The sequence below is a fragment of the Erigeron canadensis genome, chromosome 9 (assembly GCF_010389155.1).
Source record: "Erigeron canadensis isolate Cc75 chromosome 9, C_canadensis_v1, whole genome shotgun sequence".
In the NCBI taxonomy this organism is placed as follows: domain Eukaryota; kingdom Viridiplantae; phylum Streptophyta; class Magnoliopsida; order Asterales; family Asteraceae; genus Erigeron; species Erigeron canadensis.
Window position 1 is genome coordinate 11,579,507 of NC_057769.1, and position 144,179 is coordinate 11,723,685.

General features: G+C 32.7%; 14 protein-coding genes, 1 long non-coding RNA gene and 1 pseudogene across 18 annotated transcripts in view; 9 read left to right on the forward strand and 7 right to left on the reverse strand.

The window, feature by feature from the left end:
• Nucleotides 1–8,422: 8,422 nt before the first annotated feature.
• LOC122583207 (receptor-like protein EIX2) lies at nt 8,423–11,643 on the reverse strand. The gene is made up of 2 exons (XM_043755633.1): nt 11,603–11,643; nt 8,423–11,429 (listed from the first exon to the last, which is right to left on the reverse strand). The coding sequence occupies exons 1-2, from the start codon at nt 11,641–11,643 to the stop codon at nt 8,423–8,425; spliced, it is 3,048 nt and encodes a 1,015-aa protein (XP_043611568.1).
• Nucleotides 11,644–19,703: 8,060 nt separating this feature from the next.
• LOC122581179 (malonyl-CoA decarboxylase, mitochondrial) lies at nt 19,704–25,734 on the forward strand. Of its 2 annotated transcripts, none has more exons than XM_043753347.1 (16): nt 19,704–19,805; nt 20,564–20,640; nt 20,720–20,810; nt 20,886–21,012; nt 21,087–21,267; nt 21,665–21,809; nt 21,890–21,980; nt 22,568–22,626; nt 22,943–23,020; nt 23,126–23,209; nt 23,622–23,761; nt 24,235–24,363; nt 24,574–24,646; nt 24,728–24,813; nt 24,885–24,935; nt 25,257–25,341. In XM_043753347.1, the coding sequence occupies exons 1-15, from the start codon at nt 19,743–19,745 to the stop codon at nt 24,886–24,888; spliced, it is 1,428 nt and encodes a 475-aa protein (XP_043609282.1). In that variant the 5' UTR covers nt 19,704–19,742; the 3' UTR covers nt 24,889–24,935; nt 25,257–25,341. The 2 variants fall into 2 exon arrangements, with proteins under 2 accessions (XP_043609282.1, XP_043609281.1); XM_043753346.1 differs by lacking the exon at nt 24,885–24,935 and adding an exon at nt 25,558–25,734 and having other exon boundaries at nt 19,706–19,805.
• LOC122581180 (chaperonin-like RBCX protein 1, chloroplastic) lies at nt 25,641–27,428 on the reverse strand. Its single transcript, XM_043753348.1, has 6 exons — nt 27,220–27,428; nt 27,010–27,104; nt 26,686–26,803; nt 26,410–26,426; nt 26,254–26,316; nt 25,641–25,912 (listed from the first exon to the last, which is right to left on the reverse strand). Exons 1-6 carry the CDS (start codon nt 27,368–27,370, stop codon nt 25,838–25,840), a joined length of 519 nt encoding a protein of 172 aa, XP_043609283.1. The 5' UTR covers nt 27,371–27,428; the 3' UTR covers nt 25,641–25,837.
• A 2,156-nt stretch (nt 27,429–29,584) lies between these two features.
• Nucleotides 29,585–35,885, forward strand: LOC122583208 (chitin elicitor receptor kinase 1-like). Its single transcript, XM_043755634.1, has 13 exons — nt 29,585–30,203; nt 31,093–31,785; nt 32,022–32,055; nt 32,140–32,147; nt 32,268–32,417; nt 32,843–33,045; nt 33,232–33,321; nt 33,450–33,546; nt 33,960–34,111; nt 34,274–34,365; nt 34,800–34,938; nt 35,116–35,214; nt 35,406–35,885. Exons 1-13 carry the CDS (start codon nt 29,585–29,587, stop codon nt 35,568–35,570), a joined length of 2,541 nt encoding a protein of 846 aa, XP_043611569.1. The 3' UTR covers nt 35,571–35,885.
• A 7,610-nt stretch (nt 35,886–43,495) lies between these two features.
• LOC122581287 (lysine-specific demethylase JMJ25-like) lies at nt 43,496–57,805 on the forward strand. Its single transcript, XM_043753490.1, has 13 exons — nt 43,496–43,677; nt 44,428–45,626; nt 45,706–45,827; nt 45,945–46,038; nt 46,121–46,253; nt 46,344–46,407; nt 46,492–47,194; nt 47,940–48,269; nt 48,692–49,021; nt 49,164–49,236; nt 49,313–49,398; nt 57,292–57,411; nt 57,497–57,805. Exons 2-13 carry the CDS (start codon nt 44,433–44,435, stop codon nt 57,572–57,574), a joined length of 3,327 nt encoding a protein of 1,108 aa, XP_043609425.1. The 5' UTR covers nt 43,496–43,677; nt 44,428–44,432; the 3' UTR covers nt 57,575–57,805.
• LOC122581288 lies at nt 51,680–67,275 on the reverse strand. Of its 3 annotated transcripts, XR_006321004.1 has the most exons (6): nt 67,137–67,275; nt 61,790–61,837; nt 57,973–58,167; nt 57,633–57,718; nt 57,264–57,378; nt 51,680–51,964 (listed from the first exon to the last, which is right to left on the reverse strand). It is a non-coding gene; the product is annotated as an uncharacterized LOC122581288 (long non-coding RNA). The 3 variants fall into 3 exon arrangements; XR_006321002.1 differs by lacking the exon at nt 57,973–58,167; XR_006321003.1 differs by lacking the exons at nt 57,973–58,167; nt 61,790–61,837.
• Nucleotides 67,276–73,141: 5,866 nt separating this feature from the next.
• On the reverse strand, nt 73,142–79,562 carry LOC122583024 (pyridoxal phosphate homeostasis protein-like). Its single transcript, XM_043755461.1, has 7 exons — nt 79,239–79,562; nt 76,140–76,206; nt 75,907–75,953; nt 75,036–75,123; nt 74,801–74,934; nt 74,604–74,702; nt 73,142–73,648 (listed from the first exon to the last, which is right to left on the reverse strand). Exons 1-7 carry the CDS (start codon nt 79,545–79,547, stop codon nt 73,574–73,576), a joined length of 819 nt encoding a protein of 272 aa, XP_043611396.1. The 5' UTR covers nt 79,548–79,562; the 3' UTR covers nt 73,142–73,573.
• A 2,948-nt stretch (nt 79,563–82,510) lies between these two features.
• LOC122581249 (protein TRANSPARENT TESTA GLABRA 1) lies at nt 82,511–83,766 on the forward strand. The gene has a single exon (XM_043753432.1). It carries the CDS (start codon nt 82,631–82,633, stop codon nt 83,645–83,647), a length of 1,017 nt encoding a protein of 338 aa, XP_043609367.1. The 5' UTR covers nt 82,511–82,630; the 3' UTR covers nt 83,648–83,766.
• Nucleotides 83,767–91,816: 8,050 nt separating this feature from the next.
• LOC122583209 (receptor-like protein EIX1) lies at nt 91,817–94,807 on the forward strand. The gene has a single exon (XM_043755635.1). It carries the CDS (start codon nt 91,817–91,819, stop codon nt 94,754–94,756), a length of 2,940 nt encoding a protein of 979 aa, XP_043611570.1. The 3' UTR covers nt 94,757–94,807.
• Nucleotides 94,808–103,608: 8,801 nt separating this feature from the next.
• Nucleotides 103,609–104,037, forward strand: LOC122583210 (stigma-specific STIG1-like protein 1). Its single transcript, XM_043755636.1, has one exon. It carries the CDS (start codon nt 103,609–103,611, stop codon nt 104,035–104,037), a length of 429 nt encoding a protein of 142 aa, XP_043611571.1.
• A 4,695-nt stretch (nt 104,038–108,732) lies between these two features.
• Nucleotides 108,733–110,194, forward strand: LOC122583865 (putative pectate lyase 2). Its single transcript, XM_043756240.1, has 4 exons — nt 108,733–109,437; nt 109,520–109,623; nt 109,742–109,880; nt 109,976–110,194. Exons 1-4 carry the CDS (start codon nt 108,733–108,735, stop codon nt 110,192–110,194), a joined length of 1,167 nt encoding a protein of 388 aa, XP_043612175.1.
• Nucleotides 110,195–110,715: 521 nt separating this feature from the next.
• On the reverse strand, nt 110,716–111,279 carry LOC122583211 (annotated as a pseudogene).
• A 4,760-nt stretch (nt 111,280–116,039) lies between these two features.
• LOC122582182 (aspartic proteinase A1-like) lies at nt 116,040–118,815 on the forward strand. Its single transcript, XM_043754541.1, is given in 11 exon segments — nt 116,040–116,381; nt 116,474–116,534; nt 116,953–117,047; nt 117,133–117,245; nt 117,426–117,597; nt 117,683–117,722; nt 117,865–117,929; nt 118,023–118,084; nt 118,146–118,278; nt 118,355–118,443; nt 118,731–118,815. Coding segments are annotated over 11 exon segments (1,257 nt in total).
• A 5,786-nt stretch (nt 118,816–124,601) lies between these two features.
• On the reverse strand, nt 124,602–127,613 carry LOC122582146 (peroxisomal membrane protein PMP22-like). Its single transcript, XM_043754504.1, has 7 exons — nt 127,320–127,613; nt 126,695–126,793; nt 126,229–126,330; nt 126,059–126,134; nt 125,350–125,420; nt 125,157–125,242; nt 124,602–124,965 (listed from the first exon to the last, which is right to left on the reverse strand). Exons 1-7 carry the CDS (start codon nt 127,386–127,388, stop codon nt 124,914–124,916), a joined length of 555 nt encoding a protein of 184 aa, XP_043610439.1. The 5' UTR covers nt 127,389–127,613; the 3' UTR covers nt 124,602–124,913.
• Nucleotides 127,614–131,351: 3,738 nt separating this feature from the next.
• LOC122583901 lies at nt 131,352–136,564 on the forward strand. The gene is made up of 8 exons (XM_043756273.1): nt 131,352–131,460; nt 131,700–131,792; nt 132,612–132,698; nt 134,700–134,739; nt 135,181–135,208; nt 135,355–135,425; nt 135,655–135,782; nt 136,190–136,564. Exons 2-8 carry the CDS (start codon nt 131,730–131,732, stop codon nt 136,385–136,387), a joined length of 615 nt encoding a protein of 204 aa, XP_043612208.1. The 5' UTR covers nt 131,352–131,460; nt 131,700–131,729; the 3' UTR covers nt 136,388–136,564.
• Nucleotides 136,565–137,521: 957 nt separating this feature from the next.
• The window catches only part of LOC122581270 (arogenate dehydratase/prephenate dehydratase 1, chloroplastic), a 7,595-nt gene continuing 937 nt past the window's right edge, over nt 137,522–144,179 (reverse strand). Inside the window, exons 2-11 of the mRNA XM_043753460.1 lie at nt 141,958–142,025; nt 141,789–141,881; nt 140,753–140,953; nt 140,015–140,095; nt 139,838–139,933; nt 139,356–139,433; nt 139,183–139,272; nt 139,028–139,095; nt 138,806–138,887; nt 137,522–137,861 (exon numbers count right to left, since the gene is read on the reverse strand). Coding sequence (XP_043609395.1) covers nt 137,805–137,861; nt 138,806–138,887; nt 139,028–139,095; nt 139,183–139,272; nt 139,356–139,433; nt 139,838–139,933; nt 140,015–140,095; nt 140,753–140,953; nt 141,789–141,881; nt 141,958–142,025 — 914 coding nt within the window. The 3' untranslated portion in view covers nt 137,522–137,804. The remainder of the gene's footprint in view (nt 137,862–138,805; nt 138,888–139,027; nt 139,096–139,182; nt 139,273–139,355; nt 139,434–139,837; nt 139,934–140,014; nt 140,096–140,752; nt 140,954–141,788; nt 141,882–141,957; nt 142,026–144,179) is intronic.

Sequence of the window (144,179 nt, forward strand, 5' to 3'; positions counted from 1 at the left end):
GTTATAATGTCTTTTATATTAAAAAGCCAAAAGTTAGAGTTTATTCTAAGTCTAATAAGAATATTGAATTTATATACAACTAAAAAAGCTAATTTAACAAAATAAATAAATTAAAAAGACACATGTCGATCAAGGATTACGTCACGTGTCGTTTCAATAATATGTCAATCCTTTTTTAGTTTATTCGTAGATATATATATATATCTACCCAACTTAATAAAAGAAAAAAATTAATATAAAAAAATTTTAAAATTCTTAATAATTATTTTTGCATTAAATTACATGGATGATACCTGAATTATACGTGAAATTACGTGTTTGATACCTCACGTGCACGACATATGGCTTGACTTAACAGCCAAATAGACGACCGTTAGTGATAGATATGGTCCGAGTGGAAAAGTGGAACTATGGGTATGATCAGTGTGAAAAAGTGCAAGGTTAGGTATGGTCTGTGTGAAAATTTAAAAGTTCGTATCAAAAGAATAAATTGGGGTATACTTTAGATATCATCCGTGTAATTTACTCTAATTGTTAATAAAGTAGTTCTTTGAATTTTTTTTTTTTTATTATTGTTTTCTTAACTTTTTTATTCTATTTAAGAAAGTTGCATAAGGATATATACGGGTCGGTTATGGACCATATTTAGATAATCTTAATCCCTAACCCGATGGGTCCCCAATTACTTATTAACTATTGGGTAACGGGCCGGTTTCTCCACATATAAACGGGGATCCGTTAATAATAATTTTTAATTTTGTCTTATGATGTTGTTTATGAGTCACATGTAATTTCACCGTGTTTAAATTCCATTTTGTGATGTTTATAAGAATAGTGACCTATGCTTGCAAAAAAACCTTCTCTAAGTTAGTTACATGAATTGTGGCCCACGTACATTTTTTTAGAACGACATAAATTATATTATTAAAGAACAACTAGCAAGGCGCTAGTTGATAAGGAATACAAATACAAATACAAGGCAATCTAGAAAATATTAAACTACAACGTCTAAATAATATTGTATTTTTCGTTTTTTGGTCAGAGTCTGTTCACCCCATTTGAGGTCTCTACACCTATCGGGCAGGATGTCATCGTCGTAGTTCACAGGAAAACCCTTGGATAGATCGTCAAACGGCACGATATTTATGACATTGAATGACATTTGGGTCTTTGGGGTAAAACCTGTGCCTCTTTGGCCCTGATTACCCAAAAAACAAGCCTTCATTGAAGGTTTGGGATGTCACTGAACTATCAACTTATTGACAATACTGTTGTATTCAATGTAAATCATGTCTATTTTTAATTAAACGGATGTAAGTTTTACATGAAAACACTCTCATAACAAAATTGCATTAATATGGAAATTGAGATCTACGGGGGCTCGAACTAACTAGTGTTCAAGAAAAAAATGTATAGAACGTAAATAAAGTTGCATAGTGTTTATTTTCTTTTTTGTTTTATAACAAGTCCTTACATGCTAGGCTGCTAAAGAAATTCAAATGTGCCTATACGTTGTTTCATTATGTTTAATTAAAAAATATGTTTAAAAATAGTAAATATTCATGACAAGTGTCAAATTGAAGTATATAAATGAGCAAAGAAGAAATCATCAAATCGTATTTATTTATTTTTTTAACAGCAAATTCTGTTTTATATCTACTCTAGACTATACTCTATTGTCAGAAACCCTAAATTGTTTTTTTCAATAGGTCAAAGCCTCTACTCAAACCGTATTTAAGCGTATATTTCCTCTGTTTTGGTTGTTCATCTTGTCATTTTTTGTGTTTCAATATGATTATCTATTCTCAACAAAAAGATATTAATTAATGATCTGTTTACAAGTTAATCTTTTGTATTACCTCCTTTTTCTTTTATTACTTTTGATTCAAAATTGGTTCACATGAAAGGGTAAAAACGACACATATGCATAAAAACTTTATGAATTGCACATATTTAAAAATAGTTAATATCTCTATATAACTAAGGGATGATATAAAAAAGCTTATGTGACATTTTTAGTTAACTTACGTGAAGGATTTTTGCTTATTTGTCAATTTTCAGATAAATAGCTCTTATTTAAATTTATATTAGTTTTACATAAATTATTAGTTGGCATATTTAAACACAAATTATAATATACGTGTACTTATGGTTGGATAACTATATAAATAAATTATAGATAACAAGACTTATCAAATATGTATATGATTTTTATATCCACAATTTCTTTAGATAAAATAAATTATAGATCTACACGTACATTTAGAAGTATATAAAATAAAATATATATATGTGTATATTTATAGTTAGAAATACAAGTATAGATTTATAAAAATACAAATTAATGTGTATTTATGTTATTATTATTTTATAAAATTATCACTTTAATAAAAATGCAAAAGATATAAAAAAAATTATTATTATAAATTATTGTTATTACTACTCCCAAATGCATATTACTATTGTAAATATTTTCTTTCGACTAAGTTTTTTTTAGTCTATATATATTCACTTAATTACCCACAAATTTTTATTTTTTTTCTTACCATGAGAGTAGCTAATTAAGTAATTCGGGTCCAACACAATTTTAATGATCATTATTAGATATATCAAGAAATAATACTAATAAAATAAAAAATAATAATAATAACCAGTTTGTTCAAGCTTTATGTATTTTAATTGAACTTCTTTTACGTTCATCTATAATAATTACATTTTATATAACTTTAATTAATAACTACACATATGTATACATTGTCTTTGATATTAAAGTATATTGATATCTCATACTCCAAATTTGATGGATATATACATTTTTTATTGTATGATATAATGCAAGTACTTTATTCACAAAGTTTATCATATTTATATTATGATGCAATGTATGGGTTTAATCTAGTTTATTTTATATATTTGGACAAACGAAATGAGACAGAGAAAGAGAAAATATATGTTTAAATACAATTATTAAATTTCTAGGACTTTTTGTTGATAGATCACTTGAATATTTGGGTGATTCTGTAATTGTCAAGAAAGAAATAATAATAATAATAATAAATAAATAAATAAATAAAAGAGAGAGAGAGAGAGACATGATTGATAAACATAAATTAGGTCGATTGACCCCACACCAGAAGAATATTGGTAACCAATTAGCTAAAAAAAAGTTATGTAGCTTAAAAGAATGAAGAGAAAAAGAACTATTACCCAAACGAAAAGATCGATTTTCGAAAATAACGATCAACACATACTCCACAAAAACAAATCACATCTAGATTTAGACGTCAACTCTTGAACCAATATGGACCACTGGTTATGCTGGTATCATTCTCATATCAGGAAAAGAATATCAACTTTATTATGTCTTGCTCCAGTACACATTTAGTATAATTCTAATTCAATTTAAAGACGCAATCTGAGTGTAATTCTAATTCAATTTAAAGACGCAACTTGAAAATTTGTCTTATGGGTTCATCGGCGAAACTTGTCAAAATCAGTGGGTTTATAAGCACAAGAAATAAATGTCTGGAAACAAAATCAATGAGTTATAAACAAAGTTATATAATACGATCGAGTGCATTAACCTCGGATGTTGGGTAATTATTGTGAAATTTTGAATTCACGTCATATTATTTTTTTGGGTTTTGTTAAACGAAGCCCTAAGGGCTTTCGCTAAGGTGCGTTAATTGGTTGTACACTTACCATAAAATTTAGAAGATGAACTTTTAATATGAAAATGTATAATTTTTTATGCACGTTAAGTGAAGCTCTAAGGGCTTTGTTTAATATTTTTTTTTTTTTTTTATATACAACTAACAATAATGTCCAGTCATTCCAAATGGATATTGTCACCTTAAGTTTTTTTAAGACGTTAAACGAGATCATTTTTAAGGACTAGTTCATTAAAATATAAATGGATAAATACATTGAAATGTATGTAACTAAGCCCGAAAAGTTATAATGTGCACGAACCTAATAAAAATTTTCAAATCATGTAACGTGGTATACGTGACACCTCATATGAGCTGTCAAGTACAAGTTTTTGATTGATTGATCACATTTCTACGTGCATAAGCTTATAATAGTTCGTGCACACTATAACTTTTCGATCTTAGCTATCTATATTTCAACGCACTTATCCCAGATAAAAATTAAAGTAAACATAAAAGGCAAATAAAAGGTAACTCGTATCATGCTATTGAACTATTAGTAATAAAAAGATACAAATGTTGACACAAAAACCAATAAAAGTGTTACTACAATGCAAATTATATAATTGATGATATTTAGCACAAAGTTTAAGCATGGGTTTGTCTCGCAAGGGCTTTTATAACTAAGTCTTTTTTTATAAAATAATAATCCTTTTTGGACATGCATTAAGGATCAAAAGCTCCAACTCCAAAAGGCTCTCAAAAGCCCCGAAAGTTCTTTATAAAAACTTGTATAATAAGGGTTGAAGTACAAACCCCAGCTCCTAGCGCTATCTCTAAGCTCCAGCTCCAAGCTCACAGCCCACAGCTTGAAACTTTTGTGTCAAACATACCCTAATCTAACTTACAAAATATTAAGACACTCTAGATTTTTGAGCATAAAATAATCGTCTAATCTCATAATAATGTTGAGTCACCTCTGCAAATGAAAAGTATAATGGTATAAAAGAACAAGATGTAGATATACACAAGCTATATCCCTTATCCCAAGATAGAAAGCCTCATTTCAAAAAGACTACCAACACTTTTAAGATAGAAAAAAAAAATTATAAATAGACCATCAATACGATAGAAGAAAAAAATTAATATTTTAAAATGTAAATAACTTTATATGATTAATACGAATAATAGAACTTAGTTCAAGTTGCTCGATTCGAATTGAGCTTAAAATGAGTTCAAGCCGAGTTTAGAATTTGTTTAAATATATTATTTTCATTTTCATACACTAACTTCGAATAGACTCGTGAGCCCAAATGTGCATTGGGCGCGGAACTAGAATTCTTGTTGAGTGAGGCTATCCTCAAAATTATCAATAGTTACGGATAAAAATGAGGGTTCATATTTAAATTCACATGAAATTTACACTATATTACGCTACAATTATGAAGAAAAATTGTGCTTAGCGCAGTGGCGGATCTTGAGGGAAGTTACGGAGGGGGGCGCGAAAGTCAAAATATTTTTCTGAACAAAATACAAAAAAAAAATAGCATTACATTGCGAAAAAACGGATGGGGACGAGGCCCCCAAGGATCCTTAATAAGATAGACCATGGTTTAGGGGATTCGACTACACTCTCACGGGCGTATGCAACTCCGCCCAAGGATATAGCTCATAGTTAAAAAGTTCTACTATACATAGTTGATAGTTGTGTAATTAAACATACTTGGAAACAATTATATATAAAAATAAAATAATCACAAAAATAAGTTCATTCATTAAACGAGTATAGTCGTGAGTCAACAGCTGAGTTTAAGGTTGAGTTTTTGAGCTCGAGTTCTTGAGTCAAGCTCAATCTTAGACGAGTGCGCCTAGCTAAGCAATGTATGTATATATAGGACTTTATTATCTACATTATAAAAAATCATGCACTAAAACTAAAACATTGCTTTTAAAAATACATACATTTGTACGTGCGATTCTAAAATATTGACATCTCATCATCAAGTGACGGTTCAAGCTTTTTGACGGTTTTAAACAAGATCAATTTTTGGGCCTAATTTATCTAACATATAAAGTTAAATAAAAATAGAAAAAAAAATAGTTCTTACGATGAAAGACCACAACTGCTAGTTCTTTGTGTTGATGTCAACGCCTTCTGTTGCCTCCTTTACTAATTGAAATGTTACTACCAGTAACATGACACAGTTCTTGCTCGCCTCTATAAATTTAGTATAGTCGTGTATATGGTATTAGATTTAGCTCGGTTTCAAATACATGGGTTATTTACAACACAATCAAAATACTATTTATATACGTTTAAATTCAAAAAATTATTATAGATTCAAACGTAAATATATAGGAAAAAATAAAGCGATAAACTCAAATATAAAGAATTTATTTATAATGAAAGTATAAAAATGTAACAACGAAATATTGACAAAAGTACTTGACATGTTCGATTAGTAATATCATGTCAAGACTTGATAACGCGGATGTGTTCCTATAAAAGAAATACTTAATGACACGGGTTAAATAATTTATATATATATATATATATATATATATATAATAGATTTTTTTTTACCCGCACGATGTGCGGTAGGGATGAGACGTGATATAAAAAATTTTTTTTAATGAAAATAAAAAAAAATTAAAGTAAAAATTTACTAGAACACAATCCTATCAATGGCTATTATACGTAGGTGGTTTTTTAAAACTATCATGACATATAATAGCTACATATAAAATGATCTCCACATAAAAATAGTTATTAACTATACAAAACATTATCAATGATGACTTTCTCATGATTTAGTTTGCGAAAATTAAGTTGTTAAAAAAGAACCAAAATCAATATGACCAATTAAACTGTGTTTATGAAACATGTTGAAAAGAAAAAAAAAAATTTAGGAAGAATATCTCCGAATTAATTCAAAGTTTGATATGCATAAGATTGTTTCATGTGACATAAAAATAATTCATAATTTATTGGTTAAAAAAAATAATTATTTATTTAGTTAAAAGATTTTAATGTAATTATTATAAATAAATTTTTTGATAGATTTTTGTTGCCAAAATTAGTATATAATAAAATAATTATTGTGATAAAAAATATGAAGATGACACGTATCATAAATCCTATTAGGGAATATTTAGAGATAACTTTGAGTTGAGATGGATGACCTTAAAAAGCTAAGATAACTATTCTTTTATTAGTTATTAGTTACATAGATATATATATATATATATATATATATATATATATATATATATAGAATATTATAGACTCGTGAAGAATATATATATTTAATATATATATATATGCATAGGGTAGAGATCCAGAGAGAAGGTGTGTTAAGGAGAGAAGGGTGAAAAGGTCCTACGGGCCAATCAAAACGCGACATGTGTCAAAATAAGAAAAAACGCGCGGTGGCATAATTGTAAATAAATTAAACTTTTGTGAAATGTGGCCAACTTGGTCAGCTTGGGTTGGGTCAGTTTTGGGTTGAGTCAGCTTGATTAGCATGGGTTGGGTCAGTTTGGGTTTATCAGTTTGGTCAGCTTGGGTTGGGTCAGTTTGGTCAGCTTGGCTTTGGGTCAGCTTAGGGTTGGGTTGGATCAGCTTGATCAGCTTGGGTTTGGGTTAGTTTGGCTTTGGGTCAGCTAGGGTTGGGTTAGGTCAGCTTAGGGTTGGGTTGAGTCAACTTGGGTTTGAGTCAGTTTAGGATTGGATTGGGTCAGCTTGGGTTTGGGTGAACTTAGGGTTGGGTTGGGTCAGCTTGAGTTTGGGTCAACTTGGGTTTGGCTCAGCTTGGCTTTGGGTCAGCTTAGGGTTGGGTTGGGTCCGCTTAGGGTTGAGTTGGGTCAACTTGGGTTTGGGTCAGTTTAGGGTTGGGTTGGGTCAGCTTGAGTTTGAAGTCAAATTATTTACAGTTTTGCTACCGTGTTTTTTTTTAAACACCACATATCAACTTCTAGTTGATTAGAAAAACATTCTCTCTCTTCTCTCTTTAACCCACCTTCTCATTTGATATCTTTCTTATATGCATAAGTACATATTAATGTATGAAATAATATATATAGGATATATCTTGATTATAATAATACATACATACATTAAATATATCTAATTGATAATGTCATTAGTTTAGTTATATATTTTATTTATATTATATTTTAATAAGCTATTGTCGGTAAGTTTTACAATAAAAATAATATAAATAAAATATTGATATACATATATATATATATATATATAAATTTGTATTAATTCAAATGTTGTAAACTCTTTAATTTTTAGTTATATTTTTTTTTATTATATAGAACAATAAAACATCAATTATTTTTAAGTTGATATAAAGTGTAAAGTGATGATAAAGAAACAATAAAGTGTAAGCTAATTTAGATATGTGGTAATTTAATTAGTTTTGTAAAATAGAGATTTGTAATGAACTACTCGATGTTGATTTTGTGTAATGAACTTTAATTTCAATCTCTAGTTATTATTAAATATATTTTGGTATATGTGTCAATCATATAAGTGGCCTATCATATACCACGTTGTTAGCTTTTGATTACTATATATCCAATAACATATTATAGGGCCTAATAAATTACAGTAACAATTTATAGGCCTGAAGCATAGTAACATACAACAGAATTCCCAAAGTTCTATACATTTCCAAACATAATTCGAGCTTTAACTTAAAAAACATAATACAATGTCACTAACATTACTTATTTATCACCTATTCATTAGGGAACTTTTTACATTAGCCGCACTTTTGAATAATACCACAAAACATATACCACATACCGTTCAAGAAAGAAAAATACTTAATCCTCCAAGAAGGGCTAACTAACAATGGTGCCAAAACTAACCAAAATCCAGCACCAAATCCACATAATATGCTAATCAACAAGCCCCAATTTCTTCCACGTGAACCATCATCACCTTCTTCTTGGTCTCTCGCATCCGGGACATCTATTATGCAACGCTTAGTGACTGGATCGCCACAAAGATTGTTGCCGTTGAAGCTAGACTCGTCGAAACCTTGAAGCTGTGTGCTTGATGGTACTCTTCCGGTCAAATTGTTGTAGGAAACGTTGAAACTACTCAAAAAATTCAAACGGGACAAGCTCATAGGAAGTTTCCCGGATAGCTGGTTGAGAGAAATATCGAAAGATTCAAGTGATTTCATGTCTCCAATCTTGTTTGGAATTTCTCCTGTCAATTGATTTCTTGACAAATTCAATGATTGTAATGCATGAAGGGACATTAGCTCACCAGGAATGTGTCCTGACAATTTGTTACTAGAAAGGTCCAATATCATCACTAAACGAAGTATAGTGCTATATTCTTCTTCCCGTCCCTTTGTCACCAACGAGGCACTACCCAAAAGATCCGTGCCAAGTATGGATAAGGTAAAAATTCGACCGCTTAAAGTAGTTTCATTCCCTGAGAGGACACTGAATTTGTCGAAACATTTTGGAATATTACCTGTTAGATTGTTATGAGAAAGGACTAGAATTTGAATGGCGGTAAGACCACATAGCTCATGAGGAATATCCCTATCGAATTTGTTAAAACGAAGGTTTAGAATCCTCAAACTTAAGAGTTCTTTACCCACCCATGATGGAATCCTTCCAAAAAGTTCATTTCTAGCAAGTTGAAGAATCTCTAAACTAGCCAAGCTGCGAAGAGAACCCGGTAAGCTTCCAGAGAGCTTGTTGTTGCACAAGTTTAATGTTCCAAGAGAAAATAAAGATCCCAAAGTTGCTGGAATCACACCTGACAAATTATTGTTCTCCAAGCTTACAAATGACAAAGTTGGCCAATTCAACCAACAATCTGGAATGACACCCGAAAGTTGATTATTGGCAAAATTCAGTAATTCAAGACTTTCCCCACTATTGAGACACAAAAAATGATGCATGGATCCTGTAAATAAGTTATTTGATAGATCCAACTTGTGTGCCAGTGAATTCTTTGAAAGTTTAGGCAAACTCCCACTGAAATTGTTTGAACTTAAGTCAATAACCGAAAGCTTAGCAGGGATGCTAGATAATCTTCCTTGGATATTATTTTGTGACACATTGAGTTCTTGTAGATTTGAAACTGATGTCCAGAATTCATCGGGGATGGTCGATGAAATATTTGTGTTGCTGATATCTAAGGTTTCTAAATTTCTCTGAAACTTTAGCCACATTGGAAATTGTGAACCTAGATCCCAATAGCTTATACCCAAAATTTGTAGCTGAAATGAAGGAACCCAGGTTGCATTGTGCGGCTTTAGGGACAACTTATTACGTGCTGCCCAAAATACTCTTAATTTGTCTAGTTTTTCAAAGTGAGCTTCAGTTACTACACCGGTTAGCAGATTATAAGATAGACCGAGAAAAGTCAAGTTAGAAAGTACACCAAGGCTAACAGGAAGGCTACCATTCAGTTGGTTATTACGTAGATCTAAAGTCTCTAATGATAATAATTGTCCAACTGAGTTTGGAATTGAACCAGAAATTAGATTCTCTTTGATTAATAATGACCTCAAAAACGATAATCTTCCTATTGAATCGGGTAGATGACCAGACAGACCTGAGAAAACAAGAGATAATGACTCCAAACGGGGTGATTTGCACTCTAAAATACTCTCAAGAAGAGACGTAAAACTCACATTTTGAAAATTGTTACCCGAGAGATCTAAACGTCGCAAATTGCAAAGGTAACCAAATGATCTGGGTATTTCTTTAGTGAGTAGATTTTGTGACATATCAAGGCTCTGAAGTGAAGTCAAATTTTGCAGGGACGCTAAAACAGGGCTTGTAAGACCGCAAAATTGAATTTCTAATGAAATGAGATTACTACCTATACTAGACAACTCCTTTAAAACTAATGAAGAATTTATAAAATCGTTTCCAGATACATGAAGAACCTGAAGAGAAGTTAGGTTATGAAAACTATGCATACTACTCCCAATATGTCCATGAAAATTACACCGACTTAATTCCAACGAAACTAGACTTGATATACTGAAAATCCACATAGGTACGGAACTATTGTCAAAATAGTTATCAGAAATATCAAGCAAGGAAAGGGATGTCACATTAAGACTAGAAACATGCGGATATACGTTTGTGAGTTGACAGTTAGACATATGAAGTTCTACCAAAAAAGGAAGTGTGTTGATCACCTGAAGCCAATTGACCGCTTTGCTAAGGTCTACGCCACTCATATCCAAATGACGCAACAAGCGTAGATTAGACAACCACTTCACGTTTACCATGCTAGTCAATTCAGACCCATAACTATCATCATAAAAACTACCAAGGGAAAGGACTTCTAGTCGAGAAAGATTCCCGATTTGAGGAGGGATAATTCCACCAAATCTTGAACTTGAGATGTTAAGATATCTCAAGTTTTGAAGAGAACCCAAGAAGCTAGGAACATTAATTTCTGAAAAATTATTGCAACTCAAGTCTAGATACTTGAGCATTTTTAGCTTCATGAGGGATGAACTTATATCCCCACCTAAACTATACTTTGAGATTTCATCATATTCTTTTGTAGTACTATAATCTTCAACACGACAATTACCACCGGCTCCACGAAGATGAATACGATGAACATGACCAGTAATGTTATCACAAACAATCCCCGTCCACTTGCAACAGTCGCGCTCTCGACTAGACCAAGAAGCAAGTTGGTCTGCACGATCAATGAGACCGTGTTTGAACTCAAAAAGTGCCCGTCTCTCGACATCTTTGCATAATGCTGCATCACTGAAGTTTTTAGAAGATAAACAGAAATGAAATAAATATATAAGTAGGAGGAAGAAAAAATTGCATGATGAAGAAATCATATTTTTTTTTAATGATGAAGATCGACAATAACAAATGGTTTTATTTTATACTCACAATAATATTGTATACTTTCCAAATAGACTTCGGTATACTTTGTGAATCTTGGTCTCTTCATCAGTCTACGCTTTACCATGTTCACACGGAATGAAATGAACAATTTTAGTATATTTTATGCATTTATTTGTTAATGGAAATATTGTATATCAAATATATATTTTATTGTACAGTGTACAATCGTGTAAAATATGCATTGTTGTAGATAACTAAAATTTATTGCAGTATATCACTTTTTTTTTAAAGGTGTTTATTGTATACATAAATTAAACAACAAAAGATCATTAAGTTAAATCAGGCGACCACGGCTTCACAGCTCAGTGGTCATCTAGGTTGGATAGAACTTTTGGATGGCTAGGACGTCACTGGTTCGATTCCTGTAAACAGAGGGTTTTCCCAATTTATTTGGGTTTCCTCCTGGAAGGTATTAGGGGATGATCGCGTCGCTGCCACCGATTACAAAAAGTGGTGCGGTGAGTGATACTATTCGCAGTTAAAAAAAAAAAAGTTAAATCAGGCAGCAACTTCTAGTGGAATGAAGTTTAACTTAACTTTCCACCAACCAAAAACCCACATAGGTTCTGTAGCAAGTCCACCACTAGCAAGTCTTTGTGGCTGACACAACATTTTTTCCACTAAATTTATGTAGAAAAGTCCGCCACCATGGCACATGGGTCAATTATGGATTTCCATCCACAATCTAATATATAATAAAAGTTAATTTAATCTAAAAGTCATGAATTATAGTACTATATCTACCAATATTTTATTTGCCACTTGCAAGAAATTTTTTTATATGAAAAAGAATGTTTTTGAAATTGATATAAAGGGAGGGGGGCCCACAAATGTATTTGACTATTTGTAAATCAAATATACTTAGGTGCATAATGAAAAAGTACATACATATCGTCAAATTACTTAGACAGTCATATTTAAAGGTATATGTCCAATTTTAGATACGTGTAAAAAAAATATCCAGTATAGTTATAAGTTTCTTATCAACTAACATGGTTAATAAGAAATAATAATAACCAATCAAATCGTGACGAATATTCTTTAATGGTTTGACATTTTGTATTAGCGCTTACATTAGCTTTGACTTCTCTTATGAATTCATATTTGTTGAAAGCCTTTTCCGTTGAGAGCTAGTATAATTTATAAGTGGCTGGAGTAATAGAAGTATGGTGGCCGGGAAAACAAGCAAGCACCTCGAGATGGACCTAAATCAAGGTAAATAACTTGTATGTATGTTGTTCTAGTTCATAAGATGAGTCTCAGAACATTGAGATGTCACCGGTCTCATATATATCAACGTTCCAAGCTATCGATCTATAAATGTACCGCACTTCAAATCACATTGTAGAAATCTTAGAGTGAAAGTTTCATTAGTAGTGATATCGAACAAGACTCGTTACACTCACTGGTGGTCTATAACATTTTACCACATGATACACAAATAAGATAGAGGTTATTGCTATAGAAATTATATATATTCTACATACAGACTTGGTAAGTACATACAAAAACATGGCTGCCGCCTATTACACCAATGCTTGTACATAGAGTGGCGATTTTTTTAGTCAAATAAATTGGAGTTTAGAGTAGAGGTTATTTGAGAACTAAAAAAAAAAAAAAAAAAAACTGAGAACTTCTCTCTTATCCTTGGATCAAAAACATTGGATGGATCAAATTAAAAATAAAAAACCCCTCTCAACATTAGAGGGGTATTTTCCCCGGATCTCCCTTTTTTTTCTCTTTCTTACTTTATTAAATTTATAAAATTCTATCTAATTCATTAAAAAACTTTTATCTCACATACCGTAACTTGTTAGAGGGAAGAAAGGCAATTTCATCATCTTTCATTAAAGATGCGATTCCATATACTTTTGACGACTTTTTAAATTTCGTATTTTTTCCATCACGTTCATCTTACACATGTGTAAGTTGTTAATTTTTTATGTCCTACACATGTGTAAGATGAACCTTTTAGTGGTTTCCACTTGTCCTACACGGGCGGTACCCATACGGCTAAGGGGTTCGCCCGTACCGTATCCAACCACCATCTCATAGATTGCCGCTCATCAAATCCAAACCATTCCTAAATGTGTCCGGCTTCCAACTCCTTCATAAATGCCTCGAGGTAGCCTACCGAGAAGGGCGAAGCCCCCTAAACGAGCAACGCCCATTCGACTAAGGGCTACCGCCCATGTCGTATCTAACCACCACCATCTCATGAATCGTTGCCCATCAAATACAAACCATTCTCAAATGCGTTCGGCTTTCAACCCCTTTATAAATACCTCGAGGTAGCCTACCAAGTAGGGCGAAGCCCCCTGAACGAGCAACGCCTGTTCGACTAAGGGCTACCACCCGTACCGTATCCATCCGCACTCTAAATCTAAAAGTCGTTGAAAGTATATATGATGACCACTCTAATAAAAGAGGACAAAATATTAAATGAACCTTTTAGTATTTTCCACTTGTCCAACACATTGTAGGATGAACCGATTTGTGGTTTTTACTTGTCCCACACATGTGTAGGATGAACCTTTTGGTGGTTTCTACTTGTCTTATACTCGTGTAAGATGAACGTGATGAAAAAAAAAGTGACATTTAAAAAGTCTTCAAAAGTATATCGAGTCGCATCTTTAATGAAAATGAGCGAAATTTCGAGACTACCCATGTTTTTTTTTTTCGTTTAACAATATACGTCTTGTGAGATAATTTTCTTTAAAAAAGTAGATATTTTTATTAATTTAATAAGAAGGGAGAGAAAGAGAGAGAGAGCTGGACAAAATATTGATTTTTCACAATGACAAGCATGTCATTTTTGATCTTGATGAATGGAGAGCTGAGATTGGTTCTCGCGTCCTTTTTTTTTTAATGGTTCTCAAAATAACTCACTACTCGATAGATAAGCCTACATGTAATTTAAAGTTCCTTTTCTAAAGGTGTAGATATTACTCGCATCGGAGAGTCATACGTTAGTCAGTATACAATATTGGAGAAACCTAATCGTAAAATGGTGAAGCGTTACATACCTTAGATAACCAAATGTTGATCACGTATGTAATATATGTAATTTAAAGTTCTGGCTTCTCAAACTCGGGCTTCCATGTGAGCAATATGTTTGGAAAATTTATCCAAATGCTAAAATAAATTCACATCCATGCATATCGTTACGTACAAACTATGCCTTGACTCGTAGAATTTAAACATAACAAACCTATACAACAAAGTAAGAAGGTTCCTCTTTTACTCATTCTCTTTCTAGATAAAGGAGATACCATATGCACTTATGCAGTATGCACCCTTCTTTCTCTTTAAAAATTATTTTGATCTACCAATTAAAAAGATGAAAGAAGTGGTGGTAGGTGGTATCTCATGTTAGCTTTTCTTTTCCTTTTATCTAATACTACATTTTTAACTAGTATCAAATATATAAATATACAAGCCTTATAACATTACCAAAATAAGAATATATGCAACTCAAAAACCCTTATAAGTTAAAATGTAAAAATACACTTAAAAAAATCAAAATATTCAAATGTAAATAATGTGAGTTAAATTAGATACTATGATAATAATCTTAATTGTCAATTAACTAATAATGTTATCTAAGTCTAATTTTATCCTCTCTTAGTTATATATAAATAGACGTGTGTGGGTTTGTATAGATACATATGGACAAATTAATAAAATATAAAGTGATGAGAAAAGAGAAATGATATTATATATAGTTAACGAGTAGTTCTTATGTTATGGATTTAAAAAAAAAATGATATAACAAGGTAGAGATGAAATGACAAAACTGAAGGGGTTATACAAAGTTACAAACTAAGGTGAAACCTAAAAATAAATGTTAACATGAAAAGTTGATGCATTAACACAAAAACACGACATGACATAGCATAAGACAAAAGCACAACATGATATAGCTAAATGACATAAAAGTTATGAAAGTTATGGAGCCAAAGATCATAAGACCATTTCAATTCCACATGAATGATAACTTGGGACCAGTTTTATTAGAAATACCAGCAACCATAATGTGATCACACCTTGATTTCTATGAACACAATAGATTTAAAAGTCATATATAAAGCCAAAAACTATAAGATCTACTATATCAATTACATATGAATTATAACCTAGGACCAGTTGAATTTAAAATACCACCAAAACATAATGTCAACACGCGTCCACGCCTTGAATTCTGTAAGCACAAGAGATAGATACGGCCCCATCTGAATCGAATTGTTAATTAAAATTGCCCTCAACACGTCTAAATCAAAACTAACTTTAAAAAAAAAAAATCTCTATTTCTTTCCCCCTCTCCCATCTCCTAATCCATAACTAATCTTTTATAACACTAAAAAAAAATTAATTGAATGAGAACCTCCTAATCTAAATGTACAATTTGGTACCCACTAATCCCCCAACGAAGCTAGTTAGTATCCTGGTGAATCTTAACCATAATCTCCTGGTTATCTCAAGTTTTCCTTTGACAAGACTCGAACAAAAAATCCCTTATGAAGTAGCGACTAGTGGCCACAAGGCTATTACCCAATGATTAATCTTTTATAACATTCCCAAATCATAACTTGAAATAGTTATGAATTATACATTAAAATCATTATAAACTAAGATATCTCTACATTTAACTAACATTTTATCCAAACTGATAATAATCTCTTGTTTCTCATAATTACAATGTGTATCTGAATTATTCATCATATTGCACAAATCATACCCATGGTTTATTAATTACACGCTTCATACCTGAACTCACCATTTTCTCACTCAGACCAAAAGTCTGTTACTTGAGTTGTTAAGTGCCCCACATGTCGTACACGTTAGAAGTATTTTCGTCATTTTGCATATTTCATCTGAATTACAGGTATGAAATCTATAATTATTATCAATTTGGATAAAATGTTAGTTGGTGAACTAGATTATATAATTAAGCAAGCTAAGAATAAGGTAGTTGTTCATATTAAAAGTAACTAACACGGTAACTGTGTTATACAACGGTGGTTGTGGCGGCGACAATGTAGTGGTGGGGGATGGTTGTTGGTGGTAGAGGCGTCGCCGAGTGGTGTAAATAATTGATATAAAAGTAATTGATGTAAATGGTTAATGAAGATATTTTAAGAGATAAATGACCAATAGTGTAATATAATCATTAAGGGTATTTTGGATATTTCCCCCTATTTAACTTTCAACATGGAGGCTATCCTTTTTATAGGATAGTATAGATAATCTATATTTATATCTCCTAGCTGCATGCTCGCGCAATGTGCTGGATGGCGATGATGACGACGACTGGTAGTGGCGGCAATAACGGCGGTTGATGTGCAAAATCGAGCTTTAAATTTGTAAAACTAAAACTACCCAAAAACTCACTACTACGCTCTCACGGGCAGTGAACCCGATCGTTTGTAATATAGTTAAGAGGTAAGTCTGAGTTCGTTCTCAGGGATTGAGAAATGATTAGTTGCTTGTAAAATGGTTTGGAAAACAGGTGTTGCTTTGGAAAAAATCCTCTTGACAAATAAGTAAATTGGTTTGCAAAATATTTGCATAAATTTAAAAGAACAATTCAGACAATATAATTAAAAGTCATCCACCTTGACTTCCCTCGACTTTAAATGTGATTGCATGTAATGAAGAACAAATTCTCTAGAGTTTAAAGATAGTCGTGACAAGATTAAGCTACTCACGTGGTACTACCAACCGTGAACAAATTATCGAATCACCTAACTACTAGTCGAATTACCCAAGCCGGTACCACCGAAACTAAGACAATTCTTCTAACAATAAGTTTTGTTGACTATCAAATTATCAATTGCACCTATGTGACAATAGCGTGGTACCACCAACCGATATCAATCACGTTGACAAAATTAATATTTTCTTAAAATGATATTCACTATCATTCCATGAACTAGTGATAATTACTTATAGACAAGTAACCGTTTTAAAATCACATACACATTCAACTGGTACCACCAACGAAGAATCATATGCATCCAATATCAAAATTAATTAATGAAAAGAGTTAACATCATCAAGATCATAGAACAACGATAATTGAGTAACCCCTTTTTAATTAAAAATATTGCAATCACATTATCTGTCTAGTTTCATCGAGGTGGATGATTAAACGCTTAGCCACTCATGATCAATTCACAATAATGAATAAAATAGAAGAGAAACATGATGTACCAATTGTTTGAAGAAAATAAAATGCAAGACAATAAGTAGATACGATCTAAATGGGTGCCCGTGGATCTTCAACGAATCCGCCTAAGAAATAATCTTGATTAGAGGAAGAAGAACCCTTGTAGAACAGCTCCTAGAAAGATTTTTGATGCCTGATTTTCGACCTAGGGTTTTGTTTATATACCCCTCCAAAATCTGATGCAGAAACAAGGAAAGGTCTGTCCTCCCGTGCACCCACTGCGGCGCAGTGGGGTTGAGACTTCCCTCACTGCGGCGCAGTGAGGTGTTGTTTGACTTGACTTCGACTGACTGCGGCGCAGTGGCTTGTGTGACCACCACTGCGGCGCAGTATGAATCCACGACCTCCTTTCTTCTTAACCAGACTGCGGCGCAGTGAAATCCTAGCCATCCCCACTGCGGCGCAGTGGGGGTTTGCCCATTAATTTCCGTGGATCAGGACTGCGGCGCAGTGGGTATGGCAACCTCCACTGTGGCGCAGTCACAAGCTTATATAGAGACAACTTATTTCGATCTCGATTACTCGCCAAACTCTGCCGTATCTTCCACTCAAATCAACTCTTATCAACTTAACGTACTTCTTGGCCAATAATCACCCGAAAATGTACCAAATGGACGCGTAACCTGTTTAGAGCCTGTAAACACTAACAAACACCATAAACGCGCCAAATGCATACAAAAACGACTAAAAACATATAGTGAAATGGCCAATAACGATATGGGTAATGGGTATAAATTAGTCACATCAGCGGTGTTGGTCGATGTGGCGGTGACAATGTATTTATTAATGTAAAGTTAATTGATATAAAAGGGTTGGATTGTGTGGTGATTTTAAAGGTTAATAAATGTATGTTGTAAATAATATCTTTTAAAGGTATTATGAGTATTTTGGATAAATATATTTGAATTAGTGAATATATGTGAGACAGACATTTTAGAGTTATTAAGCTACTTAGATGGAAAAAAAAAGTAAATGTTTTATAATGTAGTATGAATATAGATTTATATCTATACTACAATATAGATGTATATTTTTACTAAACTTTATGAGAGTTAATTATTTTTTTTTTCAACTAATATGTTGATAAACCAAAATATCCATCCCCTTGATTAGTTAACTTAAAATTTAAACATCTAAAATTATTTTTAATGAGATCAATTTGTAACATATTGAAACGACTCGACTCAACTTAAGAAAAATTCGATTTTTTTTTGCTCTGGCCGTAAATTTACGGTCCATACAAGGGCCGTAAATTTATGACTAGTTGTAATTAAGCCGTAAATTTACGGCCCTGGACCATAAATTTACGGCCAGAACACACAAAAAAAAACGTATTTTTCTTAAATTGAGTCGAGTCGTTTCACATTTACTTTTACCTTCTAAACTAACTACACTGTCACACTATTTTTTTTACAATAACAACTCTGCCATCACAACACTACCACCACCACTTGTTGCCGCCATATATATTACATGGGTACTCTTGTTATACGCATAAATAACTGGTAAACCGTCTAAGTATCTGTTTGATGACATAATTCGATCGATAAAAAAAGTTAATTATAGAGTCTTCGTTTTTGTCCATTCGAAACTTAAGCATTAAAAATGACTTATTGGTAAGGTGTTTGACCTTGAGGGGATCCATCTAGGTTTGAGTTCCACTTTTCACATCTGTGAGGGTGGATTAATAGGGATTTTTTGAGAGTCTTGGGTTTCATCTCAAGCATGCGTGTAATTTAGGAGTAGATAGAATGCAGTTTAAAAAAAAATGTTTTGAACCAAATAGGCCCAATTCTGTCTCATTGGGCTTCAACAAAACAAATCAGACTGTTTTGACTATGTTCTCAAACAACAACAATTTGATAGCATGTCGTGGTCACATTAACAAAATAATTTCATTTTACTTTTCCAGTGATATTCACAGCTTAATTATTATGAACAAAAAAGGTCTAGCCATTTTATTGCGTTCTAAAATGAGACCGCTTTCCCCTGCTTCTGTAAGTTACCATTAAATTATTACTATTATTGTTATTAATTATTATTTTAGTTTATAGTTTAATTTCTTGACAATATGAAAAAATAGATTTAGCATTCCATGTTTGATCAAATATGCTACTGCATGTAAATTGTATTGCTTGATATTATTATATGATGAATTTGTTTATGATCTGTTTATATGTTTTTTATTTGAGCAAATATTGTAGTCAAATGGGACTATTATGCTTATAGCTTCCTTAAGTTATTAAGCTTTTTTTACATATATATATATATATATATATATATAATTTATTTGCGGCATTTGATCCCTCATTTCACCAGTGGGTAGTGATGTGAATTGTGAGCGTTTTGGGTTCATACAGAAAAATTGTTACTGCTTTGTACTTTTAATTGTGAGGAAATCGAAATGTGTTTTTTTTTTTTATTTTTAATATTGAGTAAAGAATTAAAAAGATATTTAGAAATGTGATCATTTGTTTCGTGTCTCATAAAAATTATCTTTTGAACATGTTTTCTTTTAATTTTTGGGTTTCAGAAATGTTTTTTTTCAGAAAACCCCTGCGATTTTCTACAACTAAAGAATTCCAAAAGTTTAGGTTTCCTAGGTTTCCGACATTTTCTACATTGTTTCATAGTTCAGTTTTGTGGGTCTTCAGTTTTTTTCTTCCCAGTTAATTTACCTTATTTGAACTGCAACTATGCATGTTTTCTCTCGATATTTGAGTTGGGTTTTTATCTTTTTGTTTCTGGGTGGAAGAAAGTTAGCCAACTGCAAGCTGCCCCGTTGGAAGGTAGCAAAATAGCTACTCAAAATGCCTCCAGCAATATCCAGAGGTTTTGTATGCTTAATCATTTCATATAAGTTTTTCATTCATCATTTGAGGCTGGTTAAGTTATAGTTAAGTTATTTCAGAGATTTTGGGCAAGTACGAGAGTCGATGCATTCAATCATATCAATGAACAAAAAAGAGATACTGGATACTGCACTAACTGATTTTTCAGAGGTGAGAAAATATATGTCACTTTGCCTAATTTCAGTTTTGATAATTGTACATGACAATAGGACTGTTGTGATATAGGGTTATTTTAGTCTTTCTCACGAAAACCGTCATAAGTTACTGCTTGTTCTAGCACGAGAGTATGATCTCAACAGGACTCAAGTTCGTGAGTTGATGAAGCAGTATGTTGGTTTTGAGATCCCTAAAGGTGAGACTTTTTTTCAACATTGAATTATGGTTCCAGGTTCCATATGGTTTGGTTTTTAAAAATTGAACTATCAGGTGATGGACCTGATGAGTACGGTGAAATGGATGCACAACTTTCTGCTTTTTATAGAATCGAAAGAAATTTGAGACATGCACTTAATCCAATGTATGCGGTTCTATTCGAAAGGCTTAACACACATCCTGGAGGTTTGAAGTTTTTGGCTAGCATTCGAGCTGATATTCTATCTATTATCGCGTAAGGTTATGCACAAAACTACCATTCTGTAATCTTTGGTTTTTAGAAGCTTGTGTAGTATGGGATTAATGATTGGTGCTTTAACATGCTAACATATGATTTTCTTAAACGAAGTTTTTTGAAAATTCTAATGGAATTTTTAAACATTAATGATTGTATTATGTGATCAAATTTATTTATTTCTTAGGATATGAATCATGAATGTTATTATGTCGCTATTATTTTGAATTAGTCTGTGAACAAATTTACATTTCACAAACTTGGGGTCCATAGTATCTTTCTAACTTATATCATGCTTTGGTTTGACAACATCTGAGTTTATGATAATTGGCATTAATAATACTAGTTTTCAAAGAATGCAACTTTTGGTTCTTAGTTGGTTATGCTAAAAATTCAGGGATGAAAATATTGCATCCTTACGAGCTCTTGATGCCTATTTGAAAGAAAAGCTTATCACGTGGCTAAGTCCAGCAAACCTGGAGCTTCACCAAATTACCTGGGACGATCCTGCTTCTTTGCTAGAGAAGATTGTCGCTTATGAGGTATGCATCTGTTACTAATTTCAAGTAGATGTTGTTGAATGTTTTGGTGCTTATGACTTCATGAACATCAACATTCACAGGCTGTACATCCTATCAGTAATCTTATAGATCTGAAGAGGAGGTTGGGAATAGGTCGCCGCTGTTTTGGATACATACATCCAGCTATACCTGGTCAGTTTTTGTGTATGTTGGATTGTTGGGTGGGTTGGCTAATGGGTAAAACAGGCACATATACATCTTTCTTATGTTTCCAAACGGACCCAAAACCCCTTTTGTCCACATTTGTATTGACTCTCTCATAAGTGTATTGATTATGATTATATAAGCTATGTTAAATTACAAAAAGGGTGCTTCAATCGAAGATACAAGTTGGCTGGCTTCGACCATATTTGACCCTTTGTACACATTCAACCTGTTTTTAGGTAACCAAGTATTTTAGTTTGTCCATTTGATCCAGTAGTGACATGTACAACCCAACTTGAAATCCTGATTGTTAAATGGTTCGAAATTGTCACTATACTGGAGATATTCTTTATTTGGAAGTCAAAGATGATAAGCACAACGAGTAATTTTTCTTAAGTAAAAAGAAGAGAATCATGTCCATGTTATGCTGCATATTTCACGGTTTCTTAGACTTTGATAAAAGATAAACCCTGTTCTTGAACACTATATTTGTCCAGTGTAATACATGAACCCGAACTTAAACTTGTAGTAGTCTTTGGTTTAATAACAAGTATGGCAGCTGATGCTCTCTGCAGGCGAACCACTTATATTTATTGAAGTTGCACTTATGAAAAATATAGCATGTAGTATACAGGTAATTGGTTTATTTTCATCATGCAGCAGATAAACTATTTTCTATAGAAACCAAAATGATTTATTGCCTAGAAATCCTATGAACTTTTTGATTTGTCCCTTCCAAAGTTCCAAACCATCGAATTTTTTTTTGCCCTTCCAGGTCATCAAACTTTAAAATTTATCTTCGGCCATTTAGTTACCATAATGATGTCGTTTTGGTAACAAAATGAATGGCCTAGAAGGGACAATAAAAATTTGATGCTCTGGAAGGGACAAATCAGAAAGTACATAGGAATTCTAGGCAGTAAACCTAACCAAAAGTTTCTGCGTTATAGGAAGTCTTGTGGCATGATCCTCCAGCTCCCGAGTGTGAAGCAACTACTGCTTTATTTTACTCTATCTCATCAACTCAGGTAATGCTCGCTTTTATTTCATATTATGCTTTTTTGTATAGTTGCTCCGGTTAATATATGGGCGTTGTTCATTTTACTGATATGGATAACTTTTGATATTGGTAGCCTGGATTAGCAGGAATCAACTTAGGAAAGTTTCTCATCAAACGAGTTATATATCTGGTGAAAAAAGACATGCCGAATATATCTGTAAGTGGCATAAACAGATTTTTGATTGCAAAACTGATATTGTCTGTGAGTTATACAACGGTTAATTGGATATATAAAGTTATAAACTTAACCAAGTATGCTCAAATATATGTTTTTGTGGCAATAAACTTTTCATTTTCAATCCAAAATGCTACATCAGTGCCGCATTATTTAAAGTCAAAATTTGAAAATATATGTAGACATCTTTTGCCATTGCTACGTCAACTTTTTAATCTGATAACCTGTATCGGTTATCTTAAATAAAACAAAATTTTGACCAAACTTGGTATGATTTATGAAAGTAGCTCAGTATAACATCAATGGTGGTATTATCTTGAAGTCCCCTTTGAGAAATTCTCTTCATGTTCCACACCTCAAATTTTGACCTTGTATACATCTTTTTTCATTATAGAATTTTGCAACCCTAAGCCCAATCCCAGGCTTCATGCAGTGGCTCCTTTCTAAGTTGGCATCATCTGAGAGTTCCGGTCCCATTTTCTGTGAGAACATCCTCAAACCTGAGGAAGAAAAAGCACTGGTGGATGCATATGCGTAAGATGAATTTCTTTGCCAATTAATGCTTTGTCTGTCAACACCTTTTTGTCAAGAGCACCATGAATGAAAATCCAGCGTTATGTCATCATTTTTTAGCCTTTCAAATATAATTATGAACATATTTGAGGTAAATGTAAAATATGTAGCGAGTCTGCAAATTGAATGCCTGACATTTTCATATCGATCTTATGTGGTTTGAGGAGTAATAAAATATGATTGTGGTTTCTATTTGTTTAATGTGTTGATTTGTGTATGGGGTTATTGCTATTGGGAATGGAAGTAAATGGTGTAAACATAGCTTATGGTGTAAACGTAGAGCAACTTTCACATAAACTCATTGTTACTTTATTATAAACGAGTAAGGAATGAAATTGTTTATGATCTGAAGATAAAGTTTTATCGAATGGCTGTTATGCTTGGGGTTGATTAAAATTCTCTCACCTTAAATTGTTAGATACCATCTATTCCAGGCACTCCACTGCAGGGAAAAATGGCATGGAGATCTTGTTGCACTTGTTGGCCTCAACCAACCATGAGTGGACTCAATCTGATAAGCTGATATCTGAATTAGAACCGATTCTCCTAAGACTATGTGCCAGGTACCTATTGCTATTACTATTTTTACCCTTTATATATCTTTACGATTTGAAAAATTTGTCCTGGGGGTATGATTGTCCACACTGTGTCCTTTTGTATCTGTAATAAAAACTTGATAATTTACAAAAACCAATAAAACCTGCAACATAGCTTTCATAAGTTGACTTTTGACTCGATATATTATGTTATTAGTACTGTGTTTGATATGACAGGTATCTTTTACGTGAGAAGAAGAGAGGGAAAGCTCTGGACTCTGTTGCCAATTTCCACTTGCAAAATGGAGCTGTATGTCAAACAAACAAAAATCTACATCTATTTCTTGTTTGTTCTCTTGTATAATCAACTGTTGCAAATGTTTGTTTACAGATGATTGGAAGACTAAATTGGATGGCCGACCGGTCAGATAAGGGTCTTAGTCAAAGTGGAGGAATCATGGTGAATTACATTTATAGGTAACAAACTTTCATTTGGGTTTATAAGATTCAGGATTAGACTATTTAGGTTCCGTTTTCTGACTTTTCAGCTAGTAATGGGAACCATGTTGAAATCTTGATTTCTTCTGATGCCATTGAAGGTCTAATCATCTTGGATCATTTAACCTCTTATTTTGTGAGCCCCATTTTTACGGTGGGGATATTGGAAACTTGACTGTGGTTCGTTTTCTACTTTTCTTGATGTGAAGAGAAACACAAAATGGGGAATAATAGAGAATATAGTGGTAACCTGTGAAAATCAGATCTAAAGAGATCAAATACGAGTGGCACTTAGTTTTTTATTTTATTTTATTTTTGCTCTTTTGTATCATCAAATTAAGAACTTGGGGAGTTATATTGCAAATCTTCTGAATATGAAACAATATATAATTTACTTCTGAACATTGAGGTTATATTTGCAGCCTGGAACATATTGAAGATTATGCTCAGGCATATTTCAGCACAGGCCATATCCAAGCTTCCCCTGATGTCCATCACTATACCGAGGTAATGTATTGACTTATCATAATAACACTGTCCTCTCTCTCTCTCTCTCTCTCTCTCACACACACACACACACACACACACACACAAACAAATGCATAAATTAATGGAATATTCACCCACATGTGCTCAAGACATTCTCTTCCCTTTTAGTCGGTTATAATATATCGTTGATACTTCCAGTATTATGTTCTTATGATATCACAATCTTAATTGTAGCCACTGGAGAAAAGTGAAGATTCAATAAATTAGGCAGTAATCATGGATGATGAGAAACATGTCTGTCTGATCGTCCCGGTATGTAATATGAAATTGACTTGTGTAAATACTTCGTAAGATGTTTATATTCATTCAACTACATTGTACTATATAGCAGCATATGCAATTTTTTTCTGATATTTGTACACGATATTAATGGCTTGCATTACATGAAATATAAAATTGTAAGTAGACATGATCGTGTGTAAAACTTAATGGAAACTGTTTCAAATGCCCAGTGTCATTTGTCATCTTCTACATCGCTTGTTTCCAACACATAATCCCTCATAAGTCTTGTATTAGATTCATCAGCCATCTGCAAAGAATGCAAAAGTAAGAACTATGAATTTAGTGAAACTAATACGCTAATCACTAAGATATGGCTGAATGGGTGGGTCAAATGGGTTAGGTTAGGTCACTGATCAAATCATGTTTAGGCCCAAACAGAAACTAAGATGAACACATTTTCTCTTTTCCTTTAGAAAACGATAATTAGCGTGACATATGATAACTAAGTTAGCATCAGTTTACCAATCATCCATATTGTAATGTATAATTTAATCTTTTTTATACCTGTTAAACATAAGATGTATGCTGAATCGACCCATTTATTAGTAAATGTTTTTAAATATCGTCTTGTAACAGATGGAATTTTACCTTTTCAGCTAATAGTTGTAAATTGTCCCACTCGAAGTCTCTCTTGCAGTATGCAGAACGAACCTAAGCAAATTGTAAATACTATTTATATAAGCAGGTTTAGTATTAGTGCATTTTGCAGAAGAAAACATACGAGTGTACAGAAACAAGACTTGCCTCTAATATTCTCATGGCTTTGAAGGGAATGGCATAATGTGAATCCAATAGAAACAAATGGTTAGAACTCTCATGCATCATCATAAGATTACTCTAAATAGTCAGAGTTGACTTTTGCAAGTCAAACATAATACTCGTATACTACATAATGGTAACTGTTAATTAATTGATTGTTGATATATAGTATAGTATAAACTGTAGCCATGGTTTATTTCATAGAACATGGTTACATATAGCAGTATTAGATCTTAGCAAAACTAAGAAACTGAGGTATACCTAGGCTTTTATGTGTTGATGATTCACGCATTAATGCTGCGCAAAACTTATCACCATCGTTCAAAGAATGACTTTCCAAAAATTCCGACAACTCCTTATAAGCCTCTGGGTTGTAGCTCTGTTCTGTCAAACTATATGTTTAATCAAATGCTTATATTCAATTTGTTGTTTCTATCAAACAAGTCGTTAGCAAACAATTTCGTCACGATATGATAAGTTGGTTTGATGATCAAGAAGTTTGGTAGAAAACAACTGTTTGTTCATAGAACTAACTAGGTCTATGAATTATTATTTTTTAGAGAATTCTTTTAGAGAGGAACAAACCTCAAGTTGTGCTTTGACAACCCTCACTGCAACATATGTAAAGAAATTGTGAAGGTTCTTTGCTGCTTTGGCTTCTGGTGATGCTTCTCCAAATCCTAGCATTAGTAAATATTCAAATGTTAAAATTTACCATCATTTCACAGATTAAATATCCCTAGATTTGTGCTTCACGGGTAACCTGAAAAGAAAAAACTTCGGAAATAAACCCACCTGGGACATACATCTTTTGACAATTTAGAAGAGTCTTGTGAGATGGTCTTTGGTTCCATTGTTTGAAAGGAAAAGCTCCAATGGTGGTTGTATGGGGTTTGTGATAGAAAATAGAGAAGTGAGACAGTGGTAGAATGGTTGAAGATTCCATAGTCAAGAAATAAGAAAAATGATGTTCACATAGTTTGACAGATATTTGAGTGTGCTCGGTTTTATCATCACACACTGGACTGGATATTAAAAATCCACATAAAATATCTTTGTACCACTTTTTTCATATATGTCTCTTTTTTTCATTTTTTTGTTCATTTTTTTGTACAACAAATATCTCTTGTTTAGTCATTTTGATTATTTCATTTAGAAAAATCACCAATAATTTCATTCCAGAAGATAAAATCTTTGATGTGCATTAGTTATATTTCTGGCAAGTAATATTCGAGAATTAACTCAAAATGTCAAGTGGTGTTACATTTAAAAAATAGAAAATCATACGCCATGTGAAGTTTATCTCACTCTTCAAATATTTTACAAATTACGAAAAAAATAATATAAATTTTTACATAAATATTCTAATTAGTGACATTTAAAATACTTTTGAGCGAACCAAGAGAGTATATATCAAAGTATATGCAACTAGATTAAACCCGCACGTTGTACGAGACTGATTGAGAACATAAAAAAAATAAAAATACAATAACAGATAGTTACATTATTATTCATAACTTATGATAATATTAAAGTCTGTCAGATTACGACTGATTCAAACAATAAAATTACAATTTGTGAATATATGATATACGTCAAATATATTAAAGCATGACTAATAAGTATAAATATTTATAAATCATAACAAAAAATGTATAATATATATTCATTAAATATAATATAATAAATACTTTGAAAAGATAAACATGATATAATAAACAATGTCATTGTAAAAAAAAGTTATTGTTGAATCAATAAAAAAAATAGTATAATGTATATAAGCATTTTTGTAGTCATATAGAAAATAAAAAAATTAATAATAATAATTAGAATTATGATTAGAATTGATGATTAAGATAATACATGACAACATAAATATAACAATTTAAATAAAAAAAATTGACAACTCATTAAGAGATATATATATGTTATGATTAAATTAAATCATTAAAATAATACTACATATCCACTAGCCGATCATTAAAAGATTTATTACATATATAGTTTTGATCGATACAACTTTGATCGATATCAGAATCATTTGACACTTCATTCCTGTAAAGACGACTTTTCATCTAAGCAATTGAATGTCAAAAATTTATATATTTGTTGTCTTAATGTTAGCAGGGTTGTGACCGAGTGGAGAGTAACTCAAGCTCAACTCAATATGTTAGAGCTCTTAATAGACTCAAGCTATTATCGAGCCAGAGCCCAAGCCTTAAGTTCACCTGAAAATACTTAATTTATCCATCTTTTATTTTTAGAAGCTTTAAACGAGATCAGTTTTTGGAGCCTGGTTCATTAGCATATAAATTAAAGTAAAGAAAAAAAAAATAGTTCGACTTTGTTATTCAACTACTAGTAATAAAAATATGCATATGTTCATGCAAAAACCAATAAGGATGTTGTTAAAATGCAAATTATATAATGGTACTTACTCCAAAGTTCAAACATTAATTAGTATTATATACAAAGTATTGAGGCCCTAGATTTTTAAGGGCCTAAAACAATCACCTAGTCACGTCATACTGTTGAGTTACCTCTGCTTATCTATATATAGTTGAGATCGAGTATGTCAAGGTCAAGCTTGCCTTGGCTAGGATGCGAAACCAAAATATGTTGATGGGATTAACTCATATATAGTACTCGTAGCAACTTTGAGCACGCCGTGGTTTAACGAAAATAGCATAAAAGATCAGAATCTATTATGTCCAACAAATAATATGTAAGTCAATACACAAGCTTTGTAGGATCCTATCAAATTTGGTAGAAATTTGGTGTTATATGAAATTATATAGTATCCTATTCAACTATTCCATTATTGTTTCTATCATTAAATTAAAAACCATAAACTCAGTATGTATTATAAAATTGTGTAGTGATTTAACACTTGATGCTTGAAAATTTGTAGCTATACACAAAGAATCATAAACAAACAATGAAGACAAGAAATGATGAAAGCTTATATACAAAAAAATACATATAATTTTATGTACTTGTTAATGATTCCTTCACAATTCTTTTAGCTATCAAACAAAAAGAAACATGTAATCAAACTTCATGATTAATTAGTCTCCATCATATACTTAATCTATACTTCATTTCTCTCCCATTTGCATTGTAGATTAACTCTGTAAAACTTATCATCCTCATGAGCAATATGTCAAAAAGAAAGAGATATATACTAGAATTGGGATTTATGGTTCTTTTTTTCGACATTATAATTGAATCCAAGTGTAACGATGGTTGTGATCTTGCGTTGGCGTCATACTATGTCGTGCAAGGATCAAATCTTACTTACATAAGCAAGATTTTCGCGCAACCAATCCCTGATATTCTCAATTATAATCCTAATATCTCAAGTAGTGATAGCATTGAAGCGGGAGCTAGAATTAACGTACCGTTTTCATGTTTATGTCTTAATGGTGATTTTTTAGGCCATACTTTCAAATACCAAACACAAATTGGTGATACTTATGGTAAAATTGCTACAGATGTTTTTGCAAATCTTACAACTGAGTATTGGATACAACGGGTCAACTGGTTTGAACCGGCATTTATACCAGACTTTGTTGATATTAATGTTACGGTGAATTGTACATGTGGCAACAAACGAGTGTCAAAGAATTATGGATTGTTTTCAACATACCCACTTAGACAAGAAGACACTTTGCAGTCCTTAGCTACAGAGTCAGGTGTCTCAACGATGTTATTAGAGCGATTCAATGTTGGATCCAATTTTAGCGCCGGATCAGGGATAGTCTTTGTGCCTACCAAAGGTTAGTCCACTTTTAGATTAAGTTGAAATAGCTAATTATCATAACTTTGATTAAAAATTATTCACAACTTTACTTGGTGCAACATTAAACTTGCACCATCGAAAGGTATGCCAAAAGTGTACTATGCTTTAATATAATCGAATATTACTGTAGTATATAAAAATTTTTATTGACTAGACTTTATTTCATAAGTTCGTAAGAGTTGGACACAGAGGTGGCTCAACACTACTATGGGACTAGGCGATCGCTTTAGGCCCCCAAATTAATTTTCAAGGCCTCAAAATCTTGTATATTAGACTTAGTGTTTGAATTTTGGATTAAGTATCATTATATAATTTGCATTGCAGTAACGCCTTTTTGATTTTTGCATCAACATCTGCATATTTTTTTATTACTTGTAGTTCAATAACAAAAGACGAGCTACTTTTTTTTTTTTACTTTAGTTTATATGGTAATGAACTAGGCCCCCAAAATTAATCTCATTTGAGGCTTCTAAAAACCTTAAGCCGCCACTGGTACTACTTGGACAATATAATTGTGTCTCTAATAACATGTAAGCATTGTTTTAGGTAAAGTTATTATATTAAATCCGTGAATATACATCAAAGACCCATTCAATACTACAAGAATTTAAAATCTTAAATTGTCATATCAGAGAATGACTAATCCATCAACCAATTGACTCCAAGAAAAAGTTTTCTTTGTGGAGACAAATTTCTGTTTTGCATTTTGACCAAGTCATATGTATATATGTGTATATATATATATATATCATTTTTTCACTTAGTAAAACTGTAAATTTTAGTTCAATCAAAGTGTTCTCTTGCATACTTACATTGTGTTTGGTGTCTGTTTGTCTGTGTATTTTCTATCTTTCATGCTACATTAGCTAATGTCCATTTAAGTGCAACACCAATAATTCCCACTAGGAAGTTTCCAATTTTGTTACTTCGATTTTTTACAATGAAAATGGAAAGTAGGATAAAATCCAAGCTTCTAGTATACCTTTTCGTGTTAATGTTTGTTGGTCGTGCTGAATCAAGTTGTAACGATAACTGTATTTCTTTAGCGTCTTATCTCATGTGGGAAAAATCAAACTTAACATTTGTATCTCAAATCTTTTCAACTACAATTCCACATATTTTAACATACAACCCTCAAATCACAAATGCAGACATAGTCCATGCCGGTTCAAGAATCAATGTCCCATTTTCATGTGGTTGTGATGATCGTGGTTTTTTGAGTCATCGGTTTGTTTATAATGTTAGTTCCGGGAGCACATACTCATTGATTGCAAAAACTTATTATTCTGAACTTACTACTGTAAATATGATGAGGAAATTTAATAATTATGATGAGTTAAACATACCTTTAGGTGGTCAAGTAAATGTTATAATTAATTGTTCTTGTGGGAGTAGTCGTGTCTCTAAAGATTATGGATTGTTTATCACGTATCCGATTAGAAGGGGTGAGAATATTTCCACAATTGCTAATGATACTGGGTTTAGTGAACATCTTTTGAGGAATTACAATCCCGGATCAAATTTTAGTGAGATGAATTTGGTGTTTATTCCTGGAAGAGGTAAAATCTTGCGTTCAATTTTTTGTTTTACATGAATCGAAATTCTGATGATACGCTATGAATATCGATTGTTTGTGATTGTGTGAAAATTAATTCATGTCACAAATGGAAGGCTTATATTTCATTCATTTGATATTGAATCTACTCAAGATAATTTGCTGCATAATGTTAAGATCATCTCATTACTCAGGACATTTTTGCTTATGCTTTTTTATTTCTCTTTTCTATTATTACAGATCAAAATGGAACTTTTCCGCCTTTAAAATCAAGGTAAACTATAACCTGTTCATTAGTTACTATAAACGGGCGTATTTCTATATTAATTTCTGATTTAATCTTTTTGTATTTTTGCAGCACAAAGGGTTGTCTTCTTTGCCACTCAATGAATCTGTATCTAAAATTCTGTTTTCCGTTTACTCAAATGTGACAAGTTAACTGATTGTTGATTGTATGTCACACCCATGTGGAGGTGGTTCATACAGGATTATCTGGTGCTGCCACTGCAGGCATATCTGTTGGAGCGGTTACTGGAGTTCTTTTCTTTGGCATTTGCATCTACCTTGGATTTTACCGGAGGAGGAAGATCGCAGAAGGTTCATTGCTGGATGAAAATGGAACTGAGCAAATTCATGGTACTTTATTCTTTGTTTTGTTTTTGGAATATTTCTTAGTAAAGAAAGATCTTTCATTTTTATATCATATATAATTCATAAAAAGTACTAAAACTCATGATAGAACTCTTAATTAAATAATGTCATGTGAAGTAATACTTACTGACTTACTTTTACTTTTCTTTTAGATAATCAGTTTGTTACCACGAGTATGAAACTGAAACTCCAAGCTCATTATGTGATCCCTAAATAATTTAATGATCAGAATCAGAGCCATTTAGCCCAAGCACTAAAAACGTATTCGTAATAATCAGATAATCAGTTTAGAATAGGTTGGTAAAATTATCGTCAAAGTGATAAGTTTTTCGACAAAAACCTACCAGCTTTCTGCAATTTCTAGAAGTTAATGGGAACTTCTTATGCAAGTACTCATTTTGTGAATGCAGGTTCAGGTTTCAACTTGGGAAGAACTACAGAATCAGGCCCTCTTATTGGTGGTGCACAACCAGGAATGACAGGTATAACTGTGGACAAGTCAGTGGAGTTCTCGTATGATGAGCTTGCTAAGGCTACTGATGAATTTAGCCTGGATAACAAGATTGGTCAAGGAGGTTTTGGAGTTGTTTACTATGGAGAACTGAGAGGCGAGGTTCGTATCTTGTTAATTATACACTTAATTTTTTCTTAAGTTGTAGTAATTAATTTACTTGTGCATATGATGTTGACTAAATGTCAATGAACTCATTCACATTAAGCATTGTGTTTCTTTATTTAAATGACTGTCACTATTATTGCTTGGGGAAGCTGATTTTGCTTTGGTCTTTGAAAAGTGTAGAAAGCTGCTATAAAAAAGATGGATATGCAAGCTTCAAAAGAATTTCTTGCTGAACTGAAGGTCTTAACACATGTTCATCATTTAAACTTGGTAAGTTTCCAAGACTTATGGAAATTTTGTTTTTACTTGAGATGTTATATAAGAAGTTAGGGAGATAATACATGTAATTTATGGAATAACCAAATGGAACGATTTTGATTCAATATTGTGTTTTGCAGGTACGTTTGTTGGGATATTGTGTAGAAGGATCGTTGTTCTTGGTCTATGAATTTATCGAGAATGGCAATTTGAGTCAACATTTGCGTGATTCATCAGGTAAGGAAGCAAGGAATGCAAAGACATTTTGACTTGGAAATTAGGCAGGTGGGATAGGTTGGGTAAAGGGTCAAAATGGATAATGCTTTAGTGCGAGCTAAAAGTTAAAATGGTCAGGTTAAGCACAAATCCTTTGGCATCCATATGTTAATTTCATAGGTTGGTGTGTTGCATATAATTATAGTATAATTTAGTTGATACAAAAATGAATCTTATTATTCAATGTAGCAATGTATAAGGCTTTAACCCTTTTGAATCACTTTGGATGCCTTTCAGCCAGTTTGACTTTATTTGACCCGTTTGTTAAATCATTTAACTCAACTCATTCATTAGAGTATAAATAAAACCATATCTATGTATAGCCAAATGAGTCCAATTTGCAACCTCTTACATTCTTCAACTTATTAATGCAGGGAGAGAGCCTATTCCATGGGCTACAAGGGTACAAATAGCTCTTGATTCAGCTAGAGGGCTCGAATATATTCATGAGCACACAGTTCCTGTGTATATCCATCGAGATATCAAGTCTCCTAACATTTTAATCGATGAAAACTTTCGTGCAAAGGTTAAAAACTTATAACGTAAAGTAAATTTCACAGGATCAATCTTTCTTTGAATTAAAAGTTAAAGATTGTTTAAGACTTCACTTAATAATGACCCTTGGTGTGTTAAAATCTCTTATTTATTACGAGCATATTCTTAAGATGTTGTGCTTATGATTCCATAGGTTGCTGATTTTGGGTTGGCAAAACTTACAGAAGTTGGGAGTGGATCTTTACAAACCCGTTTGGTTGGCACATTTGGATACATGCCTCCAGAGTAAGAATTCGGTAGATGTATGGTGACCATCAAACTTGCTATTTTTTGCTATCCTAAAGCGATAAGTTTTTTACAAAGAGAAATCTTTTGCATTAACTTTAGAGGTAGTAACTTCGACCCATTTGGGTTAATCAAAGAGGTTGTAAAACCCCAAAAGTAGAATTGAAGGAATACAATATATCTTCTAAATTTTCACTATATATTGAGTATTGTTTTCGTGGCTATATCTAATGCATCAATTGTTTCAACAATATCGTATAGAGTTGTGCAAAAAGTTGACTAGTTTTAGCTAAACCCATTTGACTTGTAATTTAACCTGCTCATCTAACCTCCTCTAATCAACTCAGATGTTTCTACTGCAAATTTCCTGCTATTTCTTATCTCATAGCAAGAACATATATAAAAATAAAAAATGAATGTACATTTTGGTGCAGATATGCTCAGTATGGTGAGGTTTCTCCAAAGGTTGATGTATATGCTTTTGGAGTTGTTATGTTTGAACTAATATCAGCTAAAGAAGCCGTCGTTAAGACAAATGAACATGTTTGTGAATCTAAAGGGCTTGTTGGCTTGGTTAGTTAGCTAAATTCTTCTCTAAAGTTTTCCCCTAATTTATAGCTTGAAAAGGAAAAATGAAACATATACTAACATCTTGTCATCAAGTTTTCCCCTAATTTATAGCTTGAAAAGGAAAAATGAAACATATACTAACATCTTGTCATCAAGTTTGATGTTCATTTCTTATTGTAGTTTGAGGAGGTTCTAAGTACGTCTGATCCAGGCGAAGGTCTATCTAAACTTGTCGACCCAAGGCTTGGAGCTGATTACCCTCTCGAATCAGTGCGTAAGGTACATAAGAAAATGGCACTACATGCTACAAAACATTTACTGATGTTACTCATATGTGGTATGATGGCATAGCATGATGTCCTCTTAACCACATTGTAAAACAATTTTGTACATAGTTACTAAAGGGGGCATGTGTTTTAGTCATAATCAAAATTTCTTTGAGTTTGAATGTTTTAAACATAAATTTGTAGGTAGCACTACTGGCTAGAGCTTGTACACATGATAACCCTCAATTGAGGCCAAGCATGAGGTCTATTGTGGTTGCGCTAATGACACTATCATCATCGACTGAGGATTGGGATGTTGGTTCTTTCTACGAAAATCAAGAGTTAGTTCAAATGATGTCCGGAAGGTAGTTTAATTTTGTAATTCGTCGTCGATGCAGTTATGCCACATTAGCATCGCGATTACATGACGTGCCACGTATATGAGACTATGTCACATAAGCATTTGTTTTACTATCAGAATATCATTATCTTGTATATTTCTCTTTCCCTAAGTCATATAAATAGTAAATCAGAGCTACACCTTCTTCTCCAGAACATCAGTTGTTAAGTGCATCCTTTGTTACTTCAATTCTCAGTCTTGGTGGTATCTGAGGTTGTCCATGAAGTTGTGGGTTCAAGTTGTATTGTAAACAAATTGTAAATATGTAAAAATTTGTGTGATTATTTAGTCTTCTAAGGGAAGAAAAACAATCATGTTGCACTTCTGAAGAATAAATTGTAAGGATCTCACAAAATTACATTTGAGAAAATTAGTGGAAAGTAACAATATGTTTACACGTATTACGATCAATTACTTTATTCAACATATTATCTACGATAATTAATTTTGGTTTTAAGAGCACTCCCAATTGGTTGTTCCAATACACTATCAACTCAGCACTACATTAATCTTTTTCCAATAGAGTTCTCCTAATTTATACCCAATACATCCAATGCATTCCAATACTTATCATTTAAATAAATATATACTAATTATTTGTGAGAAAAAGAATAAAAAAACTCCTGGTCGTATGAAACTCTCAAGAGAAAAAATATCTCTCCCGGCATCCGGGATTCAAAAGAATTAGGTGAAGTGTTTGTTCCTGAACGACGGAATAAGAGTATTAAGAAAAGGGATTTCCCAAAGATCTAAAACCGCAATCCCTTTTGGGGGCCAAAGAAATGGTAAGATATGTGTAAGAGTTCTCGCAGATCTCCCTATACGAAGCTACAATTTTCGTGATCACCACCACATTTCTTCCAATACAAAATTCAATACACTACACCCCCAATGGTGTAGTGTTGAATACAATGGAATACTAACCCAATACACTCCCCACTGGGAGTGCTCTAAGGGTTAGAGATTATTTCTTGAATAGATTGCAACTTTTAGATATATATAATAGGATGAACTACCAATTGATCATAGATCAGTACCGCCACTAGGTGACCACATGGGCATATAAAATGAAGACTGCAAAGTGATATGTTCAAATCTTGTCAAAGGCAAGTGGAGAAATATATCTTGTGCTCCATGTGTGAGGATGGTGCCATGAGTTCTATGCGGTGTGCGCTTTGGGTACTAAGATGGTACATGAGACTAGAGAGTTCCCACTCATTTATCCCTATTTTTATAATACGATGAACTATTTATTCAACTTTTTTTATATTGGGTTTTTCTAATATGTATCTTAAGGGCACATGAGAGACGTTTATTACATTTGGCAAGATTAAAACTGTTAACAATATTCTTCTTAGAAAATATATTTTCTCAATTTTGAATCTCGTTATCTTTTTATTTAAGACCTTGAAGCTTAAAAATTTTTAGAGTGTCATTTCTAAAGCTTTTAATATTTTTGGATATAATGTTATTCAATGCGTTAAATGTTTTTTAATCAATTTACATATTTATTGTAGGAATTGTATTTCATTATTAGCGAAGTGGGTTTTATTAATTTAATAAACTTTTCCCATTAATGAAATGTATTTTTTTATGAATTTATTATTTATTAATATATAAATGATGATGTGTTATTAATAAATGATAAAACTGTTTTGATTCTTATAGTTAAGACAAAAACTATCCAATTTAATAAATATTGTTAGGTCGAAAACGACCAAGTATAATTTGTCCAGGAAATAGTTGGAAATCAGTGAAAAATACTTGTACAGGATTCTAAAACATTTCAGTTTCAGAATGTTCACTAAGCTTCATTTCGGTTCAGATCAGCCCAACTGAAATCATTCATCTAAAGTCGAAAATTGAAAACTGAAGAAAGAGAATCAGCTCAGATGTGATCGAAGACCGAAGCATCTAAGTGTAAAGTACTTACAACATTTTACACTGATTACGAGGAAACCTTTTTGACTTTACCAACCTTTACCCGGATAATACCATATTGTTGGAAAAGTACAAGGTTGAGTAAAAAGATTGAGAATAAAGGTGAACTGTCACATCAAAGTGACTTTCACACCCATACTTTATTTACGCATGTTAAAGAATTGCTTAAATGCTCTAAACCATAATATGTATGGCCAAGTCCACGTCATCATGGACTTTGCCTATAAATAGAAGGCATCTCACCATTCGCAGACTGCTCGAAATTTTGGCATTGCAACTTGTGAATTACACTCTAAGTAATTCTTACGAGTATTTCCAAGTTTATTAGATCACTTGTATTTCAAGGTTGTTTAGATATTACACTTTAGTGTTTATCTTTGTTTTGCACAACATTTGTATTTTGTTTAACACAATTAAAAACACATTGAAAAGTACATCGTGTTCCTTTGCCATATACTTAATATATATATATATATATATATATATATATATGAGAGAGATCAAATAAGAAGGTGTGTTAAGGAGAGAAGGTCCTATTGGCCAATCAGAGTGTGACACGTCGCTTATAAAAAAAATGCGCGGTGGCATTTTTGTAAATAATTTGACTTCAAACCTAAGCTGACTCAATCCACCTCAAGCTGACCCAACCCAAGCTGACCCAACCTAAGTTGACTCAGCCCAAGCTAACCCACCTTAACCTGATTGAGCCCAAGCTGACCCACCCCAAGCTGACCCAATCGAACCCCAAGCTAAGCCAAACCCGTAATCTACATTTATGTAGATTTAATCTACATTTGTGTAGATTATGTGTAAATTGTGTCAAGCTAATCCAACCCCAACCTGACCAGACCCCAAGCTGACCCAAAACCCAGAACCCATAATCTACATTTGTGTAGATTATGTGTAAATTGTGTCAAGCTAACCCAACCCCAAGTTGACCCAACCTGACCAGACCCCAAGCTGACCCAAACCTGACCCAAGCTGACCCAACCCAGTGTAACATCCGCAAATTTTGACCCTTTGATTTTTATGCAAAATGCTTAGTAAATTTAAATAAAGAATGATTTAGCTCCTTTGAGATTAAATGATGGGCAAAACGTTTAATGGGTCATTTGACCACTCATTGGACGGTATGATTTTAGACGACAAAAAGGGGCAACGATTTATTTGAGCTAGTAGTGTGTGAAGCGGGTCAACCCATGACCCAAGACCCGTGACCCAACCCCATCCCCCTCCAACCTCCACCACCCCTTTCATTTCCCCATCTCTTTCTCTCTTTATCTTTCTCTCAAGAACACACACACATAATCTCACTCTCTCTCTCTAAATTCTCTTCATCAATTAGTGTATCTCAAGCTAGATTAATGCAAGATTAAGTTTCATCACCATCTCATCTTCATCATATAAAAAATTCGGGTTTTGAAGTCCAAGGATTCTCCCATTCGGGTCAAATTCGGGTTTGAGCACGAGGTGAAGGTTTTGGTAAGTTAAATTCATCCCATAGTTATCATTTCATGCTTATTTACATATTTCTAGTCATTTTGATGGACATTGGGTCAAATTGCAAGTCAAAAACGAATTGGGTCGAAATTAGGGTTACAAAGTGGGTAAATTAGGTTAAATTCGGATTTAAGCATGGAATTGTTGTTATGGATTGAGTTTTGAAGTGGGTTGTGTCTAATTTCGCTTATACAAGCTTCAAAATGGTCAAAAACGAGTTTGGGGTCGATTTTGAGGTGAAGACCCGTTTGAGCAAGAACATGCCCAGGTGTGCCACATTAATAATGCATGTGCTACAGTTTTTGTGTAAAGTCCGAACAGAGCTAAATATGTTCCACATGCATTTATGCATGTGCCACATATTTGCCCAAAAACCTGAAAAAGCTAAATATGTGCCACATGCATTTCCTACGTGCCACATATATGCTAGTTATGTATATTTTGTGTTTTAAAGTGTCTAATCCTTAGTTACTTAACCCAAATTCATTTTTACATCTTAATGATCCATAACAAGGCGCGTGTAACACTTTGATTTCTCCGTCAAAAGTTAGTGTCAAACCTCAAGTCGTGTTCGACCAAAACTTTTATATCTTTAACCAAATGTTCTAGACTCATCTTATAAACCATGTTTGGGGTTGTGGCATAGTGTATGATAAAAAAGTGATGATAATACGTTGATGTAATAGGGTTGTGATCGTTGTGCTCCTCACTCACCCGCTTAAGCTCATTCTAACGACATCTAAGGCTAAGGTGAGTTCCGTAGCTCCCTACTCGCTTGAGATTCGGGCTGAAAAGTGTACAACTGCTTGTTAGTCGTTTGATTGTCTGATTGACTTACTTGACAGTTTATCCATTACTTGGTTGGTTTTGCGCATGTTTGTGATATCATGATTAGTTAAGATAGTTGTGCCTACATGGAAGTCGGTTATGCTTCTCAAAGGGTTTTAGATGTGGTGGGAAGGCTGCGGGTGACCCTGTATACAAGCATCTAGAACTTGATGAAAGTAAAATCCTCCGAAGTGTAGGTACGTGTTGTGTAGTGGAATGGATGGATATTGGATTGTGTTGGAATGGACATATACGTATTGTTACTCATGATTTATGCGCTTTACACGCAAAGCATACTTACTTATGCGCTTTACACGCAACGTATATTATTTATACACTTTACACGCAACGTATACTTATTTATGCGCTTTACACGCAAAGTATACTTATTTATGCGCTTTACACGCAACGTATATTATTTATGCGCTTTACACGCAACGTATACTTATTTATGCGCTTTACACGCAAAGTATACTTATTTACGCGCTTCACACACAACGTATACTTATTTATGCGTTTTACACGCAAAGCATACTTATTTATGCGCTTTACACGCAAAGCATACTTATTTATGTGCTTTACATGCAAAGCATACTTATTTATGCGCTTTACACGCAACGTATATTATTTATGCGCTTTACACGTAACGTATACTTATTTATGCGCTTTACACGCAAAGTATACTTATTTATGCGCTTTACACGCAAAGTATACTTATTTATGCACTTTACATGCAACGTATATTATTTATGCGCTTTACACGCAACGTATACTTATTTATGCGCTTTACACGCAAAGTATACTTATTTATGCGCTTTACACGCAACGTATATTATTTATGCGCTTTACACGCAATGTACTTATTTATGCGTTTTACACGCAAAGTATACTTATTTATGCGTTTTACACGCAACGTATACCTATTTATGCGCTTTACACGCTACGTATACTTATATATGCGCTCTACACGCAATCTATACTTATTTACGCGCTTTACACGTAAGCTCACTTATCTATGCGAATTTCACACATGCAAACCCTTTACGTGACATGGTTGGCTTACATTTGATATTCATCATGGCACATGCATACATACGATACGTGACTTGGACATTTACATCACTTGTGCTCATTTATTACACGTAACTATTTTATGTCATATGGTCTTATTGTGATTAGACATTGTGACTATCGACAATGGTTCCTTGTGAACCATTTCTACAAACTCACCAACCTCGTGTTGACTTGTTTAGTACACTTTTCAGGTAATCAGGTGAACCCAAGACAAGATGTATGTTTTGATAGATTGTTGGACCCGGGCTTAGACTTACATGGATCAAGAATTCACATGCCCTTCTTTTGCATTATGCTTAGGATCGATCGCCATCTTTTAGATTGTTTTGTAAACTTGTGATGGCTACTGGCTCCTTATGCATTTTGTGTTTGTACTTGTCTTAAACTTATTGAATTTATCGAATTCACTTATTTTCATTTAGTTGCCTACGATAATTCCATCATGTGCTATTTAATTTCCGTAATATTCCGGGCCCTAGTTCGGGGTGTTACACCCAGAACCCAAGCCGACCCAAAACCCATAATCTATGTAGATTATGTGTAAATTGTGTCAAGCTGACCCAACCTGAACAGACCCCAACCTGACCCAGACCCAAGCTGATCAGAACCCAGGCTGACTAAGCTGACCAACCAAGCTGATCAGAACCCAAGCTGACCCAGACCCAAGCTGATCGGAACCCAGACTGATCACTTCAGAAAAGTTTGATTTATTTACCAAAATGCCACCACACATTTTTTTCATTTTGACACATGTCGCGTTCTGATTGGTTCATAGGACCTTCTCTTCTTAAGACACCTTCTTCCAGGATCTCTACCCTATATATATATATATACATATTGTATTTTTATAGTTTCAGTCATTTAGTTTGTTGTATTTACTTTTGTTACTTGTTTAACCCAAATCTGAATCGTCACATCTGAACTGGTTACCTTACTAAATCAGTGTTGCTTGCTAGTCATTGTTATTGATATTGAGGTATCTTCGGGTAAACCATCAAGTTGGGACTTACAAATACTTTAGACAAAAATAGGCTACCCACATCTAAGCTAACTACGGATAATTTGTGGCGACATGCCAACATGAAGAATGTCTGTGGTGGAGGTATTGTTGTGGGTGATGAGGTGAAAGATATCCATCCTTTGGTGTTTATAAGTAAAGATGGTGAAGAATGGGGAAATAGAAGAAAATTGTAAACTTAAGTTGTTTGGTGATCAACATTCAACTATGAATTTTTTTTAATTTATTTTTTTTTCAAAAGAATAATAACTCAACTAAGGGCTACTTGATTTGTTTCAAAGCTCTAATTTGTTACCAAAGAAAATCTATTGTTACATGGAACTTGAGGCTTTTAGTTTAGCCACGGAAGAAATTAACAGAGATGATGACGACAGAAATAAATTAATATATTTACAACTGATCATTGGTTGGATAGTGCCAAATATGTGTAAATAGTAAATGTTAAGTTTTACTTGGCTTGATTGACTCCTGAGTAAGTCAACCTCTGAGTTTGTATGCTCTACGTGACAAAATTGTCACATAGACAAATCTGTATAAGTACTTTTATGAACCATAAGTTCATGGTCTGGGTAGGTTACTCAACTTCTGAATTTATATGCTCAAGCGCTTATCATCCACAATTTCATGGTCCGGACTAATAGGTGTTATGATGTAAATTGATGATCTCTTGGTATATGTCAAATGATTTATGAAATATCATACAATTGGTCATATTTGTCTCTTTTGAGTAGGATTTACAAATCTGTAAAATTGCAAGTCAATATGTAACCAATTTGAGATTAAATGACATTTTAGTGGTTGTATTATGTAGTACCAACATGAAGCCATCAAGAACTCATATATGTTTGATATCTACCTAAAGGAAAACATTTTAGTTATAAGTATTGTTGGTCATGAATAATAAACAGGTTGGAGGATTTTCAACTTCATATCTACTTTTTATTTGTGTCTATTTATTGTGTGTGATTGACTATTTGACTATATATTGATAAAATAATTGTTCCTATGTAAATGTAACTTTAGAACAACACTCACTGTTTAAAGTATAGTTAAAAGAAGCATGAGGGGTTGTATGCTCATGGTTCTTTGTTTGTAAGTTTGTTTGTAAAATTTTAGTTACTAATTGTAATGTTATTGCTCCCGTTATAGTACTAGCCATGGTGTATATGATTTTGTATATGGTTTTGTAATTATACTGGTTTTGTCTTATAAGCTATTTTTACCACTAGTTTTGTCTTAAAAGCTATTTGTACCACATTTACACACTTCATTATATCGTAACGCCCGAATACAACTAATTATGATAAATGTAGGAAATTATACGATACAATTATCAATACCCAATAAATAACCACACTTATCTTCACGAAATATAACCTTAAGAAAAGAAAGACCTGGTTAAGTGAAAACCAAAACGGCAAAACCTTTTAATAAAAGTAATAAAGCGTGTAAGAAATGTAACAAACCTACCCACCATCCTCTTTTATTTTTTCTTATTATTACATCACATTCTCAATGTTGTACATATCACCATTCACCACCTCCATTCCAGAATCTCCATTCTCTCTCTCTCTCTCTCTCCCTCTCTCTCTCACCAAAATTCCTTTTTCACTTCTCACCTATAAAAAATTCTCCGTTCCGGCCATCCTCCGATCACGATTTTAATCGATGATCGTGATCTCACGCGCTCATTTCTTCTCGTCTTTATGAATTTTGTGAGCAAACATTTTCCCTATCAGCTTATTTTATTATTTTCTCATTATTATATGTGTGTGTGTATATATATATATATGTATACATTCAGCTTAATTGTGTATATATTTTTACAATATAATTGTGTAACCGAATTGGAATAAAAAAAATAGAAGAAGTGTGTTAGCTGAATCTATAATGTTGATTGTATAATTTGTGAGATTGTGTGTGAATCTATATCTTTATATATATGTATATGTATATATATTGTATAGATAGATATAGATAGATACATGCATACATACTGATACATTGGGACTGATTGATTTGTTGACTTTATACGTTGACCTTGAGTCAACCATCAGTTTTTTATGAATCATTATTTGAAGTAGATTGAGTGTTGTTGATAAAATGATAATGGATCCTGAGGAGTGATTAGATGGCGGTTACTAACAGAAAAGATTTTCTTCTAATTTTCTATCTTTTTTTTTCAAAGAAAATGATAGCATGTTGATTATGTTTGTGGCTTGTGAGATTCTGGATTTGGCTATTTTGATGTTGTAACCGTATTGAGGTCAGCTTTGAATCGAAATGAAGTGATACACTGTCTGTTAATTAAGTTTACACCTTAGTTGAAATGTCGTATCTTTTTATGTGTATATTGGGATGACTATCTGTTTTTATTTCCCCGAACCCCACCTTTGATGGTATTTGGTAGTGTTGTTGTTGTATATGTTTTTTAAAATGTACCTTTACGTTTTATGTTTTGACAGTGAAGATGGAGGTCCTTATGCAAAAGGAAAATCAAATTAGAGTATATACTTCTAAAAAAATGAAGTTGAGACAAAAAGAATTAACTGATGCTCTTGTAGTTGGAAAGAAAAGAAGTCTTCAAGAGTTCATGAATTCTGAAAATGGGGGCCATCAGTGGTCATCAATGAAAAGGACAAGAAGTTCTATACAGAAAGAAGTGTTCAACATACAAACTAAAACTTCTCGTTGTAAGGGTACCACACCAAATTGTAGCAGCTCCTCTGAAAGCAGTTCTTCTGATGATTCTGAATACGAAGCACATGAACGAACCAGGAAGGGCCCATTGACTCCAAAAGCAAAAAAGGTAATCAAGACTAGGAGAAATCGTAAAATAAACGGCTTGCATGGGAAATCAAAATGCTCCGTAAGTAAGAAAACATTTGAGAATATTGAAAAGGATGCCACTGATTTTGAAGAGGATTCTGAGGAAGAAGACGATGACGACGAGGACTTCACACCATATAAATCGTCTCAAAGATCAATAAGTGAAGATGACGATGAGGACTTTAAACCATGTAGATTGTCTCAAAGATCAATAGGTTTAAAGTACAGAGGAATGCAGGCTAAAGGTTATAGCGTTTCAAATGAGAAACTGAACTTTAAGAAGAAGAAAGCGAACTTAAACAAGAAAGAAACAGCAAACCGACGGCGATTTGAAAGATCTATCAGTACCAGAGAAAACAAAGTAGAAGAGGAACTGATGGACTGCAAGCAGAACGAACAAAGTAATGATAACAGTAGACTTCCTGATGAACGAGTATTGAGAAGTCGCCGTACTGCTTCTTGTGGAAACAAAGTTATTGTGGATGGTTTTGTTGAATGGGCAGATTTTGAGGTTGAAGAAGAAATCGAGTATTCTATTGAAGATGAAGAAGATGATGACAATGATGATGATGATTATGAAGTGAGAGATGTAATTTTGACATCGATGGAGCATCGTGATTTTAACAAAAACGAGACAAAAGGCATTACAAAAGACAGGAAAGTGGAGAATGATGATGACATCATAGCAGGACTAAAACGATCATCTTTTTCGAAATCTAATCCTAGTAGAAGCAGTAGTTCAAATGATACGAACATGAAGAGAATAAAAAAAGACACAGTAGATTGTAGTACTGCTTCATCAAATGGCACTACAAGAATTCTTAATAATATAAAGGTACAGATTCTCTCTTTATTCATTTGGTTGCTTTTACCTTACATACATCACTAGTCTATTCACCATTATAACCCACCAGGATCAGAAAAATGGGAAGGAGACTTTAAAGTGTCATCAATGTAAGAGAAATGATAGATACACCGTTGTTCCCTGCACCAAATGTAACGAAATGGTATATTGTATCCAGTGCATCAAGCAATGGTAATTTCTCTACTGGCATCACCCTTTTAAAAGGACTTAATCATTACTATTCCACTTTCTTGGTCCTATTGTGACAGGATAGCTATTTCCTCATCCAGTAATTCTATTACTTTACAGGTATCCTGAGTTGTCAGAAGAAGAAGTTGCAGAGTCATGCCCCTATTGCCGTGAAAACTGCAATTGCAATCTGTGTTTACACTCAACTTTCAAGGTTTGCTCTGTGTTCTTCAAATAGCAACATGTCATATAAGTTCATGTTCTAACCCTCTTAATTCGGCACCTTTCAAATACAGACGCCAAGCATAGACGTCCCTGATGCTGAGAAGTTGCAGCATCTTCACTATCTAATAAACTCTCTCCTTCCATATCTGAAGCAAATTCGTGAAGAACAAATTGAGGAGGTCTTGGTTGAAGCACATGTGCAAGGTACCCATTTGAAAGCAAATCGTGTCTAAGTTTGTTTTTTTTTCGTCACTTAATTTCCAGTCAAATGAAGATTTCCTTTCTATCCCACAGGGGTCTCAGAGTCATCAGTTATAATAGGCCAGACTAGCTGTCTCAATGAAGAACGTGTCTATTGGTAATTCTATAAAAATCTCTCTATAGATCTAATGACTAAATCTTCAACTACTTTATTTATGTGCCTGTTGTTTTCATGGAACAGCAACCATTGTTCAACATCGATCATTGATCTTCATCGAAGTTGTCCAAAATGCTCTTATGAGCTATGTCTTAGTTGCTGTCGTGAGATACGGAAGAATGGTCTTCGCGGTTTGAAAAAAGTTGAATTTGGGTACTTTGACAAAGGTTTTGATTACATTCATGGCGGTGACCCCTTACAAGATTCTTTTCCTTCAAGTAGTCCAACTAGCCACTCTCGTATTGCAATTAAATGGGTAGCTGAAGATGATGGGAGCTTGTTTTGTGCTCCACAAGAAATGGGTGGATGCGGTGATCTTCAAACATTGGAGCTCAAGCGTATCTTGCAAGAGGGTTGGATTTCAAAGTTGGAGGAAAAAGCAGTGAATATATTGAATGCGATCAATATTGATCAACCAAGTGACATGAATAGTTCTTTTACAACCGGTGGCAAGATGAATCTTAAAGCAGCCAGAAGAGAAGATTCAGATGATAACTACTTATACTCTCCTGCTTCGACAGATATCCTCGCTGCCAAGGAGCTTAATCGCTTCCGTCACCATTGGGCTAAAGGTGAACCAATAATTGTTAGAGAGGTTCTAGAGCAGACATCTGGTTTAAGCTGGGAGCCCATGGTTATGTGGCGTGCATTGTGCGAACATGTGGATTCAGTCGTGAGTTTGAAGATGTCACAAGTGAAGGCAATAGACTGTTTGGCTGGTTGTGAGGTAATTATGGCTTGGTCTTATATTTATGGGAGAATGACTGACGTAGGTAAGTATTTAGCTAGTGTAGTTCCATTCTTTATAGGATACAAGATGGGCGTGATGGGTATGTTAGGCGGATTGTGTAACGGGTGAAGACGGGTCTGGGTTGAAAATAATTTAGTTGTCTGGGTTGAAACATGTCATATTTTAGTAAATTTGAAACAGATCAGGCTAGGTTGTGTTGACCCGCAAATTCTTTAATGTCTTTTTAGTATTATTGAATGAAAACTTAATCTGTTGATTATGATTGTTTTTTAAGGAAAGACATATACCCATAAGCATTTGTTATTTACACACGTCAAAATGATACTTGAACCCCCAAAAACTGCCACAATATTGCTAGGGCAAAAGCCCTTTGTTATTGCGTTAATTATGATCATGTGAACAATATTATTGCAATGCTAATGTGTCTTCTTTTTTAAAATAAAATGATTAAGAATGTTTGTATGCATAAAACACACCTTGGAAACTTTCAACCAGTCTGACCCGTTCCCATTAAGCTAAATATTTTGATTTGACATATTCAACCCATTTGAGATAATAAAATGACCTCTTCATAAGTAAATATGTTGAAGTTGCTACCTCAAATGTTTCCTTTTTTTCATATGAAGTGGTATTTTATTCGGATATTAATGTCCGGAAAACGACTTCATTTACTATGCTTAGTTTATGCCGTTTTGAACTTCATCTCATCTATGTATTGTAGGTTGAAATCAGTACTCGGAAATTTTTTAAAGGATACACGGAAGGAAGGCAATACGTGAATTCCTGGCCAGAGATGCTAAAGCTGAAGGATTGGCCACCATCTGATAAGTTTGAAGACCTTTTACCGCGCCATTGTGATGAGTTTATCAGTGCATTGCCTTTCCAAGCGTATACTGATCCAAGAGCAGGTTTTCTCAATCTTGCTGTCAAGTTACCGCCAGGTGTCCTAAAACCTGATCTGGGTCCGAAAACATATATTGCATATGGACTGGCCGAGGAACTTGGAAGAGGGGACTCTGTAACAAAGCTTCATTGTGACATGTCAGATGCCGTATGTTTTACTGTTTTCTTTTTATTTCTAAATAATAGAGGTAACAAGACGAGCAGGTTAGGTAATGGATTGAACTGGCCGTGTATTAATACGCTCATAACGGGTTGGGCAGGTTTAGTACCAACATCTTGTCCATTTTTTGTATATGTGAATAATTCATTACTAATGATTAAAAAAACAATCTTATTGCAACAGTTATCTATATCTTGAAAAAAAATAAGAAGATGATCTAGGATGTTCAATACATTATGCATGACTTTCAACCTGTTCAAGCCACCATGTTTTAATTTTGACTCGCTTGAAATATAACAAAACCCGAAATGATCTACTCATAGGTAAATGGATCAAGATTACTATCCCTAAATAGACATAGTAAAAGTCACCTTCATAATGCATAATGTTTGATGTATGTACTGGTGCAGGTGAATATATTGACACACACTGCTGATGTATTAGTGAGTGATAATCAGAAGTTAGCAATTAGAGAGTTAAAGAAAAGACATAGGGTTCAGGATGAAAGAGAAAAGAATGGAGTAATCACTGGATGTGTAGATGGATTGTTGGTACAGAAAGATGAACCGAGTGGAGGAGTTTCACCAGATAAACGTAATAGTTTTCCTACACAAGACACTGATGGAACAGGTAGTGCCCTTTGGGACATTTTCAGAAGAGAAGATGTACCAAAGCTACAAGAATATTTATTGAAGCACTCCAAAGAGTTTCGACATACATATTGCTGTCCTGTCGATCAGGTATATGTATATTTACAATTTTTTGGTGCACTTTTGAAATTCATCTATTGTTATATCTTGAATTGTTGACAACCGACATATGTCCTATATGCCACTACTTTCTAAATTTTGGCATAACCTTTCAAGAGTGAATCTTTTGTAGGTTTATCACCCAATTCATGATCAAACCTTTTACTTGACGTTGGAACATAAAAGGAGGCTAAAAGAGGAATATGGTTAGTATTCCCTATTCTGGATTTGTCATATATATTTATAACAGAAATTATTGAGATCTTTTTGAATATTTTTTAGGTATAGAGCCCTGGACATTTGAACAAAACCTGGGAGATGCAGTTTTTATTCCTGCTGGATGTCCACACCAAGTGCGCAATCTTAAGGTTCTGTTCTTTTAGTTTTCTGTACCCCAACCCCCTCCTCTCTCTCTCTCTCTCTCTCTCACACACACACACACATGTAAGATCATTGCTCATGCTGAAAGTGAATGATTTATGGCATAAAAAATCCATGAAAATCCATATAAAGTGAATGTTCGCACATGAAATTCTAGATGTGTGAACACGAGTTGATGCTAAGATCTTCTAAATTCATCTTCTTTCCTTATATGGCACTAAGCGAGTGCTTTATATGGTGATTGGTTAAGCATATCCGTTGCTAGTATCCGCATCCATCAATATATGCCTAAGCTTTTGAGCTTGTGTTAACTCTCTAGTTTAAGCCTTAAAATAGCTGAATATCGGTTATATTTACATTAGTATTTGTAGGGTATTAGATCTTGATTTCTTGGTCATGGTCCATTTAAGATATTTTGATCCCTTCGAATGCACAATTCAGCTAGCGTGTGGCTCTGCAATCCCGTTTCTCTAGTTTAAACCTTAAAATAGCTGAATATCGGTTATATTTACATTAGTATTTGTAGGGTATTAGATCTTGATTTCTTGGTCATGGTCCATTTAAGATATTTTGATCCCTTCGAATGCACAATTCAGCTATCATGTGGCTCTGCAATCCTGTTAGGTTTGTGAACCTTTGCTGCCCTTGTTTTTAAATCCTTAGAACTTCTTGTTAGTGAATAGTGATACATTACTTTTGTGTTTGCAAAATCTTCTTTTTTTCATTGTTCATGACATTATCTGTCTGCTTTTTTTCTTATCTACTTAGAAGTATTCAAGACTATGAAATCCACAACTAAGCTACCACATGGTTCTAGCAATCCCCATAGCTTGTTTCTTAGTAGTGCATCTTTTGTTTTTATTCTTTTTGAAATATGTATTTTGTTCTTAAGAAAAGAAGGTAGAAACGCTTTAACCCCATTGTAGCGGGTAACATGATAGTCACCTGTGCTTTCATTAATATTTTTATTTGCATCCATGCCTTTTTAAAAATTTTCACATGCCCAGAAACTTTTCGAAATCTTTGTCTGCGAGGGTCAGGGAGTTTGTTATTGGCCATTGAAAGCGGTATTTTTATGTTCATTGACTATGGGCTTGAGTGAATACCCGAGTAGATTCTATTATTGCACGAGTCGCAAATATATTTATAGTCTTTCAACCGTTTCAAAACCGTTATATTCCAACTCAGATTGTCTTTTTTTTTACCTACAAACTTAGAGCATATTAGGTTAGAACCATACGATGTACGATTTCATAACAATTGTATCATTTTGCCCGTTAAGCTATGAGAAACTTTGATATTGTTTATAGCTAAAACAGCATAAAGAATAAGTAAACACTTGAACTAACATTAATAATGTAAAAATTGCTGGCCATGTAAGAAAAAGTATTTCCTGATTTTTAAGTTTTGGTAAATAAAAATATGAGAACTTAACAGAAGATACTTTAAATGAATAAAACTCTAATATAAAAAAAGGAATCCTTTTTTTATGGAATCAAGTATTATCGTTGTCAGAAGTAACAATTAGAACCATATCCAACTAATCCCTCCATTGATTTTATTTTTTTATATATGCAAGTTATGTTCAATGCAAAATTATTTAATCGAAAATAGCTTAGAAATTATAGTGAATTATCTCTTGATATACACAATGACATATATTTTGTAATACATTTAAATTTTAGATTTAAATTCAAATAATAACACGCTACAAAAATATTTAAATTTTAAAATTTTAATATAAAATCTTAACAAATGAACATTGTCGCATAGGATTTTGATGATTTGTAATCTCACCATGGGTAGAGATGTTGTAGGAACTAGGAAGGAAGTCACTTCAACATTACAACCTTATCATACTATAAACTCTGCTTAGTCAAACCTGCATTGGCCATAAAACCTAATATGCATAATAACACACTATAGAAATATTTAAATTTTAAAATTTTAATATAAAATCTAAATAAATGTAAGCATGACAACTCAACAAATGATCATTTGCATAGGATTTTGGTTGTATTTTCACTATGCTATAGGTAGAGATGTTGTAGGAAGGCAGTCACTTCAACATTACACCCTTATCATACTATAAACTCCACTTAGTCATACCTGCATTGGCCATAACACCTAATATACATAATCTCTTACTTATTATTAACTTCTGTATAATAAAAGCAATCATATTTCGCTTATAGCATATATGTAGAATAACCCAGGAAGGTCAGGCCCTTTCAAATCAAATGTACTATTTGAGGTATCTCGTAGCAGTTTTAGAGGGAATCTTTTTCTTGCAACTTAACATGTTTACTTAAGAAGTTTACTTAAGAAGGTTTGAAAGTGAAATGTGCACACGTCCCTTGCATAAATGACACATAAATGAATTCTAGAAATTTTATAAGTTCAATGTTCTAGAAACGTATATGGTAAATATAACACCAACCAATGCAATGTTGGTTGGCAAGGTTGCTCTCCCCACGATGTTGAAAACCTCAAAAGTATCCGATGTGATTAGGCGTGGTCTTGTTTCCTCGATCAAAGCGATGACTTGGAAACCTGCCATATTGTTTTAATGTTATTTTCTTATGTACAATTGCCCATCATGTGAAAAATTAATATTGAGAATATTTCCAAGAATACCAAATGAAAATATGATCATTGAGGGAGTACTAAGTACATCTACACAATGATGATGTAATGTACACGACATGATGCAAGGTCATGAATTATCAAAGTATTGGAAACACATAATAAACACCTTAACTACTAAAGAATCACAAATGATAATGTTGTGTTTGCGATGCGAAGCTCAAAATTAGTTCAAAGTCTCTAACATGTTTAATGTAAATTAAATTATAGTCTTAAAAGGCGGCTTCAAATGAAGAAGAGTTGTGGCAAATGAAGCTCTCAGGGGCCGTTTGGTTCCATGATGTTTGGGAATTTGGTACGTTGAATTTAGAATTTCCTAATTCTAACATGATAATGAAAAAAATTCAAATTCTATTCCCACGAAATATATTATGGAACCAAACAACCCTATAGTACAATGGCACAAGATCCATTCAAAATTGATGAAACATGATTATTCTTTGGCAACTTGGCGCCTTTTTTTACTGTGACTTAATAGGCTTTGTAAAAATTTGTTTAATTCATTAACTTAGCTTAGGTCTAACAATTTTTGTAGGGGAAAAGGTAAGTTCTATAAATCCAAACTTCATTTAAATGTGAAAATGAATAGAGTATTTATTCACATGTGAGAATAGACCGTGTCAAACCTGAGACAGTATGATTACAACTTGTATATCTAAATAAATAGTTTTTACATGTGAAGGCATGTTTTTTCACATGTACTAGACGGATGTCCGTGCGATGTGGCGTGATAATGGTAGCAACGGAGGTGAGACGACTGCGACAGTAGTGGCGGCGATGTGCGGCGGTGACGATGGTGGTGGCATGGTGGTGAATGTAAATTAATTGATGTAAGAGGGGTTAATATGGTACTTTAAGGGTTGGAGGACTTATTGTAATTTATTTCATTAAGGGTATTATAGGTAAATAGGTGAAGATGTTTAAATTAGTGAATAAAGAAGAGGGCTAATATGGTCATTTCAAAATCTTAATTACTATGGGGTAATTTGCTTTATAGAGTAGTATAGATATAGAAAAGTGACTAAATTACACATTTATATGTAAAGACATGGTTTTTACATGTGAACATGTTTTCCAGACTACTCACCATACAACATGATCCACATCTAATGCAAAGAGATTTCTTCTTCAACTCGGTTATTTTTCAACCAATACTTAATAAACTCATCTTCACAAAACACTAATGCCTAAAGCTATATCAAACTTTTCATGGATCTCAAGCTTCACACGACAAGACGTCTTGATTACAATGTATGTGCAGACGAACACTACAATGAAAGAACGGTCAAAGAAACACCACTCGAAAGAATGGGAAAGGGTTTAGCATAAGGAATGGGTAGAAAATTGGTGGGAAGACAAAAGAAGCGAATTCCAAGGAATATTGATAAAGAAAGGCTCACATGAAGGCGATGGCGTGTTAGGACTACAACTTTTCATGAAAATTTGGGTAAAAGAGAAATACCAAAAACATGATGGGTTGAATTCCATATTTGGTTTTTTGAATGTGGATCTCACAAAGTGTAATGGTATAGTTACCAAGTATACAAATGCTCGTTAGAGTAGGTGGTCCGACAAAGACATGTACTCATTCCATGAATGAGTTTAATGAGATCGCGGTCAAAACTTTCAAAGCTTACACATTTGGTCTCCCCATTAGACGCCATCCAAAATGAGACTTATTGATGATGTTATTCCAAACTTCGAGGAACCACGTCGAAGAACCATAATCATGAAAAGAGAGAAAATAGGCAAGTTGGCGGCGGTACAAGACCCTTTGATTCATATCCGCTCAATCTGACAAAGAAGCGAAAATCAACACGTTAGACAATGAACGGTATTGCTAGCCTTTGTCAAGAACAAAACAACTTCAAAATTTGGAGAAAAAAAGACAATTTTGGACAAGCGAAGGTCATGGAAGCTGACAATGTGTATTAGATCAATCAAAACTTGCAAACTGACGACGTGACATTGGACGTGATAACTTATATGTTGTCGGGTACGTCTAATAACCAAGATTTGAAAGTTAATTACTTACAATTAACATCCAAGTAGTTCATTGCACTATAAATATTCATGTATAATTCATTTTATTCCGAGACTCTAAACCCTATTATGTAATTATGGGTATTTTTTTTATTCTTTAATTAATAGTTGTTGGAAAAGATAAGTATGTAATTTTGAAAGTAATTGTGATTATCGTTTTGTATCCATAACGACCTAAAACTAATGAATAGTGAAGGCTGATGTGTAGTTTTGCATCTCGTAACCTATTTGATCTAATACTCTAATCTAATACTCCGTTTCTTCACGTCCCTGGGTTTGGTCGTAATTTGAAGGTTTCATCACTAACTTCACGAAATTACAAATTTCGTCCTTGACTTTGTATCTTGTCAACACTTTTTGGTTCAAATAACTAACTACCGTTAAAAATGAATTTAATTTTTTCCCCTAGGTTCGAAGTTTTAAAGAAGAAGTGTCGATTCTCGTGAGGAGCCGAGTATTGGTGGTGGTGACTGAGGGTATAGATAGATAGGTTGTGATGTATATGTAAGTGTGTATATAATAATATCCAACCAAGATCTGTCTTCACCACCACAATACCTGGCTTCCCCACCAAACGAAACGCATGGAAACGTTTCCGTAGCGTACCCATTCCCTTGGCGTTTCAAAAAGGCAGCGACAACCTCCCAGACTTTTCGGTGCTTCAAAAGATGGCTGGATCGAGCAAGTGGAACCCAAAACCGACCAAGATCCACTACCACCACGAATATCTGGCTTCCTCACAATAGATTTGACATCCCCTCAAACCTTCGAAAGAGGGACGAAATTTGTACATCATTTTTAACGGTGGTTAGTGTTGTGGACCGAGAACAAAAGTCAGGCGCGAAATTTGTAAATTCATGAAGTTAGGGATTAAACGTGTATTTATTTCTGGCTTCGTTGAATTGTTTTGTTGAAACGGTTACAGTATTTAGAGTAAATTACATTTTTCGTCCCTGAACTTGGCACGTTTTGCACTTTTCGTCCTTAAAGAGAAAAAAAAAAAACAAAAAAAACCCATAAACTTGGCACTTTTTTTCACTTTTCGTCTCCGTGATAACGGTGTTACTTTTTCTCCGTTTAAGGTTGACAACATTTGTTAGTTTTTTTTGGTTCACTTTTCGTCCTTTTTTTTACTTTTTTTTTAAAAAATTTTGAAAACGTCAAAAGTACCAGCAATATAGAAATCATTTAGGAGTAGGCAACCAATCTTACAAGAAACTATTAAATGAGTATTATTAAAATTATTCATACTTAAAAAAAAAACTTTTTTTTTTCCTTTTAAGATAGTATTATTATTAAACAATAAATATTCATACTTTTAATACGAGAGTAAGTACCCGCGTGTTGCGGCGGTGGGATGGTGGGGTGATAGGTCATAAAGTGTGAAAGCCAAATGCCTTAACCATACGGGTTCCGTCCTCGGATTTAAAAATTCGTCGAAAGTATATTGAATGACATCTCTAATGAAAGAGCATGAAATTTTAAGAACACCCATATAATTTTTATAACTTATCGATGTACGGTTTGTGAGATAAAAGATTTTGAATGAATTGAAGGAATAAATGATTTATGGATGAGAGAGAAAAAAGATGATTGGTTGAGATTTGAGGAGAGAGAAAGGGTGTTTGGTAATATAGAATTGATAGAAGGGGCATTTTGGGAAAATAATGTTGAAACTTAAAATGTTAAAAAGGGGAATCTGCTTTATAATATAGTATATATATAGATTATTAAAGTTAGTATTATATTTAGGGATTAGTATTTCAAAATGTAAACAACTTTACATGAATTGTCGTGTATCGAACTTCAATCTTGTGCATTGTATGTATCCGACGAATAAAAAATTTACAAGTGGCAGCTTATATGGTTGTCACGTATACTCGGATACATACAATACACAAGATTTGAAAGTTCATTACATACAATGCATAGGATTGAAGTTTCATACACACTATGACAATTTGTGTAAAATTCTTTACTTATTGAGGTCCTAAACCCTTATATTTATTATGATCATATCTAATTAAACATATATAAATGTAATTATTTTTCTAACATTTTTGATTATTGAACTTTACAAATCATCAAACCAACCCACAATTATACTATAATGCTTTTGTTAAGTATATTGTGTTGTCTAAATTTCATTAGTATATTTTGATAAGTATAAATATCAAAAAATTGTAATATGTCTTTTACTTTACTTTCAAAAACGGTTTATACACCATTGGACAGTTTTGAAAAAAATGGGAAGGACGAAAAGTGAACAAAAAAACTAAACTAATGTTGGCAACCTTAACGGAGAAAAACTAACACCGTTATCGCAGGGATGAAAAGTGAAAAAAGTGCCAAGTTTAAGGGTTTTTTTTTGCCATTTTTTCATTTTTAGGATAAAAAGTGCAAAACGTGCGAAGTTAAGGGACGAAGAATGTAATTTACTTTAGTATTTATTTGCGTTGAATCTTCAACCTCATAATTAAAAATCATTACGCGGGTGTTGCCGCAAAATGGATTGTTGCATGACCCAAATAGGAAAAAAAGTGTGGTGAAAACGGAAAAGTAACCCATAGTAGAAATTTGCAGTATATATCTAATATCTAATATGTGTAAACCAAATAGGTTCAAAATTTGCTAAAGGCAAGTGGAGAAACTATATCTTGTGATCGTGTGTGAGAATGGTGACTTATCGAACATGATTTCTATGCGGTGTACGCTCTAGATACACCCATTTACCCCCTTGAAAACCAAAAGGCAAAAAATAAAAAGCATGCAAGAAACTAATACATACCCCGAATGAAAAATCCAAAATGTGGCAAAATCCGAATAGTGGTACAGGTTGTGGCCACACAAAAGTTGAATGAAAGTTTTCAATATAAAACCCAAAAGAACCACAAAGTAACCCTAGTAAAAAAATCTAAACATGATGCAATGTAGCAAAATTCTCGATATCTGGTAAATATGGAACGCCATATTTGATTTGAACAGCCAATTGAAGTAGAGAAATGATATAGAGAAGGTCGAGTGTGGAATACTATGTATATTTGATATGTCTCGATTTACTATTTGTATTTTTATGATCCTACTATGCCATCTGCTAGTGAGTTTAAATTAAATGAGTATGTTGAATGCAAGCATGATGATTCATGGGTAACATAATTCTCACCAGGGTTAATGTACTTGTTTTCTTGTAGTCATGCACCAAAGTTGCTGTTGACTTTGTTTCTCCAGAAAACCTAAAAGAATGCCTCCGACTAACAGAGGAGTTCCGCAAGCTGCCCCTTAATCACAAAGCCAAAGAAGACAAACTAGAGGTGACTTAATCCCATACAACTTAACCGTCAACTTTTATTCGTTATGCAATAACATCAAGAAATCTGATCTTTATTTGTGGTGCAGGTAAAAAAAATGATCGTACATGCTATGCATCAGGCCATTACTGACTTTGAGGAGTTGGCAAGCCATCAGAAGTTATAGGGTAAAAAGGTATTGGTAGTGACAGTGAATGCCCAACCCATCCTCCTATGAACCATACCTGAGCTAATTGGTGGTGTGGTGTGGCTGATTAGAAGAAATGCAGTGGATGTTTGAACAACTTTCTTCTGAACACTGTTTTCTAGACTGTCAAAAAAAAAGAAGAAGGCTCAGAATATAAATTATATATAATACAAATAATAAGTTGAAGAAGATCTTCAGTTTTCAGTTTAACCTTTTCCCGAGTTAATTGGACATCAAAGCGAATTTATAACATACTGCCTTCGTTTAGTCACTTTGCAGGCAGTCAATCTTAAAATGAGTTGCATTTATAGAAATAATGTTTGTCTTTTATAGGGTCAACTTAAACGAAAATAAACCAAACTTATTTATACCCTTACCATAAGGGGTATAGTTTAATATAATTTCCACTCTATCAGGGTTTTCCCATAGTGCACAGTTGTTTTCTAGCAGTTTTGAGAGGGCACTAAGCAATTATCACAGTTGTAGGTGTCTCATGCCGCTTTCCAATAGATTACAAGGTTGTTTGTCGATGTGGGTGGGCCAGTGACGGTTAGCGGGTTGCTAGGGTGGTGCTGTAAAAGATGGTAAAAAGAAAAAACATATCTTGTGACATGGATATAAAGAAGCATGAAGAGGGTGGTATATCATTGAGATGGATATGAGAAATTAATAATGTGGTTCATGTTTTTGATAATATAAAAAAGATGAAGTTACAAGATAAGGATTAGATCTTTTTTTATAGATTTATTCTTATATAAATGAGAAAAAAAATATTATAACAAATGTGTTAGATAACAAAAAAAAATTATGAGGGAAAAACCAATATTACTTTCATTCTGATGGTTTTATAGCAGGGATGAAAACCAATACCTTATTTAAGTGTTAATTTTTGAAAGACAAAATCGCGACAATAACCAATTTTTGTGATCGTATCATAATAGCCAAGTTTTTTTGGATTATCATAAAATAGCCATATAAATCGCAATAAGATCATTAGAATCACAATGAGATTCTTGAGAATCGCAAGATCGCAATGAGATTATATAATCGCATAGAGATCATATAAATATTGAGATTCTGTAAAAAAAAAAAAAAAAATTTTTTTGCGATTTTGTCAACAATAAATTAAAAAACACACTAAACTTAGAGGCATTTTTTTTTATGAATTTGTGTGTTGAACTTAGAACTTCAGAATCGCATAAAATATTATCTTTTTATGGATAAAATCGTAACAAAACACACAAGTTCGTTAAAAAAAATGCCACCAAGTTTATTGTATATAAGTTAGTAAACTAGTATGTTTTTTTATTTATTGTTGACAAAATTGCAACAAAAAAAAAAAAAAAATTTTTTACAAAATCTCAATATTCAGCAGGATCTCTATGCGATTATATGATCTCTATGCAATTATATGATCTTATTGCGATCTTGCATGATCTCATTGCGATCTTGCAAGATCTCATATTGCGATTCTTAAGAATCTCATTTCGATTCTCATGATCTTATTACGATTCTTGCAGATTATTGCGATTATATGGCTATTTTGCGATAATCCAAAAAAACTTGATTATTTTGATAAAATCGCAACGAAAATTGGCTATTGTCGCGATTTTCTCTTTTTGAAATTTTTGATGCTTCTGTCCTTTCGTATTATTTGGAAAAATATAATCCATTTAGAGGAGTCATGTAATCATGCTCTCTCACCTCTAACGGCTCTTTCGCCTGGATCTTGGATCGGAGATTGAGCCTATGTTTTCAAGATTAAGATTGTGTTTTTGAGATTGAGAGTTTGAGATCAAGATAAGTCCCATCCAGTTAAAGCTTTCACTCCAGTGGATCTAAACCTATTTTTTACACTCTTTGAGTCGGAGGTCCCTTCCACTTCGGTGGATTTGGAAGCAGCTCCTCTATTTTATGTAGAGGTAAGGTCTGTCTACATCTTACCTCCCCATACCCCGACTTATGACGGGATTGGGTATCGTTGTCGTTGTCATGTAATCATGCTATATGTTGTTGTTATGCATAATATCTATGACTTTTTTCTTATTTATTTTAAGTATCATATATGAAACAAGATTAAACGTGTCGGTTGAATGATAATATTGTAATAATTAAACGGTAATATTATAATAAGTAAATAATGTATATTATTTTTAATATTTGTAGATCATTAAATACCATGATGTAATAAATTTATTAGGAAATATTATAGTAGGATAGTTATCAGATATTTTTGAATTTTATAAGTAGATAATATATTATCTTTATATTTCATTATTAAAGATACGACTATACAAAAAATGAAAAATAATAATAAAACATTGAGATATAAAATTTAAATATATTAATGAAGGGTAATACCATAATATAGTTTTGTTGTTTTATAACTTATAACTAATTTGAAAATATAAAAGTAATAAGAAAAAATTGTATATTATTAAGGATTTATTTATAACGATAATTAATTTGAAAAAACAATAGTGATAAAGAAAGACTTGTTATATTTTATAGGATTTGATAGGATATATGTTAATGAATGTAAATTACAAATATTATAATGCTAGCTCATCTTTATATTAATATATATTAAAAGACAATTGACCTAATAGCTTATTAACCAATTATAGTTGTCGATTTTATCAAATTGGAAATTGATAATGTCATTAATTTAGTTATAAATTAAAAATCTTAAAAATCATTATCCATTATTAATTTAATTATAATTAAAAATCCTATTAATCATTATCCAAATATATTAATATATTATATTTATATGAGATTATTATCTGTGAATGTAACTAAATATGACAAAATATCTATGTTATGTAAAGATCTCGTAAAATGTCTATGTAATGTAATGAACTTTCAAATTTTGGTTACTGGATGTACCCAGATATATGTGACAATCATATAAGCCGCCACGTGTATGTTTTGATTGGTCAGGTACTTCTAATAATCTGGATTTGAAATGTCATTACATGACATAAACATTTTACAAGATATTTACATAACATAGACATTTTGTCATAATTAGTTACATTCATAGGTAATAATCCCTATTTATATTAATGTTTGTAAAAAAAATATTACTAATTTACACTTTTTTGTTTTTCCATCAATAATTTACACTTTTTACCCTCACTAAATATTTAATTTATAATTATTTTAGTCGAATACTTTTTTGCTTTCAATCTTAAATTTACAATTTTTAACCATTAATTCTAATATAATACCATTAATTCCAATATAATAGATAATGAATAAAAACTGATATATATCCAATAGAATAATAACTATTATATATGTTAACTAGATTATTTTCCTGCATAATACGCGAAATAAATATATTCAACTTCCATAATAACATAAAGATTATTTTAACATGTACCTACTACACATATTTAGAATAGTTAAATTAACTTAAATTCTCTCTAAATAAAAAAAATATTTGATAGTCATTAATAAAAAATCAACAATATGTAAATTAAAGAATTAACTATAGTAAGCGTAGTATTTTTTTTTTTTTTCCTTTTTCTTCCAACCGTTATCAAAATTCATGTCTAACTTCTTTAAAAATACAGTACATCCATTTGGTGATTTCAAACCTCAAAAAACATTTATAATATCAAATATATTAAAGGATAAATGATTTATAAACTTATTAACTTATTGATTAAACCATTTTATTAATCAATCACATCTCTTCAATTATCAAAATTTAGCGTTGATGATGCCATTATCAGTCTTATTATAAATATCTTTACAAACCAAACATATGTTACTTCATATATTTATTTCATGACTTTTGTCGTAAACTTATCTAAGTTTGTTTAACCATAGAATTTTTATACACACCCGTATATTTATACGTGTCTAAAATCTAGTTATATTTTATAGTAACATACTTTCGTGAAAATTTATGTAATATTATAGGGATAATGACCTGTGGATGTAGTGAACTATGACAAAATATCTATGTTATGTATTGATCTAATCGGGGAGTCTATGTTATGTAACGAACTTACCAAAACTGTCTAAGGGATGCATGTTACATGTTAAAGCTGGTCATCATTTTTTTTTCCTTTATTTTTTAATATTAATAATTAATTTATTTATTTAACATATATAAATAAATATAAGTTATGGAAACATATATGTATATAAGTTCTGTAATTATATAAAAACTGTAAACACCTTCATATCTTCTGGCCGCCACCTATCTCCCCATTTTTCCGATCAACCCTAACACAATCATATACCAAAAAATCAAAGATCTCAAAAATTAAAATCACATTTGAAGATTACGATCTCAGGTCAAGAACCCGAAACCAATCATTACATATATTTTCAAACATATACACATTGACACACACAAATCTAAGGGTACATATATACAACCCACACAAACAAACAATGAGAGACTAGGGGACGTATTCTTGCATGGCTTCTTGAAGCATAACTTAGAATTGAGATGAGAAAGAATAATTAATTGCTAGATTTTAGTTAAAGCAACAAAACAACAAACTTAGAAGAACGCATTACAAGCCTAAAGCTGAAAGATCAAATCCCCTTGACCTCAGAATTCATCATTTCTCTTTTCGGGATATTAATAAATAACTAAATGGAAACAAGAAAATACCGGTTCTCAAATACTCGGGAGGAGTTGAAAACAATAAATAACATGCATCACTTAGACAGTTTTGGTAAGTTCATTACATAACATAGACCCCCGATTAGATCAATACATAACATAGACATTTTGTCATAGTTCACTACATTCACAGGTCGTTATCCCTATATTATATGGATCAACGTAAATATAGATAATGATATTAAAAAATCTATAGATAAAGATATTCAAAAATCTATAATGATATACTTTAATATGCATATACGGTACCTTTTTATACTATCTTATAAAGCATTTTGCTTTTTTTTTTAAATCTCAAAATATGATTTGAACTACCTAAATTACCCTACTTCTTTATTCATTAATTTAAAAATCTCTACCTAATATACTTATCTATACTATATTATAAAGCAAATTCACTTTTCAACTTTCAACATTCAATTTCAAGAATATACACATATTAATGCATGATGTACTATACTTCAATGCATATAACTTTCTCTCTCCTCCATGAATCATTTTATTCCTCTATATCTTTCAAAATCTTTTATCTCAAAAACCGTACATTGATAAATTATAAAAATTATATGGGTGTTCTTAAAATTTCATGCTCTTTCATTAGAGATGTCATTCGATATACTTTCAACGAATTTTTAAATCCGAGGGTGGAGCCCGTACGACTAAGGCATTTGGCTATGACACTCTATGACATATAACCTCTTATGACCTATCACACTTTATGACCTATTTACCGCCGCAACGTGCGGGTACTTGCTCTCGTAATATCTTTAAATCTCAATCACTCGTTTTTTTTTCTCTTCTCAAATCTCAACTACTCATTTTTTTTATCTCTCCTGCATAAATCATTTTATTTCACTAATTTATTCAAAATCTTTTATCTTAAAAACTATAAAAATTGTATGAGTGTTCTTAAAATATCATGTTCTATTATTAGAGATGTCATTCGATATACTTTCGACGCATTTTTAAATCCGATTACGGAGCTCATACGGCTAAGGCATTTGGCTATCACACTCTATGACTTATCACCTCTTATGACCTAATCACCCCCACCATCTCACCGCCACATTGCACGGGTACTATTGCTCGTTATAATTAAAATATATTAGTTAATATTAGTATTATTAGGACTCATTTGCCAAATAAGATGCCAACTAATTTTAAGTTAAATGAGGTGTATATATAAATGACAACTTAAAATGGAGACTTTTATTTAAAGGATGACAAACAAGCAAAATTCTTATTTGTCACTTGAAAGAAGTTACCACGTAGGAGTAATCATATAAAGACTAGCCAGAGAATAGGAAAAGATACTTTAAAATTGATCTTAATTTTAGTGATAAAGCTGTTTTTTATTTTAATTTTAATTGTTAATTTTGTTCCGACTTTTCTAGAATCATTATCAAAATAATACAACATTTAATTTTAATATTAACACACAAGGGCAAATGCCACGTAAAATGTATAGCTTAATCAACAATGAGAAAAGAACTTGAAACTTGAAAAAAAAATTCTCTAATATTGCTTGGCGAGAGGTTTTTGAACCCTTTTACGAGCTTAATTTGCCCCGTGCTTTAAATTGTAAGCCCCAGCTAAAATAATAGCACTATTTGGTTATGCATTCGAGATTAAAAGTCTCAGTTCTAAAAAACTCTAAAAAGCCCCGAAAAGTCTAATAAAATAAAAGCTAATGAAATAAGGGTTGAAAATAAAGGTCCTAAATGCCCACCGCTCATACGATCAATGTCCGAAATCATGAAGAATTAAGATTCACATATCTTTAACTAACATCCCCTTCGTCAATTTTTTAAAAGAAAACAATCATCAATTATCCTGTTGATTTTCATAAATTGTTTTTATTATTTTATTGTGTGTATGCCATACTAAAGCATAAAAATTTGCTAAGAAAAGTTTACCAACATATATACAATCAAACATATAACATTGTTATATTTCTACAATCAAACATATAACATTGTTATATTTCAATTGAAAAATTTATGATATGTATCATTTAAGATTAAAATCTTATTTTTAATATTGTAAAATAAGAATGTAATATACCGTGAGTGTCAATAAAGCAAATAACTATTATAATTTTTTAATATTAAAATATCGCTAAGTATGTCAGAATCTACAGCTTTGATGGATTTGTAATATATAAATATCATTAAACATGTTACAGTAAACAACTTCGATAAACATATTTTTAAATTATATTTCAATATAAAACTCAAATTAAGTTTTAATAAATAGATCGACTATTGCCAAAGGCAAACTTGAGATAATCAGGGGATTATTAAGTGGTTGAGATTCACCTTAACACTAGCCTAGTTGAAGAATTAGTGGGTACCAAATGGTACATGTGATCAGGGGTTCCCATCTAATTACCCTTTTTTATATTACCACAAATAGTAAACTAAAATTTAAACATAACAAAAAAAAAGGTAATGTAAAGTAACTCTCAATGTCCTCTTCTGCGGGTTTTGGGTTCCAAATACCGTCTTAAACGGTGTATTGAGGAGGTAGAGATGTAAACAGTCTTACCCCTATCAAAGGTAGAGAAGCTGCTTTCAGGTTTTAGCAAAGGTCAAAAAGGACCTTCAGCCATGTTGGGCATGAGGATCGAACGGTCGAACCTTTGACATCTGTTTCCAGAAGCAAGGACTCCAACCACTAATCCAACCCAGTTGGTTTTAATTTAAACAAAACAAATTAACATTTAATATTGATAACATCGTAATCAATATATATTAAACACATGCCTAAAATCTAGTTTATACCTAAAAACCAAAACGAATATCAAACGCAAAACCAAATTAGAACAACATTTATAAGACCAATCAATTAACTTATAATAACATTTTGTTACCCGTAGATGCTAATTACTTTCCTACTATATTTGTTTAGCAGTTTATGTGTTGTACAAATTGAGTGTCCACCACTCCGTTTAAAGAGATTAGTATTTTAAAATGTAAAAAATGTTACACCAATTATCATAGTGTGTGTCGAACTTTAATATTGTGCATTGTATATAATGAACTTGTAAATCCTGCGCATTGTATATATCCAATTAATCAAAAACATACAAGTAACAACTTATAAATTTAAAAATTCATTACATACAATGACATAATTGAAGTTCGTGTAAAACTATTTACTTTCTCATGCATCAAGCCCTTGTTTAAATTCATCATATTACCCTTTAAAAAATATTATTTGAACTTGTGACATTTATGTAATAAATAATACATAAATGTTTATATTACGTATCCAAGCATAATTGTGTTTGTTGTATATATTAACTTTTAAATTCTGAACATTATATGTACTCATCGGTTAAAAGTTGATAAAGTGACAATCTAACACTTAACGTGGCATTGCATATGAATGCTTAAAAATTTAAATGTTATATCGACACCAAATACTTTGATAACATAACCTATTATTATTTACCATATAAAACTAATGATTATTAGTTGTAAGTAATTATAACAAAATATTTATGTTATGTAAGGATTATGTTATGTAATGAATATTTAGATCCTCATTATTAAATGTAGTTAGGTATATTTGGCAACTATATAAGTTGTGAAGGGTAATGTTTTTGATTTGTTAGTTACATCCAATAATCGAGATTTAATAGTTCATTGCATAACATAGACATTAGGCTGTCAATGGGTTCGGGTTGGTGGGTTGAAAAACTCTGACCCTAATCCAACCCACTAAAAGTTTCAGGTCAGAAATTTTAACCCTGACCCACAACCCGCCAACCCATGAACCAACCCATGTGACCCGAGAAGCAAATATATATAAATATAAAATGGAATAAATCAACCAATATAAAGCTTTATCATTGATGGTGTAAGCCGAAAACGAATGGTACAAAAAGAAAGAAATACCAGGGTATTGTTAATACTTGGCACAAAGTTAACAAACTTACCGCCTCATCTTACATCACTTATCATCTCACAGAATTTTGAATCCTCCTTTTATTTCATATTTGAAGTTACTTTAGGTTAGAAATATAAAAAATGAGAATAGGACGTATGAATTAGTGTAATGTGGAGTATGAACTATTATATATAATTCAATTATTTTAAAGATATTGGGTTGACGGGTCGACCTGACAACCCGGACCCAACCCAGAAAAAATCAGGTTGGCGGGTTGGTGGGTCGAAAATACTCAACCCTAACCTGATTTTTTTCGGGTTGGGTTCGAATTGGGTTTCAGGTTGGGTCGAAATTGATATCCCTAATAGACATTTACGAGATTTTTAAATAGAAATTAAAATGACAAGTAAAAAAACCATGTAGATCTAAGTTAGAAAGACTCATCATCTCCAATAATCTTAGAAAATAAAAACATATCATTATCCTAAACTCATATGTAACTTGGAAACTCAATTTGTTAGCGTTAAGATAGTAGGCTTGTTTGTTTATTTGAATGAAAAAACAACTGAATAGATATATGATGTCTGTTTGAATTAATACATTTGTTTTTTTTGTTTTGTTTATTAAGTTAAGAAACAAATATATTTAGTTGACTTAATGGATTAAACCAATTAAAATTAAGTAATGACTTTTTAATTAAGATCCTCACCTCTTAAGAACTCAATTTAATAGCATCACATCATTATTTAAACTAATAATAAAAAAGTTTTAAAAAAATTAAATCAAAACATAAAATCATATTTTTTCAATAAAGATACAATTATAAATTTACATTGTTTTTCAAAAATTAGTTATTAATAACAAGATAATGCAAGTAGTGGCAAAATTTATAGTTCAAAAGAATTATTAGAAAGATTGATTAAAAAAATTAAATCATATTATTTAATAAATATCATTAAAAATACAAATAAGAATTAAAGATGAAAAATAACTAACCTTTTTTTAATAAAATTGTATCCAATCTTGACATAAACAGGGTATAAATAACTAACCCCCACAATTTTTTAACTTTTAAGCAAAGAAAACCTCGCCATCTTCAAAATCTATTCTTCTCCTCACACTATGACTTTTTCATCTTTTATGAATTGTGATAAGATAGATGAGGCCATGAGGGTTATTTATATTCGGAAAAAGGAGAGATTTAGGTATCTCTATGCAATGGGGAGTTTACAAAAATACCCTCTATGGTGGGCCATGGGCTATATCAATTCATGAAACCAAAGATTTCACAACACGACAATCTACAAATCGAACAATGACTAGATTTAGACCAAAGTAAAAAGTATAATAGTTTTTTTTTTATCAGCAAAAGGAATTTTATTAAAATAGATAATCTACTAGCAAAGTACTAGAGATCACTAGTCAATAATATTACAAATAAAAAATACAAGAATAAACGAGAAAAAGCAAAAACATTCCATCATGAATGAGGCCAGCCGACAAAAGATATGACCATAAAGTAGTCGCTTCAGCAAAGAGGAAGATTTCAACTTCAAAGCTTTAAAGGACAATCAACCCAACGCAACCAATCCAAACCAATTCTTTTTCCCCGGTTTGAAATCCATAAGAAGGAAGTGGAAACCAAAGTGTTAAAGACATCTTTATCGGTCTCCCTAATATTATTATACATAAAGTTATTTCGAGCTTTCCATATAAGCCACCACCACACGAGCAAAATGGCCTCTATAATCTTGAAAGATCTAATCAGAAATTGCATGCCCTCCAGCCACAACAGTACATCAGCAGGAAGTCTCCTTCTGGTGTCAAAAATGAGTTTACAGTTTTGAAAGATGTGAATGATAGTTTCTATTCCAGTCTTACATTTTGAAAAAGTATAATAGTAGTCCTTCCGAAGTACGATATTTCTAATCATCTAAAATCAAATTCAAATTTTAAAAATATCAATCATTAGATTTAAGGGATAATGACCTGTGAATGTAGTGAACTTTGATAAAATGTCTATGTTATGTATTGATCTAATCGAGGGTCTATGTTATGTAACGAACGTACCAAAACTGTTTAAATGATGCATGCTACCGGGTAATCTACAGGTAGCCGGTTACCATCCATTTTTTTAAGGGATAATGATCTATGGATGTAGTGAACTATGGCAAAATATTTATGTTATGTATTGATCTAATCGGGGGTCTATGTTATGTAACGAACTTACCAAAACTGTCTAAGGGATGCATGTTATAGGCTAAAACTGTTTAAGGGATGCATGTTATGTGTGACAGTAGCAACATAGATTTGATTATCGTTTATGTTTTAGGATTTATGTTAGTAATCATTTTAAATAAGAACTTTTGTTGGTAATTAATGATTACATTTGAACTTCAATATTATATCTGTTTATGTTTTTGTATTGTGTTTGTGTGTTATATATTGTTTTGCAGGTACAAGGACGTAGAACCAAGCTTATAAGTGTCTTAGAATACTTAAACGATGGTTGGACGTTATGTACAAGCGAAATAAGGAATCCAAGATGCGCTCCTCGTGCTGACGTCATCGGTACGTTGAGTGATCATCGTGCTGACGTCAGCACGACCACACGAGGGTTTTGATGGATCGGGCTCAATTCACTTCGTGTGAAGCCCAAGAACACACGAACCTAAACCCTACTAGTATAAATACAAGAATAATTTACGAAAATTTGTAATGAACATTTTACAAATTACGAATTAGGTCGAATTGCCATTCGTGTGACATCCTACACGAATTACAAGCTCGTACAACACCTAAGGTTGATTAATCACTCATTAATTGACAAAAGGCAATAGCAATCTAGTTATCTCAAGAGGATTCCGCACTCTTGACATAACGAATCGCGTCTTATTACGATCAATACAACAATAGGGTACCTATAATAAATAATATGCATCACTTAGACAGTTTTGGTAAGTTCATTACATAACATAGACCCCTGATTAGATCAATACATAACATAGACATTTTGTCATAGTTCACTACATTCACAGGTCATTATCCCTTTGGATGGTAACCGGCTACCTGTAGATTACCCGGTAGCATGCATCACTTAGACAGTTTTGGTAAGTTCGTTACATAACATAGACCTCCGATTAGATCAATACATAACATAGACATTTTGTCATAGTTCACTACATCCATAGGTTATTATCCCTAGATTTAAACACGTAATAAATACACAGATTGTATATAACATATTAAAAATAAATTATTTATATGTTATTAAAAAAAATATGTGAAAGAAAAAACTAATAAATTCAAATATAAATAATGTAATTAAAAATATGAAAAAATAAATTGGTAAATTCAAATATAAATATTCATACGACCATTTATCTATGAACCTTAAGGGTCGCATACTAAAAATGGTGAAGGATTAGATGTTTTTCATATAAATAACAAAAAATCTATTAGAAATGATAATAACTAGAAATTTTTTAAAAATAGGTTTTGGAAATGCCGAGCAGGTCAAACCGAATCGCGAACCATCGCACCATGGGTCAACCCATTTGACCATGCGTCTAGTTGACCCATGGGGACCCACATAAGACGACGCAAGGAAGAAAGAAAATGAAGAAAAAATAGGGATTTTTGTCCCACATTGTCTGAAAGATGAAAATCTAAAAGTAACCATTTTTCCTCCTTTAAGCCTTGTACCAAAACTTCTTCTCTTCTTCTTTTTCTTATGGGAACTTGACACCCTCATGTGGGTGGAGAGCAAATCAACTAATTATTTTTATGGTGAGAATTTTGCTATAACTTAGAGTTATAGCTAGTATTTAGTTAAGTGCCGAAGATCCGTTTGTTTATACCCAACAAAGGAGGCGTTCTATTTTGGGCTCTAGTACGCGAAGAATGGTTTTCGTTTTTCTACAAATAGGTAGTGTTTCTTTGTTTGTTTCTTCATTTATAATTAGTTGATTATATTCCATGCATAGATCATTTAGAGAATTAATTAGTGAATTGTTTTATTAACTTATTCCGCATATATAATTAGTTAGGATAATTAATTGTTGCATAAATAAACTAATTTAGATTAATTTATGTGCTTAGTTAATTAATCGTAATTAATTAGGATGTTCATGCTTTATTAAAAGGTTTTAATTAAACATTTTAAATAATACGAGTTTTAGTTATTTATACTTCAAAACCCTAAGTTTTGAATAAACTAGTTTGATATTCTGTCAAACTAAGAACATCCAATTTCGCTACAAAATAGTTTTATATTTCATAAAATCTCATCAGACCCGGCTTGACCCTTTCGTCATCTGTAGTCTAATTTTGGTAGCTGCTCAATTTGTTCAAGTTCAACTAATATCTCAATGTTTTTCGTGTGCAACCCTAAAGGTTCATAGATAAATGGTTGTATATTTATGTTGCGGTGTTCACATTAGGTACCTCGACGTATGTACCTCTGATATAGGTTATTATACAAAAACTAAAAAAACCTGATTGAATGAAAGTAAAAACGTATTAAGGACTGGATGAACAAAAGCCTGTCAGTTTCATATGTTTTATCCTTTATCTACTAGCAGTCATTTTTATTTCCCCTCATATGATAAAGGATCTTAATCCAAAAGTTGAAGCTTTGGGAAAAAAAAAGTCAATGAAGAGCTAAAATCTTCATTTAGCTCCAAAACAAACTGCTTCGGTAAAGATATATCAAATTTGTTGATGGCTAATAGTTTGCCAAAAACCGAGAAGGTCTCTTTCGACCAAGCTACTCTCAGATCATGCAAGAACCCATAAAATTAAAATCTGGGTTTTATGTCATTTTTGATTGAGAATACAGATAAATTTATGAAGATTGGGCAATAGTATCCAATATATGTCACATGAATCTCTTTTCCTTTCCAAAGTTTGGAACATTATTACAAGCTCAACAAGAAGCCACCAGTTATTCTATTCTGCCGAGTCAAAAAGAAAGAAATACCTTTATAGATAACTATTTTTCCAAACCATTGAAGCTTAAGAAAAAAAAAAGAGAATTATTGAATTTAAAAAAACTTTCTCAAAACCAACAATTCATGAAGAGAATCAAGAAGGATATATCATTTCTTTAGACACATTCAGAATGATTTGGTCCAAGGTTAGATATCTAAGTCAAAATGGTTTTAAGACAAAACATATCTACCTACAAGATAAAGCTTTTAAAAATCTTATTATCTTTTGTCCAGGTCTTAACCCCAAAATTGTTTCTCTTTCTAATGAAATGGATGAAAACTACAAAGATCCCGACAATTGGGTCGATATCAAAAAGATTTATAAAAATCTTAAATAACTTACAAGGAATAAAAGTCGAAAGTTTTAAAAAGTAAATTATTGCAGTACTACATTATTACCAAAAGGTACGAAGAAAGCCATAATGAACTTCCGCAAAAAGCTTGTTGTCGCAAAAGACGCAAATATTTTCATCAAATGCAAGTACCAGAGAAAGTCTTTTCAAAGCTACCATCATCTAGAAATTGGTATTGCTAAAACAAGAATAGTCAATCTTTCCAATGAAATGGATGAAGACTACAAATATCCCGACAATTGGGTCGATATCAAAAAGATTTATAAAAATCTTAAATAACTTACAAGGAATAAAAGTCGAAAGTTTTAAAAAGTAAATTATTGCAGTACTGCATTATTACTAGTTATTGTGGAACCTCCTGCTAGGTGATAAAAAAGAGGTTTTTGAGGATGGAGCATCACATTATCTTCAATAATGTTGAAGCAGGTCCACCACTAAAGATAAGTTTTGTCAAAAACTACAATACATGATAAATCATCATTGTATGCACTGTAAAGCAATTTCCATTGAAAAAAATAATTCATGTGATCCGTCTAAAAAAAAAGATCTACTTTTTAGATAAACACACAAAAGAATTGAACCCCAACATATGGTTATGTTGACTAAAAATGTCATGGATGACTACTCAAAGGTTATAATGGTTTAGCTAAATCATTGTCAACATGATTTAGTGTATGAAGATATAATAAACTTTACTCGTTTTGATATTGTGTGTATCCAAACTATAAAACCTCTGATATGTATTTGAACACTTAATTTTTTAAGGTTGATGTAACATGTCATCTAGGTTAAAAAAAGCTACACACAATAACAAAAACAACTAATGTTAGATACACACAATATCAAAAACCCAAAGTTTGATACTTACAATAGCAATATGGTCAAAGTTGAATAAATGTAATAGCAAAAACATGAAAAGTAGAGTTTAATACACATCATAGATGTTGCAAGTTGGATACATCAATTACGATAAAATAAGAGTTTAATACATACAATAGTAAATCGAGCAAAGTTTAATCAACATTGTTGCGCTAATCCCATGTTATTATGTGTTTTTTTTTTTAACTTGGATGGCATATTACATCAATCGTGAAAAAAATAAGAGTTCAATATATACAATTGAAGTTTTGGAAGTAAGATAAATATAATAAAAAAAACCAATAAAGTTCATTACAATTTCATGCACAAAGCCATATGAACCACAATCAATTTTAGAATTGATTGTGGCTGTTGGGAAACCATTTCAAGTTGAATATGTTATAGCTTTGCTGTATGAGCGTGGGATGAGTTTGTCCGGGAGGAAATCGAATTATAAAAGGATCATCTCTGGCCAAATTGTGAGCAGATTTGAGCAAAATTAACAAAGATGCTTAAGATTCTAGCAGAACTTGTTAAAAAGTGCAGAAAATTCTTATTGAAGTATTTAACCACAATAAAACAACCCAGAATCAATTCTAAAATTAATTAACCAACCATATATCCCAGAACTAAACCTTACAAAATGGGGGTTGAATGATAACTAAAATGAAGGACACTACCTTAGTTCCAAAATCAACACCAAGTGATTTGAAGATGCAAATTCTTTCAAATTTTCCACACAAACATCACTAGATCACGGATTATTCTGTGGGGTTTAGTGTAGGGCACAGTTGAGAAATGAAATGGGAGTTTATGCCTAATGGAATTCGTATGCATGGAAATGTGAGTTTATGCCTAATGGAGTTCGTATACATGGCAGGCTTGACACGAACTTCTACAGGTAAATTCTCTGCTCCATCCATAAGATCTCCATGAATTATTAGGTTTCCAAGTATAATCATTGGAAAAGTTATCCTCATCAAATAACTTTAGCCCTTTAGGTGATCATATATTACAATGGTGGTAACATTTTGCATGGGCAAAAGAGACTACTTCATACATTTCTGGCGATTTCTGGTTTTAAAATGCCATAAACTGCATTATTTACTGAATATTGTTTTCTTTAATGCCCTGCACAACTTGGTGGCAAAGATTAGAATTACGCAATTTATGCTTGCTCAGATTTGTGGAGGTTGAATTCATGATCATTTATACGTCGAAATTATTTTGTTCATTGCTTTTTCGGGTATTCCCTAGCTCCAAAAATGGTGGATCCAATTCTCACGTTCGTACTGCCCATTTCAATCTACATAAACAAGAATTAAGAATCAGCTACATATCAAATTATTATAAAAAAAAATATACATGGTTTAATGGTTATGGTATAGGCGTCTCCATTCAGTCTAGCTTTTAACGATCGATGATAGTGTATGTGCATGTAAATTCCATGAGTTACGATGTTATGCACAGTAGAAGACTACAAGGGTATGTGACTTTTTAATCCCAAAGGCCAAATCTGTGAGGGCCATTAAGAAACATGTTATGTTTTGTTACATTTTCAAACAGATGTTATATGTGTGACCCGACATGTAGGCTGGTACTTTTGACGATCAATACTATTGCAGATGGCTTTTCGACGCAGATAAATTTTAGGTCTTGCATATAAAAAGGAAAGAAAAAAAAACACTACACTAGCTCATTCTAGTAAACAGTGCTGTTTCCTGCTGTTTTACTAGAATAACCAAAAGGAAACTGGTCATATGGGTTGAAATGTTGAAGGGGTCAAAAATCACTAAAAGTGTTATTTTAAGGTATAGTAACACCACAAATCGCTTTATCCAAAATAAAACAAAAATAAAACACCAGGCCACCAATAACTGAAACCAGCAGGATTCGAACCAGGGTAATTCCTCTTTGTATTCAAAACTAAATATCAATTGTAAATAAACAGCCATTGTAATCAAATCTAATCTTTTCACCCACTAACCTTTCATATAAATCATTGGAACTTTGACCAAGAAAAAACATGTCAAACCAAACCACCCGGCCGATTTGGCAATAAAAGATACCCGTTTTGACATAAACCTATATTAACCTGGTACACAGGCACACAGCCTGCCCATTGCTTTTGGTAATCAACAATGCCAGCAGTAATCTAATAACCAAAATGGAAATGAAGTGAATGCATGATGTCATTTATTGAAATTTGCCCGTGCAAGGATTATATACATAAGAAAGGCTGGTATCAGGAGTTCACTTACAGCTAGCTCAAAGTCACCAGACATGCCCATTGACAGTTCACATTGCTCCTCAGATATACCAAGGAACTTGCATACCTCAGTTCTGCAATTTGCTAATGTCTAACACAAACAAATGACTGGTATAAGACGAATCTATGATCATGATAACAAGTAAAAAGATTAGATGTAAAGTTATACAGAGATATGTCCAGTATCACCTTGAAATTCTCAGGAGTTGACGTATAATCTGGCATCCCAATGGTCATTAAGCCACAAAATTCAAGGTTGGGACAGTTTGAAGTAACATGTTTCACAAGCTCCAAGCATCCATCCGGGTCAACTCCAAATTTTGCTGTAATTATGTGAGAAAGTTATTCTAAAAACATTGCATTAGATAAATTGAGAGGACGATATTTCACAAACAGAATTAGAAACAATGTCATGTTAACTTACATGTTTCTCCACTTGTGTTCACCTGGACCAACACCTTCAAAGGTTTCCTGCCAATATTCCCGATAACTCGATCAAGATTATTTGCAATCTAGAGAAAATCCAAAAAGACATAACATTAGTCACTTAACCCACAAGCAATGTTAATAGCATCGGCCGTTGAACATGTTTTACTTAAAGCATATAGAAGCATAGAATGAGCATATAACAGCAGTAAGATCCTTATCACTTTTCAAGGCATATCTAAATGTGCTAGCATAACTCTCATCAAGTTATGAAAAAACAATAAATCTACATGGCTGAAAACAAAGCAACAAACAGACTAACAGAGTCTTATTCTCATCAAAAAACCAGGAAAAGCCTTTCTAAAACATTTAAACCTTAAAAAGTGTATTTCAGATAACCTGCTAATTTGCATCCATTCATAAATTGTTTTCATATACTCCTATCAACACAACAGCATATTTATTTACTTTGCGTAACGCTAAATTATTCAAGGAAGCACTCACTGTGTTCATTGAATAAATTAGCATTATGCAAAGTAAACAGAATCTCAGGTCTTCTTAACTGCATTTAAAATACAGGAGAATGGAAGATCATAAAAAGACATGCATTAAGTATTTGGGGATGTATGTAACTTGTGCACTTTTCCTATTGTGTGAAAACAACTTTCATCCGGTACAATGATCCGGATGAAAGTTGTTTTCACACAATAGAAAAAGTGTACAAATTACATACATCCCCAAATACTTAACCCATTTGTATATAGCTTGAAAAAAGTTCTAGTGACTTTGCTCTTTGCAATTCAAGTTAAAGGTTTTCACTCAAAATCCAAAAATCTGGTTAAGCATTAAGAGTTTCAAACTAATATTACCTTCGCATCATCTACTGTCTCCACCATAGCAAGATTCGGCACTCCAGCTGGACATTATCAGATTGAGTAAGAATATAATCTACAAACAAGAAGAAAACATATTCTTCTACGCTCCAATAAACGTAAAAATCATCTCATGAAACACAATTTCTTTCTCTCCATCAGCATAACAAACTCCAAATTTTTAGCATCTGCTAAGTTACCACCCTAAATAAGCGAGGTATAACACTTACTCAATAGAGGTTTCACTTTGTTACTCTGTAAATTCCCAATAAAATGCCACTCGATATCTTCCGGAAGCTGCAAATTTGATCACAAAGATTGAGTCCTGGTTTCAAATGTATAGATTTGTTGATGCCAATGTATTAGATATACTTAAGTTTGCGTTCGTAAGTTGTGTCTGTAGTTCATTCAGATTGGGTAATCGCCCAAGCTGATTCTGTGTTAAGCTTGGATGCCTAGTTTGACCTATAAATTATTCTTCATTGTATTGTAACATCATAAGGAATATGTATTCTCAACCTCCATCAACATGGAAGATAGCATTCAATAAAAAGTCGAAGATGGAGATTAAAGAAATGAGCTTAAGCTGAGTGTGGAAGTCAGCTAAAGCTTAAAGTAAGCTTGAAGAATACTTAGGAACTAGAGATTTGACAAAAATCTCATACTTTAGGCCTCACGGAGTGGAGCTGGGTTGCCAGCAGGATGGCCAGCCCTTTGGGAAACACAGCCACCGACCCAGCGGGCTGGCCAACGGGTTGATTCCATCGGCTTGCGAACCAGCTACATGTTGGAGGAATTTTGGTCAAATGTGACCGTTGGTAAGTGTCATATCCGTTTGAATATGACCGTTTCATTAAAAAAAAAAAAAAACCTTTTTTTTAATCTATATATACACTACTATTTTTCAACACAAAACACAACCAAATCTACACCTTTATCACATACACCACAATTTAACATGGATCAATGGAGAGGAAAACAACAAAAAAAAAACGTAGGAAGTGTCTCATGAGGCTCGGGTCGTCGACAACAACAGTATCAACAACAATATCAACAACAATCGACCTCACAATACTATATCCCGATCCACCGATTGGTCAACCTTATGTTCAAAGGCAATCTTATTCTCAACCGATATATCAACCTCCTCCCCCTCCCGCAATGAATCCTAACCAATACGTTGTGCGCTAAAAGGCCGAGATAGATCTCAAAAATTTCAATACATTCGACTCATACTGCAACCCAGCACCCATTCTCGACGACGACGATGATGAGGTCGTTCCTAACACACAAGAAGCTTCATTTGGTATAATTGTTATATTTATACATTTACATTTATACGTTTTTATTTCTATCTATTTATCTATACATTTATTTAATTGTTATATAATTGTTACATGTTATATAATTGTAACACTTTTTTGATTGTTATATAATTGTTACACTTTTTTACTTGTTATATAATTGTTACATGTTCTATTATTGTTACACTTTTTTAATTGTTATACAATTGTTATATGCTATATAATTGTTGCACTTTTTTAATTGTTATATAATTGTTGCATGTTGCCGGATTTGAACGAGGATAGCACTCCTACTCACCCAAGAAAAAGCAAGGGGAAAAAGAGTGTTTTGGGTGGTGTGTCATCGAGGGGGGATGCTTTTTCGGTGGAAGCCGCTGAGTACGCGGCAAAGAAAAAGCAAAACATGAAGGAAGCTAATGCGAAGAAGCAAGAACTATTGGACGCACAACTCCAGCATCAAAGGGACAAGAGCATGAGGAGTGATTTCAAGTTCTTCACCACCCCACACGCAAACATCACCGATCCGAAAATGTTAGCGTGGATGCTTGAACAAAAACGCTCGATTGCGGCGAGGCATAGATGGGTGTTTCATGAGTGATTCTATGCTATTTATCTATCTAGTTTAGTCGTCGTCTAATTTGTTTAAGCATGTAACGAACTATGTTTTATTTTAGTACTTTATTTGATGGATGATTTTATGTTTTATAAATATTGTTTTATTAAGTTGTTTTATGTATTATTAAATTGTTTTATTATAAATGGTTGATTAAATTAATGAAAAAAAAAATAAAAAAATTTGGGAGGGTTGAATAAGTTATGAATGCCTAAGAAATGGGTTGGGAGGGTTGGTTGGGAAGGTTGAAGGGGTAAAATGAGTTGGAGGGATGTGATGGGTAGATTCGGGAGGGTTTAAAAAAACCTCCTTCATGAATCCTTGAGCCCTTATGCAATCTGAGTCTTGCGAATCAACTTTGGGATTGATGATGGCTCAAAAGAAGTACAATAAACTGTTTTGCAGATCCTCTTGATAGTGGTTGTCATTTCCATACGTGTCCTTCATCTTATCTAGCACAAACACGTGAAGAGTACATTGCGGAACCAAAAATAAAAACTTCACAGAGCCACTAGATATTGAACACATCGCATCATTGGACACCTCGAGTGCTTAGATATTCGCCTATAAATACCCACACTCATGAAGATGGACTTGCACAGACTCTATCCTCACAACAATTTCTCACATTGTGAAATTAGCTTAGACTGTGTTGTGTTCTAATATTCAACTTGGGCTAATATTTAGTAAGGAATAGAGTTAAAGATTGTACTTGTCATTCGACTAGATAGTTTTCCATACACATTCCTGTTCCAAGACTATCTTGTAATTATTTTTGATTATTCCATAAGATATCAGTTGAAAATTAATCTTGTTGTAAGTTTAAGATCCTTGCACTTTATATTGTCATATCAATCTTGAAACAAACTTTATTGTGAACCAAATTTGACAGATCTTAAAATGAACCTAACATGTAAGAGATTGTTTTTTTTTTTTTGAACAACAATCTATCATAATACTACCAAAATCATACTGTATGCATTACCTATCGTTCTACCGTTTTTGACCAAAATCATTCAAAACCTTTCGAGTTAAAGAATCCTAAAATGTATATAATTCACTTATTAGCTTTCATTGAGTTCGACTTAAGCCCAATTTTCCACCAGATATTAGCTTATTTTTCAAATTTAAAGATCATGAACAAATGAGCTTATACTAAAAAAACAAGGGAAGTGATATTTGTACCACTTATTTTGATATTTTTAGCACTATTGTGCACTATTAATTTGTACAGTCAGCTGTAAAAGTTGTACGTTGTCATACATTAATCAAAATTCATGGTGCAAATATCATCTCCCAAAAAACAATAACCTTTTTTTTATTTAAAATAAAACAAGCATCACATATTCACATAAACAGACTTTGTACTTTTATAGTAATTACTGAAAAAATAAAAAAAGGAAAGGGAGAACCTGGGGTGATTTTTCAATGATTTCTTGAACATAATTTTCACCGAAACAACGGTGGCCAGCGTCATAGACTTCACGCAGAAGTGACACGGGTTTTGTTTTACTGACAGCGACGACTTTGATTCGGTCAGCGGAACGAGATGATCTTTCGGCTGCTTGTTTCACACGTTGGATTACTGACCGGAGAGCCGTCGCTGCAACCCCCTCCATTGCTGAAGCTGCCATTTGTTTGATACTTTGATGATTGATGTGATTCCTGTGTTCTGGTGTTTCTAAGTGAGAATAATTGGCCCAAATTAGTTGTTGGTCCATTTCGGACCCTGTTTAACTACTTTAGCCCATTTTAGTATTACTTTCATCTATATTATATTATAAAAAAATAACCCTTTTTATTTTTGGTAATGTTGAAAATATATAAATTACATATTTTCACTTAACACCCCTTAAAATACTTTCATATACACTATCCTCTTAATATTAATGATTAAATTACACTGTCAGTCCTTTATCATTTAAAATATGTCCATTAACCTTTTACATCAATTATATACACAACTAACCGCCGCTCCACCACCAACAGTCGTCCAACCATCACACCGTCGCCGCCACGACCATCGCTGCATAACTCGAGTACCGTGCTAGTATTTTTAAAGGATATAAAAGATCCTTTTTGTCAAATAGTTTTAATGGTTGACAAACTACCAACTCAACCAACAAATTGAGAGATAAACTGATTTTTTTCACACAACACATTAATTCACATACCTGTCTAAAGGCGTTTCTACATAAATTATAACATAAATTTGCAAAGATATGGAAAATTATATTTATATATATTTTATCCAAATTTTTAAACCCATGTAAAATTTAAATTAAGCAATAAATATTACTTTAAATTGTAATTTAGTTTACCATACAATAGGAAATGCCACTTAAAATATGCTTGCTACATTGTCTTAAAACTTAAAAGTTATGTGTTATCTATATTTATATCTATACTATCTTATAATAATTATTATTTTCTTTTTCATAAAAGTGTTAAATACAAAATTACCATTTTATCATTGATAAATTAATTTACATCATCAATCCCTTATTTTCTAAAATATATCCACTACCCATTTACATCAATTATATTAAATCAATTACTTACACCTACCACCAATAACAGTTTGTCACCACCACGACCGACGTCACCACCATCGGTCGTCGTCACCACCAAACCGCCGCCGCATCACGTGGGTACAGTGCTAGTCTGTATCTATATCTATTTATATCTACATCCATATCTATATCTATATCTAGATTATCTTATAAAAGAGGAGCACCTTTTGTAAAGAAAAGATGATTTGAACCGACAAAAATACCCATCTTTTTTGTTCACTAATTTAAACATCTTTACCTAATATCTCTATAATACCCTTAACTCTCAACCACTCATTTTTTTTATATTCTCAAATCTCAATCACTCATTATTATCTCTTTCCCCCATAAATCATTTTATTTCTCTAATTGATTCAAAATCTTTTATCTCAAAAACCGTATATCGATAAATGATAAAATTTGTATGAGTGTTCTTAAAATTTCATTTTGTTTCATTAGAGATGTCATTAGATATACTTTTGACGAATTTTTAAATCCAAGGGCGGAGTCCGTACGGCTAAGACATTTGACTATCACACTTTGTGACTTATCACCTTCTATGACCTATAACGCTCATTATCTTACCGCCGCAACGTGCGAGTTTATAAAATGACATCTTTTAAGGAAAAATATCGTAAGAAAAATTTATGCCAGAATAGTTCTACATTAATTACTAAAATGGTGTATTTGGAAAACTTAATTATCAAAATGGTTTGTTTCAAAAAATATTTACGAAAAGAATGTTTTTTTTCAAGAAAAAATATTTACTAAAATAGTGTTTTACCACCATTTTGCTAATTAATTCATTTTTAGTGCTAGTTGTTAACAAAATACCAACATTAACTACAAAAGCATAAAGAGAAAAGATATACAATATATTAATGAGCATTAGTTGGTATTGATTATAAAAGGGGAAAGTTAATCCATTCTGCGGAGTGATGCTTTGTCTTGATCTCAATCGATGAACGTAATGTTTCTTAAGGATCTCAATCGATGAACGTATGTTTCATAAATAGTGGTCATTGTAGTCCAAGGCATATAAATTGGGGGTCTACGACCATTCTAAGTTTGATGACTGCTGTGTGCATATATTACAAGAAATCCATATGATTAAATGATTATATAATACAGTAGTAGTAATTAATGAGTATGTAAAACTGCTAGAACTTCATCAACTCTTTTGCCTATCTTAAGGAATTAATACAACTATAAAACTTTAAGTCGAATCACTTATGTTTAGCTTCAACTATTATTAAGAATGTGACCCTAAAATAGGGATGGATTAAGGGTGTTTGTGATTGAGTTTTAAAATGATTATCTGATTATTGTGTTTATATAACGCAATTAATAAAAAAAAATGTTTGGCAAGAAAAGGTGATTATTTGCGTTTTCACATAGACAAAACGCAGTTTTAGAAAAGTATGTTGATACATGTTTTTTTAAAACGCAAAATCTAGTTTACATAATCAATCCCAAACACCCCTAAAAATATACAGGACTTATGGTACACATTATTTTCTTTCTATTTTTGTAGTTAATGTTTGCAAGACCTTTTAGTTTATAGCTTGTATAAATTTTTTGGTAGTTAAAACTGATGAAGTTCACATAAGAATGACCGAAACAAAAATATATTCATTTTGATATGACATTCATAAATTAGTTCAACATCATCTCAAGTTAGCGGAAGAACGGCACTAAAAACGACTTTATAAGCAAAATGATGGCAAAACACCATTTTGATAAGTATCTTTTTAAAAAGACACCATTTTAAGACATATTTAAAAAAAGGGAAAAGGTTAAATAGAATATGTAATACCTATCTTATGTAAAACGGAGAGATTATGTAAAATTTAGGGAGCTATGTATGTTTATCAAATTTAAAGATTTAATTTGTAACTTATTTTTAAATAACAGTACCTAAGCTTAAGTAAAATCTATAGTATGAATTATTTTCCTTTTAAAAAATACACCATTTTACTAATTAAGTTTTTCACGTACACCATTTTGGTAATAAAGTCTGAAAATTTACCCTGAGAAATTTAGAAAGAAAGTAGGGAATCATGGCCCGCGTAAGTGCGTCAAGTCAACACACATGTTGTTGGACCGGTAGTTGTGCGAAATTCAACTCCCCCAATTCTTCTTCCTTCCTTCCAACTTCCAACCCTCCTCCATCTCTATAATCTGTATCTGTATCTATATCTGTATATATTCTCCCAAATTTCTTACCCTCAACCAAAATCCATAACCAAAAAATGGACAACACATCAACAACTCTGGAATCCCAAATCCATTCCGACCAAACCAACCCAAATTCAATCACATACTCATCACCATTCACTCTCTACTCCATGGCCATTTCTTCCTCCTCCCAATCTCACCGTCTCGCAATCGGAAGCTTCATCGAAGAATATTCCAACAAAATCAACATTCTTGACTTCAACCCACAAACACTTTCCATCAAACCAACCCCCATTTCCTTCACCCACCCATACCCACCAACCAAACTCATGTTCCAACCAAACCCAAATTCGAAACAGCTTCTCGCGTCGTCTGGCGACTTCTTACGTCTCTACAGCCTCCAAGAAACGTCAAGTGAGTTGCTTTCTGTGTTTAATAATAGTAAAAGTAGTGAATATTGTGCCCCTTTGACTTCTTTTGACTGGAATGAGTTAGAACCTAGGAGAATTGGCACTTCTAGTATAGATACTACTTGTACGATTTGGGATATCGAAAAAGGGGTTGTGGAGACACAATTAATTGCCCATGATAAAGAAGTTAATGATATTGCTTGGGGTGAAGCAGGGGTGTTTGCTTCTGTTTCTGCAGATGGGTCAGTTAGAGTTTTTGATTTACGAGATAAAGAACATTCGACGATTATTTATGAAAGTCCTCAACCCGATACGCCTTTATTGAGATTGGCGTGGAATAAACAGGATTTGAGATACATGGCGACTATTTTGATGGATAGTAATAAGATTGTGATCCTTGATATTAGGTCGCCTACATTGCCTGTAGCGGAATTGGAGAGACATAGAGGTAGTGTTAACGCGATTTCTTGGGCTCCTACGAGCTCTCAGCATATTTGTTCTGCTGGAGATGATGCGCAGGCGCTTATTTGGGAGTTGCCGACTGTGGCTGGACCAAATGGCATTGATCCTATGTCTATGTATTTGGCTGGGGCCGAGATTAATCAGCTCCAGTGGTCTGCTGCTATGCCTGATTGGATTGCTATTGCCTTCGAGAACAAACTGCAGCTTCTGAAAGTTTGAGGTAGAACCCGTGTGATCTACATAATATAGTTTCTGTATTTATTTGATGCATTATATATAGTAAATGGAACATCTATGATCTATGATGCTAAATATATGTTACTTTTGTACTTCATTTATCGACATGGTTGTTTTTTCTTTTAGTAGACGACTAGTACTCTTTTCCGCGTTATGGGACACTTGAAAGTTGTTCTAAGCTTGTTAGACTTAAAGCTTTGTGAGTTCACTAATTGTACTTCTAAATTGTGTTTATAAGAAACTCTATTGTTTTATATGTTATTTACACTCTTTTATCAATTATCATACTAAATAATGTAAGATTGAATAAGAACACATATTATTAAGGGATAAAGTGGTGTATGATCTTGGGCGCTCCAATTTGTAAGTTTTTACTGCCCCCGCATTGTAAGGTTGAATCATATAACTATTTAAGATATCTAAGATTGAGTATAAAGCAACTTATTACATAGAGGGATAAAGTGAAATTACGATATAGGGTGCTGACATTTGTAGGTTTAGTGTCTCTGCTGCGTAAGCTTGAATCATTTAAGGTATCTGGCGACTGGCATCGGATGTGACTTTTTGTCATGCTTAAGCATTGCTTTGTCGACAGCTGTTACCAATTCTTGACTTAACATCTATTGTTGGTCCTTTTAAAGTTGCTATAAAGCTACATGAGTGGGATTTCTTTTGACCCGGCTGAGGTGAGAAAGCTGGTAGATGGCATCAAAGAATATGTTAGGTCATGGAGAAGTACAGTTATATTTTGTTATCAACTCCCATATAGGTTTAGTAGATGGCTCAACGTAGGTCCGCGGAAGACCTTCATTAGCTTCTGTAGTTTGACTCTATCTGACCGGTTATTCCTTTTACTTTTTCCCGGAAATACATACTTAATTCTATAGATTTAGTAGAGTTAATCCACTAATCCCCCCTCTTTGGGCCCTCCCTTGCACGTCTCTTGGCCAATGTTTGTGGTTAGGCGCGAGAGTGACTACATGTAGACCACCTCTCTTAGCCATAAACAACCAATTTATGTTTTATGTATACCTGAATGCATATTTGTTAACCTATTTCTAGCAATATGAATAGAAGTGCTCCAATCTAGTTGTTGTATGTATTTGATGAAGTCTTATGTTGGTGCAATTCCGGGTGACAACATCATTATAGAAGTTTGTCTTAAGTCGTTTGTATACGTAATTAATTAAAGGATACGTTTTTGCACGAAATAAGGTCAAACACAACCAAGTCAACCATAGGGTTGACCAGGTTGAACTCAACCTGGTCGAGTTCGACCATGTCCAATGCCTATATATACAGATGTAAGGTTTAGGTAGAGGTTTAGTTGCAACGTGTGAACCTCTCTAGCTTTTTGTTTACATTTTCTCTATTTAGAAGAGCTCGTGTCTTACTTGTAATCCTTATTATTGAAGTAATACAAGGCTCTGATTATTCATATATAGTTCATGTTTATTGTATTGTTGATTGCTGGCTCTTGAGAGTTTCCGCACTCAATAGTTTGTTATCTAATCTCGTAGATCCGGTGCCTAAGGGACTTTCATCATAACAGTTAATTTGTCAACACAATTCCTTGTTATATACTCTAGTCAATTAGAGCCTTAATAATTTGGTAGTTATTGACTTTGGCACCTAATTGTTGAAGAACTTGAATAATTAGTCTTGAAGTTAAATCTGGGAAAATGACAGGTCAATGATCAGTAATGATGCCAAACAGGTACATCTGTAAGTTTACTATAAAAAAGAAGAACTTATCGAATCTGGCTTTGTATAAGAACTTGACCCATCAGGCGAAATATAATATGAGTGGGGTGACAAGATTGATGGGTCAGGGTAATGGTATGGGTAGATTTCAGGTGCTTGCTAACTGATCGGGCTGGTTAGACTCGTGGCAATGATCATCTGAATTTTTTTATCAACAACATTGGAGGACTTTGCGCATTTATATTGACTGCGGATGACATTCGACTCATTTTAGGCATGTCCATTTTACCTAACTTTATTAACCTGACCCAATTGCTCATTTGAGACAAGTAATCAACCGACTTATAGCTAAATTGATTGAATTTGTCTATTGCCACCTTGAATTTGTATCTATATGTTTAGTTTGACGTTTAAGTACTGGACATACGCATATAACTTGACTCTTTTTATGTTCTTGGTTATATTGTATTCGTTTAACCGAGACTTCTGGCTTCGAGTCATTACCAGAAATTAGGCATGAAATTCTAGATGTTGGATTAGTTGATTTGCCTAATTATTTCATTACTGAAGTTCCAATTTATCTATGATTGGTAACGATACTTCGATTCTATGTTATAATCTATAAAGCATTGAGCATTGTCTTAAGATTGCTGGTATGATTTAGATCAACTGGCATCTTGGAGGTAAAATAAGGCTAAGTGACCATGAGATCCTGGGTTCGAATCTCACTAGGGTGTTTTCCTAGAAAAATCTGGTTCCCTCCAGAATTGGTGACTTGGTTTTGGAATATGCTAATATTTGTGAAACTCTTAATGCGCATGAACAATATGCTAACATTTGTGAAACTCATAATGCACTTGAATCATATGTGATCGTTTTCATCGTTTAAAGAGTGTACCTGGCCGGCGGGCTACATAGTTGTCTGTCAGGTTTCCTGCTTGGTATTTTCTCATGTTGTGGCTCTTAGCTTTTCCTATTGGTTATATTTTGCTTTTCCTTTCTTTCGGTTTTGCTTTTAACTTTCTATTCTGGATTATCTTTTTAACTAAAGTTAAAGCGTTTTACAATTTTTTAAAATTTTCTCAAGTTATCTATAATGCAGTCTTATTCTCATCTTTTTTAGTTTCCCGATTTAGGTTATGTTTTAATGATATTAATTTTTGTTTTTTAAATTTATTCTTAAGCTTTTGGTTTTGTATGTAACTTTTCATCTTAGTTTTATTATGTTTTCATTTTCAATATAGATGATTGTCGTATCTTATATTCTTATGTTTTCAAATGAAGTTAGTCATTTCATTCTGCTTTTTTCTTTCGTTCTTTTTTTTTTGAACATTCAAATGCTGTGATTTTTCATTAATGATAAACATTGCTAGCGAGAGGCTAGAATACAAACATGAATTACATCGGATTACAAGCATCGACGTATCAAGATAGACATAATATAAAGGACGATTAGAGATTGAAACTACACCATTTGGTCAGTCTATGTTTAATTTGGGGAATTTGTTGACTATCCATGAGAAGCTTGTTCGTTTTATCTCGTTCTTGGCAAAGCGCAGGCATGGGTTTTTGTTCTTGAAGATACATTCATTCGTGGAGGTCCATATCACCCAGTAGAAGGCAAGAATGATGGTGTGAAACCAACTTCTTTTTGTAGGGTCTATGAAGGTCCGTTTATGTGTCTCGAAAAGTTCCCTGAGGCTCGATGGCTTGCATGCTGGAAGGTTGCACCAGACATGAATAAAGGACCATAGAGAATCGGCGAAAGGGCATCTGATGAATAAGTGACAGGCGGTTTCATCATGGCCGTTGCATAGTGGACAAGAGGGTGAGCTTAGGGGAATATTCCCTTTTTAGTAATTGGTCAGCGGTTGGAAGCCGATTCATCTCGAGTCTCCATCCCGTAATGTTAACTTTGAGAGGGGCAAGGCGATTCCATGGAAAAGTCCACTTTTTTTTGGCCATAGGTTGAGGTTTGCAGCCACTTTTTCATCGATTTTACAGTGAAGTTTCCGGAGGGATCCTGCTTCCATAGCCATGAGTCCTCTGTATCGGTGAGATTGGTGAGTGAAATCTGGTTCAACAGGTTTTGGAATTGATGCAGCTCGCGTGGTGTTTGTGGTGGACGTATCCAGTTCCATTCCCAATGAGAGAATAGCCCCCTGCCAGTGAGTCGATCCTTAATTGTACAACACTTGTGCCTTTCGAGTTTGAACAAATCAGGGCAAGCTGTACTTAGAGGAGTGGAACCGTTCCAGGAGTCGATCCAGAACCTAATGGTGTTCCCGTTGCCAATTTTACCTGTGAAGGAATTCTCCAAAGAAATGTTAAAAGAAGAGAGGTGGGAGCTTAACGTGGCAATCTTTTTCCACGCTCCCACCACAGAAGATTTAAAAGGGATAGTCGAGCAATTCCTAGGTGTGAAGTGTATTGCAGAGATAACTTTGCTCCAAAGACTATTCGGTTGTTGGCGGTATCGCCACCACCATTTGGAAAGTAAGGCAAGGTTTTTAGATTCCAAAGAACACAACCCGAGCCCGCCCAGTATCACTAATTACAACGTCCCAAGAAACCCATTAAATTTTATTCCTAGCGTTTGAACCCCCCGCAAAAAAAAAGAATGACGGATACTTTATAATTTAGATAGTACACATACCGGGGCCTTGTACAAGGAAAAGAAGTGTGAGATGTTTTTTTAACAAAATTAACACTTTTTTTTTGTTTTTAACTTTCTTTTTGTGGGTTACGTTTTATAACAAAATTAACACTTTCTTTTTTCTTTTTCAATATTTCCTCTGGTGTAGCATTATTCTCTAATTTCCCCCCTGAGGAGCTTGGGATTCATTTTTGTCGACCTATATAATTTGGTCATTGTTCATGTCAAATATCATAGCGTCCGTGTTTTTCTTCTTTGTTTTTGCTATTTTCATCCTCTGCTTTCTCTGTTTTCCTTTTGTTATAAGGCTGTTAGGTTGCATAATGAATTAATGAGTCCCATTTATGTGTGGCTAGGTGCGTTTGATGCCAGTTGTGTATTCCAATCAAATTGATCTTCATTTACTGGTTTTTGAATAACTCATATGATCTTTTTCTTTTTCTTTTCATGTTTTACTTTTTCATGTATGGTGATGTTTTCTTCATGTATCACATATGATTGAGAAAGCACATTGGTTAGATATTCAATGTTTACATGATTTCACCTCATTTCTTACTTAAAAGTGTCTTCATTTTCCACTAGATTAAAGTGAAAAGTTACAGACTTTAAGTTTAGCACTTTATATTATTATGCTTATAAAATGCGCACACAGTTTCGAGAACAAGGCTGGCAACTTTTCACAACACATTTTACCTACAGTTGCAATGGTGTTTTGGCACTCATACAATCATACACATGAAAACACCAAACAGAAGACATTTACTGAGTTGCTTATTATTTGGAGGGAAATACGAAATTCAACTCTGACCACAATATTGAGTGTGTAATGTTGAAACTTGAAAGTTTAGGTGTGAACTGTGAAGTGTGGCTTTTCAGCAACTTTGGACCCCAAATAAAACTAGGCTTCTAAACGAGCTTGACAACAAGCTAAAATGTGTCCAGAACTAAGCTAAATTGGGCCCCACTTAAAGAGCTCAGCTCCCAATGGGTAGAACCCATCTTGTGGTGGACTCATTTATCTGGCGTCACATGGTGGCAACAGGAGTGAAGTTTGTATATATCTATAACCCCTTTTAATACAAAGGAGAAATCTATTTTAAGAAATTTAAGTAATTTTTTCAATATCTCCATATTGTCCTTAATTCACACATTACCTCTAATTCTATATCTCTAAACACAATCAGACAAACACCATACCAAGATCTAACACGCAGTCACTTCTTTCTCTCCTTCCTATTTACACACACGCATATCAATTCTTCCCCCACTGTTTTGTATTATCATCACCGTTTGACCGCCGTAACGCGTGGGCACCAACCCTCGTATAAAAAAAAAAGTGGGTCTCATATTAGTAGTGGTTCTATTACTGATCAGTGGCTTCTTAAGAGTGGAAACAAATAAGGATGGTATTCAGAGCGACGCTACCAATAAAGATCCATTCATCCATCTTAGTTTGAGAAGTAGGTATTCTTTCTTCTGGAGTCATGTACTCATGTTATACTCTTTCCTTGGATGTGGGTCATTGACTTATTGTATTTAGACTTTAGATACAATTGGAGTATGAGAGTATCCTTATTTGGGCTGGGCTGCAAAACAAAAGTGTTGGGTTATGATATCTTCACGAGTTAATACCCAAAATGGTATAAAGAAAAACATATTTACCAAAATCGTATAGTTTAGAAAATATTTACCAAAATGATGTTTTCTTAAAAAATATTTATCAAAATGGTGTTTTTTATCACTCTTGTAACATTTTACCTAAAAATTATGTTGTACTTGTTTTTATTAAATCTACTAAATCATTAAAACTTAAAATTGATATATCTCATAACATTACAATGATAATACAAGAGACTATAAGCGTAAATCTTAAATAAAAAAGTAATACATACATATAAAAATCCTTGGTTTCATTCAAAGCGCAATATAAAAGTTATCACCATTATTAAACAATATACTAAGTATAGGAACAAAATCAAGCAAATAGAAAGTGTACAAAAAATAGGCAAATGGAACTAACAATTTTTATATGTAAATGTTAGTTTTTTGATTTAAAATATATGCTTATACTCTCTTTGTAATGTTATAAAAATTCATGAGTTTTTAAGTTTTAATGGTTAAGTAGATTTGGTTTCATTCATTTGCTTGATTTTTGTTCACATACATGATATTGCTTAATAATGGTGATATCTAAGGATTTTTATATGTATGTGATACTTTTTTATTTAAGATCAATGCTTATACTCTCTTGTATTGGCATTGTAATATTATGAGATATCATGAGTTTTAAGTTTCAATAATTTAGTAGATTTGATAAAACAAGTACAATGTAATGTTTAGGTAAAAATGTTATAAAAGTGATTATAAAAAAAACCATTTTGATAAATACTTTTTAAGAAAACACCACTTTGATAAATATTTTTTAAACTACACCATTTTGATAAATATGTTTTCCAGTTACGCTATTTTGGGTATTAACTCGGCACAATTGGATCAAGTCCTACTCTGGCTTGAAATTTGTTTGATTGGAGAGACCTTTCCTCTGTACAAAGTTGCTTGATTGGAGGGACCATTATTCACGACGTGTAGATTGGGGCAGTTCGTTAATTAATTGCAATCCAATAATACACATCGTACCAATTATAAAAACGTACCAATTTGTATGTCAGACTTGGATCCAATCCTACCGACGTGTAGATTGTGTACTTGATATGATACATATCACCAATCTTTTAACTAATCTATAAACGATCGAGTACTTCTAATAATGTGTTTTTTTTTTGTTGTTTGAAAAGTTTCATACATTAGATAAATTTGACATAACAATGTTTTTGACATTACATCACAGTATCACACGGGGTTTCATATAATGGACAACCTCTTGTTGTTGATAACCAATCTAGGTAGATTTGTGGTAAATTCATTATGCCAAAGAGAATGGTCGGGAGCATTAATTCCAATTTGTTTATATGTGGTCTTTGTAATGCTCCACACAAATGATGCCGATACAACCTGACATTACTTCATCAATTTATTTTATGTTTAAACTTAAAGTTAATAGTTAATAATTTTTAGTCCAAAAAAATGTAAATTAATACTTTAATATAATGACAATGAAGGCTAGAACAACTGGCTGGAGTTATCCATGGTAAAGTACGTGCATAACTTCACTATTATACGGTAAGGTATCCCCTAATATCGAATACCGACTGACTCTTAAAAAAAAAAACTTTAATCATCAAACCAGAGACCAAAGCAAGGCTTGATAAAACAGAAAGTATCATAGTATGTATTGTTTATATAATATAGTTTCCATATGGAAAATGATTAATCCTCTTAACAAAATAGACTAAAAATCCTCCTAACACTCTAAGAAGATGACATATGGTATCCACTAATTCTCTTTCCTAATCTTGCCCCCTGATTTTTCCACATGTCATAATCTAATAGTTAGGAGGATTTTTAGAATATTTTATTAAGAGGATTAATGATTTCCCTTTCCATATAAGCTTCGATATTTTATTAGATTATGATGTCATAATCTTTATTTTTTGTTTACAATATTTAGGTCATTTCATTCTGAATAATATCACTAGACACTAAATAGGTACCCCACTAATAATTATAGAATGACTATAACCAATACGCGTACTCCAGTACTCCTTTAATCAAACTTCACTTTATTTAAACAAACATTCATTGGTAAGATGTATGATGTATCTGCTATAAAAAATATGATTTCAAATATGTGTCATATTAAATTTAACCATCCTCATGTTTTGATTACTATTATGTTGTTTTTGTTTCAATGTGTTGATAAAACTACTTCTATAACAATTCCCACTTTCTTTGGTAAACAAAGAGTATTAGCACAAGTTGATAGGCAGATCAAGTGCACCCATAAAGAGAGAAAAGCTCTCCTTGATTTCAAAGTTGGCCTTCTTCAAGACCCCTCTCATCATGAAGATTGTATCTCTGCATGGGGAACTAAAATTGAAGATGTCGATGATGATTGTTGTAAATGGAAGGGAGTCAAGTGCGACAATCAGACCGGTCATGTCACCGAGCTTTACTTGAAATTTTGTTATCTTAGAGGTGAGATTAGCCCTTCATTGATGAACTTAACCTATTTGACTCTTGTTGACCTTAGATGGAATTCTTTTAGTGGAACCATTCCCAACTCCATTGGTTCATTGACCCGATTAAGAGAACTTTACCTTTCTGGTAATTCTTTAAATGGAATCGTTCCCGGGTCGATTGGTTACTTGACCGAATTAAGGCATCTTTCCTTTTCTTATAATTCTTTCAATGGAACCATTCCTAACTCGATTGGTGCATTGACCCAATTACGACATCTTGACCTTTCCTACAATTCATTTAGTGGAACTATTCTCAAGTCCATTTCTTCCTTGATTGAATTAACTCATCTTGACCTTTCCTTCAACTCTTTTAATGATACCATTCCCGAGTCCATTTGTTCTTTAAAAAAATTTCAGTATCTTAACCTTTACTCAAATTCTTTTAGTGGAAACATCCCTAAATGCATTGGTTTTTTGACGGAATTAAGAGAACTTTACCTTTCTCATAATTCTCTTAACGGAACCATTCCTTTAGAATTTGAAAACCTTGTAAATTTGAAAAGACTCTATCTAAACGATCTTGGAAGATGTTCTGTTGAAAGTATAAGTTGGTTGTCTCGTCTGTCTCATTTAGAGGAACTTTTTATGAATGGGATTCCATTAGCCAAAGGAGACTATTGGGTGAATGTAATTTTAAGTCTCCAAAACCTTACAATGTTACATTTAGATAGATGTGGCCTCTCACAAGTCATGCATCCATACTCTTCATCATCATCTCATGTTAACTCGTCATCTTCTTCATCATCTAATATTATTGATATTTCTCTCAGTAACAACAATCTCAACTCATCCATGTATCATTGGTTGTATGCATTAACTAGAAGCAATAGACTTCAGATTCTTTCGCTCGATGGAAACAAGTTAGATGAATTTCCCAATTATCTTGGAAATTTATGTCATTTGACTTATCTATTTTTCAACAACAACTCTGCAATTATCTCATTTTCTGATTTTCTGAAGACGTTGTCTTCTGGATGCACATCACATACATTAGTATACTTGGAGGGTTCAAGTAGCCAATTTACAGGGTCAATATCCAATGACATCGAAAACTTCTCATCACTACAAGAATTGTACCTTTCTCATAATCGGTTAGATGGAACTATAAGTGACAAAATTTGGGAACTGCCCATGCTTTATGAACTAAGCATCTCTTCCAATTCTTTTAAAGGTTCTATCTTTGAAAAGATTGGGAAGTCAAAGATTATGTACATAGATATGTCATCCAACGACTTTAGTGGTAAAGCACTAGATTTATCAACCTTTCATGCTTCAAGAGAATTAGATTTGAGTGCAAATAACTTCTCTGGTCCAGTAACGAATGTTTCTTCCACTTTAAATCTATTAAATCTGTCCAAAAACAAATTCTATGGAGGAATCTCCTTTTTGTGCCAAATTGTTGATGGGTCTTTAAAGTTTCTTGATCTCTCGTATAACTCATTTTCCGGACAAATTCCAGACTGTTTGTGGTTTTTGAAAAATCTTGAACATTTAAATCTAGCAAACAACAATCTGTGTGGAAGGTTTCCCGCATCGTTTGAGTATTTGATTCAACTTGATGTGTTGAATTTATACAACAACAGCTTCACTGGGGAGTTGCCTTTATCATTGAGGAATTGCACCAAGTTAGCCTTTTTGGATTTGGGGTCCAACAAATTTTCCGGTAACATGCCTGTCTGGATTGGTGAAAACTTATTAGGATTGTATGTTCTTAGCCTTGGTTCCAATAACTTTTTTGGAGCAATTCCTTTACAGTTATGTCAACTTATAAATCTTCAAATCCTTGATTTGTCAATGAACAATCTCAATGGGACCATCCCCTCATGTGTCGACAATCTTACTTCCATGGTTCAACAAGAATCCTTATCGGCACATAACCTACATCAATATTTGATATCTACGACTAGTGTATCATATACATTATTTGAATCTCGTGATTATACTGACAATGCGATTGTCCAGTGGCAAGGGATTAGGCGTGAATTCACCAACAATCTCGGGTTGTTGAAAAGTTTTGATCTATCAAGCAACAATCTAACAGGAAAAATCCCTAATGAATTAACCGGTCTTTATGGATTGCTTGCACTCAACTTGTCCAGGAACGCTTTACATGGAGAGATTCCACATAAAATTGGTCAAGTGAAAGATCTTTTAACGTTGGATTTATCAAGAAACCAACTTTCAGGGAAGGTTCCATTGAGCATATCAGAGATGTCTTCATTAAGTTATCTAGAAGTGTCGTATAATAACTTGTCCGGAAGAATTCCATCCGGCTCTCAGCTCCAGACCTTCAATGCTACAAGCTACACTGGAAATGCGGGATTGTGTGGATTTCCCTTGTCCAAATATTGTCACGGAGATCAAGAATTACAAGGTGAAAGAGAAGGTGGTGATGGTGATGGTGAAAACGATGAACTTGACACATGGTATTTTATTGGTGCGGTGATTGGTTTTACTGTCGGATTTTGGATAGTGTGCATCACTTTACTTGTCATCAGCCGTGGAAGACATACATTCTTTCACTATATGGATACCTTGGAAGATTGGGTTAAAGTGAAGTTGTTCAAAGCAAAATTAAACAAACATGAATAGTTGTTAATTCTATTTCATATTTCTTTTTAATACTAATGTTGTTTACAATTACCACGTTTTTTCTTCTATTTGGCATAATTTTTGATTCCTCATTATCAATAAAGGTGCCACCAACACCATAGCTGGCCATTTTCATGTTTTATGTCATATAGGTATCCTAAAAGACATACCGAGATGTTCAATACGAGTACATAATAGTGTACACCATGTGTTTAAAAATATTCAGTTTGATTACTAATTAAGAGATATATATCTTGTAATGTAACAAATTTTGAACGAATGTCTATAGTAGGAAATAACTAAAGTTGTGTGTATTGTATGTAAACAACTAGAAAATAATGTTTATTGTATGTAAAAAAATGTATTCAACCAATTAAAATCAGACAAGTGACACCTCTATATGGTTGCCACGTATGTTTTCTTACATACAATAAACATTTTTTAAAGTTGTTTACATACAATACAAAAAACTTTAGTTATTTCCTACTATAGACATTCGTCCAAAGTTTGTTACATTCCAAGATACTTATCCCACTAATTAATGCAGTTTTGCTGAAGTATTGGTGCTTTATATCAATCAGCTAGTACAATTAAAAACATCTCAACTTTTGTCTTTCACAAGGTCTACCTTCAATGTTTTACTACAACAACAATAAACCTTACAAATAGTTGAAAGTAATGAAACCAAACTTTCCGCACTTGGATATCCTTTTTTGTGTCTGATTTGGAGGGTAATGGTTTTCTGACATAGTGTCTTTGCTAGTACATAAAACCCAAAGTAGAAAGTGTTTTGATATTCAGAGCCCGCACACTTCTTGCAGATCATCAATTCTACAAAAACACACCAGAATATCAAATCATCATGCATGATACATTGTTAAAACTAAACTAGTTTTAAGGGCAGAAAGTATCTTGGTGTGCACCGTTAGTTGCTTACTTATACTCAACTGAGCCCGTTTCTAGTTCCATAGTCCTATCATTATAGAAAACACATTTTGTGACACCACTTGATCAAACCAGATTGTTTGATCACATTTTTCCTATCATTAGAACATTCAATAGAGCAATATACAATACTGTACAGATTTGGTGAGTCAAAATTCTGGAACACCTACTTTCTCTGCCACTTAAAAAATAAAGAGTGAGTTCATCCCTTTAGCAGCCAAAAAAATCTATTTAGATAGTCTGGAAGTCAAACATGGTGGCTCTTTTTCCAATTTTACTACGGAGATAAGCGAAAGAAAACTTTAAATTAATGCAATTTTACCACTCGTGTTGGGATGCAATCATGTTGTCATATATATACAAATCGATAAGACTGATATGTAGCCCATTATAATGGCCCAACACATATCCATAATACAGACATACAGTGGTATACCACTACTACCATGTTTTGAACTATGAGCTCAGAATTTCAAAAGGAACCTGTTAACATGACATGTTACGGTTTGATTTTTAAAAGATTTTGTGGGTTTCGAGCACATGTTAAAACACGAAAAAATTGGTGCTCTGCTAAAATACTGTTTTTTAACAAGCTAAAATACTGTTTCTTAACATGGTTAAAATGTTGGAGTTATGACTCAAAATGAAAACAAAATACTACGGAGTATAAGATTAAAACACTTTTCTACACATAATAGCAAAATACGTAAAATATACACTACATAAATAGACACAATTAGGATTACAGCATACATCATATCGTATATTTGATCACCTCGACTATCATTAACATTAATTTTTTTTTAAGGGAACGGCACATTAACATTGAAATTACATAAACTAGTTTTCCTCATCAACATTATTTTTGTTTAACAAAATAAAATGTCAACTTGTCTATCAAGTGATCACTTTCCTCAAAACACGTGTTATACACGCGACTTAAATTTAGTATTCATAAAATTTTGTATAAACGAAGCTAAAAAGACTTCAATCCAATTTTGTACTGCCTAGGAGTTTGTATTTATTTACTAGTTTACCCACAACAATGAACATCTATTTATAATATAATTGAAAGAAAAGCTTTGGCGTACACTGAGCTCCCTTAATCCTCCTCCTTTAGCCTAAAACTCACTCCTCATTAATGCTCTATTTTTTAAATATTTTTTTAATTATTAAATCTAAAAGCCGACCTTATGATTATAAAATAATCTTTTTATCCTTAAAAGTGTCCCAAAAATTATATTACCATACAACCTAGAAAACAACACTCACGTATTTTCAACAGCAAAAAAAACTACGACCAAACAAAAAAAGAACTCGACTAACATAGGGTTTGACCTCCTCTTATACCGGGTAACATGTTTTTAATTTTTAAAGATTATCACTTTTATGAAATTTGATATATCATGAACTTAAATTATTATTATTATTATTAATAATATTATTATTATTATTATAAATCACTTTTATTGGAAATTTGTGGGTTAATTTAATTACAATAAATTAGTGGGAAGCCGAGATACTGATGCAGGCCCAGACCCAAGTATTGAAGATCAAGCCCTTTTGTACTTAGAAGGTCAAGACAAAAAGAGCTCTTCACGAAAATGGTCATAACTTTTGCTACAGAGCTCCGATTTCGACGTATGACCACTCGAAACGACCGTTGGAAAGAGGAGCATCAAGCTGTTTTCTAGGAGTTATGGACCTTTTTATTAGTTTTTCGGTGTTTTTTGGACTTTGTTTTTGTAATAACTTTCGGCCTGCTTGTCTTTTAGGGCCCATTCGAATTTTGCAGCTTTATTTATACCTTTGTAATCATGGGGAAGTGATCAGTTTTCAGATAATCAAAAGATCATTCTTTTCCCTGATCACATGTTCGTGTTTTAGTGTGAAATCCCTAAATTTCAGTATTCAGTTTGAATCAACGGAAATTTAGAAGAATTATTTCTGGGTATTCTTAGAATCAATAGAATCAATTATTTATCTTCATTCCGTCTGCGTCAGATACTATCTGGGTCCCCACCCCTCTAGCAATAGCAAAACTCATCCTAAAAAATATATGAGTTGTAACACGTGCATCAATGTCTTGAGCCACAGAAAACCTTCGAATTTGCTTTAGTAAGGTTATTGCATCCTTCTCAATTACCTCAAAGGAAGAGAATGAGAAAGGTAGAAATCCATATTATTATTATTATTATTATTATTATTATTATTTAGTTTGTTATACATTATAGGTTCATTATGGCTTCTTCTTCAACAACAAAAAATAAGAACACATTAGTTCATCTTGAAAATCTTAAGCCAACACATGTTATCCATCATCTACGACTCCGTGTTGTGCATGTATGGACTATTTCGGAGTGGAACAACCCAAAGAAAATCAAGACAGTCGAGATGATCTTTGTTGATGAATATGTAAGTATTTTTCAAATTATATACTGTACACTTTTTGTTTCTTTTTTTGTTGAGCTTAACTCTAAATCGTTTAGTTTAAAATTGTTGTTTATGTTTGTAGTAAGTTTAGATATAACAAACTGCAAACTTTTTACTTAACTAAAGTTGGAAAAAAAAGAGTAAACTGGAATCAATATTTATATGAAGTTAATTTTATATGTTTCCTTCTTTAGTTTTCGTATTAATTAAATTGTGATATTGGTCACATGGATTTAATATAGGGCTTTTTGTTTCTAAATGTATCTAACTTGTTCATTTCTACTTTTGAAGGTACCAATTTTTAGTTTCTTATACCGTAGGTTATGTTTTGTAAAACACCGTCTATTTTAACATCTAAAAATACCGGGTAGTGGTATTTTACAAGTAAAGCGGCTTTTAGCTTTAGAGACTTGCCATATGGAGTCTACCTTGATGTTTGGCCCCTTTATAAATTCCACCTTCAATTTCCAAATCATAAAATCTGATCCATTATTCCTAATTTCTAATCGACCTAGATCAAGAGGATACAAAGGCTCATGTCTTTGATGGGATTTTCTCGACAAGGGTGTTGTTTGACACCTATAAAGCTTTCAAGTTTGTTAACTCTCCGATGGTTGGATGGATTTCGCCAGAGAAAAAGTTGGGTCCGAGCTCAAGGGTTTGTAGACGAGTCAACTCGGAATCAAGATGGATGGGGTGCCATTATATAAAGTTGAAAACATTAATGGTCGACCCGATAGCCCCTTAACCCGAATGTGATCAACTTATCAAATCCAACCCATATTCTTGTTGGTTTTCTTTCTAACTAAGATAAATTGGCAGAAAAAGTTTGGTAGTTTATTATATATATATATATATTGTATAAATAGATCTATTGAAAAAAAATGGGTGTTCATCATGTCTGACATTCATTGAAGCATGTATGTGTATTTATTCATATATGTGTATAATAATATAGGGATTAGTTTCCACGAATGTAAGAAATTTTGAACGAATGTTTATAGTAGAAAATAACTAAAGTTGTGTGTATTGTATGTAAACAACTTTGAAATAATGTTTATTGTATGTAAGAATTTCGTTTCAACCAATTAAAATCTGACAAGTGGCACCTGTATATGGTTGCCACATATGTTTTTTTACATACAATAAACATTTTTCAAGTTGCGTACATACAATACACATAACTTTAATTTTTTCCTACAATAGACATTTGGTCAAAGATAGTTACATTCTAAAAAACTAATCCCAATAATATACGAAGAAGATGAAAAGAATATAGGCCCACCCATTTTAGCAGATTTGTTAGACAAAATGGTCAAACACACATAAAACCGGGACACGACACTTTAATAAAACCAGATAGTGGTTTTGTCCCCAATATGTGTGGATTTATAAAGGGAAATGATATTCGTACCACGATTTTTGATACATGTACCACAACGTACAAGTTTTACAGCTGACTGTACAAACCAATATTGCTCAATTGTGATAAATCTATCAAAATGAGTGGTACTAATATCACTTCCCATTTATAAAACATAACCCACGATATACGAAATTAAAGAATGGTACCTCCTAAAGTAATTAAAAAGTACAACTTCAGTACCTTTGCAACCGAAAAGTCTTTTAATATACTTGAATTCCAATTTTTTAATTTTGATTAATATATTTTGAGACTATCCGTCCATTGGACGGGCCTCAGCACTAGTTCGCTGTATATTTGCAAATAAGATTTCAAATATGGAAATAAGATTTCAAATATAACTTCTATTTATTACGGTATATGACATGTCGACTTCGTTTAACAAAGTCGTCTTTAACGTATCGATATATCTCACTTTATATCAACAGTATATGATTATTTCACTACTACAGTGACATGTCGACTTCGTTCCACTGTGTCTCTAATGTAAATCTAAATATCTCAGGGTAAGTATTAGCAATAGGTCAAAATATCCTCGCAATGGATGAATGGAATATTATCGTTTTGGGGGAAAAAAAAACTATTGCAAAGATTAGTCCTCGTTATATGCATGGTCTAGCAATTTCGGTGGTGCAAATTAGTAAAAAAAAAAAGAAATTAATTTTGCTTCATGAAGTTTATTAGATATATACAATATTAGATTTTCATACATTTAAGTCATAAAAACTTATAATTTTAAAAATATACGGTTCCAAGTGTTATACTTTGCAAGTTGTAGTACCATAATCACAGGTTCATCACTGTCATTATTAACTGAGACATAATGATGAAATTATTTGTCGTAGTCATTTCACAAGGCACATGTTATAATAATTTATCTATCATAGAATTTTTTGAAACCGGTTTTACTCATAATGTGATATTATTATGAACAATTAAAAATTAAAATATAAACATATTTGTGATCATGTAATTGACATTCAATTGTATGTATTTGATCATGATGCAGGCCATAACACGAATATGTTTATTTCCAATCACCTCGTCTATAAAAATTTAATAACAATGATGATTGTTTTCATATTTTTTATAACAATTAAAACTCTTGATTTGAGTGATAATTGTAACTTTAAACATTAATACACAAAGCTAATACATAGTTAAAAAGGGGGAAAATTATGTACCTTTTTTATTGAGAGATTATGTTAAAAATTTTTTAGTTAATTAAATGATTATAAAATTTAAAAAAATTTCTCAAGTTGATGGCTACAAATAAATATAAATTAAGTATTCAAGGCTAAAAAGTGTAAATTATTGATGGAAAACAAAAAATTATAAATTTATGAGATTTTTTTACAAATTAATATAAAGACTAATATAATAATATATTTAGATAATGATTATTACGATTTTTAATTTATAGTTTATCTACATGATGACATAATCGATAGTCAATTTGTTAAAATCGAATGATTTGATTCGTTAATAAGTCATTAGTTTAGCTGTCTTACAGTATATATTAAGATAAATATCAATACTAATATAATAATATATTTTGATAATGATTATTACGCTTTTTAATTTATAGTTAATCTAGATGATGACATAAGTGATAGTCAATTTGATAACTTCGAATGATTTAATTGATTAATAAGTCATTAATTCAACTGTCTTATAGTATATATTAAGATACTGAGTCCCCTAGCACATTAGCACCCAAAGATATCGCACTATCTCCTTAAAAATACCTAAAAATCAACATAAATATATCAAAACACTATTATTTTTTTTTAATTTCCACAAAATACCCATGAAATCGCGGAAAATTGGAGAATCGCAAACCAAATTGGAGAATCGCAAAAAGAAGGCCTAAATCGAAAATCTGATTGGAGATTTTGACCTTTTCGGTAAGTAATTGACTTTTTTATCAATTTTTTTCCAAAATTAGAAAATTTATAAATCTGATTCGATTATTATCCTAGAAGTTTGAGATCCAACTTTTGGATATCCAAACTTTAGATATCCGATATGCGACATGTTTATTTAACTTCAATATAATATCTAAAAGTATCCACCAAAAAAAAAAATTTTTTTTATATCGAAAAATATTAGAATATATCTAGGGCTATAAACGAACTGAACAGTTCATGAAACGTTCGGTGGGAAGTTCGTTCGTGTTTGTTCATTTAGTTAAATGAACGAATATGAACAAAATTCTCGTTCTTTCACTTACGTTCATGAACGTTCGATAATCTATTAGTGAACGTTCGTTTCTTTATGTTCATGAACCGTTGCTCGTGAACAATAGTTCATTTATGTTCATGAACAATAATCCGTTATGTTTGTTTATACATATATACACATAATCAACTATACTATAGAAAATAGTTTAAATATAAATATTTCTTTTATATACTCATAATATATATTAATACCTAATTATTTAAGAAATGTTTAAATAAGTAATAAATATTTTGTTTGTTCATTAGTGTTAGTTGGTTTGTAATCGTGAACATTCATTCATGAACACAAACAAACAAACATGAACAAGTTATTATGTTTGTTTATCTGTTCGTGAACCGTTCATTAAGTTAAATGAACGAACATGAACAAGGCTCCGTTCGTGTTCGTTCGGTTCGTTTACATCCCTAAATATATCTTGGGATATTTTATTAATTTCGGGTATTTTAGATATTCGTTTTCGGATATCTGAATGAATTTCAGATATCTGAAATTTCAGATGTGTACTCGGATTTTGAAATCCACTATCTGAAATTTGAATATTTGAAACTTCCGATAATTCAGATATTTGAACTTCAAATACCCGTGTTTTCAAATAAATCTGGATCGAGATTTTCAGAGATTGCAGACTTATCCAAAAAGTCAAAATCGCAAATATGATTCGTGAATTAGGCAAAATCACAAGTCAGGCATCAGACTCCAATTTTTCGGATATCCGTGTTTCACATACTGAATTTAATATCCGAATACATATTCGAAATTTTGAATATCCGAGTTTTTGATACCTAAAAACGAGTTTCGGTTTTCTGAAAATGAATATTTGAGATATATGAATTCAAAAAAAAAAAAATTGAGATAATTTTCTATATTTTTGGATATTTTCGTATATTGAAAATAAACTTTTCAGATATTTTCAGATGTTATATTGAAATAACAATTAAAAAGAAATAAAAATATCTGAATTTTAGATATTTGAAATTTTGGATCTCTGACTTTTCGGATAAAATCTATCAGATATTTGGTAATCAAATTTTGCAAAAAAAAATCATATTTAAAAAATCAAAATTTTATCCAAAAAGTGAAAACCGCAAACTAGATTTTGCGAATCTCCAATCAGATTTGCGAATCTCAAATCTACAAATTTGAGATTTTGACAAAATATCCAATCATATTTTGGTATATTTAAAATGCCTTTTAGGTATTTAGGTTATTTTCTATTAAAAATAAGATGGTTTTTATTGCTTTATTTTGTTATTTTTATTAAATAATAAAGATTCAATATTTGGTTCAGGATCGGTTTTGTTATGTTTAATTTTGGTTTATAACAAATTATTATACATTTTAATCGAATACATTTAACCCATTAACCCGTTTTCAAAAAGTTTTTCACAATGTGGTTTTTTCCTAGAATATTTCCAGTTTAAATTCTGCCACATGTAAATATGATGAAGAGCCTTAACAACGCTATACACCCATCTACTTAATAATTACAAGTATAAGAAACAACACAAAATGAAACAAATACAATCTAGTATCTAAATTGACATACAACTTTAAGTGGATTCGTATCTGCCTTCTTCGAATTCAACAATATACAATTCTATACGTAAACAATACCATCTAAAATTTCCTCACTTCCAAAAATAACCTAACTTTTTTTCAACTAATAAGCACCCCATTTTTCAAACTCGTTCATATCCCATCCCTATATATACTTATTGATCCCATGCATTATAATTACTCCATCAGAACATATATAATTATACATACTGTCCTACACTATATATAAAGAAAAAAACATACAATAATCATGAACACCCTAGCCAAAATCTTGATTATTCTCACCATTTTCATGATTTCCTTAACTCTTTCTTCATTCGCACCAACTTCGGATTTCAAAGAAGATGAACTTGACAATTTTGTAGCTAAGTCACCCTTAGGCGTTGGGCATGGGCGGTTCCTAGCCCAACAGCCAACGGGCTTAGTGAAATGCAACATAAACCCTCGACTCTGTCGTGCAAAGGGTAGCCCTGGACCCGACTGTTGCAAAAAGAAATGTGTCAATGTCCATACCGATAAACAAAACTGCGGCTTGTGTGGAAAGAAATGCAAGAACATGGAGATTTGTTGCAAAGGATCGTGCGTGAACCCAATGGTGAACAAGCGTCATTGTGGAGGATGCAATAATGTATGTAACAGAGGTGATTCTTGTGTGCGTGGAATGTGCAGCTATGCATAAACAAATTATATTGCATACATCAAATAAGTTTATAGATTAAAGTTATATAAGCATATATAGCTAGCTTTACTTTTATTACTTGATTATTGTACGTCATGGTGTCAATATGAGATTGTAGAAAAGGGCATATGTGCTGCCAATATATATATATATAGTTACAATTATTTAATGTTATTTAATTTGGAATAATATTATATATATTGGTTATTGAAATAAGATTATTGTAGACTTCAAATGAATGGAACTTAACGAATACCATTTGTGCGTAAACTAAATTACATTCACCGCCACCAGCTAGCTATCACTAGCTAGCTAGTTAATTAACAAAATATGACAGTTTAATTAAATAAAAGTCGGGAATACTGACTACTATATAGACTTGTCGGGGACGGAAAAATAGCACAACATGCACTTGAAGCGTTAGACTAGATCAAAAAGAAAAGATCGAAACATACTCGGTTCGAAAATGTATGAAAGCATTTGAATTAAAATTTCAAACTTTTTTCTTTCTTTTTAGCTTAGCTAGCTTAATTTTGCCATGACCTTTCCAATCTTTAGTTTGAAATGGGCACATGTTTATGGTTGTTACGTTTAATTTATAAACAGTTGCGAACATATAATTGAATATATATCGTGTTCAATTCAGATTTGTTTATTGAGAAAATATATGTATTCATTTTCGTTCGTTGTTCACAAACATTATTATATTATCCATTTTCTAAAAATAAAACATTATCCATTTTCTGAAAATAAACATTATCCGGCCATTTTCTGAAAATAATTAGCTTGATCGTGATTTTAATATTAGATATTCAACAATTCAACTAGTTTAAATAAAAATAAAAACTAGCGGCTCATTATCCAAAGAAATCTTCTTGAAAATGAATAATGTCTAACCAAAGAATGCTAGTTGGAAGCAGATTGAAAGCCTATTGGACATGAAAAAATTTTGAACATTAAAAATTGTTAAAGTTTTGAATTACAGAAATATTAAAATGTATATTATTTTAATTTATTTTTAATATAGATATAGATTATTACAAATACAAATAACAAGTTATATTTATAGATTAGAAAATATACAAATGAACTTTCTATAAGTTTGTACTTCTCTATTAATTCATGACTCCTATCAATATAGAAACCCGTGCATGTCTGGTTATAACCAAAACAAAGCGTGATTATTGACTAACCAAGCCTTATGGTCGTGACCATTGCTTAATATAGGATTGCTGCCAGTTAATGGTCCTGAGTTATGTTCATACTCGTCCACTTAATTAGATGCGGAAAAAATTGTATTCATATATTTTAATTTTTTATTTCCAACATTTGATCCTCAAGTCTCTTAATTAGACCCCGAGGAACTCAGGATCATTGTCAGTTGATCGTAGTTAGGCTATAAACGAACCGAATGAACATGAACGGGACCTTGTTCATGTTCGTTCGTTTAACTTAACGAACGGTTCATGAACAGATAAACGAACATAATGATTTGTTCATGTTCGTACGTCTGTGTTCATGAACGAATGTTCACGAACACAAACGAATGAACACTAATGAATGAACATAAACGAACGAAATATTTATAAATTTAAGTATTTTTATTTAAATTTTTTCTTAAATAAGCAGGTATTAATAATATATACATTATATAAAAAATATATATGTTTAAACTATTTTTTATAGTATAGTTGATTATGTATATATATATATATATGTAAATGAACAAATGTTCACGAACATAAACAAACTATTGTTCACGAATGACGGTTCATGAACATAAAAGAACGAACGTTCACGAACAGATTATCGAACGTTCATGAACGAACAAGAGCTTTGTTCATGTTCGTTCATTTAACTAAACGAACGAACACCAACGAACTTCCCGCAAAATGGTTCATGAACTGTTCGTGAACTCTTCAGTACGTTTACAGCCGTAATCGCAGTCCAACGTGTGATTGAGGAGATTTAGGGAAATAATCACACAGTCTTGTCACTCTGAAAAGTTAAACCCAAAACCTATGGATAAAATCAGGGATGGCTAGCTCCTCACAATCTCTAGGCAGCTGTCGGTTGATCTGTACCTCATTGCTAAACAAATTGCATATTAACATTTGTGTCTTAAGAGCCTCTCATACTATAAACTCTCATAAATTTATTTACAAGTATTATTATCACAAATTATAAATTACCATTGTAAAATATCTTTTTAAATCGCTAAAGTCCCTAGTACCTACATCGATCTTCATCTAATAGATAATGCATTCATAAATTTATATTTGCTTTCAATACCGTCGATATGATAATTGTGATATGCAAGATGGACCATAGTTAAAGGGGATAAGTATCCTGGAATGTAACAAACTTTGGACGAATGTCTATAGTAGGAAATAACTAAAGTTGTGTGTATTGTATGTAAACAACTTTAAAAAATATTTATTGTATGTAAGAAAACATGCGTGGCAACCATATAGAGGTATCACTTGTCTGATTTTAATTGGTTGAATACATTTTTTTACATACAATAAATATTATTTTCGAGATGTTTACATACAATACACACAACTTTAGTTATTTCCTACTATAGACATTCGTTTAAAGTTTGTTATATTCTAAGATACTTATCCCTAGTTAAAGAGTTGGGCTATTATCCATTAACTTTTGAAAAGGGTTGTACAGTACACGAAATACATTAACCTCGTCGACTAACATACATATCAAGATGATCAATTTCTTCACGATGATAATAAAAGACAAGTTGTGTACTTTAAACACACAAGTTGGGCCGGGTTGGGTCAAAGTAGATTTAATCAGAACTTTTGGTTGTCTTTTGATTTTTTATTTTAGACATATATGCTTGTAAGTTTGCTATGGTAAAAAAGAATTGAGGACTAGAAAGTATATTATATAGAAAATCTTGAATATGGTGATTTATGATACAAGTAAAAGATATCTATTAAGCGTTGTCCGAGTAAAATTAAGGTAACTAATTATTTTTAAGTGAATATATTAGTTTAACATTTAAGATCTAAGATATACACCAATACTTTATAAATTTTTGGAATTTGATTAGATATTATTTGATTTATGTCAAATATATGCAGCAAATGTCAATTGAACAATAGACAAAATCGTCTAGGTTCTGTGTGAAGTAACCCATTAGCGATCCAATTTAATAATGTGTCAATTGGTAAGATAAAACAAACTTATTGAACAAATGACTTCTTCGAAAATCAATTATGTAAATGTAGTTAATTTAATATCAACCATATTTTCTCTTAAGATGAAGTTCAGAATTCAATCCACAACATGAATGATTTCAGAATTATGTAAATTATTTTAGGATTGTATCAATTCTACTCTTAAAAAGAATATAAATATTTTAGGATTGAAATCGAGTACACACAAACAAAAGGGGGTTGCTCCCCAAACATGGCAAGAGGCTCTTCCCAACTCATCTTAAACGATACTTAATTATATATTCAAAAACCGGCCCTCTAGCTATTTCATCATCCCTATCCCTTATATTAGTAAAATATACATTATATGTATCCATGATCCATCCTATGCAATATAAACGAGACACGACTTTGAACTCATGCCAACAAAAAAGAAATATTTGACTCAAGGATCAATTGAATTGTTTTAAAACTCATTGGCATATTTTGGTGGAAATACGTTATTAAAAATCTAATAAAATTACGAAAGTCAAATATACAAATCTTTGTACTTCCTAATTAGCCCAAGTGGTTGAGTATCTGCTTTACAAGCAGCAGGTCTTGGGTTCAAAACTTGGGAAGTACATAGGAAGTCTTTCTATGAAGGTTTGGCTTGGGTATATCCAGGTTCAAGTCTGAGGAGGCAAGGTTTACCCCTATTGATCGTCGTGCCTTCGGGCGGATTAGTAGGGGTTTTCCCCCATAGGGTATTTGAAACGCGGACCCGGTTTAGACAACGTATGTTAGACTTCCCGCTGTCGAATCACGAAAGCGAAATTCACCTTCCAATATATATATATATATACACAAATCTTTCGCCAAATTCAGAAAGCTCAAAAAGTCAAAATCTCATAGGCTCGTGCGCTCACGTCTCCACACACATAGCAAGTCAAAATCGTGTGTACCACATTGTGTTTATTTTTATTTACATAAAACACCCCCATACTTTTACAGGCTTGACAACTTGCTGAAGGGTCAATCTTTGACCACACATACTATAGACTTTACTTGGTAATTGGTATTTCACACAATATTTCAATGTGTATTCATTATTGTAAACTAGAAAAGCGTCCACTCGATATAAACTTGTAGATGAATTGTAAAGAAATTTCAAATCCTAATGTAAATCAAATCCAAGTATAAAATTCATACTTTAGATTATTTATATTTTTTATCATTTGTTGGCGACATATTTAAAAATGAATTTGATTATATAAAATATATATTGTATAAAAATGATAAGGTAAAAGGTGATAAAGTAATTTTTTTATAAATACAAATTTGCAGTTCAAAATACAAGCAAAACGTTTTATGATATCAGTATATATATAGAAATAGATATAGTAGACTTAAAAGAATGAACAAGTATGTTAAAAATAGACAAAAAGACAACAATAGGGTGCAAAGGTGTAAGTATGCAACCTTATATATTTTGATGATTTTCAATAGGTTTATTCACTCATTTCAGCAAAGAGTCATGGCTTCACTCTTCTACATTCTAACTATCCTATGTTTTCATGCTTCAATCTCTCATGCAGTTTACTATAAAGCCCCTAATCCCATAAACACTTACATTAAAAAGCCTACTGCAAAAGCCGTGAATGTGATAGACGCATGTCGTCGTAGAACCTCAAACTGGGCTGCTAACCGTCGCGCGTTAGCAGATTGTACGATTGGTTTTGGCAAAGGTGCTATTGGAGGAAAGAACGGTGCAACCTATGTCGTTACCAACCCTTCAGACGATCCGATTAACCCTAAACCCGGAACCCTACGTTATGGAGTAATCCAGACCAGGCCTTTGTGGATCATATTTGCTAAGGATATGGTCATAACTCTTAAAAATGAGCTAATGATGAATAGTTATAAGACGATCGATGGAAGAGGTGTAAAGGTGGAAATTGCATATGGGCCTTGTATAACTATACAAAGAGTAAGCCATGTTATTATTCATGGTATTAGCATTCATGATTGTAAGCCAGGTAAAAAAGGTCTTGTAAGAAGCACCCCTGATCACTTGGGCCACCGGCTAGGGTCTGATGGAGATGCAATCAACATATTCACTTCATCGTACATATGGATTGACCATTGCTTCCTTGCTCGAGCCACTGATGGGCTAATTGACGTCATTCATGCTTCAAATTTCATCACAATCTCAAATAACTTCTTTTCACAACACGATAAGGTAAAGATTCTGCAAACTTATTTAAATAGGCTTTTAAACTCTTCATTTCATGTTACTGATTTAATAGTACAAAATAATGCAGGTTATGTTATTCGGCCACAATGACCAAAATATTGAAGATAGGATCATGAAAGTAACGGTAGTTTATAATCATTTTGGGCCGGGTTTAGTTCAAAGGATGCCAAGGTATGTTTACCCTGTGCATTGTTGTATTTTCTGCACAAATGTGACAAATGTTATGTTATATAATTATAAAAACTTTGTATCTATATCTTACATACATAAACTATGTGAAAATCTTCAGGGTGAGGCTAGGTTATGCACATGTTGCAAACAATAGATACGACGAATGGCATATGTATGCAGTCGGGGGAAGCGCTAACCCAACAATATTTAGTGAAGGGAACTACTATATGGCTTCGAAAAATCCATCCACAAAAGAGGTACAATCTTGAAAACTATCAATAATTCATGCATCATCAAAAAGTTTTAGTTACTTCTATAAGTTTCTGAAGGTTTATTATGGAATAATATTCAGGTCACAAAGAGGGAAGTTAACAAAGGCTGGAAGAATTGGAAATGGAGATCTTCTAGAGACGTGTTTATGGACGGGGCGTATTTCATTCCATCTGGATACGGAAGTTGTTCCCCAGGTTACACTAGAGCGCAATCTTTCTTGGTCGCTCATGGGTCTCAAGTCCCTGCTCTTACAGCCAATGCAGGACCACTACGTTGTACTTACAACCGAGCATGTTAAGATGTATACTTCCAGTTTTGGCTGTTAATCAACCTTGTATATTCATTTCTTGAAGATTTCTAAGCTATTTTGACATGTTTTACTTGTAGGGGACTTAAGTGTTCATTTAAGAGAATATGAACCTAACCCCTTCATTTGCTTCCCAAACCAAAAATTTGGGTTATTTTGTATCTATTTCTCACAAACACAAGTGAACTAATGAACTTTTCTGACTCCAATTTAGAGTATGTGACAATCATAAATCACTATTTTTCATATTCTTGAAAATCATAGTTGTTGAAAACTGTTTAGCTTAATTTATAAGCTTAATGGCTTTGTTCCGAAATCAATAAGACAACCGTCACATTTTCCCAGCTTATTAACTTAAGTTGATTTGCACTTTTGGACGCAGCAAGGATGTGAACAAAACAAATAACATTTCAATCCAAAAACCACATGATTTTTAAACACTCAACGAAAGACTTTAATCAATCAAATTTATTCCTTCAACAAACTAACAAATCCAAAAACACAACACCTAGTTAGCCTCCAAATCCATATATAGTCCGGCCCTGTCTCTTAGGAGCATAAACAACATCCGTAGTAGCAAGAGTCTTCCTTCTAGCATGCTCGGTATAAGTAACCACCTCACGAGTCCATTCTTAAAAAAATATCTTCAACATCCCCCCCGTTTCTTCGTATATCAACCCGCTAATTCTCTTTACCCCAGCTCTTCTTGCTAACCTCCTTATCGCGGGTTTCTTGATTCCTTGAATGTTGTCACGAAGAACTTTCCTATGTCGTTTTCGCCCACTCTATCCAAACCCCTTACCGCCCTTGATCCGTGTGAAATGGTAGGGGTGATTATCAACCGATGATCAGTTAAAGAGTTTGGGATTAATATCTGCGACGATGGAGGGATGACATGGATAACTCTTGCAACCAAGTACCTCTTGATCAATCTCCTTAATTGGTCTTGCAGACTAAAGTTAAATTAAAAACAAATTCCATGCATTGCACTTTGATGTGTGAAATCTAGTTATAACATTTATAAACACGAATCACTGGAAAACTGACTACAACACACTTACGGACAGTGTATCCATTCGTATGCAGTATAGTAAACCGGTAAATCCGAGGTCGATCACAAGGACTTTGAAAAGCAATTGTTAAAAATAAAGTGATTCAGAAAATGGAGGTTTTTATGGCCGAGTTGCCACGTTGCAAAAGTTAGTAGAAAAGTCGGTAATCCCTCAGGATTAATCGAAAAGATAATTTTGGTTGTAATTTATGACTTAAGAGATTTAAAAGTCATCCATCTTGACCTTGCTCAACAACATGTTTGGATTGCACATTAATGAAATTCAAATTCAAATTAAGTTGATAAAGATAACTGTGACAAAATAAAGACACAAACTGGTACCACCAACGTTTGAAAAATCATTTAAATCACCTAATTAATCAGTTCCTTTGTAAAAGCTGGTACCACCAACGCTTAAAATAATTTCCCTAACCAACTAGTTTGTTTGACTATTGAATTAACAATTGTACCTATGTGAAGATAACGTGGTACCACCAACTGTTACACAACACGTTGACAAAATAACTCCTTTTATTAAATGACATTCACTATCATACCATGAACTAGTGATAATTGTTTATAGACAAACAATTAATAGAAAATCAAATATATATTCGACTAGTACCACTAACGAAGAACACATATGCCACCAACATCAAATAATAATTAATAAGGAATTAAATCATCGAGATCTCGACACAACGATAATTAAAATCAACTTTGAATTATAATATCGTGCAATCCTACATATTGAATCACTACATCAAGACGGATGATAGAGAATTTAGCTACTCATATTGAAATAATTAAAACAAACAAGAATAGAAGAAATCATATTATACCAATTAATTAAAGGAAATTCGGTAGCAATAATGATTGTAATCCAATGCTGAAAAGATGAAAAACCTAATAGCTTGTTTGCCTTAAGAATATTGAGAACAAAAGTAGTGCTATGAAAATCCCTATTAAAATTCGTCCCTCTGGCAAATCTCTATCCAAAAATCGTTTTTTCACACAGAACCCTAACTATGTATATCTTTAAAATCCCCGTGTAACGGCCGTTAGTTAAGTCACGGGTGTTACACGACTTCTTCGGGACTAACGGGCGTTACACGCCAATTAAAATCTCACGACCGTTATATGCTTAACTGCACGTTTCAGGGATTTCAGGATATTTCATCCTAACGGCCATTACTTTGCTAACGGGAGTTAAACACTCCAGAATTTGTTTTCTTCGTCTTTCATTTGATTTCGACAGAATCCTTCTCCCGCTTGTTCCATATGTCATCAAAATCAACCAATTCATTAGTCTAATCATATTCCAACCTGAAAACACTTAACACAACCTCAAAGTATCGAAAGTTGAATATAAACTATAGAAACATTGGTCCTAAAATCATGTGAAAAATGGTATAAAATATTGAACATCACACTTTATAGTGTAGATAATTCAGAGAAAAAATTGGATAAAAACAAACAAAAGGCGATAAATCCCTCATACCAAACACTACTTAATTTAGTTTACCACACATTCACAAAACAGATAACTAAATTACCGGGATAAGCCTGCTTAGCAAAGATCGAAAAGCAGCAAACAATAGAAGCTCCGAAGACGGAGAAACGCAATATCTCCAAGTCAACCTGTTATATATGGGTTAAGTATCTGAAGATGTATGTAACTTGTATTTTTTTTTCAATTGTATGAAAAAATCTTTCATCTGATTCATTGTATGTAATTAACTTTCAAAATTTAACGAATTGTGTAAGCAACCGGCTAAATACTGATGTGGGGTCCCTCATTTTGCCACTTCTCATATGCTAGATTGTGCCATGTCAGCATCCAGCCGACTGCTTACACGATTCGTTCAATTTTATAAGTTAATTACATAAGATGAACCGGATTAAAGTTTTTTTATACAATATAAAAAGTGTACAAGTTAAATACATACTTAACCCTAAGAAAAATAGAGTATGTTTTTTCATTTAAGGGTATTCTTCAACACCAATAAGGCGCCCTTATAGCAATTCGGGGAAGAAATCTTCAGTAGAATTCTACGATTAATAAAAGTTAATCATTCGATTCAAACATGTGGAACACAAAGACAACTCAAAAAATGTTCAAAAACAACTCTAACTACCTTAGATGAAACAATAAGCCTTAGATGATTCCAGATAACCAGTTGGATGTAATACCTGATGATCTAAAGTCGGACCATTTCATTCGGGTCACCGGCCACAACCCCTCTACCGCCGCCCACGACCCCCCGCCCACTAGCAGCAAAGAATAGTTGAATCCTTGTCAGTCAGACCTCCAATCGGTACTTAACCTCCAGTTACTTCTCTTTTAGAGTATACTTTTAAAAAGATATATATATATATATACCATACAAAGATTCAACACCGGTACAAGTTTGTTGCTGATAACAAAAAGCTAAGCTACCTATCAAAACCAGACTCACAATTTGAAACCGAAACTTAATCTACCTATCAAAAATAGAATTAGCAGAAGATTATATAAAAAGAGGTTACCGAAAGTTAAGTTAACTATCAAAACCTGACAATTTGAAATCGGACTGACTACCAATGATCTAGTAAGCGGGGGTCGTGAGCGGCAGCAGAGGACTTATGGCAATTTAGGCTGACAAACAACAGAAGACAACTAGAGGTGTTTTGTGGTTGTCCGGAATGAATTAATGGGAGTGTGTGGGTTGCTTTAGGTGACTACTATGGAGTATATATATATATATATATATATAAGGTTATGTATATGTATGTATTGGGATCTCAGAATTGGTCACGTCCTCATCGTTAATTTCATATTTTCATCTCTATTTCTCTTGTTGTGGTATTTTCCTTGTCTTTCTTTCTTTAGGTTGCATCGATGATATATGAATCTTTTAAAATGTAAACGTAACACCCGATGTTGTCTCCAACGGATTTTTGAATTTTTGATCCCAAAATCTCGACGGTATATGAAAAAGGTTAAGATGTATATAACTTTAGAGAGGTTTCTATCTAAATTATAAAAAAAAAAGACATCCAACCTTTGTACGAGGTGAGGATTCAACCTTTAACCTTTGTTTTCAAAAACAAAGATGATAATCACTTAATCCAATCATGCTACTTGACATCATAGTTGTTGACTTGTAAATTTTGACTCGACTTGAAAACTTAATTTTTGACTCGTGACTCGACTCGTAAGAGTCAGGAAATTTGTATATAGTACATAATATTGTATAATTATATATATGTGACATATTTATAAACAAAATACAAATTGATTATCTTAATACATAACCAAAATATCACATATTCGATACTTTTAAGTCATAGATTTACAATTTATCTCCAATTTGTACTAAAAGAATAAAAAATACATATATAACATACGAAATAATGTAACCATAAATACAATATATAATATAATACCATATTATCAAACTACAACAACCATAAGTTCGCGACTCGTATTGTCTCGTTCCAAATTCACACCTGTGACTCGTAAGAGTAAAGAGAAAAAAAAAGTCACACAACGAGTCGCCTCGTTTTAGATGTAAATCGACTCGACTCGTGATTCGTAAGAGTCTAACACCTAGCTTAGCATGATATGCATCTTTTCTCACAAGGTATATATATTATCGGTAATATACATTTCAAAAACAAGTTAATCATGCATCCTAAATATACTTTTATCACAAGGTAAAAGCACAAGTCCGTATCACATGAAATGAAATCTACTCGCCTGTAACACCGATAATTGGTTCCGTTACAAGTAACGTTGTCATATGGTTTTGCTGTGTTTCCTTTCACGTTATTCACAATTCCCTAATTTATGAAACTTTTAATTCCTTTTTAATTTTAACATTAACTAATTATCAAATACAAATATGTGTAAATACTATAAATAAACCATCTATGGGTAATCACCCTTTAACTCATTTCTTTCTATAATAAAATTTTAAGCTTTTGGCGTTTCATCAAATTTCATTTGTAAGTTTTTCTTTCTTATTCATTATCCTCTAAAGTTCAGGTTTTATCTTTAGCATTTGCAATAGGTTTAATTATCTATGATTTTTTTTCCATAGTTATTATGATATATGTAACTTACGTCACAAACCAAATCCAACTACGGTCCGACCGATCCAACCGGTCCGACCAGTGAAATTTATAATATCGGTTCAATGTTCGTTTCAAAACATTGATTATATGCAACATTTAGCCAGAAAAAAAATATACTCTCCGTCATATTTTAAGTATGTTAGTTTTACTTTTTGAGTCTAACTTTTCAAACTTTGACCTTAAATATTTTAGTTGGTGGGTTTAACCAATAGGCGATTATCCCTTATTTATATTGTAACAAATTCTGAAAGTTTGAGTATGATAACAATGATATAAACACGTTACTCATGTTAGGACAAAAATAAGAATACGATGTTATTTTTTGGACTTAACCATATACATAATGTAGTCAAAAAGGGGAAGGTAAAAGGTTTTGTCTATCTGAGGTTCAAATTAAAACTTACTAACTTGAGAAAAACTAAATACTATAACAATTACATAACATTACGTTGTTCACAAAAAAATGCACAATATTATATGTAGAATGCAAAATTGTGCATATTCATTTTCAAGAATACGTATCTTATTTTCTACACATATTGAAATGTATGAATGTGAATCAGGTGATTTTGCTAGCTACCGGAGTAATCATTAGATACTTTTATACTTGATTCATTCCCTCATTAACTAAACTTTCTTTGATGTATATACTTGTAGATGATCATCATGGGACATCATCACAAAGCAATTACAGCTTTCCTTATCATTTCTTCGTCACTTTTGTATCCTTCCTTGATCCTTTCTGATTCGGCTGATGGCGGGCACATTAAAGTTAAACTGAAGCGTCTCAAATCAACCCATGCTAGTCGTGTTGCTCTGCCTTCGGTATTGGGTCTGACTCGCGATGAAAATGATCCTAACGAGCCAAATATCGTGCTTTTAAAGAACTATATGGACACTCAATACTATGGTGAGATCGGCATTGGTACCCCGCCTCAAACATTTACTGTAATCTTTGATACCGGAAGTTCCAATCTATGGGTGCCATCATCAAAGTGTTATATCTCGGTTAGTTAAAAAAAAAGGTTTATGCTATTTGGTCTGTAGATTAGTTTCTTTTTTGTTTATTTGAAAACTTATTTGGTTGCATTTCTGTGTAGATGTCTTGCTATGTTCATTCAAAGTATAGCTCAAGAAGGTCAATGACATACAAGAGAAGCGGTTAGTTAATTATAAAACTCGCTTAAGTAGTAGACATTCTTCATCGAAATGGTGTGATCATATCGCAAATATTTTTAGTCCCCATCCATTTACTCGTGATTGAGTTGCCTCGATCTAGTTCTGTCACAGCCAAATATTCAAGTAAGTTAAATGGGACTAATGGAATTAAAATCACCAAAAGTCTTTTATAATGTATATGCAGCCTGCTAAAAACTCTTTATCTGAACATCTAGAAGTAGGAGTACAGAGTACTGGAGTAGAATAGTTTGTCGTTCTACAAAAGATATTTATATATTTTAATTATATATACTTTCTGTACGTGCCAATTCAACCCTACCCTTTTGCGATATTTTGATATAAGCTTTCTAACTTGCCCACCCTCGCTCACGTCTGTTCTGTTTTGGCTTACAATGTGAAGGGAAATCTGCTGCAATTGAGTATGGTAGCGGATCGATATTTGGATTCTTTAGTAATGACGATGTCAGAGTTGGGGATTTGGTTATTAAGAACCAGGTAACGTGTGATTATTCTTCTCATGTTATTTTCTACGATTTAAATCAAATTTGTATCAATAGTCACGAAAACACTAAATGATTAGGAGTTCATTGAGGCAACACTGGAACCTGGTATGACATTCATGTCCGGAAAATTTGATGGTATACTTGGACTTGGATTCATTGGAATTTCTGTTGGAAATGCTACCCCAGTATGGTATGCGATTATTGCTATTCTCTCGTATTTACACCAACGCAATATAGCTTGTCTACAAACTATAAATTCTTGAATGAAGAATCGATAAGATCTCTACTAATTCGAATAAAAATGGCCAGTTTTTTAAGCTGACATATTCTTTTAGTTTGAAGAAGAGTTGACCTAGCTCAAAGCATACAGGGACAATATGATGAAGCAAGGTCTAGTTAAAGATCCATTGTTCTCAATTTGGTTGAACCGTGGTACTGACAACCAAGAATATGGAGGCGAAATCGTTTTTGGTGGTGTCGATCCAAACCATTATGAGGGTGATCATACTTTTGTTCCCGTCACTCAAAAGGGCTATTGGAAGGTTCGTTACTCGGAAATCTAATACTTCTTTGTAAGTATTGTTAGCTCGACCATAATCCATTTTTTGATGTATTAATCCCTCGCAGTTCAATTTTGACGACGTTCTTATAGATGGAAAATCAAGCGGTACGTTTAATTTTTATCTAGTTTTAATGGAAATTTCGGCTCAAAATGCAATAGAATAATGTACCTTTTTTCCTGGTTAATTTTTACCCTTTTAATGTTTTAAATTTCTTCAATTGATACAATTGATAAGTTTCTTTTGCAGGACTTTGTCAAAATGGGTGTTCTGCCATTGCAGATTCAGGAACTTCTTTAATCACAGGTCCAATGGTATATATTCATATACTTTAAACCAACTTTTTTATTGCTGTTATACTTAACATGATTAATGCATTTCTGAGTATATGTAATTTCTACATTTAGACTGCGATCACCAAGATAAATAATGCCATTGGAGCTAGGAGCTTCGCAACTCCACAATCCAAGTTTGAAGGGGTAGGCACATTACAAGTAAATTACTATAATATATGTTGCTTCATAAACAAGTCGATAAAACTTATTCTGTGATTGATCTCTTGGTGAAATGAAGGAATCAGGTGTTGATTGTGCTAACGTTTCGACCATGCCTAATATTTCATTTGTAATCGGGGGCAAAGATTTTGTTCTTTTACCACAAGAGGTACTCTTCTAACGTAGTTTTGTTTCAAGTCATCAAGTTTTCTCTTTACAAGTTTTCATTTCTGTGATATTTGCAGTACCTTGTTAAAGATGGCAACGGCGATCGCCCTACTTGTATTAGCGGTTTCATGCCGTTGGATGTTGCTTCTCCTCAAGACCCTCTATGGTATGTGTGTTTTCATCATATGTATGTACATTGTTATACAAAATATCAAATTATCACCTCTATAAGGGTCATTTAAAAAATTATATTAGTTCAAGAAAATAGAACATAAATTGCAAAAATGTTAGTATCATATATCCTTGCAAATTCAAAAATGTCATGTGGCCTTTCCAAAAGATAAAAAATTTCATATTTTGCTAAACAACCTTAATTGAACAATCAAATCAACTAGTCTCGTACGTCATTCTAATGATGTCATTAAATTTCGGTATATCGTGTTTGTTTTTTAGGATATTGGGAGATGTTTTTATGGGTCGTTACCATACAATATTCGACTATGGGAATTTGAGAGTTGGATTTGCTAAGGCAGCATAGTAGACCAAACATCGAGTGTGTGTTTGTTTTCTTAAATCCTAATATTTGTACCAAAGCTATTGTTTTGGAATATAACATGGTTCATGTGCATACATTGTTTATGCTAATTTTGAGGACATTAGGTCGAAAATGCTTGAATATATGCTTAAAGAGTACTCAAATAAATGAATAGGCCTTACTATATGGGTTTTTATTCCGTCTCTAGCACAATACCCGCAGAATGCGGCGTATGCCATGGCGGCAACGGTGTGGTGGTGGGGGACGACTATTGGTGGTGGAGGCGGCGTCGAGTGGTGTAGATAATTGGTGTAAAAGTAATTGATGTAAAGAGCTAATGGGGATATTTTCAAAGATAAATGACTAATAGTATAATATAATCATTAAGGACATTTTAGACAATTTCCTTCATGTAATTTTCAAAATGAAAATATTCTTTTTACAATTATTCAGTAATAACTAGCATGGTACCCGCGCGTTGCAGCGGATACCATTAACAGAGTGCAAATGAAAGAAAGAGAGCGAGATATATTGAAAGAGAGGTACGTTTGTGTGATTGGCTACAAATGAAAATGAGAAACTTTTTTGTGAGGGGTAATTTAAACATTTTCACCCATATAACTTTCAACAAGGGGACTATTCTTTCTTTTTAGGATGTAGTATAGATATAGATATAGAAGTATAGATAACAATATAGTACTATCTAAACATACTTACATTTGCGACTTATTAAAACAATCTTACCAACTCTAGATATGATAACAAAGCTAACACGAAACGTAATCATGTGATAATGTCCTCATTTCCACAATTGGTGAGAATGAAATCAGATTGAAAGCACCCGTAGATTTGAAGAGGGCACATGTATATTTGTCACTAAAAAAAAGTAAAGTAAAGTAACTCCCAATGCCGTCTTCCACGGGTTTTGGGTCCCAATACCGTCTTCGACGGTGTATGGGGGAGGTTGATATGTAAACAGCCTTACCCCTACCAAAGGTAGAGAGGCTGCTTCTAGGTTCTACCATAGGTAGAAAAGGACCTCCAGTCTTGCTGGGCATGAGGATCGAACCCAAAACTTAGGATACCCTCTTACAGATAATGTATATACAAACCTTCTTTCTCACATGGGATGCCATAAGAGAAATTAAACTCTGGTTTCCCATCACTTCATCATAGATTCATTATATATGAGCCAAATGATAGAGATGTGCATTATCATCTATGATTAATATCATCAGTGTGCATCATAGTAACTAGAAAGCATACATGATTTACTTTTTTCGTCCATATCTGCTTGGAGTTTATAACTTACAGTTCCAACCTGGGGAAAAAGGCTATTCTGCATTAGGGTAATAACAAAAACATCAGACCTGAAATCATAACAAAGGGATAAAATGGCACCAATATTTAGCATTTTGATTGTAGTTCTCGTGAGCAAAAGAGAAATGAAAAACTTACAATTTGCTAAGAAGATGATTCCATTGTTGTACTTGTAGCAAGTTTATGAAAAAAGACACTTAACCGGCTTTGATTCTCATCACATTGCGTCTTCATACAGTCTGTTATTTTACTCATGACGGTGTCAACCACAGCACAAAGACTAGAGAAACATGGTTGAATCATAACACGGTTTGTTTCGGGCAGCATTTTAAGTAATTCCTCAATTCTCTCCAACATAGAAATAATGTGACAAGCCTTGTATTTCCTTTGCTTTAACTGCGAACTCAAATCTTCCCAACAACTCTTGATGAGTGGGATGTTTTCCCCAATTTGAACTTGCATCTTTACATTGCTGCTCTCTATTGTTGCTTTCCCTTTGGTCTTGGTATTAGCTTTCTCTTCTTCTAAAAGCACCCGTAATTCGGCCATAAGCTTCTGTGCGGATGCGGCGTCCTTCATTGCTATAATCTCCTGCATGTTATATAAAATACATATATAGATTCATCAAGCCAAAAGGCTACAAGATGTCCAAATTATAAATTTAACTCAAGAGCAAGTAGTTGAATAGGAATGCCTGGTCCAAATTTACCACAACTGACTCAAATTTGACAAATCTAAATCGGAACACATATTATGTACCCCTCTTTATGCATTACAATGAAAATTAAACACGCGAAAACAATCAGTGATGAATGGAAAAAATGTCACCAGATTGAGGCTTCCCATATGACATGAGCTGATACCTTTTGTTGAAACTTACGTAGGATGCATATGACATGAGCTGATACCTTTGGTTGACACTTGGTTGAAACTTACGCTTAATGCCTAGCACTAACTTTACACCCTAGAGCAATAAGTAGGATGCATAATGAATGCTTCTAAGCATAGTACTTTACATAACTCACGGGAAAACATTGTGAGGGTGGCCCCTGGTGAACTATCCAGCACATAGTCACATGGAACGCGGTACGATACAGTACGCGGAACAAAAACAGGTACGTGGTTCGTAGGTCTCCAAAATCCAGTACGAGGGAGGGTAGGTTCATTCGGAACGCCAATTTGGTACGCGAAACGACGTACCATTTTCGGTTCGTAAATTTGGTACAAAACATATAAACAACTAACATATGTAATAAAGACTTGTTATTCATACTAAAATCCAAGAATTGTTCATAATCAAAATCATAAAAAAAAGAAGCCAAAACTAACATGTGTGATTGTGTGAATTTATAGAATTGACTACGAATGGAGTTATTAAAAATAAGGTCAGCCCAACATAAGCTCAATTCCTTATTAAACCTAAAACGCTTTTCCTAGTTGACCAAATTCTAAAAATAAGTCACATACACCACTACAACCGCTATTTTTTCTCTTTCTCTTTCCCACTCTTTATTTTGGCGAACCGAAGATCTAGGAAAGCGAATTTCAACCTTGATACGTCAAAATCAGGTACGCTTATGCTAACGTTTCGGATCGCGTTTCGCCTTCGTCCGGGACTATTTCGTACCGCGTTTTGGTACGAGGTGTACAGTACGAAAAACTCTGCTTCGTACCCGTTTCCTGTGACTATAATCCAGCAAATAGTTTTTTACTTTAGTAGACAAATGGACTTTCCCTTTTGAAAAGTACTCCATCTCCCACTCAGAAATAATTTCCGGATAAACAGTTACAGTCATTAAGTTAACAAACGGAGAAGGTTGATGAGAGATTACTTCCACAGATGAGGAAAGAAGCTGCAGAATATTTTGTAAGTACATGTTAGATGTACAAAACATAGTAAATTATGCGCCCTTCATAATAACATGCTCGGATTTGCAAGGGAGTGATTGATCAGAGATTTTCAGAGGTTATGACTTTACGAGACATGATCAGGAATGGCAAATATAATGATAGTAGTGGTTGGTGCAATATAATGTAATAATAAAATTTGGGTGGTGGGCCGTGGGCGTGTGAATCTAAGGTAGTTGTAACATGTTTGCGATGATGGGTCTGGGTTGGGATGATCATCTATCTTAACTTAAATCCAACTCGTTAAGTTGATTGTGTCAAAAAGTTACTCAAACTAACCCTTTTAAAACGAGTAGCCAATAATGACCCATTTACGACCCATATTAAAAGAAAAGGTGTGCCATAAAAAACTAGGGTTGTGTTTGGTTAATTGGTATACGAATAATAGAATGACTTTCATTCTTATCGAAAGTGTTTGGTTGATTGCATTGGAATTAACGATTGGGTATCGAACCTTAACCTATCAAAATACTCGTATTATAAACAACCCATTCCCATTATAAATCCAAATCCATAGTGATCCAATGGTAAAAACTAAGGTGTTCAGCATTTGAAATCAAGTCAAACATCTGAAAACCAAACCAAATCAATGTAGACTTCTTTAAACTGATTTCAACTTTTGATTTTGTGATTTGGTTTTGGACTAGTTCAGAGTATTCCTACACATAGATTAATAATAATTAACAATTTAAGATGCACATGAACATAGATATATACCTCCATAATTTCCAAGTTCAGAGTCAGAAAATTGACATAGCGGAGCTGTTGAAGCATACAAACCATTTGATGAGCATCATCAACCTCTGAATATATAACCCAAATATTTGCCTTTTTCAAACAACGGAAACCATCTGATGTAGATAGGTCCAAAGGACGGAAACCTCTATAAGCCAATGTGGCAAGATTAGGTGCAGAAACCACAAGCTCCAGCTCACTTTCCATGCCCTCGCAATCAATAGTGAGATTCTCGAGTTGAGGTGCGACCACATTAATAACCTCTACACTATAGAGTCCCACCGTATCAAGAGTGAGATTGGATAGTCCAGGATGACAAATATTAAAACTACTCATTCCGACTGTATGGAAGTCTTTTAAGGTGAGATTCTTCAAGTACACACTTGGATAAAAGGCCAACGCAGTTATCCTCGCTACAGAAACTTACATATTTAAGATACAATGTTGTTAAAGCTAGGAGCTCCAAATTTGATGTGACTTTGAGGTTGGACCTCCAAATTCCATGTCTGTTAACCGACCTCCAGCTAGTTCTTTTTGGTACCCTATCTGACCTCAAAGTTTTGAATCCCTGTTTCAAACTGAGATATTTGAGAGACCGGCCAGAACTGAACATTGAGAGGGGAAACTCAATCTTATCCTCCTCAAGCAAACATTCAACATCAAGTCGTTGGATATTGTGAGAAAACGCATAGTCCATAAGTTTTTTGACAGATGGTTGAGTTAACTTTCCACGAAAACAGAGCTTTAGAGAATACACATCAATTAGACTATTTGCGGCGAGTGAGAAAATGCGTAACAAACTTGGAAAATTTCGGCAACTTGGGGAAATCCTCAGTTGAGAAATTGAGGTAAGGCATTGTAGTCCATATAAATCTATATCTAGATGACAAAGCAATGGTTTTCACACTATCTTTTATGCTAATAAAAGAAAGGATTTTATGTATCAGATCATTTGGCAACTTGCTAAATCTGTCAACAACTTTTTCTTTCTTTCTTTTTTTGGAATGCAATTTATCAGCAGCAGCTCTTTCTGTATTATTATTATCACTCTTTCTCTTTTTACCATTCTTAGAACCCATTTTCTTCCCCACTCACTCTACCTTTACATCAAGTATACATATATTATTTAAAATAAGACTATGATGGCTGCCGACGATAAAGATGGAAGGAAGATGCTTGAAGATAATGAACGAAAATAACCTTCTACGTTTAAGTTTTTTTTTCCATCTTGACAATTGTTGATTAGATGGATACCCGCGCGATGCAGCGGCGGTATACTGCGGCGGTGGGCGGAAGTGACAGCGTTTGATGGCAGTAATTTTCCATATCAACGTTAACAAAATTGCGGGTTACAAAAGAGGAACAATGGTTAGGGCGTGTCTGATTTTAGGGTGGAAAGGGTATTATGGGAATAAAAAATGTCCAAGGGCAAATTAGGTATTTCAAAAACAAAAATAATTAATATGGGGAGATTTGCTTTTATTAGGTAGTATAGATTGTAAGGGCATTGATTAATCCCTTTTTTCACCATTTCTACGTTTAGTTTCTTACATGAATACATAGAACCCCTAATCTATTCCTCATATAAAAACACGACAATTTATTCGTTTTAACAACCTAATAAACAAGTTATTGAATTTTTAATCTTTGAAAGTTTAAAACTATTTTTCGCGCCGATAAGTAATAACTAGTTTTGGTATTAAAACATGATGACAACTTAACTTGAGCTCTACGATACACTCATACACGTACAACTAAACATTTTACAGAAAGGATAAATTGTTTTCAATATGCATAACAGTACCTTTTCTTCGTGCTAGGATTCATAAGATAATGAAGTAGGCTGATCATTGAGCATGTCGAATGACTTACATCTAACCAAATTCTTTATGTTCCTATGAATCATTTTTATAATACATAGATTTTGATACAATCCAAAGTTTAATACTACGATACATGAGATCAGGATGGAAGCCCGTCGTGCTGTTTTAGCATACTATAAAAAAAAAAGACTGAAAACAATAATAATAGCAACTAAAATCAAGCCAACCATTAACAGCTTACGAGCTAAAATGAGATGCAAATCTGCATAACTGCATAAGCATAGGATATTATTTGAGAAGATCCTTTAATATGCTTTAACCTTTCGTAATTGTCATTGATCTTGCTTTTAGATTCAAGAATATACCCCTACAAATAAAATTTAATAATAAAAATATTAGATCTCTTTCATAATTGAACCAGCATGATACTATACAAAGACAAAAACAAGGCATAAACAAATGAACCTTGTAGAGTTAACAAGAAACACTTAGAGAACCATTCCAAATGATTATATACAACATACATTTCGATACAATTCATGAACTGAAAACACGTACCAGCACATTGCAACAAAGCTTTGGAGAATGACACGGAATTGAAGTGGGACGTGGCGGTGATTTATCCATCCGATTACAGGCCAGAACTGCATATTGGTTAATGGATATATTTCACTTGTTAAAGTAGAAAAATATAAAGACGATCCCACAAAACTTAAAATTAGCTGTGCAAAAACTGGTAATATAAACGTACCGTCCATGATGCATACTGTACTGATGGGTATTCCTTCTTGATTTTAGACTTCACGTGGATCCACGGTCTTCCTGTACAAATCATGAAATGCACAAGTTATATGACTTGAAAAGACTGGCGGATCACTGTAAGCAGGATCTTTACATGAATATACACTCACAAACATTAAACTTTCAGGGGATGTGCAGTAATGTTGAAAATTGACACTTGATTACAATTATCATTTTCAGATAACCAAAGTCAAATCAATCTGAACCTAACTAATTAATTCTCATGCACATATGGTTTGAAAAGTCGTCTCATCCTTAAGATGTCACCAGAGAATTAATTTTTGTAACAGATACGTAGTGTACTATATAGTTATTCACCTTTCTCAAAATAAAAGGTTGAACAATCATGTTTGTGTCAAAATAATCGGAAGTGGAAAAGCAAGTAAAATTCTGCTACAGGAAAAGCGATTATTGAGATAAAAGTAAACTAACAATCTATACAGCTATTTCTATCTTTAATCATCTCATAATGAGTTACTTTGTTCAAGTGGCAACAATAATTTGCAAAACACGACCAAACACCCACTGAGCATGTTTAAGTTTGTACTTATTTTTTATCAAATATTACAATCAACTATTCATCCAAATGACTCTACTTTGACGTATTAAATAACAAATGATTGAAAGTATTAACACCTCTGATGGTAAGAAAACCTTACCCTCGATAACAAGCCCATAGTATAGCATAAACATCAAGTTATTCCATGGAGAAGCTGTCACTTGTTCGACCAACACCTGCAAATCACCAATTACAATCAGTTATCATGCAGCTAGGTATACGGCTGTAAATTACCATTTTTCTACCCATATTCAAAGATTATTACAGTACCTTCTTGGCAACCGTTGACGAGTCTTTTTTTCCCTTGAACAATTTCTCTAACAACAAGTGGTAGAAATGCCCGAATGGTCCAAGATATGCACACCCAAAAAGCTGCAACCTTTCCCAAGTTAATCATCCCATATAGCCATAAATCCAAATAGATATTTACAACTAAACTAAGACTGCTCAAATCAATCTCAAGGGAGTTGGCATAAAATCTAACACATATCTTGAGGTGTAAAACTTCTTCTATCTATGAATCTTATTCATCTAAGTCATATTGATATGCCATGGTAAAGCTAAATCTTGATTAAAATCTTTATAAAGAATATAAAATAATACTTCAATAACATTTAAGTCAACCGATTAACTTTAAATTTTAGATTAAAAGTTTAAAACTATATTAAATTTGGATAATATAAACCACCAAAATGTCCAACTATAAACACTAAGATGAAGCTTATTTAGATCATACCACTTTGAGAAGAAGTCGTCGAATTTGCAACTTCTGGATGCCGGTGAGCTTCTGAGACACTATATCACTGATCGCTGACAATAGTCCAGCAGTCAACGCCTTTAATATTCAGAAAAACAAATTAAAAATAAAAAGAAAGAATTAGAACAGAAAATTCATCACTAATCAACAATCACAAAATCAATACCAAAAACAGTTCAAAGTTGATTAAATAGAATAAACCAAACTTTAATACCTATCACAAAAAATAAATGAAAAACCTTAACTTATAACTCATCAAAATAAACTAAAAACACAAAATCAACTATAGCAAACCACACTTCACTATTCAACAAAAAAGATTTTGTAAATCAACATAATTAACTAAAAAGGCCCAATTCACCATTAATCAGTTATTATAAAACCAAGTTCATTATTCAACTAAAACACAAAATTAATACTAATAAAAGATCAAAGAAAGTCAAAGTTCATCAAATAAACAAAACCAATCAGGAATCATAAAAACAGAAAATTAACAAAAAACTAAAAAGTTTAAAACTTTAATCCATTTATAAAAACCCATTTAAAACAAAACCCAATTCTTGAAATAAAAAAAATAAAAAAATTTAAGAAAAACAGAAAGTACCTTTGTTCTTAAAGGATGTTGTTGAAGCTGTAACAAGTACTGTTGAAGCCCTCTCTTTGCAATTGACATTTTGTTAGTTAGGAGGATTTCTTCTTCTTCTCAAAGATTATTATTATGTGGGTTTTCAAAGTGCTATAGATATTTATGTGCAAAATGTTTTGTCAAACTATAATAGTAATTAATTAATTAACTAATATAAATATATTAACTACTACTAGTAATGTTCGTTTTGAATTAAATAATATGGTTATAGATCGATATTTTTGCCCATTTTGTATCTTCACCTAACCATGACCGGCTTTGCAGAATAAAAGGGCCAGGGGCAACCGGCAGCCATAGCTTTCTTGGTCAAATTGTGTGTATAACGTGGTCAAAATGTGATAAATATTTTATACCTATTTATTATTTAGAGTTTATATTATTTTTAAAAATATATATATTTTTTGTTTTTCATGGATGTGGATCAAATATCATAATAAAAAATCTAGACTATGCTTAACCAGGTATACACGCTAGAGAGTTTCCTCGCCCAAAAACTAATAGGAAGAAAACTCCATATCCATAATATTCCGGCCAAAGACACAACAACATGTTAAGAAAAACCCTTGGGCTCTAAAATTTGAACCTAGGTCTCCCTAAATCCAATTCCTTATGGAGAGACTTCCTTACCATTTAGCTATTAAACTTTAATCTAATTATTTAGATAACCACTACTATACAATGGGTGATAATCTTTACACACAATATTTTTACCAATGTATGTTATATGGTTATTATACAGTTATACCTACAACTATATGATGCATATATTTTCGTACGTGATACAAAAAGAATGTGTAGGGATCACCTCTTTTAGTTAACAGTACGCAATTTAATATACTTAGGTTACGTTTGGTTTATAGATTTTGATGCAATTGAAATTAAATTCCATTATATAGTACATTTCTTCATTTGATGAAAATCTCCATTACTTAGGTTTATTGGCTGAAATTTCATTCCTTTTCTTTCTTGAATTTACAAAAAACAGAAAACATTTCACAAAATTTCATTCTTTCATAATCTAAGACTTTAACAAATTACATTCCTTACAAAAACATTATTTGAACCAAACACACATTTATTCTTTAATCGCAAGTATTTTATCACAAAAGTAATATACATATATCACATTTAAACTTTAATCATTAATTCTCATCAATGATCTTTTGTTCAAAAGTATTTTAAAATTTCTATGTTAATTTGATAATAAAATAGAATAGTTAAACTTATAACACATATTTAATATTATATTTTATATTATTACTCTTTGTAACTTTTTTTTTAGAGTAATAAAGAATGCATCGATTAAAATATACATATGGTGTCTTTTTTAAATTAAAACTACTTTGTTGTTGATAAGTTGTTGTCAACGGTTTTAATTTATCGTGAATGATTTAAAATGATTAATACTCTTATTAATCGGTATTAGGGATCATGGTTACATAACCATTATTGTTTCACCTTGTTAGAAGAAACATATGTTGCTTCACCTCGTTGAATCATTGCTCCCAAGTTTGAGTATGACTAGTTCAACTCGTGGAAGAAACATATATTGCTTCATCTTGGTATGAGAGAACCCTTATTAATCATCATTCAATAAAAGGTCTTTATGTTCCACAAACGTTGACATATGGATAGTTTCGGAAGTGTAAAGTCTACTAAAACCATAACCATGTCAATCTTGAACATAGCCTTAAAGGATCATCATCTATTCTCCTCTCCACCGCATGATGAAAACTGTCGTTAAATTAACACATTAATATTTAAAAAGGTGTGGAATGTCTTGTGTGTGCGGTATAAAGGTAGTGAATTAGTGATGGCCAATCAAAAATTAACATGAAAATATGTGTGAAAACTTCTTTTCAAAGCCCAATAAATCTCTTAGTGGCATTACAAATTATATGGCTAATGTTCAGTATTCTGGTAAAGTTTTGTGAACTCAATCAAGTTTCTAAACATTCTTTCATCTTAATAGCAAGATTTGTTAAAAATCTTAAGAAATAATGGGCACTAAAAGATTATACTCTTCAAATTTATATGGTGAGCTCCATTTCAAAGAAAAAAAAGTTAATTAAACCAAAAGAGCTAAAACTGATTCTAGATTAAATTATGTCTCATTTTTTTTTTTTTTACACTTGCTGTCATATAATAAAATGTTGCATCATCATCATTATCTAATATTTATGTTGAAATGTATGAATTACTTACCTTTAGTGTAAACAACAATGATGATGATGTAACACTTGAATCCATTAACAAATTTGTTGGATTCGATGTTGATAAAAAAAATCATCATTAAATGGATTTATAGAATTTAAATTAATTGTTAATTTAAAATATGCAATAAATGAAAGGGAAAATTTCATATATGCCACTACTAAACTTTTTAATATCATATTTATCCAATTAAATTTTGAAATATCAAAAATGCCATTATTAAGATATAAAAATATCATATTTACCCAAATAATTACATTTAATCAATATATGACATTAAAATCATTTAAATTATTAAAAATACATATTCAATTTACGATTACACCCTCTTTTTATATATAGTCTCTATGGAACTAAACTCAAATTGTCCCAAGTCAAATGAAAATTATTATTAATATTAATATAATACACTACTATAAGACATACTTTTGATTGTGGATATTTTGAGCTCTATACGATGGCACTTCCGTTTACAAAAAAACGCACATCAACAAGCTTGTGGTGACTTTTCTGCGAAAAATATGTTCCAAAACAATGTGGTAACCTTTTTGTGTAGTGAGAGAGTCAATTATGCAATTTGGGTTCTGTGAATTGTCTTGATGATAGAACCTACTAGTGAGAAATGAAATGTAATCCAATTTGAATATGATTTCACTTTGTGTTGCACTTGCTATAGTTTGCCTCATACCGTCCAAGTGTAATTAAATAAAATTTTGAAGTGTTCAATAGTCGGATTCCCATTTGGCAGTGGGAATTGAGGATTTATACATTACGTAATTGAAGATTAGCGATAGAGGATAGAGGGTATAAGTGTAAATTGTGAATGTTATATATAATTTTAATAAACTTTAATGTTTTATTTTAATTAAATTTAGACATTTAGGTATTTTTGATTTTTTTAAAAACTTAATAGTGGCATTCTTGATATTTAAAAATTTAATTGGACATATATTATATTTTAGAAGTTATCAATGACATATATAATATTTTCTCTAAATTAAAACAAAAGGCTATTCTTTCTACTAAATGAAAGCACGTGCTAACAAATTTAAGAAGATTTCATTATAAATGTGGAGAAAATGACACTACAACCATATTCATATTCATATATAATATATAATTTTTTAAATAAAATACTGTCATATAACCTACTTCATTTAGATGTATTGGTTAGGGGTATCTTCTAAATCTACTATTTAGAGGTAACTTTTATTTTTAACATAATGTTATGCATCATTAATTTAATAAGTTATCATTTTAATAAAATTAAAAGTTGGATAACTAAAATGTTAAGAAAAAAAAGTTGCATTCTATTTTAACAAAAATAAAAAGGTGAGTAATTATAACGTTATGAAAATAAAAGATTGTATCTTATCTATAATCCTTTATAAAACATATTGGACTCCCTATTTTAGGAAATTCAGCAATCTTTTCAATATTCCCATATTATCCTTAATTCACACATACCTCTAATTTTATATCTCTAAACACATTCAGATAAACACTCTACCAAGATTTAACACGCAGTCACTTCTTTCTCTCCTTTCTATTTATCCCAACCCTCATTTTAATAAAAGTAAAAGATGAGTAAGTAAGATAGAAAAAAAAAAAAAGAAAGTTGTGTCTATACAGTTTTTTTTTAAAATTTTGTTTAAAATAAAAACAAAATGAGGTGGTAAATCTTTGGATGAAAGTATGAAAGTAACTTGGATCGTTGGATGAAAGTATGAAACCAACGACTGAGATTAAAATAGATTGATCCATATTTGACACATATACGGGTCATTTGCTCTCGAATAATTGGTTTTCTGCTAAATAAATTTTAAAATTATAAAATCAATCAATCAATCAATCAATCTCTCCAGCGTTCATCACATTTCAACTGGTAATTATCACTTAATTCATTTCTTCTTTTTCTTTTTATTTTTTTTTTCATTTTTTTTCTAGGCTTTTATGATACATGCATCATAATAAGTTTTAGGTTAGAGTAATTCGATAACTGTAAACTAATAATATTAAAATTAATTAATACATATGTTATGAGATCGATTATATATATATATCTATATCTATATTATATAATATGAAATTTGATTTGAATTGATGATGTATGTCTTTATATAGTGAAGAAGAAGATCTATTATTATTTTAACGATGATGACGTCAGGCATCAGGCGGAAAGCTCTATCTCTATGCTCATATGCAGCGTCAAATAATGTATGTATATTATATGTAACTACTGCTTACGTCATTTGAAACAAGAAATTTGTTTATGCTGTATATATCTTGTTTTTAGTTGATCATTTGGTACGCTACTGAATTCGTTGAGTAAAATTTTGTCGAAGAAATGTTTATGGTTATGTGTGGTTCGATTTTGGGTTCCCAGGAATTTTTCAGTTCAAAACTGATACGAAATCCGCGTCATTGAAAATGTGTGCCTTTTACAATCGATTTCAGTATATAGACATATAGTATTAGAAGAATTACTTGAGCGCCGTTTGAGAAAATATATTTGATTACTACCTTTATTTTCGAGATGAAAATGGACGGATGTGATGATGTTACTCCGATTGTATCTTTGTATTATCGAAGAAAATTAGTAGTATGAACTATTGACCTTGAAGTTAAAGGATGTCAGGAATGTGGAACTTTCTGCCTGCCATGATTTTGCTTGTAATAATTTCGGATAGTTTACTGCTGTGTTTGCTTGACTAGGTTAGGAAGTTATTACTGGGGTGGTGGTCCCAAAATGACCGCCATGTTGTTAAGTCAAAGTCCTATCATGACATTTGTTTGTAAAGAACTGTCTACTGGCATGCGCACACACATAAATGAAGTTGCACCAACCGGTTTTGACTGTTTGTTTTGTTTTGCCAACGTGCTTATGGTTTTCAAATCGAACAAGTAGTCAAGTAGCAGTGGTAAGAAAGTTGAGGATTGAGATAAATGTAAATTTGCTTAACTATCCCTGGCTTTCACTTCGAAACACTGCTATGTGTACACAGTTCCAATATAATACGTTTATGCTGTTAACAGGGAATCACACAATCACTGGAGAGGGGTCAACCTGCATTTATAGGATCTGCATCACGAGGATATGTTGCTGGTATCCCTATGCTTGAGGTAATAGATTATATCGCCTTTTCTGTTTGTATGTTAATGTATGTGTTTGTTTGTTCTGATGCACGTATAGAGCCCTACTTCTTGCTTCATATGAAAGGAGGGCTGAAGTTTAATGCTAGACCGATATTTTATGCAGCTCTGTAGAAGTATTAAACCTTTTTTAAGTTTTTATAGTGTTCAAAATGTACTACTCTCTTAATGCTAAACTCTCAACCAATGAAGAGAGATTACTTACTATGCTATCAATTAAATGATGTTCCTAGCTATGTAAAATTGATATGGGTCTTTAGAATTTAGCTGTTTATGATACGCATGCATCATTGGATACTTGACAGTTCACTACCTGTAATTGCATCTACTTTATGCGGCATGTCTCTTGTTTCTATTCTTTCGTTCATGACATCACTGGCAAGTAAATCAATGAGCGATCGACACGAATCGTCCTTGTGGTTTGTCAAGAAAGTCAGGTTTCATCCTTTAACTTTCGAAATGACAGTGACAATCCTTTATAGGAGGATAAGGTTCAACTTTGATCCTTTACAATAACAGACGTCAACCGAAATCTGTTAAGTCCCTCACGTGCATGGTGCATTTCACGTGAGGGTATTATAGTCATTTCCATCTTTAAAGGACTACAAGTGATAGCTTTTTCATTACTTTCATTACACAGGCAAACCTAAAAAACTAAAATCAAATAGATAAATACATACAGACAATTCATATATATGTGCACCATACATCCATCCATTCATTCATCCATTTATACCAAATCGATTCTTTATATATACACACACACAAAAAAAAAACACTGATCTCTTAGACACCATCATCATCATTATTATTTTCATCATCATAGCCACCAATTACCAAGTCCCACCATTTTAACCTTTCTTAGGTGGGTTTGGTGTATAGATGTATGTGTATCTATAGAAGTGGATAGTGAACCGCGGCTAAACCATTCGTGCCCTTTGAATGTTGTTGCCCTTTGAATGTTGAGGAAAACTGCTACTGACATGCTCGCTCAAAAGATTCCTGAGGGCATTTGCAAGATCTTGAAAATACATTATGATGAGGATAAAACTAATGGTTGTCATTTCTATATGATGAGAAGGGTGGCCCGTAATGTTGCTTGGGCTTTTAGACAAATCATGTAGGCCTCCTTCAAGATTCAGTCTAAAGTGGAGTGAATTGTTGTTTGACCCATATCCGACTAATTTAGTGGCAGTCGGGTTAACGGGGTGTATTGGCATCGGGAAGTGTTCAAGTATTGTGGCAACCTATATCTTTTGCTATTTGATTGCTGCTCTTTTAATTTTTATTCTTATTACTTCGCTTTGATTTACTTAATTTAAATATAAATATTCGTAGCCTCTTGGAAAAAAAAGGATGAAGCTTTATCTAATTCATTAAGTCTAGATTGATTTGTACAGTTAGGAGTCATTCTACTTTGTTTCCTTTACGGTTGGGAGTGAAGCAGATAGATTGATGATAGATTTAAGAAAATCATTTTAGTGTTTGATTTTTGTAGCAGTGTTATAATCATTTTAGTGTTTAGATTTAAGAGTTGAAGTGTAGAAAAGAACGGGGGTAAGGAGGAGGAGAAAGGAAGGAAGAAAAAGAAGAAAGTGATGAAAAATCTATCACTTGTAGTCCTTTAAAGATGGAAATGACCATAATACCCTCACGTGGAATGCATGTGAGGGACTTGATAGATTTCAGTTGACGTCCGTTATTGTAAAGGATCAAATCTGAACCTTATTCGCCTATTAAGGATTGTCACTGTCATTTCGAAAGTTAAAGGATGAAAGCAGACTTTTTTGACAAACCACAACGATTCGTGTCGGTCACTCTAAATAAGATGATTTGATTAATGTTTACTTCTAGTGAAAGGAACTTGATCAATTGTACAATTGTTAGTGCTCATTCATATCTTTATCTCAAAGTTGGTATGCCATTCTGACTGATAAATTCACTTGTGGCTATGATGTTCGATTTTGCCAGGTGTTTGGAAAATCAAAATTTGTACCAAGGTCTCATCAAGGTATATGTTTACCTTCAATCAGGGTTCGTCTGTTTTCTACTCTAAAAACTAGAGATGGCTCTTTTGACCTACTTGCTTACCAATGGGGGTGATTCATGTTAAGTGTCATCTCTGTGACTCTATTGGATTGAATGGGTAAAATGTAAAATTGCAAAAATAAAGAAGAAGACCACGGGTCAACCGGGTGGAAAGTTTAGCTGAAGTGTATTTTATTGCATAAACCTCTTCTACTAAAGTATTATAAATTAATGATTAAGTTATTTAATTTAAGTATTTATTGATTACCAAATTTTGTAATCGCATTAACTCACTAGTTGTTTGTTAAAATAATATAGTACTTGTGTAATTTTGTATCCTCTACCTGCCCATTTTGCCAGTTCTACAGTATATTCATGAATGTGGTGACATAGTACTAAATAATGTATGGCTTAATGATTGTAGGTGTTCCTGTATGTTCAAAACCCTCGAGGTAAATAATATATAATCTCGTTATATATCTCTTCTTTAGTTGCATGAAAATGAAGGATGTACTTATTTGTTGATTTTGATCTTCCTTTATAATGTTGAACTAGCATTTACTAATCTCCTCTAATTGCAATCATTTATGTGGCACAGGGACATTTTATCATCATTTAAATCAGATTTCCAAACTCAGAAGTGGATTAGATCTTTTTCTACATACAGTGGTATGCTCTTTCAGTTGTATCTAGCTAAATACATTATGATCTTTGAATTGTTGAATACTTCCATTTATGTTGAATGTGATTTTGTGTCTGCCTGTATTGGAAATATAGTACCATGGCATTATTTTATTATTGATGATTTGGTCCATTTACAATGAAAATTCGTTTTGTCAAGGCATGTAATCATTTTCTTTAAGTTTTTTATGCTTATAATGCCATTATCTTATAACAGAACCTGCTGAAATGGAGAAGACAGTGAATGCCTCAGTCAAAAGGACCCAAAGTGGCCCTGGTTATTTCACTGCTTCTGGTGCTGTGGTTGGAAGCGTTTTAAGTACTCCCATTGTAAATGCTCCACAGGTATGTGCTAGAAGTTTTTGTGTTTGAATGATTGATTTTATCACTTTTCTCAGAGTTGGTAATTTACTTTGTCAACCAAATGTTGCTTGCCAAACCCAATGTGTTGCTGTAAAAACTGACATAATTAGGCTGATTCATGGAGAACAATTCTTCAAATTTATTAAAGATAGTGTAATTTACTTAGAGCCAAATCATTGACACCAAAATGGAAGTCTTGTATCTCTATGAGCTCTGCCAGAATGGAAATTATGACAACTTTTTTATTGAATGCTAATTAACTTGTTATACTGATTAAAGCGAGTAGATGAGTCGGTAATCTCTTGAAAACTTCCTAATAAGTAGTATATCAGATTTTACGGGGATTTCAGTTTCCGTTTGTTTGAGAAGACAATTTTTAATGTTTGTAGGCGGCTAATATGAGTGTGGGGGCGACACTCTCTCCAACTTTTCTACCCAATCTTGCTCTATTCTGGCATATAAATAATGGAATTGAAGAGATTCTGGCAGATTATGTTCACCATGAAATGACTCGCAGCTTGGTCTTGGTCCTAATGAGACTTTTCCTAATAGTGGCAGCAAAAGATGTTTTCGTGGCCACAAATTGAAACCAACTTTTTCCAGTACCCATAGATTTGATTGCATGATGATGATGTTGGACGTGGACGCTTTGTTATTTATAAAGATCGAATAAAGATTAGTCCTCGAAATATAGGACTCTTGGGCTAACAATGATTCAGTTTTGAGAAATTAGTTGATGGAACATTTGATTGTTTTCTTGTTCATTTGAAGGTTTGCTTTAACTTTTCCAGGCTAAGATGCCTTATCATCCTAAAATGGTCAATTTAACAAATTTGCATGTTACGTGGTTCAGTTGAACTGAGTTGTTTTACCCTGGTTAGTTGACATTGGTTAAGCCTACGTGCTCAACGTCGATCAATTTTATTCATAACTATATTTGATTACAAAAATGAGTTCTGTTTAACAACAATTCTGCGTAGGCACATAGTAAATTGTAGAGTAGTAGAGTCGGTTGAATTGCAAGGATGTCATGCAAGAACAAATAAATTAGGCAGGGATATGATATTTTCACGGTGAGGTTTCCCTGATGTCGCATACCGACTGAATGTTTGAAAAAATACATGACCAAATGATTAGGGCCCTTTCTCGTCTGGGTACACTTAGAAAGGATGCTGATAGTCTGGGTAAATGTATTAAAGTTTAGCGTAACACAATACAAGTCACAGGATCATAAAAGGAACTATCTCATTACAGGAATTGAGATTCTCCCAATGGATCTTTATAATATTGGAAAATGTTATAAAGAGGAGATAGAGATCAGAAAATAGCCCATTTATTTTGGTTAGGGAGGATTAACATAACGATTGACGCATCATGTTATTCCCTGACTTTCAACGATTTTAGTCCATTCACTTAATGGTGGGTAAAAGACGGTAAGATCTTGGTTGTATTATCCATCGAAGGTTGCTTTCAGGCTTAAATAGTTACATGTTTGTTTTCCAAAGTTGGGATATATATTTTTTTTTTTATCTGAGCTTTGATATGTTTTTGCAATTTCTGACAATGACTAATTCACAATTTCAGCGACCCATCAATATATGCATTTTATTTTCTCTCGTTCTAGTTTGTGTATGTTATTGCTTTGAACATCGAATCCCGAACAATCTCTTCCGTTAATGGGTTTTCATTTGTCATTCTGATCAATAACATAAGGTACAAGATTTTGAGCCAGGTGCATTATGATGCAAAGAATCCATTGTCACAAAACTATGCATGAAACCTTTTTTTTTACAACTAGTAAACAACAACTCCATCCGCAAAATACATGGAAACAAAATATATAAAAGAAAAAAGGAGTGGTTCCGAATTAATTTTGCTGTGCAACGACCACCTAAATTGCTGGCAACATGAGAAAATGAATAAAAGAAAGGGTTTGATATATCAGATCTGCCAAAGGCCTGGGTGATCGTTTCTATTCTGATATAGGTCAAGAAAACTCCCGATTTATAATGCTGTATCCATCGGGTAGCAGCCAAGAACGCGAAGAAACCTAGAAAATTCCTGCAATAATAAATGAATAGATGTGTAACCCATTTGAACACATTTTCGTTCAATGTCATTATATTCTTTTACTACCTTGAAGCTTATAGTTCTTATGGTTTATACTTCACATTTTGACTTTAGATGTAACTTAAAGTTTTGATATAAAATAACAAAAAATTATTCATTCAATCTTTCGAAGAGGAATGAGTTTGTGGAAGAAAACACTGTTTTAGAAAATGATTTGAGAAGTCTTTTACCCCCTCCGTCACAAAACTTTTGTCCAACAAACGTCGGTATCAGGCTTTGTTACGATATAATTGTCTGGATAGAATTGTCCTCTTTTGAAGAATGTTAGGTATAACTAATTAAGTTTGTCATATACTCATATTACCTTAATTAGACTTTCGATTTACCCATAGAAGCATTAAATAAATAGTTAAGGAAACTCTCGTTATAACAAAAGAATGCTCCAATGATTACATGTCGCATTTTTATTTAGTGGACAGTTATTTTGGGATATGTCAAATGATGTCTTAAGATTAATTGCCACTTAAGGACCTGTTTCATTTTTTAGTCTAAAAGTGTTGAATGTATTAAGTGACTCAATGTATAAATATTGTCTGTATGTATTAAGCAAAAGATAGGTAATTGACAGTTATTTTTGCTTGTTAAGTCCAATGAGAAACATGAAATTTGACTGGATGTACTAAGTTCTAAATTATTAAGTCTATTAAATAAAAAAAGAAACGGGGAAGACTCCTTCAGATTGCTTTCTATAGAAAATCAAGTTTCCGGACCCTCAACATAAATGTGTGGAACTTTAAACCATAAAGGATCTATCTGTTATAAATTGTGTGACATTTAGAAAAATCACCTCATCTTTGTACTAGAAGTCAACTGATTTGACCTACAAGCTAACCCACTCATTTCTTTCTACCTCTACTGAAGTACAAAGGACATACCTGTAGATGCCCGAGAGCATACTGCGCACGGGGCTCAGCCATTGAAGCTTCAAAGTCAATGTAAAATAGATAGTCAAAGTATCTGTCAAAGTCAAAAGTGAAGAAAGTTAAATATGATATCACTTGTCGCATGTGAACAAATTTGCAAATTTATGTTTATGAATATCCATTTACAGTAAACTAACAAGATGGTATGCCTAATGTTATTATAATAGCACTCACTTGGCACTCCCTTTGTTGCGGTCATCAACAATCCTGAGTGGACGTTTCCTTTGGGGCCGGCTTTCAATCTAGAAATGAATTGGAGGAAAACATTATTAACTTTGTGTTTTGCAATAGAAAGCACTCTTAAAAGGAGGGATGAAAAAAGGACATACCTTTGACAAGTTAATCTCCCGCAAAGCAAACACTGCTAATGCTTTAAATAGTACCCCAGGGCCTTCTTCTAATGTAAAGACAATGCTCGTCTTGAAAAAAGAAGAATCAACATTTGGCAAAATTATTATGTGTCAAGATATCATTTTGAAAGACAACAAGGAATGATATTTACCTTATGGGGCCTGTCGGTTCCTGGGATGATAGGTTCTCTTGCTAGTATCAGAAAACGAGTTACATTATCTAAATCATTCTGAAAAAATAATTCAAAATGATTAATATCAATAAAAATAAAAACGTATTTAATGTAATATGAGAAACGCATAACTGAAATCTAATGATATACTCAACTATGGAAAATCCCAGGAGCAATTTTAAGTTTGAAGAAGACATGAAAAGCCTTGATGCAAATTGACCAAGAGGATGCATCATTACGTACTAAATCTTTAATGAACTCAAACTTGATTGGGAGAGAACGAATTGGAACAGAGAGAAAGTAAAAATAGGCCGTGTTCCGATTTTATTGTATTTTTCGAGGAGAAGAGAAAAGAAGTGGAGGGAAATGTTTGGTGGTTCTCTCCTGAACTTTTCTCCCGTAAGTGAAGATATGGAGAGAAATTATGTGTTGATATATGAAATATGGTAACTAGGTGAGACCTGAATCGTTTGTGCTAGAATGTCAAGTCCATAGATTTCGGCGGCTCGAGAACTTGCAACTGCTCCAGTCTCTCGTATGCCTTCAGAGGCTACGATCTAATAAAATGTAAAAATGAATTTCAGATAGAAAAGTAACCTCCATTTGTAATTTATGTAACATGGAAACTCAAAAGTTACCTGAGCTGCAAGTGCAGTATCTTCGGCACTAACTCTCACAACACCTAATTTGTTCAGTGCTATCTCACATTGATCGAGTGCCTAATTCAAGGAAGAAATTAGTAGGACATATCCTTGCTCAAAATAAAAATATATACGCAAGATATTCCTTTATGGAAAGTTTTAATGGAAACATACCACTTTAATCAATGTAGATCTCAATGAATACTAATTCTATCGACTTCGGTCCATCAAACTTTCCTACTATGTTGAGGTCAAATATAGATATTTGACTAATGTCAAACACTTCAATGCAACAGTTAAGGTTGAGATTAATTTAAGAGATATTATTTAATGACAAACTCGATTTTACAAAATATACTCAGTAATCTTCACTTCTTTAACTTTAAGCTTTACCTTTCCCATGAAAGAAAAAAACCAAAATAAATCAGGCCTAATCCTAATGTTTTGAACTTGATGGATCTTTGATACATCATATATATAGATTTTATATTTGTAACAATGTTCACTATAGAAAATGCTTAGTTTTACCATAATATATGAGCCATCAATATTGCTGCACAAGTTTTTGGGTATTCCCACAAATAACAAAACATAGACTATTCATGAAAATGCCAGTGCTTGATTTGGGATATAGTTTAAGGCAAGTATTAACCAAGTGACAAATTATGTATATTGTGTAAACAAGTAATTCAACTATTCAAGTTATTAAATTTTCAAGTAAATAACAAGCTTTACCTGAGGGTGGCTTAAAACACGCTTGAGTTCCTCCTTTCTTACTCCAGGCACACCCAAGAGGCAGTGATTAACAATCATCTGCACTTCACCAACAATGTGCAGCCGATGACGGAGAAGTAAATCATAATTTCGATGAATACTTCCACCTACAGAGTTCTCAATTGGGAGTACTGCTTTATCCACCAACCATAACTCAACAGCCTAACATTTAAAAATGCATCAAGTATCAAAGGCTAATTAGCTAACATAGTGACATTAGTATTTCCATGTTTAGTAAAGCTACCACTAGGTTAAGTGTTATTTCTTTTAGAGGAGGCAATTTTAATCCGTGAATGGGTTGATTTGGGCTGTGTTTTTATCTCACACAGGTCAAGAAAATTTAGCCAAGGGGAAGGGATCAAATAGGTTGAAAGTCGCTCAGTATCTATTTTTTATGCATACATCCGCCTAGATAGCGTAATTCAAAGTTCCATATTATTATTATCTATATCTATACTATATTATAAAGCAAAAAGGCCCCTGTCTAAATTTTAAGTTTCAACATTTACTTTCCCAAAATGCCCCCCTTATCAATTCTATATTTATCTAAAATAACTATATTATCCTTTCTCTCTCCTCAAATCTCAACCAATCATTTTTTTTCTCTCCCTTCCATAAATCATTTATTCCTCCAATTCATTCAAAATCTTTTATCTCAAAAACCGTACATCAATAAATTATAAAAATTATATGGGTGTTCTTAAAATTTCATGCTCTTTCATTAGAGATGTCATTTGATATACTTTTAACGAATTTTTAAACCCGATGTCGGAACCCGTACGGTTAAGGCATTTGGCTATCACACTTTATGACCTATCACCCCCACCATCTTACCGCCGCAACGCGCGGGTACTTAGTAACAGATTAAGTATTTATAACAAGCTCTCTTGGACTTGTTCCACGTCCGACATCTTTGTTGAACTACCAATAAGATGGTGCCGGATTCTATCAATCTTTAAGCTCACAATACAATATAGAGAACCAAAAGAGGCGATACCTTGAATACAGATTCAAACTGGTCACAAGGAACTGTTTCACATTTTGGGTAAGCTTTAAGAGCGGCAGCCTCACTATACGCACCTGGCAGGCCCTATAATTATAAAAAGATAATGATAAATGTAAGGGCGTAAAAAGGGATTGCATTATATGAAATTATCATTCATTACCTGGTAAGCAACTCGGACCTTTGAGCCATCATTACTAGAAGAGACAAGATCACTTGCCGATAATGGCTCTGCAATTTATGCATATATTTTCAAAACATAAGTCTGAGTTTTGATGGAAAACAATTACTTTAAATGCTTAAACTGATATGACTATATTTGATTTATTAGGAAAATCGAATAACTACATCAGAAGATACAATAACTAACAATTTGGTGTCAATACAAGACATAACAAAATATATAATTTACTTTTGTATGTGCACGATTGATTTTATAGCAAAAGGAAGATCACTAGTACAGAAAATATAGAAATACAAAAAAGTTAGAGATACAACTAATGCTTACGCTTGTGATCATTTAATCAGCTATAATGAGTTCCAACAAGTCAATGAGATAAGCAATACTCCAACAAATTCATAAATATTGCAACGTTTGAGTGATAACTAATTTAACCAACATATAGATTTCAACAATAAGTTGTAATAACATTGTGCAAAAAGGATATGCTGCATGTGAATAATTGATGGAGGAAGTATAAATTCTACACACCTGATGGAAGAGGACATACAAAGTGCAACTAATTCTAAAATCATCTTGGATTGAGCAAAATCATCTGTTTTTTTTTCCAGAAAATATATTGAACTAATTAATCTGAAAGTAGTTAATACACGCGGAAACTGTTTGTCTATAATTACACATAGACCGGATGGCCCAAAACAACAAAAGATTAACTGAACTATAGTTGGAGGCGTTTGGATGCATATTCATACTTAATAGTGATTCTTGCCACTTCTAGTCGAGATAAACATTTTAGAATTTTAGGAAAAATTTCAACCCAATTATTATTTTCTGACAGATCTGGAGAAGCAGATGACATAAACATAATACGAGTATTATTTAACAGTCACTAACTTTAAGCACTTAGTTATGTGAGTATGATTTTGATTATGATTCTCATTCCTCTGGTCACGAAGTAACTACAAATGCAGGAAACCCCTTCAGTATTATGCATCTCAGATGTTATTAATATGCAAAAAGTTAGATATCTCCACAAACTACAAGAAATGGGCATTGAGAAATATCTAGTGAAACCATGTCTGACGTAGTCACGTAGATGCTTAATAGCACAACATGTGTGTTTTATGTATCTATATCCGTAGATATGAAGCATCAAGCAACTACGAAACGAGCAATGTATTCATTAATTGCATTGTGGTCTCTACGCATGGACACAACTAGAAGTCGGAAGAATTGAACAGATGAAACTTAAGTATTTATGTGCAGGGTATACATTATCATAACAAATTTTTACACTGCAAATAGTTTTCTTAGAAAATGTAAGTGCACACGTTGTTTATATGCTAGTTATGGAAAATGCATGGCTGTTAGAATTTAATAAAGAGAATCTTAATTCTGACCGAATAAAACCTATCACGCACATTGATACAAGAAATCCATGACCGTTTACATGACAAATTAGGCTACAAATAACTAATCATTAGGAACATGATGAAAATTTAAAAACCTACAAACTTATCAACAATTTCTGCTTAAACTAAGAATACAACTTTATTCCAGTTATTACTTTCATGACAGGAAAATAGTCGATCAATATACATACAGGGGTGGACCTACCTCGGTACCAGCCTACCAGGGGGAATTGCACCGGCAACTAGTCGATTTAGCATAAACTTTTTACTGCTTCATAGTAACCTATCACATAACCCGCATATATGTAGGACTATGTAATCTTGTCTTTTTTCAATTTCACGTATTCTAAACGTATATTTCGCTTTTGAAGCATAGTAGAGTAAAGGGTTATGATTTACTAGCATTTTCATTCGTTTTAAATAGAATTATGTCTTCAAAAGCCACGAAGCGAAGCAATGCATAAGAATTTTGTGCCAGTCGTAAAAAAGTTTCTAGGTCCACCACAGCATATTCATTTTTATTCAAGTACGTTTTGCGAAAAGCAATGTAGGTATCTACATTTCTTAAGATGTCTTTTAAATATCAATAGTTGAAGTCGGAATTTGCCGCATGTCTCACCTTTTTATGCAACTATATGTCTATATGAAGGGAAAAAAAAACATCTTTGCTTTATACAGAATATTTGTGACAATATATCAAATTACAATATGAATGTTATCATTGTAAAAATGAATGATTTTCACCAAAAAGTACCAAATATGATGTTTCTTTTTCATTCACGTCTCGACATT

Coding starts and splice junctions, on each gene's coding strand:
- LOC122583207 (XM_043755633.1), bottom strand. CDS start 11,643: ATGGTAAAGCGTAGACTGATGAAGAGACCAAGATTCACAAA. Junction 11,430..11,602: donor AAGAGACCAAGATTCACAAA/GTATACCGAAGT, acceptor TAAAAACTTCAG/TGATGCAGCATTATGCAAAG.
- LOC122581179 (XM_043753346.1), top strand. CDS start 19,743: ATGAACAAAAAAGGTCTAGCCATTTTATTGCGTTCTAAAATGAGACCG. Junction 23,762..24,234: donor GCACTGGTGGATGCATATGC/GTAAGATGAATT, acceptor CATCTATTCCAG/GCACTCCACTGCAGGGAAAA. Junction 25,342..25,557: donor ATGTCCATCACTATACCGAG/GTAATGTATTGA, acceptor TCTTAATTGTAG/CCACTGGAGAAAAGTGAAGA.
- LOC122581180 (XM_043753348.1), bottom strand. CDS start 27,370: ATGGAATCTTCAACCATTCTACCACTGTCTCACTTCTCTATTTTCTAT. Junction 27,105..27,219: donor TCAAAAGATGTATGTCCCAG/GTGGGTTTATTT, acceptor TACTAATGCTAG/GATTTGGAGAAGCATCACCA. Junction 25,913..26,253: donor TACAACTATTAGCTGAAAAG/GTAAAATTCCAT, acceptor CATTCTTTGCAG/ATGGCTGATGAATCTAATAC.
- LOC122583208 (XM_043755634.1), top strand. CDS start 29,585: ATGTCAAAAAGAAAGAGATATATACTAGAATTGGGATTTATGGTTCTT. Junction 32,418..32,842: donor TGGAACTGAGCAAATTCATG/GTACTTTATTCT, acceptor TTGTGAATGCAG/GTTCAGGTTTCAACTTGGGA. Junction 33,322..33,449: donor ATGTTCATCATTTAAACTTG/GTAAGTTTCCAA, acceptor TGTGTTTTGCAG/GTACGTTTGTTGGGATATTG.
- LOC122581287 (XM_043753490.1), top strand. CDS start 44,433: ATGGAGGTCCTTATGCAAAAGGAAAATCAAATTAGAGTATATACTTCT. Junction 46,254..46,343: donor GGTTGAAGCACATGTGCAAG/GTACCCATTTGA, acceptor TCTATCCCACAG/GGGTCTCAGAGTCATCAGTT. Junction 49,237..49,312: donor GAGGCTAAAAGAGGAATATG/GTTAGTATTCCC, acceptor AATATTTTTTAG/GTATAGAGCCCTGGACATTT.
- LOC122583024 (XM_043755461.1), bottom strand. CDS start 79,547: ATGGACCAACAACTAATTTGGGCCAATTATTCTCACTTAGAAACACCA. Junction 76,207..79,238: donor TCATTGAAAAATCACCCCAG/GTTCTCCCTTTC, acceptor TCAAATTTGCAG/CTTCCGGAAGATATCGAGTG. Junction 74,703..74,800: donor CAACTCCTGAGAATTTCAAG/GTGATACTGGAC, acceptor TGTTTGTGTTAG/ACATTAGCAAATTGCAGAAC.
- LOC122581249 (XM_043753432.1), top strand. CDS start 82,631: ATGGACAACACATCAACAACTCTGGAATCCCAAATCCATTCCGACCAA.
- LOC122583209 (XM_043755635.1), top strand. CDS start 91,817: ATGTTGTTTTTGTTTCAATGTGTTGATAAAACTACTTCTATAACAATT.
- LOC122583210 (XM_043755636.1), top strand. CDS start 103,609: ATGAACACCCTAGCCAAAATCTTGATTATTCTCACCATTTTCATGATT.
- LOC122583865 (XM_043756240.1), top strand. CDS start 108,733: ATGGCTTCACTCTTCTACATTCTAACTATCCTATGTTTTCATGCTTCA. Junction 109,438..109,519: donor TCTTTTCACAACACGATAAG/GTAAAGATTCTG, acceptor AAAATAATGCAG/GTTATGTTATTCGGCCACAA. Junction 109,881..109,975: donor AAAATCCATCCACAAAAGAG/GTACAATCTTGA, acceptor AATAATATTCAG/GTCACAAAGAGGGAAGTTAA.
- LOC122582146 (XM_043754504.1), bottom strand. CDS start 127,388: ATGTCAATTGCAAAGAGAGGGCTTCAACAGTACTTGTTACAGCTTCAA. Junction 126,135..126,228: donor CGTCAACGGTTGCCAAGAAG/GTACTGTAATAA, acceptor GGTGATTTGCAG/GTGTTGGTCGAACAAGTGAC. Junction 125,243..125,349: donor TACAGTATGCATCATGGACG/GTACGTTTATAT, acceptor ACCAATATGCAG/TTCTGGCCTGTAATCGGATG.
- LOC122583901 (XM_043756273.1), top strand. CDS start 131,730: ATGATGACGTCAGGCATCAGGCGGAAAGCTCTATCTCTATGCTCATAT. Junction 135,209..135,354: donor GTATGTTCAAAACCCTCGAG/GTAAATAATATA, acceptor TATGTGGCACAG/GGACATTTTATCATCATTTA. Junction 135,783..136,189: donor CCATTGTAAATGCTCCACAG/GTATGTGCTAGA, acceptor TAATGTTTGTAG/GCGGCTAATATGAGTGTGGG.